Source organism: Sciurus carolinensis, chromosome 4, assembly GCF_902686445.1.
Source record: "Sciurus carolinensis chromosome 4, mSciCar1.2, whole genome shotgun sequence".
NCBI classification, from domain to species: Eukaryota; Metazoa; Chordata; class Mammalia; order Rodentia; family Sciuridae; genus Sciurus; species Sciurus carolinensis.
In genome coordinates this window covers 170,914,243-171,054,266 of record NC_062216.1, presented here as the reverse complement: position 1 = coordinate 171,054,266, position 140,024 = coordinate 170,914,243, and the positions used below count along the sequence as shown (strand labels likewise).

The window sequence follows — 140,024 nt, the reverse complement described above, 5'->3', positions numbered from 1 at the left end:
GACTGTCAAAATAAAAGATTAAAAGGGCTGGAGATGTAGCTCAGTGACACTGCACCCCCGGGTTCAGCCCCAGAGCCAAACACGACCTCCAAACCATCTTCCCAAGCGCCTGTCCCGCTTCGCACTCGCAGCCGTGACAGCGGTTCTTTGGCTCCGTGTCCTTGTGGGCACTTGGTGTGGACAGTGTTCCCGGCCTAACCCTTCTCCTGACTGTGTTAGCATCGTTGTCGGACGTGGGCCCCGCTGGCCTTTCAGGCGGAGCATCTCTCTGAGAGCCGGTCGCTGCCACCTGTATCTGCTGGGAGGTCTCTGAGGTCTCCATCCATTTTTCCCGAGGTGCATGTTGTTGAGTTTCGAGTTCTTCGCGTGCTTGGGATAACGGTCCTTTATCAGACGTCTTTTTAGAGTATTTCCTCCCGGTTTGTGGCTGGTCTTTATGTTTTCTTAACAGTGTGTTTTACAGAAAAAAAATTCTGTTTCCGTACTGGGGGTTAAACGCAGGGCTTTGCTAGACGAGCGCTTGACCGCTGAGCTCCGTCCAGCACAGGGATCCTAGCCTGTGAGGGCCGCCCTGGGCTGGCCCTTCTCCGAGGTGCCCATGCCGTCTCTCATCGGCGGTCCCCACTCGCGCGCAGGTTCGTGCCGCAGTCCACCAAGGAGGCCTACGTGATCTCGCTGTACGTCAGCAACCCGCTGCTCATCGGCGGGAGGAAGTTCGACCTGCGCCTGTACGTCCTGGTGTCCACCTACCGCCCGCTGCGCTGCTACATGTAAGAGCCGCGCTGCCTGGTGCCGGCTGGCCCGCCCGCCTGGGCCTCCTGCACGGCTCCTTCGCCGGGCGAGAGGTCCAGCAGGACGGTGTGGGTTCAGGCGGGTGCTGGGAGCACGCGAGCCGGGAACCCGATGCCCGGGAACCTGACAGATAAGCAGCAGCGCCTGTGAACGTTCACAGCAAGCGCAGAAGCCGCTCCTTTTAGAGAGCAAAGTGGCACGTTTCCCCTGGGCTCCTCGGAGTCTGAGTCAGCTGCACTCCCCCAGGTACAAGCTGGGGTTCTGCCGGTTCTGCACTGTGAAGTACACCCCGAGCACCAGCGAGCTGGACAACATGTTCGTCCACCTCACCAACGTGGCCATCCAGAAGCATGGGGTGAGTGGCTTCCCTCCTGCCGTGTGGCCCTCCTCCTGTCTGCAGGAGAGGACGGGCGGCCCGGGAGCCATGTGGAGGGTGCGTCCTGGCGAGAGCGGTCTGGGGCCGGGTGCCTGCCTGGGGGACGGAGTGCTCTCGGAGAAAGGAGCCCACAGGTTCAGGCCCCACCTTTCTGGTTCGGTGACCTTGGGCAAGTCAGTTCCATCTTGAGCCTGTTTGTCCAACAATAAAAGGAGATAGTAGACTCAGCTGCTCCTTGTGGGCTGGGGTTGGGCTCAGTGGTGGAACGCTCGCCTAGTGCGCCTAGGTTCGATCCTCAGCACCGCCTAGAAATAAATAAAGGTATTGTGTCTGCCTACAGCTAAAACATGTATATTAAAAAAAAAAAAAGAGGGCTGGGGAGATAGCTCAGGTGGTAGAGTGCTTGCCCTGGGTTCCATCCCCAGTACCGCAAAAAAAAAAAAAAAAAGAGATGCTCCTTGTGCTACGATGGGCTCATAAATCTGTCTTAAGTTGAAAATACAGGTTAAAAAATGCATCAAAATAAGGGGAGGAGGGGCTGGGGCTGGGGCTCAGTGGCCGAGGTCTTGCTTGGCACATGTGAGGCACGGGTTCAATCCTCAGCCCCACATAAAAATAAATAAATAAAGGCATTCCATCCATCTACAAATACAAAAAAAAAAAAAAAAAAATTAACAAGGGGCAGGGTGGGGAGTGAAATCAAACTCCTTACATACATGATTTTGTAAAAATGCATCCAGCTATTATGTATAATTTTAGTGCTGTGATTAAAAAATAAAAAACTTATCCAGGGCTGGGGTGTGACTCGGTGGTAGAGCATTTGCCTGGAACCTGTGAGGCACTCATTTGATCCTCAGCACCACGTAAAAATAAATAAATAAAAATGTCATCTTCAACCAAAAATAAATGTATCCAGCTGCCTGTAATCCCAGTGACTCAGGAGGCCGAAGCAGGATGCTCTCGAGTTTGAGACCAATCTCAGCAATATAGTGAGATCCCCTCTCAAGATTAAAATAATAATAATAATAATAATGATAATAATAATAATAGAAAGGGCTGGGAGTGGGGCTGGAGCTGGGACTCAGTGGTAATGTGCCCGCCTAGCACGTATGAAGCTCTGGGTTCAATCCTCAGCACCACATAAAAATAAATAAATAAAAAAGAGGCATTGTGTACATCTGCAACTAAAAACATTAAAACAAAAAAGAGAGAAGAAAGGGCTGGAGCTGCGCCCAGTGGTGAGGCACCCCTGGGTTCGGGCCCCATGCCGCACGCGTGTGCACGCAGGCTCGATCCACCTAGCCCTCGGGGCACCGTGGCTTTCAGGTGTGCTGTCTGTCCTGATGAGGCTGCTGGTGTTTGGCTTCTCAGCCTCATACTTTGAAAATGAAGTCCCAGACTCGTCACGTGTGATGCCTTTGTGTTACCAGTGTTAGAGGGCAGCCCCGGCTGGGGGACGAGGTTGGGCCACTGGTCCCCAAGTGCCAGTCCTAGAGGAGCAGTGGGGAGGGCAGGAAGGGAGCCTCGCCGTGGGTGTGTCTGCGCCAGGAAAAGCAGTGAGGTCTGGTGACCTGGGATCTGTCTCCGAGGGCCGGGCAGAGGGAAGGCGAGCGAGGCCGGGGCACAGAGCTGGCACAGCAGGTCCCCTGGTCCCTGGACTCAGGGTGCCCACACTGAGTGCGTTGGCAACAAGAGGTCACTGATGCTGGGGGAGGGGCTTTAGTCTTTTGTCCGCAGAGGTTTATGGGTCAGATCTGCCTTCCTGGAATCCAAGGTGACTGCCAGAGAGACGGCTCAAGGGAACTCAGAAGGAAAGGTCCAGATGCAAGGCGGGGCCAGGGAGACCGTGGAGTTAGCTGGGCCATTGGCTGGGCCTCCTTCACCTGAGCCTCCAGAGGCCAATTAGTTTGCAGGGATGGAGAAACAGGAAAGTGCTACCTGGCGTCAGAAACCTGGACTGAGGCCAGCGCCACGCCAGCCCAGGACAAGAGCTGGGACCCATGGCAGCCTCTCTGAGTCCACCTTCCTGCTTGTGAAATGAGTGTCACCATATTGGTGATGTCGCTGGCTGTCAGAGAATTACATCGGTGTTAGAGAATCACATCGGTGGCGATTTTTATGTTTTGGTACTGGAGAAGGAACCCAGAGGTGCTTCACCACTGAGCCACATCCCCAGCCCTGTTTGTTTTATTTTTTTAAATTTTGAGTCAGATCCTTGCTAAGTGACTGAGGCTGACCTCAAACTTGGGATCCTCTTGCCTCAGCTCCCTAAGTCACTAGGATTACAGGCAGGTGCCCCGTGCCCACCCAGCTGTAGTGTCTTGGCTTTTCCAGGTGGGAGACTGAGGCAGGATCAGCGTGCAAGAGGTGCGGGGGCTTATCCTCAGGAGCAGCATTCGAAGGCAGGGAGGAGGGCAAGGCCACCATTGGGCTAGCAGAGCTGGCACAGCTGCAGTAGAGGCCCCAGCTGACAGCAGGTGGCGCTGTGGAGCTGGGTGCCTGCAGGAGCTGGGTGAGGGCCCACGCTGGCATCAGCCAGGCCCTGGCAGGCATAACCTTGGAGCAGGCAGCTCCCTGGAGGGTCTCTGCAGGAGACAGGAGTGCCTGCCTGAAGGAGGCCCGGGTGGCCCTCCACAGCACGGGCTGTGAGGTCAGTTCTGGGCACATGTAGAGTCGGACATTTAGGAGGCTCAGAGCCCTGCCAGGCAGGGGACCCATCTGCCCACCCCAGGAGGCACTCAAAGGACCTCGGAGGGATGGGAGAGCAGGTGACTGGATTCCCCAGGTGCATTGCTTGAAGGGGCCCTGTCCTCCTTTTCCGTCACCAGGAGGACTACAACCATATCCACGGGGGCAAGTGGACCGTGAACAACCTTCGGCTCTACCTGGAGAGCACTCGCGGCAAAGAAGTGACCAGCAAGCTGTTCGATGAGATCCACTGGATCATCGTGCAGTCCCTGAAGGCCGTGGCGGTGAGTGCCTGGTTCAGGGACCAGACGGGCTCGACCCCTGGAAGCCTGGCGGCAGGCAGCGGGCTGAAGGTCCTCAGGAGGTGTCAGGATGTGCCCACCACCAGGGCGGCCCTGCTCTTCTGCTGAAAACGCCAGTGTCCACGTCCCCACTGCCTGTATGTCTGCCAGAGGCCAAGGTGGTTTTAGGAGAGGCCAGCTCTGGACCAGCACCACTCAGGTGACTGGGCCCAGCTTGCCAGGTTTGGCCACGGGCTCTGCGTCCTCTGCAGAAGTTCAGGGTCCCCGACACCATCGTCAGCTCTCCTGTGCCCACTGGCTCGAGGGTGAATGTTCCTGTGGAACTGGATGTTTGGGCATTTTGTGGCCATTTAGAGCTGAGATCGTCTTCCTCCCTTCTCCTCCAGCCTCACACCTTTGGTCTGTTTGCTGGTCTGCAGCTCGTGTGTTCTGAAGCAGGTGCGCATCTGCGTGGGAGAAGGGGGAGTAGTCAGCCCCGCGCGCCGGCTCCTACTTTCTATCTCTGAGCCATGTAATCACCCCCATGACTCACAAGAAAGTGGGGGCGAGGAGTCATCGGCCACTGCCGAGGCCCTCACAGGAGTTCGGGTCCCTCTTGGTGGCCTGGCGTGGTCTGTTGTTTTGCTGCTGAGCTGGCCCCTGACAGACCCACCCACGCCGGCGTAGGACCGAGGACACACCGCCTGGGTCCGTGATCCTGTCACCGCAGAGTGGAGGGTGCAGGCCACATCCCAGTCTTTTTTTTTTTAGTCCTAGATGGACACAACATCTTTATTTTATTTATTCATTTTTATTTTTATTTATTTTTTTGCGGAGCTGGGGATCGAACTCAGGGCCTTGTGCTTGTGAGGCAAACACTCCACCAGCTAAGCTACCTCCCCAGCCCATTTATTCATTTTTTTATGGTGCTGAGGATCAAACCCAGTGCCTCACACGTGCGAGGCAAGCGCTCACCACTGAGCCCCAGCCCCAGCCCCTCACGTGCCAGTCTTTTAAGAAAGGTACTTGATAAATCTTCAAAAGCTTAAGAAATCAGGTTGAAGAGCCAGAGAACCACGGCCAGACGCAGCCCATGGCCCTGGGACTTGAGGACCTTGGGAAGGAGGGCACCCTAGAAGCGCAGGCCTAGCAGGGGCTGTCTGGAAGCCTTCCTCCCTGCCTGCCTGTGGTCAGCCAGCGAGTGCTGCACACCACAGAAACTGTGCAAAGGGAAGCCTCGGGCAGAAAGAGGTGGCCTCCAGGGCCTTTCCAGGACCACTTCCTGCTCTCCAGGGTGCTCTGAGGCTTTGTCTTTGGTTTGTATTGAAGATTCAGAGGAGAAAGACCCAGGAGCTAGGTGGCTGCTGGGATTCATTTGGGGACTGAGTTCCACACCTTCCTGTTGTGTTGATGGAAGCGTCTCTCCCTGTGGGTAGGATGGCAGTCGTGGGTGGGGGTGTGCCAATTCAGCTGTGGGTTGAGCCCCGTGCCTGCCTGTTCTGTCTGATGCACGTCAGTGAGTTGGGCAGACACCAGTGTCTCGGAGGCTGGTAACCGTGCTCTAGAGGTTAGTTTACCGACCAAGAGGAGTTAGGTGCTATCTATCTATCAATCTATCTATCTATCTATCTATTCCTTCCTTCCTTCCTCTGTCCCTCCCTCCCACCCCCCACAAACAATGGATCCAACCCAGGGGCGATACATTGAACCCAGGGGTGTTCTGCTGAGCCACGCCCCCCAGCCCTTTTTATTTCTGATTTTGAGACAGGGTCTTGCTGAGGCCGCCTTGAGTTCAGGATTCTCCTGGCTCCGGCTCTGAGTGGCTGGGGTTCCGGGTGTAGTCCTGGTGGTGTGCGACACCCTGGTTCAGCCAGCTGTCAGCCGCCTCTAGGGCGGCTTAGACCCCTGGATTGGCGGGCTCTGGAGACATCTGACTGGCTGATCAGGAAAGCCTGAGCTGTTTGTGGCCCTCTTGGCAGTGTCCCTGCTTGTTCCTCCTGGGCTTAGCTGCCTCGGCCAAGCTTTTGGATCTCTGGGGCTCTGAGGGTCTTGGGGTGGGTTTACTCACTCAGCTTTTATTCACTTACTAGTGTTCAGTCACCTGGTTACCAGGTATGCCTCTCCAGAGGATCCAGGGTGGGGGCAGACAGGAAATGTGGGTCAGAGTGCCTGACGCGGCGCGGGAGGTAGGCTCTGGGGCACTAGGGGCCCGGGAGCCAGAAGAGGAGGGGTGTGAGGGGTGAGGGGCAGCGTGGCGAGGCTGGAGACGGAGCAGTGCCCAGGCTTGGACTGGACTTGTGTGACTTGGAACAGTCTCATGCCGACAGACGTTCAGGGCCGATTGTGCGGAGCCTCTGCCGAGCAGGATGCGGAGAGAGTTACTGCTTCACTGGTCTCAGGTGGAGGGCGGGTTCCACCTCAGGGCCCTGGGGAGGGAAGGGAAAGGCGGGAACAGCCTGGTCACAGGAAGTCAGGGTGGTGGGGCGGGCCTGCCGGGCCCAGGAGCGTCGGCTGCGCCCTGCGATGCCAGCAGCCGCGTAACCGCATCTCTCCCCGCAGCCGGTGATGAACAACGACAAGCACTGCTTCGAGTGCTATGGCTACGACATCATCATCGACGACAAGCTGAAGCCCTGGCTGATCGAGGTAACCGAGCGCCTGCGCCTGGAACGCCACACAGCCCGCCCGCCCGGGTGCTCTGCCCAGAACAGCCCGGTGCCCTGGCCAGGTGTTCCTAGGCCAGGCAGGAGGACTGGGACGGAGGCGTGGGCTGGGCAGTCGCCGGTGGCTGAGGCAGGGGTGCACTCCAGGACCCTCTCTCCCGTGAGCCCCCTCCCAGGGGTGCGGCGGGGCTGTGGCCCATCTTCAGATGAGCTCGGGACACTGAGCCTGGGGGCTTCCAGGTTGGCACCTGCTCCGCCAGTCCTGCCCCTGTCCCTTGAGGGGTGGGGGTGTCGTTCCTCTCCAGGAAAGGCCTCACAAACCCCAAAGCCCTTGGTCGGCAGTAGCCTGCTGTCCAGAGGACAGAGTGTTCTTCTCGTTCCTCAGCCTGTGCGAAGGCAGTTTGGAAGTGGATTTATCTGCCTGTTCCCAGGGTAGAGGATGCGGTGCTGACTGTGCGAGGGGCACGGGGCGTGTGCGCCCTGCTGTGCAGAGGCCCTTTCCTGGTGACCCACCACACGCACCTGGCCAGGTCCTCAGTTCATCCACAGCCAGGACGGAAGTGTGGACTTGTCCGTGCTGTGGGAAAGAGGCGTTCCTGCTCTGCGGGTTCATGACCACCTTCACTCAGAGCACGGGTCCTCTCACCCAGCGCCGTCAAGCCAGGAAGCCCCAGGTTCTCTTCGTTGTAGGGCGGGGCTCGGGAGGTTAGGGAGTCAGAGACCCCATGGGAGCGGCTGGAAAAGCCCAGGTGCCAGCAGGCAGGCTGGTTCTGTTCTGGTGTTCTCCAGGTAACCTGCTTGCTCTGCTGCCAAAGCTCTGTGTTGGGGGCAGGGGATAGGTATATAACGTTCCTGTCTTCTTTTCCTGCGTCTTAAACACAGTAACTTGAATGGAAGTCAAGCTTTCTTTGATGAGCTGGCATCCTAAATGTGATCACTTTTTCTGTTTTACACATGTGTGAGGTGCTGGGGTTTGAACCCAGGGGTACTCTACCACTGAGCACGCCCCCAGCCCTTTTTATTTATTTTTTTTATTTTACTTTTTTTTGAGATAGGCTCACTAAGTTGCCCAGGCTGGCCTCAAGCTTGTGACCCTCCTGCCTTAGCCTCCCTAGTAGCTGGAATTATAGGCGGGTACCACCACACCCAGCTAGACCATTATTTATTCCTTTTCTTTTTTTAAAATTGATTGAGTGATACTGTGGACTGAACCCAGAGCACTTGACCACTGAGCCACATCCCCAGCCATATTTTGTGTTTTATTTAGAGACGGGGGTCTCATTGAGTTGCTTAGGACCTAAGTTGCTGAGGCTGGCTTTGAACTCATGATCCTCCGTCCTCAACCTCCCAAGCCACTGGGATTACAAGCATGTGCCACCATGCCTGGCCTACGGTGGTAATTTTAAAGGCAACTGAGATCCTGCGATTCCTGACAATGTCTACATTAGACCCCCCGGCAGCATAAGGAGATTATATAACGGGAGAAACCTGAACGTTACAGGCTTGCTGCCTTGAGTCTCCCGTGGCCTGGAACAGCTAACCAAGGTCATCAGAACCACGCCTGACATAGGAGTAAATAGGCTGCGACCCAGGCCTGCGGACCCAGGGTGAACATCTGCATTTAACTGAGGGGTTATGGCATTGCCTCGCTGCCCAGAGGCCTTGGGGCCAGCTCCATGTGTCTGGTTCCTCGTTAGAGTTAAAATATTGCTTTCCTGGTGAGCCCTTTAATTTTCTTCAAACCCCACACTGCTATGTGTCAGGGTCATGTGGGTCACTGACCTAGTCCTGGGTGGCTCTTGGTACTTAGGACGTAGGGGGGTGTGATTTCAGGTGACATTGAAATTATATTTATGCTGACCCCAGGGTGTTATGGGAGAGAGAACTGATTTATAGACTCTAACCCTAAGCCTATTTGTAAACATCAGTTCTGCTTTGTCTAACAGCTAATAAACGTAGATCACAAAACAGTGCTCATACAAGATGGGAATGTTACATAACCTAATACTGTTATTAAACAATGTCATTTACGTCATGTTAACTTACGACGGCCACCTGAACTGGGCAGCCGTGTGGGTCCTGCAGGGCCTGGCACTCTCCGGAGGAGGAAGGGGTGCAGTGAAGACTGTTTTCCTCTCTTAGGTAAACGCGTCCCCATCTCTCACCTCCAGCACTGCCAACGATCGGATCCTTAAGTACAACCTGATTAACGACACCCTCAACATTGCGGTCCCCAATGGCGAAATCCCTGACTGCAAGTGGAACAAGTCCCCTCCAAAGGAAGTTCTTGGCAATTACGAAATTCTGTAAGTTGTGTGAGACTCTGCAGTTGTCCCGGGATCCACACTGAGGGGCACCCAGGCCCCGTGTGGGTGTTTGGGGCAGAGTGTGTCGTCGTGGGTGCTGTTGTGGGGTGCTCACACCACAGCAGAAAAGTAGACCGTCCGTTCTGCTCAGGCACTGTGGGGGGCTGGGACAGCTGGGAGCAGGGTGGACATGGGGCTGGGCTCCTGCAGGTCACCCAGCTCACGCCCAGCTCCACCTCAGGGCTGTGTGATGTTGAGGAGCTCCCTGCGGCCGTGTGGGCCGCGGTGTACCTCGTAAGCTGCAACCAGGCGATTGTCCGGCAGCGGAAGGGACAGTGCCTCTCCTGGCTGACCTGAGGGCTCACTGCTGCTGGGAGCTGCCGGGCGCTTCACACGCGTGATCCTGTAAGGAGAGGAGAGTAGTCTGACTGAAGTGTGGTCCCCTCATGCTGTGACGTGGAAGAGAGGGACCTGGAGTTGTGTGGGGGTTGCTGAGGATGGATGGAGAGTTCTAGAAGCATAGCCAGAGTGTGGGTGGGTCAGACCGGGCCCTGGCAGAGCCCCTCTGGTTGGCAGTGCGGGAAGTGAAGGGTGGTGTGAGGGGGACAGGTCATCTGCAGGCTGTGGGCTGGGGCCTGAGGCCCCAGCGCGGGCAGCGAGTGCCTGGTGGGTTGGGAGCGCGGGCTGGCCCCGTGCCCTCCCTGAGGATGGGCCAGAGGCTCCCTGTGCAGGCCGTGGAGCGCAGGCACGGAGGCCCTTCTTTGAGTTGGAGAAGGTCACCCGTCTATTGTGCGTCCTCGTCCCAGGGCCTCTGGTTCTCTCCAGTGTGGGCCCAGCTGCCTCAGTAGGTGGTGCCGAATGGAGGGGCTGTGAGAGGCTTTGTCCTCAAAGCCGGCCCTGTCCCCGTGCCAGGCCATGCGTCATCCAGTGTCATGGTGTCAAGGCCAGTGCTTCGGCCTTGCCAGTGTGAAGAGCAGGAGGCGGCAGCGGGAGGCACGCGCCCTAAGTCACACGGTGCTGGCCCAGAAGCAGGTGTTCTTGCTGCCCCCTAGCGTGTCCCCGTCGTGGCATCACGAGGCCAGCGTTGTGCATCTGCCCCCCCAGGGTCTGCTCTGAGGCTGCCAGCTCTGGTTTCACAGCCTTTAAAAAAACACTGTTCGGAACCCAGACAGTAGCGGGTGCGGTGGCGCACGCCTGTGATCCCAGTGGCAGGGAGGCTGAGGCAGGGCGACCGCAAGTTCAAGGCCAGCCTCAGCAAGTTAGCAAGACCCTGGCTGAAACCAAACGATGTAAAGGACTGGGGTGTAGCTCGGGGCAGAGCGTCTGCCGAGCATGCGCAGGATCCTGGACTCCGTCTGGTACCACCAAAAAGCAAAGAGACAAAACAAACGGTAACTGCCTGTCAAAACCCAGAAGGAAAGCTTGCCCACCTAGGAAGGGCCCTTGGACGAGCTGCGTCGCTGTCTTCAGCTCTGTCTTCCATGAGCTCCCCGCCTGTCCCAGCCACCACCACGTGGTGCTTTGCTGGTTGTGGTTTTCAGGCTGCACAGACCCCATCCTGCCGCAGCCCCGCTCTGGCCCGCCCTCCCGCTGCGCAAGGTGCCGGGGTGCCAGGAGACACAGGCAGCGTCCCTGAGCCCTCAGTGAGCGAGGCAGTGGTAGCATGTGGATGGGTCTCTGGGGGCCATAGTCTCCAGGGACTCTTTGGGAGAACCCCCGCTTTCTGCCATCAGCAGAGCTCTCTTGCCCCTGGGGAGTCCTGTGCCTGGCTTCCTGGTGTGCTCAGGACTGTAGCCAGGCCTCTCTGAGCGGGCTGGGAGGAGGGAGTGCCAGGTGGTGTCCAGCCGTCCTGCCCCAGGGCAGGGCGGGCCCGAGGAGCCTGCCCGTGGAGAGTGGGCGCCTGGGCTGCCCCTCCCTGGGCTTCTGCCACCAGGGGCACAGCACAGATGTTCTTCCAGCTGGGGCTCCCGACTACAGACCCTGGGAGTAAGCCCAGAGCAGAAGCACACCCTTGTCAGGAGTCAGCAGAGTGCAGCCTGCAGCGGACCCGCTCCTCGGCCCTGTTTGTGTGACGCGGAGGTCGTCACTGTGAGTGGCGGCAGGAGCTCTGAGCTGGGGGCCGTGGGCAGCCATGGCAGGGGTGGCCCTGTTCCCGGGAGCTGCTCCAGGTTTGGGTGGCGTCCTTCCACCCTGAGGGACCGGGTGCAGTAGAAGGGCAGGGACTCGCTCTGAGGCACCCCAGCTCCAGCCCGGCCCCCTCAGACTCCATGCACTTCCCACACTGCTCCCGCCGCAGCACTCACGCCACCTGTGCCCGTGATCCTCAGAAAGCAGGCAGCAGGTGAACTGGGACGGGGGACATGGGCCTGCTGGAGTCACGTGCCTGACCTGTCCCCTCCTGTCAAGTCCCACCGGGGTGCTGTGTGGAGAGTCGAGGTGTGGGTCCTCCCCTCACCGCGAGGGGCTGACCGGCGGTGTCTCCTTCATGTTCATTGCCAGCGTCTGTTGGGACCACTGCAGGGTGGGCGGGGCCCTGTCCTCAACAGCAGTTGAACCAGGCGTCCTCAAGGCCAGAGGCTGCTAAAGCTACCTGTGGGCAGGTGGGCGGGTGGGCCAGGGGCCAGGGCTCAGGGGCCGAGGACGTGTGTGCGGGAGCTCCCTGTGATCCTGGAGAGGGTCTGTTTCCAGGTACGACGAGGAGCTGGCGCAGGGCGACGGGGCCGACCGAGATCTCAGAAGTCGACCAGGGCAGCCCCCGGGGCCCAGGGCAAGCCGGACGAGAGACTCAGGAAGATCCGCCCTGTCGACCTGGAAGTGACACAGCAGGAGCACAGCCCACTGGGCCTTCGCCAGCCACTCACCTCCCCGGACCCCACCGAAGACCTATTTTGGAATTTCCTTTTTCTACAGTTCTCCTTTCCTGAACCCTGTAAATAAATAAAGGCACTTCTCTGGAAGGTCAAGGTACCTGTTTCATGAGGACTGAAAGAACTGATATGAATGCATAAAGCTAACTCTTTTGACAAGAAGTAACAGCCTCAGCACATGATTTAGCTGTTTTTAAATTCTGTATTAAATTAAAAACAAGCTGAAAGACAGGTGTGTTGGCACACACCTGTAATCCCAGAGACCCCAGAGGCTGAGGCAGGAGGATTGCAAGTTCCAGACCAGCCTCAGCAACTGAGCAAGATCCTGCCTCAAAACCTAAAAAGGGGACAGGTACTGTGGTGCACAGTAGTACTCCCTGTGACTCAGGAGGCTGAGGCGGGAGGATTCCAAGTTCAAAGTCAGCCTCAGCAACTGAGCGAGGTCCTAAGCAGCTTAGCAATACCCTGCCTCAAAATGAAAAATTAAAAGGTCTGGGGATGTAGCTCAGTGGTAGAGCACCCCTGGGTTCAGTCCTCGTTACAGAACAAAAACAAGCCAAAAGATGAGTTTAAAAACCCAACCGGAAGGCGTCACTGAGCAGTTTTAGCGTCATTCCTTTGTCCTTGGTTTTGGAGGAAACAGCCATTTGTCTTTACGAAGGCCTCTGTCAGGCTGCTTTCAGGAGAGACCTGCTCCTGTCACCCTGGGTTTGCAGATGAGCACAGACAGTTCCTGCCAGTGGCTGCTGTGTGCCAGCCTGTGGGTTCTTGAGTGCTGTTGGCACCGTCATTGGGAGGGGGCCCCATAGCATGTTCTACAGGAGCCTCCCTGGACTCCAGGGACTTAAGAAGAAACAGGGAAGAACCTGGGTCCACCTGGCAGACTGAGGGATGCATGGGGTGGAGGTGGGAGGGGCCCTTGGGAAGAGCCTTTCCTGACCGTCCCTTCCCACCCTTGGACTAACGCTTGAGTCACTACCTGGGTCTATCTTGGGAGCTCCCGTCTCCATTTGTTTTGATGTAGCGGGATTTGGTTCTCATGGCACCGTGCCAAGTACTTCAGCTAGTCTTCCCGCGTCCTTGGTCAGGCTGACTTAGAACCCACAGGTCACCAAGAAATGTAGACGTCATTCCACCTGAGCAAGGCCTCACAGGCGCATGTAGTTCTAATGTCTCCTTGCCAACTAAGGGAGAGGTCCTCGGACGTCAGGTGGTGCGCTGTAAGGAGGAGCACGCCAGCCAAAGGCAGCGCAGCTGGCCAGCATCAGAGGCTGCAGCCGGGGCCTCCGCCTGCTCCTCCGACTCCGTGGTGCTGTTTTCACACGCTCTTGCTGCCCGCGTGCCTCAGAGGTTAGGCTCTCTGCTCCGTTGCGGCTCTGGGTTGATTCTCTGGGTCAGGCTTGGGCTTGAGGCCTGACTCTGCTATTCAAGAGCCACGTCCCGCACTGTCCCATGGACTCTTTAGACCTTTGTTTCCTGGTGTGTGAAAGGGGGTTAACCGGGCACAGTGGCTCACGCCTGTAATCGCAGCAACTCGGGAGGCAACCTCAGTCTCCTGTCGGTTGGCACACGCTGTGCTGGCGGCTAGAAGAGAGCCACTAGTTTGCTGGTGACCTGGATGCTGGTGGGCGTTAGGCTCTGCCAGGTGGTTCATGTCGGACGTTGGCTGTTCCCTTAGTGACCCCGTGTCTGGGGCACATGTTTCCCCCACACATTACCGAGCACACGGGCAGGAAGTGTGCGGTGTCCCCAGAGCATGGGAGCTGGGGACAGTGCTGCTTATCGCCTGGCCCAGGACTGTCTTTTCTTGCCACCACCTTCCCCCTACTTCCCTTCCCCGTGGGGCGGGTCCCAGCCCAGGGCCGCACCACCTGGGCATTTTCACCTTCTGACGTGTTGGATTTTCCCAGTCCAAGTTCTTCACGCACCTGCTCCCACCAGGGCCACTTTGGCATTGCCAAGGGACTTGGGCTGCAGCCCCGCGTCCTGAGCAGCCTCCTCTCCGGGTCCCTTCTCCACCGCACACCTGGCCACCGTTGGCGCGCCCGCCTGCCTCAGCGCACAGCCCTGCTCATCTTACAGCTCCACCCAGCCCCAGGCTCTTTCTGTCCTGTGGCATTTTGTCCTGGTCAGCTGTACAAGCCTCCTGCGCTTGGGAGGATTAGGGCCCTCTGGCCTCGGGCTCCTGCCTGCTCTTCACTGGCCAAAGCCTCTCTGTGCCATGTCCTCCAGCCCCACACCCTCTGGACTCTTCTCTAAGGGGTCATCCTTCCCCCAGGTGGGTGGTGAACTCCTTCCAGGTGCCTCTTCCTCTCTGTGGCCAATGCCTCCTGCCCACCCCGCATCAGGTCGTCCAAGGGGTCAGGCGGGATCTCCTGCAGGCATCTGCCGTGGCCCTCATCTCTGCTTTCAGCCGCAGCCATTAATTCAGGGAAGAAACCGACAAGGGGTGATGCGGGGAGGTGAAGAAAATACAGACAAATGTACACAGAGAAAAACAGCTGGGGCCAGGTGGACCGTCAAACTGATGGAGCTTGATTGACCCAGAGCTAGCTCAGCACCTTTATCATATAGGTGTCATCAAAAGGTTATTTGTGGGAAAGTTTCAGCAAAGCAGGACGCAGGACTGGCGAGAGACATCGGAACTCTCTGGTTATACTCAGAATTCTCCGTTCCCAGGAGTTGGTGACTAAGCTCAAGGTTCCAACTGATAGCGTTCACAGTCGCCTCCGCTAGCCGGGCGTCACCATAGGGACTAGGCCATCTTGACCTGCACCTTAGCACAGGCAGGTCCCAGCGCAAATGCAGCCATGAGGGAGTCAGACTGTGGTTCAAATCACCACTCTCCACAGGGACCCTGGACAGCTCCCCGGGCCAGGGCTGGGAGCCGGGGCCTGGCACCCTTAGGCCGGCATCCGCAGAGTGTTCACTGTGTCATCTAACATGAACTGTGCCCAAGTGGGGCACCCTGGGGGGTTTCAAGACCCTCCGTGAGCCCATAAGAGCACACTGGATTTGTTTCCTGTTCCTCAGTCAGATGGCCATCCCCTCCTGAGGATGGAACCCGTCCACGGAGCCCAGCACTAGGAGGCCGTTTTTGCATAGGAAGATGCTGTTATGCCTTCTCTGGTCTCGTCGCAGCTTCAAGTGCTCTCAAGTTAAACATGGGCTTCTCCATTTTGTAGAATGAAGTGTTGCCCAAACTTAGAACAGAACATGAAGCCAGTTAAGCAATTAAGGGGCTTGTGGGGTGCGGGCAGGTGGTGGGGATTGAACCCAAAGGCACCCACTGAGCCACATCCCCACGCCCCCCCTTTTTTTTGAGACAGGGTCTCAGTAAATTGCTTAGGGCCTTGCTTAGTGGCTGAGACTGGGTTCAAACTTGGAGTCCCTGTCTTTGCCAAGTCACCGGGATTGTAGTTGTGTGCAGCCACGCCTGGCCCAATTAAGATCTTTTTAAAAGGGACAATGGCATTCTCCCTCTTTGGTCCCCAGCAGCAAGTTCAAGTTCTAGCTCGCACTTGGCTCCTAGTGCAGGAACCAGCTGGGGAGTATGGTGTCCCCTGCAGGCAGTCACAGGTTCCCCTGCCTGCCCCACACGCCCTCCCCCCACCCCACACGTTTACCCAACTTGATTTTTCTTACATAAAATGCCACCTGGTTGTCCCGGCCAAAGTCTGAGGCTCCTCCTGGGAGTGGCTCTTCACAAGGCAGTGAATTTTTGAAGAGCCTCAGGGTGTGGAAGCTGTGACTCGCAGGGGCCATTGCAGATGGCCGGGCAGAGTGGCCCAGCTGCTGTGCAGCCCTGCCTTGGGCCCAGGAGCAAGGATTTGGTCCTCTGGACACCACGTACCTCCCACAGCTGCGTCAGCACCAGCAGGGTGCTTCCCCACAGCCTCCTTCCCCACAGCCCTGCTGCACGGCGACATTGGAGACCTGGCAGGAAGGATGGTGGCACAGGGTGGCAGTGGCTTCTTTCTTGAAGGACTTCGCCTCCCAGCCAGTGTGGCCGTGGAGCCCCCTTGCCAGCCCGGACTGGGAAGCTGGCCCCTGGGTCCTTTTCTGCAGGGGCATCACCTTCAGGACCTCTGTGATCTCAGACTTCTTAGGGGGGAGCAAGTGGTCCCCCTCCGCAAAACTCAGGTTCACCCGGAGCCCCGGAATGTGACCTTGAAGGAGGGTCTTTGCAGACATAACTAGTTAGAGATCTCAAGATGCACCCCAGATTTAGCGTGGACCCTAAACCTAATGACTGGTGTCCTTTTTTTTTTTTTTTTTTTTGCGGTGCTGGGGACTTGAACCCAGGGTCTTGTGCTTGCAAGGCAAGAACTCTACCCACTGAGCTATATCCCCAGCCAACTGGTGTCCTTATAAGAAGAGGAGAAGACACCGACAGAAGGAGGCCGTGGGAAGACGCAGAGGCTGAGGTGACGCAGCCCAAGCCGAGGGGGCCGGGAGCCACTGTACTCTGAAGACGGCGAAGACAGACTCGGGGAGGACTGGTTGACATGCGGGTTTGCCCTTGGGGCCTCAGGGACTGTGAAAAAATAAATGTGTGTGTTTTTAAGTCCCTAGGTTTGTGGTCATTCGTTCCAGCCACCACAGGAAACTCACGCAGCGGGTAAGTGGAGAAGAGGGATCCAGGGACTCAGTCCTTGTCCCAGGGGCCCTTGATGGCAGCTGGCGTGCCTGTCCACTTGCCTGCGTGGGCCCCACAGCCTGGCCCGCAGCCCTGGTCACCGCACGGCGCTGCTCACTCTCCCACCCGGGCCTCCACTCCTCCCCACCCAGGCGCAGGGGGGGCTGCGAGCGGCCGGAGGTCCCGTCCCCCTCTCCCTGCAGCTGGTAGAGTCAGCCTGCCACACGGGTCCTTTGGTGCCTCTGGTGTCTCATTTCAGGGCCTTCTGGATGCTTCCCTCTCCCTCATCTCTTAATCCATGCGGGAACCAGGTCTTGATTCTCACCACCCAAGTGCCAGCCCTCTGCCACCCCTCTGTCACCCTGTCCCCTCCTGCTTCTCCCCCAGGGCCGGCAGCCCTTTCTCCCCGCATCTGCCTTTCTGAAGAGAACACAAGGTGGCATGTGCTGGGACGCCTCCTGGACGTCCCCACAAGGCAGTGGGGCTGGTGGCCCCAAGTGAGCATTCCAGGGCAGGCCTGGCCGAGGAGCACCCTGGGCTCCCGCCTGCTGGACGTCCCTCCTCCTGTGCCAGGACTGCAGGCGGAGCCGCTGTAACCTGCACCTCCGGGCTGATTTCCGTTCTGGCTGGACCAGCTCTCTGGGCTGGTCAGGCGCTGGGCACAGTGCCCAGGTGGGCCTCCTGACTGGGCCTCAGAGCAGGCCTCGTGGTGGGCCAGGCCTGCCGTGTTCTGTCTCAGTTGCCCTGACGAGTCCACAGACAGTGTCAGGTGGAGAGGGTGAGGAAGGGCACCTTCCAGGGGCCCACGGGCACCGCCGGCCGTTCCAGCTGGGAGGCCCCTCCTGGGAGGCTCTCGCGCCCTGCTGTCCTGAGAACAGAGCAGGCCAGGCCCGCCCCTCACAGCATAGCGTCCTGTTGAACAGAAAAAAATGACACAAAACCTAACAGCAGACAAGAACAAGCCCCACCCCTGCCACCTGTCTAGACACAGACAAGAGCATGAACATTGTCCAAACCCAGGGCGCCCGCCCCCAGCTGGACGAAGGGCCACCGCAGCTGCTTCTCCAGCCACAACCTGGGCCTCACCCTGGGCAAGCCTTGCCCTGGCCACCAGAGAACCCTCCCCTCCCACAGCAGCTGGCACAGAGCAGAGCCCTGACTTCAGCCTTCCCAACCTCCCCGTCGCCAGCTAAGTTAAAAACAAACACCACCCAGTTGGAGGCCATGGGACCTTGCCCTGTGTGTGGGGGGGTCATTGGCTCTCACAGGTTCAGTCCTTCATTGGGCAGAGGGGAAGCAGGCCCAGAAAAGGACAGTGACTCCCCAGGGTCACACAGCTTGGAAGGGCAGTATGACTTCCATGCAGATCTTTCTGGGCCTGGCGCTACCTCTGTATTGGAAAGTCAGAGACAGGCTAAGCCTCCGCTCCCAGTGGCCGCTGGGCAAGACCCAGGGGGTGACACGGGTCCATCATAAAGATGGACAGATACTGGTGCTCACTGGCCGTATATAAGATTTGGGGGGCTGGGATTGTAGCTCAGTGGTAGAGCATTTACCTAGCATGTGTAAGGCACTGGGTTCCATCCTCAGCACCACATAAAATGAATGATTTAATTAAATAAAGGTATTTAAAATAATCATTAAAAATAATTTAAAAAAAGATTTGGGAAATGAGAAGTGCACACGGCGTGGGCTGGGCTATGGCTCAGTGGTAGAGCGCTTGCCTGGCATGTGTGAGGCCCTGGGTTCAATTCTCCACACCACATATAAATAAAGGAATAAAATAAAGGTCCATCAACAGCTAAAAAAATTTAAAAAGAAAAAGAAGTGCACAAGGCAGATGTCAGGGAATAATGACACAAGGACAGAACCAGGCATCGGAAGACCAGGGCCTTCTCCCTGCCCTGTGGCTTGTTGGTCGTGTGACTATAAGCAAGTTACTGAGCCTCTCTGGGCTTTGCTTTCTCATCTGTCAAGTGGAGATTATAACCTGTGCCCCACTCACCTTACGTGGCCCTCATGAGGTAGAGAAGATAAAGGCTGCAGAAACACCAAACCAGCCTGGCGCAGTGGCGCAGGCCTGTAATCCCAGCCTCTCTGGAGGCTGAGGCAAGAGGATGGTGACTTCAAAGCCAGCCTCAGCAACGGCCAGGCGCTAAGCAACTCAGTGAGACCCTATCTGTAAATAAAAGACAAAATAGGGCTGGGGATGTGGTTCAGTGGTTGACTGCCCCTGAGTTCAATCCCCAGTACCAAAAAAAAAAAAAAAAAAAAGACCAAATCAGTGTGAGTTAACTTTTTTGAGGAAAGGAGTACTGGGGATTGAACCTAGGGGTGCTTTAATACTGAGCTACATCCTTACCCTTTTTAATTTTAATTTTGAGATGGGGTCTCACTAACTTGCTGAGGCTGGTCTTCAACTTGCAATCCTCTGGCCTCAGCCTCCTGAGTGGCTGGAGTTACAGGCATGAGTCACTGCGCCTGACCTCAGTTCATATTTTTGGTATGCCTTTGTTTAAGAGGTGATGCCTGTCCTCAAAGAGTTACAAGCATATGTGGACAAGGAGTACTTGACAATGGCAAAGACAGAGAAGTGGAGTGGATGAGACTCGCTCCGGTGGTCGTAAGCTGGGTCGGCTGGGCGATGGGGGGTCTTCCTGGATGTGCTGGTCCTTGCAGCTCCTGAGCTTCGGGAAACTGCTTGATGGTTCAGTACCAGATTATGAAGAGTTTGGGCTGCCTAAGAATTTGGAACAGTTCCATAGGGATTAGGGAGCCACTGAATGTTTTTGAGGAGCAGAGTGATAAGACTGGTGTTCCCAGAGATGTGACTCTGGGGCAACTGAGAGGGTGGTGGAGGCCAGGAGAGCGTGGCTGAAGCCCAGCAGTGCAGGCAGCTGGGGAGCTTCTGCTGTGGGTGGGGAACCAGCACAGGGAGACTGTCCCCGGGCTGCGGGTGCGTCCAGAGCAGTTCTCGGATGCCCAGCAGGGGGCGACGCGTACCGGGGTTGGAGCCCTGGGAGAAGGAAACTGCAAGGTGCTTCCCAGGAGCTGCGCGGTGAGGTTGGATGACTCGGGATTGTGAAATAACACCACCTGGAGGAAGCCACCAAATGGTGACAAAGGCTCGCGTTCACCTCGGTTCCTGCTGCTGAGGGCCTGGGAGCGGCCAGGCCTCCCAGGTGGTCTGGAAGGGCTGCTGGGCGCAGGCCATTCCTATCTGAGGAGGGCCCAGGGCTCATAGTGGGGCAGGTCTGGAGCTGCTCTCCTGGATCCGAGGGGCTGAGCTGGTGAGGTGCAGTGTCCTTGGAGGTCCGTTCCAGGAGGACCCGAGCTGGCGTCCGGCCCTGGACTGCCCAGTTCCTTCCTTTTCCTCTCCTGAAGGCTCAGTGCTTCCCTGAGATGGGAATGCCCCTGGTTTCTTTCCTAACACCACAGCCTCTGGATTGCAGCCTGGGCTGGCTGGGGCCGGCTCCTTCCCATAGGGCCCAGGGAAGCTCTTTCCTTTTTTGTGGTGCTGGAGATTGACCCCAGGACCTTGGGCATGCCAGGCCAGTGACCTAGCAGGGAGCCCCGCCCAGCACTATCGGTACCTCCCACCTTTTTTTTTTTTTTTCCGGGGTGCCCAGGGCCTTGTGCTTACAAGGCAAGCGCTCTACCAACTGAGCTATCTCCCCAGCCCCACCTCCCACCTTTTTTGAGATAGGGTCTCACTCAGTCGGCCAGGCTGGCCTCAGCCTCCTGAGTCACCGGGATTGTGGGTGTGCACCACCACACTAGGCGCTCTGAGCGCAAAAAGTCACCCAGTCCCAGTGTGGCCAGCAGGTGGAGAGTGGGCATCCAGGCAAGGGAGGGGGACAGCGGATGAGAGAGACAAGAGAGTGTCGGGAAGCAGGATTGATTGACAGGGCCTGGCGGGGCGAATGCCTGAGGGCAGGGGAGAGGCTTCAGCGAGGATGCCCGGCTCCTGGATGAGGTGCCATTCCTGGGTGCTGCGGGTGGGCGGGGTGCAGGGGAGATATGACCCGAGTTTGAGAAGCGTAATGCTTGAGAAATCTTGGGGACACTCCCTGGGTGTCCCTGGCGTCTCGAGGGTCTGAGGGCAGAGCTGAGGTCTGTGAGCGTGGAGACGCGCGGGAGGGGGAGACCTGAGTCCCAGGAGAGGCGGGAAGCGCCGCAGGTGGTGTGCTGGGAGCAGGCAGCAGAGGGAGCAGCGGGAAGCAGGGCGCGAGCCACCCGGGGCCACGGTAGGAGATTCCAGAGGCGCCTTTGGATTTCACAACTGGAGGTTCCGTAGGCCTGGCAAGAGCAACGTCACAGTGTGCTGTCAATGTCCCCGAGGAAAGGGATCAGCCGGGTAGGCAAGCCTTTCAAGTAGGGTGGCCAAGGGGGTGGGGGGCAGTGCTCCCAGCCGGGGGCCATCAGATTCCCTACGTCTGTTCCCTCTCCCAACACTGACGGGCCCTGGTGCTGTGAACTGTCCTCGGTGCTGGGGACACTTGGTTAAATAAGCCGAGATGGTCTCTGCCAGCGGGAACGGGAGGAGAGAGCGTCTCCTGAACATCTTTACCCAGATAAAATGCACACGCCATGAACTCATCCATTCTAAGTGTGTGACTCAGCGATTCTTAGAAAACTCACAGAGCCGTGCAACCCTGGCCTCCCCCCACAAGGTCCTCCGCGCTCATGGGCAGTTACTCTTCCTACCCCAGCCCCCAGCAATCCCACAGCCACCGCTGCCTCTCTATATTTATCTTTTCTGGAAATTTCCTTTAGCATTCTGTTTTCGAGGCCGAAGCATGCCGCACCATGAATCAGCACTTTGTTCCGGCTTTGGGCTCAATGGCATTCCCTCGCTCCTGGATGTGCCGCATTTTCTCTCCCCGGCCCCAGCCGGCCACAGTGGCCAACATGGTTTCCCCTGTTGCTATGGGAGCAGTTCTGCTCTGAGCGTTTGCTCACAAGTCCTTGTGTGGACAGGTGTTTTCATTTCTCTTGGGTAGACAATGGAGGGGACTTGCTGGGGAAAGAGACATTTTGGGGTGTCAGGAGGAGAGAGTGCCACCTGAGCCCTGGCCAGCGGGGTGAGGATGGGCCAAGCTCCATGGCTTCTGTTCACTTGCTGATTTGCTGAGTGTCCCTGTCTCCCAGAAGAGGTCTGCCCCAGGACAGCAGCCCCCTGCCTCATTCACCACAGCCTCTCCAGCACTTAGAACAGCGCCTAGCACTTAATAGGTGTTCAATAAACCTCTGACTTCAAATTCCGGGCTCTGGAATTGGAGTCCCTGGGGAAATACCTGCCCACCTACTGATACCAGCCACGTGATCCGGGCTTTCCCATCTCTGTTTCTTTGGGGATGGTGACATGAGAATGACAGTAATCCCGACCTGCCAGGTGGGCAGAAGTGGTGGCTGACTTGCACCCCTGGCCGAGCCAGGCCCTGGTTGCCTCCCTACCATTCTCAGCAGCAGTGGTGACAGGCCTGTTAGCAGCGGCCCCTTCCCGCTGTCCTCTGGGCAGACAGCTTCCAGACCCTGCCCACTGCCCTCTGCTTTAGAGAAGAGCAGCCCAGCTGGTGGAGCCAGGATGTGGGTGTGTGCCAAGCCTGGGAGAGCCCTGGGCTGGGTGAAGGCTGAGTCACAGCCATAAAGCTGGGGGTGTGTCCTGGTGACACGACACCCACTTCCGGCCCCGAGGGACCGTGTCTCCTGCCTCTCAGGCTAGGAGCCCTGACAGAAAGGCTTTGAGAAACACCGGAAACGGGACAAATGGAAATGTTTGCATAACATCTGCTCAGGCCTGGGAGCTCCCTTCAGCTCCAGTCCTTGACCTGCACCTGGCCCGACCGGTCACTCGGCTTTCCCCGTCCCGGGTCCAGCTGAGACTACAAGAATCCCCTGCCCGGCCCTCGGCGCCCAGCACCCCTCACTGTCCTGGGTCAGGGCCGCCGCCCATGCTCTTCCTGTCCCCCCCCCCCTTCAGACCCATCAAAACGCCTTTCCCTGAGGCCTCCCACCAGCTTCTGGTTCGCCCGCCACTGTCCTCTGCCTGTCCTTGACTTTCAGGCCTTGGAAGCCCCTGGCATGTCAGTGGGCGCTCCTCCCTCACTCTCCCCTTATCTCCAGCCACTAAATAAACTGTCCGTTCCACCTCCAGCTCGAATAGTTATCCAATGGCCTCGAGCGTTTTCACGGAGCTCCACTCCTGCCTGCCCAGGGCTCTCGCTCTCATAGGTACTTTTCCTGTTGCTGTGTGACAACACGGTCTACCATGAGACAACGTCACAGTCCTTGGTGTTTTCCCAACGGAGTTGAGAACTTATGTCCACAGAAAACCTTGTGCCCAGATGTTTATAGCAGCTTTATTCATAATTGCAAGCAAATAAGGTGGTCTTCGATAAAGGAATTTTTTAAGACACCAACTGGGCATGGTGGCACATGCCTGCAATTCCAGAGACTCAGGAGGCCAAGGCAGGAGGATCACAAGTTTGAGGCTAGCCTCAGCAACTTTGTGAGGCCCTAAGTAACTTAGCAAGATCCTGTCTCAAAATAAAAAAATAAAAAGGATTGGGGCTGTGGCTCAGCACCCGTGGGTGCAATGCCTGATGCCAAAAATTTTTTTTTTTTTGGGTGCTGGGGATCGAACCCAGGGCCTTGTGCTTACAAGGCAAGCACTCTACCGACTGAGCTATCTCCCCAGCCCCCGCCAAAAATTTTTAAAAAGTTCATTAATAAGAAAAAAAAGACATCACCCTGTTTTTCTCTACGGCATGGAAAAGGCTCAACACAGTGCGCCTGCGCTGCCTCTGAACTGTGGGTTTCAGAACTCACCGTTCCCTTCTTCCCTCCTCAGAGGCAAGAGGCATTTGGTGGGCTAACTTCTTTTCCTTCCCCCTCCTTCCCCTCCCTCCTCCCTGCCTCCCTTTCTTTCCTTTGATTGAACCCTGGAGGGCCCTACCTCTGCGTTAGAGCCCCAGCCCTTTTTATTTTTTATTTTGGGATAGGATCTTACTAAGTTGCCCAGGCTGGCCTTGAATTTGGATCCTCCTGCCTCAGCCTCCCCAGTCACTGGGATTACAGGTGACAAGTCTGCTTCTGTAACAAACTCACTGCTGTGATAAGGACCCTACTTCACTCGTGAGGGTGGAGCCTCCATGACCCAAACACCTCCTGACACTGTCCCATGAGGATTAGATTAATTGGCATCACACTCAAAGGTCAGCACCCAGACTCTTCGGCATGGAGCATGGAGCATGGCCTCTGGTCCCTCGTCATCTGGTTGAGAAGAGGCAGCAGGTACTTAAAAAAAATGCAGAAGTCACATAATTAGTTTGACAAAGCGCAGAAGAGGTACAGGAGGTGACTCCTGCTCACTCAGAGATTGTGGCTGCAACACCAGAGGGAGAAGGTGGTCTCGGGTTTTCAGGAAGGGTCTGGGGGGTGGGGCTGAGGGAGCCAAGCCAGGAGGGGGAGGGGCGGGGGCTGGTGGGCACAAGCAAGGCTGTGCTCCCGGAGGCCCCGGGTGCAAGACCCTGGCCGGCCGTGGCTTCTGCTCTCCCTGGGCCAGCTCTGTTGGAGACAACATGGGGTGGGGCAGTGTTAAAGGTCTGACTTTGGAGCCAGCTGAGCCCTGTGACCTTTACCTCGCTAAGCTTCCGTGTCTTCAAGTGCAAAGTGGGGTTGTGGTTAGGTATGAAGCACTGAGCATGTGGCCTGCCACCACGGAAGGGATCAGTTGTGTGGCAGCCAGTCCAGCTCTGCAGACTCTTCCTGGGCTCACCCAGTCCCACAGGGTCTGTCTCAGGAGGTGGCTGATGGACGGACCCAGCGGCTGCATGCATGAGTGAATGGCGAGCTATGCCCCGGGAAGGGACTGGCTCTGGTGTCCGAGGCCTGGGCACCTAGTAGGAATGCCTGACCTGTAATTAACCCAGGCCTGGCTTGGCGGGCGGACAGGTGCTCCCCAGAGCCCAAGCATGCTCCCATCGGCCCTAATGAGTGCACGTGCTGCAATCTGAAACCCCGGGCCGGCTGGAACCAGTTGCACAGAGAATAGAGCTGTCACAACAGGAAGGGTGCGTCCAGAGCTGCAGAGGGCCAGTGGACGGGGGGAGCCTACTCCTCTGCACTCCAGGTCCCTGGAGCAGCCGGGACCCAGAGGCCTAGAGGAAGGCTACTGAGGGGTGCCTCTGGCAGGGCACTGGGTACAGGCCCTGCTGGTCACCTGACTGCAGCCTGAAGCTGTAGGGAGGGGTGTGTGCCTGTGCTCTGGCCCTTCACTGCCCCCATTACCTGTCCCTCAACCCCCTCCAAGTCCTACTTTTCTCTGAGGAGCTGCTCAAAGTCCTCTTCCCAGAAGCCTTTCTGGACCCACCGTGCCCTGCTCAGTCCTGTCTCTTGAGCTACACCCCCTCTCCTGGTCTCCCACCCACCAGGAGTCACTTGGAAGTGGGAGTATTTGTTCTTGGATCTAACACGGGGACTGGTGTGTTAAACCAGTGGGGAGAAGGAGAGAGGGCTGGTTCATTGAGGGAAGAACTAGCGAAGGAGCCCCGGGACCCAAGTTTGAGAGACGTCTCGGTCTGCTCCCTGGAAGCCTGCTGGCAGCTCGCCTGAGTTCCCTGGGTCTCGACGTCCTCACCTCGGAGGCAGGACAGGGCTCCCTCCCTCACCTTTGGGATCCTCTGGCTTTGCTGTTCTGTGACCCCAGATGTTCATCAACCCGGATGTTCAGAGGGTGCCGGCCAACAGTGCACTGTGATGTGAAATTGTCATCTTGCTCTAACTTTCCGACTACACTTTACACTCCCTTCATCATTCACGTTCCTGAAGAGGAGAGAACAGTCCTCCATCACTTCTGAGTGTTAGGTCCTTGGGCCAAAGTAACTCCATTTTGAAAATCAGCCCCTGCCCACAGGCATGACCTTCCGGAGTCCCTAACTACCGAAACCACAACAAAGACACCAAGTAACAATCACAGGGCCAGATGGGTCACTTTTTAACTGCTCCATTGTACATGACTAAATAGTTAATTAGTTTTCCCAGCAGGCTGCTGGCCTTGCAGGAGGGCACCTGGCAGATATTCTGAGTCGATGAACCTTCTCTTGGGCTCGGAGCTGTCTCTCGTGGATATCTGCATCAGCTACCCCAGTACTGAGCACCTGCTGTGTGTGGGGGGGCACACACCTGGGTCAGATGGTTCCAGAGCATCACAGCCCCTGGCTTGGACCTACCATCACCTCGACCCAGAGGAAAGTGGGAGGGGGCACCGCGGGCAGTTGTCTGGGCAGAGGAGTTGCTTGAATGGGATGTGGAGTTGGCCTCCCCTGCCTGCTGCCCCAGGGGGCTGTTTGGGGTGGAATATGGGCGCTGATGGGTCTCAGATTAGGTTGGAGGTTCTTGCAGAGGAGGGCATGGAACCCGGGAGGAGCAGCAGGGGTCCGTGGGCGTGGGAATGCAGGGGTAGGGTGGGGAGGCCTGGGGGGAGGGTGCTGCATTCCTCTGCCCCATAACACCTGGGAGCTGGGTGCTGAGCCCAGGTCCAACTCCCCTGCCACATGTCCACTCTCGAGGGAGGCAGAGCACCTTGCTGAGGTCCTCCTGGGCCAGGGAGCATAGTGAGGGAGAGGAGCCAGGAGCCACAGGTCTGAGCTGGTCTTGTGGGGCACCTCCGCTGCTGAAGGCGGCTCTGGATGGCAGGTGCACGCCCGTAAGGGCCGCATGGGCTGGTCATTAGCACTGGTTGAGAGTCAGCATGGCTCACAGAGGAGAGAGGTTTTTGTTTTTGTCCCAGAATGGCAGGAGGGCGTGTCATCTAAACTCTAGGTACAGGTTTAGGGAACAACATTTTCTGTCTTCTCCCTCCCTTCCTTCCTGTATATGTCTTTTCTTCCTCCCTTCCTCCCTTCCCGCCTTTCTCCTTCCTTCCCTCCCTCCATTCCCTCCTTCCTTCCTTCCTTCCTTTCTAATTCAGTTCCCTTTTCCCCAGTATGACAGGTGTCTGTCATAGGACATTTGGGATCTATTAGGAAGCAGACAGGAGAGGAGAACCTCAGCCCTGGGCTTTCTCCTATCCACATGTTGGCATAGGAGTTCATTACCAGGGGCCGCAGTGTCGAAGTACCACCAACTGGATGACTTAAACAACAGAAATTGACTCTTATAGTTCTGGAGGCTGGAAGTTCCACATCCAGGTGCAGGCAGGGGCACTTAGTAAGGAGCTATTCAGCTGAGGGGTCCTGGTACCCATTCTGAATCAAAAGTGTCATTTCACCTTTGGCAGGGTCCTGGACCAGACTGATTGAAGGGCATCCTGCAATTGTTATGCAAGAGCAGAAGGTCCAGGGGAAGAGTTCCTGAGGGAATTGATATTTTTATCAGGTATAATTAGAGTCTCGACTTTGTCAGGTCTTCATTCAAAGTTTCAAAACAGTCACTTTGATATTGTTGATACTTGGCTCACTTTGGTACAAATGGTAACACTGTAACCCTAATCCTTCAAAAGAGATTTTTCATTTAGTAAAAGTTAGACAGTATCCATCAAGATTGGGGCCCTCAAACAGCATGAGGCGGGTGGCCCTGATTCAGGGCATCCTGGCAATGCCCACTTGGGGAAGCCCTGTCTACTCCATGTGCCATATCTCACTGCCTTTGGGTGGGCACAGGCCCCAGTCAATGGCACGTGTGAGGGGAGGCTGTACTTGCTGGTACAATTTTAAGTGAGCAGACGTGCATAGGCCAAGGAACAAACCAAAACAAAGCAAGAGAGCCTGCGGTAATTGCCTCCTAATCAATGACACATTCACCAGGAATTCAGATCTTTACACACACTTGGCAGGGGAGCTTCATTCCTAGGTACATCCAGAGATGTATTGCTCCAGCTGCAACAGTTAACTATTTGGTGGCTGCAAGACATGATTAACAGTTACAAAAGACATGTTCTGGTTTTTTCTTTCTTTCTATCTTATTTATTTATTTATTGGTGCTGGGGATTGACCCCAGGGCCTGGTACATGCTAGGCATGCTCTTTACCACTGGACTACCTCCCCAGCCTTCAACCACAATTTTTAAAAAAGTCAAAGCACTTTTACAAAAGGGGTAGGGGTCCTGGAACACATGTAGCAAGCAGGGACTGTGCCAGGCCCCATCCCAAGACCACTGCAGGTTTAAATTCATGGATCTTCATGGTGGCCCTAAGCACTAGGTTCGAGATTCTCACCAGGAGTGTGAGCAGAATCCACCTCCCAACCCCCAGCCCCCGAATCCTCTACCCTACTGCACACATTTGAATCATTGTAATTACTTATTGGTGGATGTCTGAAGTAGATTTGTTTTAAGAGACACGTCATGTGCATCACTGTGTAAGAAAGACTATTTGCCTGGCCTGGTGCCACAAGTTTGTATTCTCAGAAGCTCCGGAGTCTCAGGCAGGAGGGTGGCAAGTTCACTTAGGCTCTAAGCAACCTTCTGAGGACCTGTCTCAAAAAAAAAAAAAAAATAAATAAAAATAAAAAGAGTTGGAGATGTGACTCAGTGGTAGAACACTTCTGGGTTCAACCCTTGGTATCACAAAAAAAAAAAAAAAAAAAAAAAAGACCGTTTTATGGCCTCGGGGATTAAACCCAGGGGTGCTCTTCCACTGAGCTTCCCTAAGGGCTGGGGTTGGAACTCAGGGGTAGAGTGGCCTTGGTTCCATTTGAAGCACTGCAACAAACAAATGAAACACCCCAAACAGACACACAACCCCAACTATTTGTTTATTCAGGCTGTATTGTGTGCAATGGCTAATAAAGGTCTGGTCAACCGTGGTCTCAGATGGCAGTGGCTCTGTGGCAGGGGCACCTTGTGTGGGAAGGATGGGACAAGGGGCAGATGGCAATGACATCAGTGCTCAGCCATCGAGCATTCGTAACTGCATTCCCAGAGCTGCTCTCCAAGCTTCTATTCCTCACTACAACCCTGAGGGGTGGGCTGTGTCCCATTCCAGGTCACAGACCAGCACAGAGCGGTTCAGACAGCTCCAGTGACTTGCCCAAGGTCCTGGCTGGAGAAGGGCAGAGGCGGCATTGGGCTGTGGGCCTGTTGGCACAGGACCAAAGGAGGCTGGGCGCGATACTGTGAAATGTTCCCAGTTTGCAAAGAGGCGCTGCATCTGAAAACTATGTGGATAAGCTGCTGGGACAAAAGGTGCCCAGACCCAAAGAGTTTAGGAAACAGTATCAAACTGCAGAGCACAAGAAAATTAGAGGAATTTTGTTTCTTTTCAGGAGATGGGAAGATAAGAAGTGGGGAGTGTGAAAGGAGCCAAAGACAGGCAAAGCGCCTGCATTGCTGCAAGGGTCATGTGACCAGACAGTGACCACCCCCTCACCCCTGGGCCCAGAGGCCAAAAGGGCTTGATGCCTTTCTGTGGCTTCCAGTTTCCAGGCCCCCTGCTGGAATGGGTAACAGCAGAATCAGTGAGGGTGAGGAGTGAGTGTGGGGTGCAGAAAAGCAAGAGGCCACAAGAAAGACTGGGGCTCAGAAACCTGGGTGGAGCCTCTGGATTTCTCAGGGCTTGGTTCTGCAGCACCAGCTGACCTTGCCCAGGTCTTTAGGGCAGGGAGCCTGGCTGATGCCTGGATTCACACAGGTGTTCTAGAAGTCCCTGTGGGCTGAGTCCTGGAGAACAGGAGGGACTTCTTGGCAGTGGTTTGTCTTGCCACGTTCTTCACTTTCTCAATTCGTGTATGTGTGTGTGTGAGTGTGTGGTGCTGGCTGGGCATAAAACCCAGGGCCTCATGCATACTAGAAACTTTCAGTTTTTTTTTTTTTTTTTTTTTTGGTATAGCAATTGAATCTGGGGGGCTTAATCATTGAGTCACATCTCCATCTCCCCTCGCCTTTTTATTTATTTTTGGTGGTGCTGGGGATTGAACCCAGGGCCTTGTGCATGCTAGGCAAGAACTCTACCAACTGAGCTATATCCTCAGCCCCCCCCCTTTAAAAAATATATATATATATATAGATATAGATATATTTAGTTGTAGGTGGACACAATATATTTATTTTATTTATTTTTTATTATTTATCTTTATTATTTTATTATTTATCTTTATTTATTTTATTTATCTTTATTTTATTTTTATGTGGTACTGAAGATCAAATCCAGGGCCTCACTCGTGCTAGATGAGTGCTCTACCACTGAGCCACAACCCCAGACCCTCAATCCTTTTTGTATTTTTTAAAAATGTTTTTTAGGGGACTGGGGATATAGCTCAGTTGGTGGAGTGCTTGCCTCACAAGCACAAAGCCCTGGGTTCAATCTCCTGCACTGCAAATAAATAAATAATTATTTATTTATTTATTTATTTATTTATTTATATGTGGTGCTGAGAATCGAACCCAGTGCCCCACGCATGCTAGGCAAGCACTCTAACACTGAGCCACTGAGTTAGAGCCACTCTAACTTGTATTTTATTTAGACACAGGGTCTTGCAAAGTCGCTTAGGTCCTCACTAAGTTGCTGAGGCTGGCTTTGAACTCACTATCCTCCTGCCTCCACTGGCATTACAGGCATGTGCCACTGTGGCCTTGCTACTTTCTCAGTTTTTTTAAGGACAATGTAACAGAACTATCCAGAAGGTGAACAACCATTATTTCTTTGTGGACTATCCATATGCAGTAATGATTGCAGAGTTTCCACCAATTTTGCATCTATCCTGCTTTTACTTTTAACATTTTAATTCCAACATCTTTCCATATTGCTACACTGTCCTCATTACCATTCTCACATGGTGATGTGGACCCAGAACAGGCCTACGATTGATCCATTGGTCGAGATGAACTGGGCTTCCAGTTCTGGCTCTGCCATTTACTCCTATTTCATGTCACCGCCAGCAAGTTACCTGGCTTCGATTTCCCAACCCTCTCTTGGGCATACTCTTACCACCTCTCCACCAGGACCTAATGGAATGATGTTCAGTAGATGTTAGCCAACTTGACTTACTATTTCCCTGTGTACACAGAATCGGTTTAATGTTCCTATCAAGCAAGTTTAGTGTGAGAATTGGAAAGAATGTGGTTATCTTACCATCCATATGCACGCCCTGCCCTGTTTAAACTAAGCTGGCTCAAGGGAAATACATTCTCAGTTTTCTACCGGAAGAAGCTTTCTGAAAGTCTACCTTCCTGGAACTCCAAGTCAGGCACGGTGCTGCCCTGCTGCACCCTCCACCCTTGGGAGCTGGTGAAGCCGCAAAACGCGCGGACCACAGTCTTCCCGGGGCTCCGGGGCAGAACCCTGCAGACCTCTGAGTTCATTATGCAGGCATTCCCCTTTGATTGATAGAGAAAGCCGCCAGTGCGCGCTCAGGGGAGGTCCTTTGAGCGCGCTAGGGGGCGTGCCACCTCCCCGCTCCTCTGGCCCAATCCAGAGCGCCAAAGGGGCTGGGGGCGGGGCTCGGCGTCCAGCAGCCAATGGAGCGAGCACAGCGGGCGCGGCGGGGGCGGTGCTGTCGCGGCTGGCGGCAGAAGCGGCCACGGCGGTTCTGGGCAGGGTAGGGCAGCGCGGCCGGAGCGAGGGGACAGCCGGGGCCGGAGCCGGAGCCGGAACCGTGGCTGGAGACGCCGTCACGGCAGGAGCAGGGTGCGCGGCGTGTCCGGAGGCGAGCGGAGGCCGTGGTGAGCGCCGCGCCCCGACGGTTGGGCGCCGGGAAGGGACTCGGGGCGCGGGTCGGCGGCCGGGCCCGCGCCCTGTCAGGCCGCCGCACTGGGGCCGCGGAGCTCCGCGCCCCGGGAGCAGCAGTGGAGCCGCGCCGCGCGGAACTTCCCGTTTCCGTGGGAGCGGGCGTGTGTGGGGGCGCCGGGGGCCGCCGAGAGCGGACGCCTCGGCGAGCCGGGTGCGCTTGGGCGAGGAGCGGGAGTTGGTGAGTTGTGGGGCGCGGGGCGCGCTGGAGGGAAGGACGGAGCGGCGCCGTCGGGGCCCAGGGCCGCTCGCGCGGGGCGCTGGGCAGCTGCGCAAGTGGGCGGTGGGCATCTTCAGGAGTCTGAGCGGAGCAGGGGCGCGACTGGAAAGAAGGCGGAGAGTCCCAGGGGCGGCGGGTGGTCTAGGGTGCCCGGCAGCGGGGCTGGAAAAGAGGCGTGGCCGGGAAGCGCCAGTGAGCGGGCAGGACACGCGGATGCGCTTATTCGGGGCTCTTTGATGACCGTCCTCCATTTCCTTCCTTCCCACCCTGCCTGTCCTGGCTCTGTGTGCGTGTGTCTGGGGAGGGTGGGAGAGCAAAGCCCTTCCTTGTCAGCAGGACCTAGGATTGGGGGACAAGCGGGAGAGGCTGGAGTGTTTGCCCTTTTGACCTCCAAGTTTCCCCAGACTCCTTGAATCCGAAATGTGGACTCTCCCTCCTCCTGGGGGCTGGTAAGGCTGCTGCTGAATTTCAGCGATTCATTCAGTTTCGCGCACTCAGAGGTGGATTTTCTTTTCAGAAGGAGTTGGTCGGGGGAGCAAGCTGTGCTATCTCTTTGGGATCCGCACAGCCTATCCTTGGTGCCTCAGGGAGGCCACTCTCTGTTAGGGTGCCTGAGGGAAGGTGGCTTTGGGTGGGGTATACACACCATTCCTGGGTCTTGCCTTCTCTCCTTTACCCCGACTGCCCTGGCTTTTTGTGGTCAAGGAGAGTTGGCAGCTCACAGTCTCCACGGCTACTCATTATGCTGTTTACCAAACACTGCCTGACTGTCCTGATGAAAATCAAGAGACCAGCTCAAAGAATTTAAACCTGAGCTGCGGATGCGAGCTCACACTTTCCTTCCCTCCTCTTGGGCTTCTCTCTCTCAGTAGTAATTTCAGAATGCTGAAGTTCTGTTTTAACCCTCCTAGGATTGCCAGCTTGGATCCCAGAGAGAGGGGAGCAGGTGGGTCATATTAAGTGCCAGTCCTCCTGTTCCATCTCCAAACACTCTTATTCTGCAGGCTTTGCAAGCCTGCCTGGAGCCTCCCCATAAAGGTGTTGAATGGGTGCCAGTGCAACTTGGGTTTCTCTTGATTCACCTGGAAAGCATCGATCTGTGTGCATTTAAACTTAACTCTGGAGTCTGGCAGCCTCCTGGGTGAGGTTGTGCTAGTCGATCTATGAGGCTGCTACTTCAAAAGCTTTTCTAAGGTGTGTTTTTCTTTTGACAATAGTCAAAGTTATAAAGAAACTGGCCATTAGGCCAATGATATTTATTACTTGGGAAAGTAACATAACACAGGAGTAGATGAACGATTAGGTCTGCTCTCTTTATTCAGTTTTTTGAAGAATAACCCATTTGAATGGAAATGGTATTCTTTTTTTGTATTTTTATTCGTTCTTTTTAGGTATACATGACAGTAGAGTGTATTTTGACATACACATACATGGAGTTTAACTTCTAATTAGGATCCCATTCTTTTAAGAAATTTTTTTAAAATTATAGATGGACACAATACCTTTATTTTATTTATTTATTTTTATGCAGTGCTGAGGTCAAACCCAGTGCCTCACACATGCTAGACAAGTGCTCTACCACTGAGCTATAGCCCCAGCCCCATAGGATTCCATTCTTGTGGTTGAACATAATGTGGAATTACACTGGTCGTGTATTCATATGTGAGCATAGAAAAGTTATGTCCAATTTATTCTACTGTCTGGAAATGGTATTCTTAGCTCATGCTGTTTTGGGAACTGGAACTTCATTACTTTTAGCCCAGATGTTAAGAGGTCATAATATTTAAAGGTATTTCTGGGATGGGAGCAGAGGGGTGTTTATCCTTAGCCTTTTCATTTCTTCTCTGTCACTTGGAAGTCTGTGCTGAGTTAAGTCATGATGTTCAGGCTTCCTGCTTCTGAAAGGGTTATCAATTGATCATTCCAGAATGTGTGGAATATCAAACAAATTACAGCAATATTTATAATAGTAATGGCAGTAACTATTTAGAGGTTGCAGTAACATTTACCAAGTGCTCCCAGCCACCCTCACCTTAACCTCCCTGCTGACTCGAGCCTGCCTTATCTGCCATCTGATTGTATTTCGGCTTCATGGAGGCCACCCTGTAGATTATGTGGGTAATGACCATGTTCACGTGACTGATAGTATCAGCTCAGTTTTTTTCCAGTTGTTCAGAACTGCAACTGCATACCTGAAGGCAGCAGAGCTACCTTGCATTCTTTCTTTATGTCTCCATCCGAAAGCATCATCCAGCTTCTGCCTGAAACCTGGTTTCTGGTGGGTCTCAGTGATAGTCCTTGGGATGGCTGTCTAGGAATTCCTTCAGATTTTTAGTGTTTTGCTTGCTGACTGGAGATCATCTTTAAAAGAATTCTCCAAGTATTTGGCACAATATGACATTTTTTGACATTTGTGTGGTTCCAAAGGTAACTGCTTGAGGATAGCAGGCATCTCAGAGCACATATTTTGGTATTTTGATTAAAATCGTATGTAAAACAAAGATCCTAAGTTTTTACTTAAGTTATATATTGATTCATGATGATTCCTATCAGTGCGTGTTTATTTTTTTGCTTAATAAAACAGTACCTGGTAATCATTATTTTTTTGTTTCTTAAAATCTTCTTTTCTTTCTTTAAAATTTCCCTCCCTCCCTCCATCCCTCCCTCTCCTCTCTTCCTCTCCCCGTCTCCCTTCTTTCCTTCCTTCTCTTGGGGCTATGGGGAACCCAGAAGCTTAGTTACACAACCTAGCACATGCTAGGGAAGTCCTCTACCACAAAGGCTCACCCCTAGCCCATTTAAAAATTTTTTCAATCTTAAATCATTCACATATTTCTTGGCTCCACAGAGATGAGAATGTGGCAGTGAATACAAAGCTAACTCAGCTATCAATGTCCTCAACAAGAACTTTAGAAAGGATAAATAAGGATAGAAACTTTGCTATAAATTTAGAAACCACGGGGAAGGGTGGTTTGTGTAACATGCCCTGTAGCTATATGAAATTTATGTAATATTTTTTCCTTTTCAGAATTTGGGATGGTATTGTGGTAGGAGATGGATGGAGATCAGGAGCCTAGGCTCTGCCCAGCCTTTCCCTGACTAGCCCTGAAGTCTAGGACAGTCAACACAGATCTTGGGAGCTCAGTTTTCATATTTTTAAATGTGGAACTTAGAGGTCCTTAACCGTGATCCCCTTCCCCAAAAGACACAAATGGCCAGCTTAAGGGGCGTGGGCGCAGGTTAAGAATGGGATCGCCCACCCCAAGCTGCCTCCCCTATTCTGTAATTCTATTTTCCTGGTCATCTTTGAGCTAATAATAACAATGACTTGTATTTATGGAGGACACACATTCCAAGTATTTTCACCTGTCATTTTTTGTGTCCAGAACACTTCTGAGTGGGATGGTAGTGATAGATGCCCTTTCTGTGATGAAGAAAGGGATGCCAGGCTCGACCACCACTTTGGTGGAATCTTGAGTGAGCCCTGTCCTGGGACCAGACTGGGACTCCCAGTTTTCAGCATGGGTTTTTCCATTAGGTTTTGCTTCCTTGGTGGTTGTCATTGAGTTATGTTTGGCAGTGTAAATATCCCAGAATGTGTCACTTGCAGAGGAAACTGTTTGTTCATCTCCTGAAGGACTGTTTTTCTGTTGGAATTTGGATCCCTAAACACCTTTCTGCCTGACCATGAAAAGGTTACTTATATTTTTTTTCTTGCTGCATCTTTCAAAGGGGCAAGTTTGTAGGACTTGGGTATTTTGAGCAGACTCATTTAATGTTTATTGATTAAAGAGTACATTGAGATGCTTATTTCTCAGTTGCTTAGCACTTTAGAAAGTTGTGAAATAAATGTTATTTGAAAATTCCAAATGTTTGACTTGTCCCATCCAAATATGTCCTCCTGGGCCAGACGCTCCCTGTAGCCTGAGGCTCCTCCCTGGGCCCAGAGCCTCTGGGTGGGTTTGAAAGTTGGGTGTGGATTATGCCAGTGACCATAACCGTCCAACAGTGACTTCTTATGAACTTCTGGCTGGTTCCTGGCATTTTCTGGATTGAGTTTTGTCAGTTTTTTAGCAGAATGGAGAGCCTCAGCTATATAAGGAGCTCATGTATATGAAAGAACATGAAACTTTAAAACTGCACAGATGTTAAATGGTTTAATTTTGGTGAGAATAATCATCCTAATCAGATGTTTTGATTACTGAGGCATGGAAGTTGATAGCACTGCACACAGGAGGTGTCACTCAAATGTGCCATATGTGTGAGGATCCCCTGTCCTCCTGCTAATTCATGCTGATGTCTGTCAGGAGAAGGACTAGCTATCACGTTGAGGCATGGGAAAGAGATCTGTCTGTTTCACAGCACGTTCCTTTAGGATACCTGAGAGAACAAGGCGCCACGCACGGCCTCGGTGACATTAGGCAAGAAGCCTTGCCTTCCTGCAGTGGGAAGAGTTGTTGGAGGCTGAGGGCAAGCGGTGGGAAATCGCCCAGAGCCGAATCTGGAAGGCAGTGAGGCAGTCAGAGGGCAGGGCCTGTGACGAGGAAGAGCAGCAGAATGCTGCCACTGTGCAGGACGGTGGCCAGTTCCTGTGCGAATGTAGACGTGGCCCTGCCACTGACCTTCTCCTTGACTCAACTGGTACTCGTGTGCACTCACTCTTGCCCATAGGTTGGCCCGGCCCTTCCGTTGGCTTCCTCTCTGTGATTTAGATATCCATTAGGGGGCCCGGTGTCAGCAGGGACCTGGGGGACACTGATAAGCTGCACGGAAGTGCTGGAGTTTCACTTACTGTCACTCCCAGGGCTGTCGGGAGGCTCTCGTAGCTGCTGGTGTGGACAGGCATCTGTCGGGAGGGGAAATGACTGAGGTGAGGTGGACGGGGCTGTACTGGCCACCATGTTTATGTTGTGCCTCTGCACCTGGCCCCTAGATTAAGGGGCTCTTGTGCTCTGTAGAGGCAGTTCTGTGGCAGAAAGAGCCTAGGAACAGTTGCCTCTCACTGTGACAGACCAGCCTTTAGGAAGGCAGGTGGCCTCTGCCAGAGCCACGGGTGGAATGATGAAGGAGAGTCCTAGCAGAGGCAGAGTCATCAGGAACATGAATATAAGTGGCATGGTGAGGGCTGCCAGGTGCGGGGAGGAAGGCTGTGACCTGCCTATGTGCTAGGCTTGGGGTCTGAACCTTGTTCCGGAGACTGGGGTTCCACGCAGAGCCACTTCAGGGTATTCCAGAGTAGGATGAAGGTCTCGGCAGAAGCACGAGGTGGGTGGTGGGGCAGCTGCCTGGGGACTGCTCTTTCCTGCTGTTGATGCTCACAAGTCTATGAGGTTAGACTGGAACCTTCACTGTCAATTCCTGCAGAAAAAAGGTCATGTTGCAGAAAGGAATCAGAAGTTAGAAGCATGGTTTTAATTTTTTTTTTTTTTAGCTGTAGATGGACAGAACACCTCTATTTAAATAAATAATTAATTAATTAATTTATACATGGTGCTGAGGATGGAACCCAGTGCCTCACACATGCTAGGAAAGTGCTCTACCATTGAGCCACAACCCAGCCCCTACAAACGTGGTTTTAAGTCAGCCTGGGTTCTTCTTCCAGCTCCACCACCCGGAGACCTCGTGACCTTCCTTGGCCAAATGTATCAACATTTCTGAGACTGGGTGTCTTAGTTTGAGCTGCTACAACAAAGTTCTTCAGACAGGTAGATTATAAACAATAGAGATTTACTTCTCACAATTCTGGAGTCTGCAAGTTGGATCAGGATGCCAGCATGGTTGGTTTTCTTCCAGGTTAGACAGCTAACTTCTGATTTGCATCCTTACATGGTGGAAAGAGGGTAAGAGAGCTCTGAGGTCCCTTTCATAAGGCCATTAGTCCCATTCATGACAGTGCCCCCTCCTTAGTTCTCAGATCCCACCTTCCAATATCATTGCAGTGAGGGTCAGGGATTAAACAAAAGAACTCGGGTAGACAAAGACATTCATTTTGTTGTACTAGGACAGTGATGGCCCCTTCCTTCTAGGATCGTGGTAGGTCCTGTGAAGTAACAGAGCCCCAGAGCTCATTATGTGTGCCTAATCCATAGTCCTGGCTTAATAATTTTGGTGTCATTCAAAGTCTGTTTAAATGAATATGCAAATTAAGCAAAGTATACCTTTAAAGTGCCATATATTAAAAAAAAAATTGTAGTTGTAGGTGGACACAATTACTTTTTAAAAATTTTTATGTGGTGCTGAGGATTGAACCTGGTGCCTCACACATGCTAGGCAAGTGCTCTACCACTGAGCCACAGTCCCGCCCTAAAGTGCCATATTGATTTTATTTTATTCAATTCTATTGAAAATTCTTCCAAAATATGTTGTCTTCCTTCAGTTAGAGTATATTTAATGTGTTAGGCTTCCCTTGGTGACTCCTGGTCGCAGTGTGCTGCCAGGGTCACTGTTGTGGGCGAGGCCTCCGGTCCTGCACTTGAATCCTGGCACTCAGCAGGCCTGTCTCCTCCCTTCTCACACCTCTGGGTTTCTGCCTGCTTTTCTCGGCTTTGTTGGGGTGAGGCTGAGGTTGGGGCCTCTTCTCTGGGTTTTGAGGGTAGCGATGCCAGGCAGAGGGCTTACTCCGACTTGGTGATTCTGTGCGTGAGTGTACTGTTGATGGGTTGCAGAAATCCTGACTCTGGGATGAAGGGATGTGGCTGTGACTGCACACAGTGCCTAAGAACAGGAAGGGAGCATGCGTGACTGTGGTAATCACTCACGTGTAGATGAGGAAAAATAGGAGGACTTGAAAAAGCAAATGGTAAAACTGTATGTGCACTGATCATGTGTAAAATATGTTAAATTATATGCAGCAGTGATAGTTAAGGCTGGGAAATTATGGACAGTCTCTCCTTTTTGTCCAGAGTGTACCATTGCCCTTTATGTTTCAGAATTAATATTTAAGTCATAACTTGATTTCATAATTTAAAAAAAGTTTATAGAGAACAATTTGGTTGTATAGGTATTTGCAGCTTATCACAAACTCCCCAACCTTCATTTTGTTTTCAGAACAGCCTTGTTGGTTTGTTCCCACTTCATGGTTCAGAGGAGAAAAAGAGGCAGAACTGGAGGGGTCAGTGGCTTTGCCCCACGCCACCGACCAGACCCCACATGAACCTGTGACCTCATGCCAGAGCTCCCAGGGAGGTAGTTAAGAGGCCCTCTGTCTGGACCTGCAGGGTGGTCTGTAGTATATGCAGTCAACTATAGCTGGGGTTTTGACGTTTCCTATTGAATTAAGTGAATTTTATTATAAAGTGATGCCTAAAGTGTAGTTGGTGAACATTTTCATATTTTAAACCATGTTTGTGTTCCATTATACTAAATTATGTTGCCGCCAACTGAGCATGCCAAGACTGTGAATTGTGGTCTTCAGAGGAACCACGGGCAGGCCCTGCGCTCTTGCAGACCTCCAAGCCTGCTATTAGTGGGCTCGGGAACTGGCTGGTTTGCTGAAGCTGGTCTACCTGGGTGCCCTGAACTTGGACAAGGTCATTTTAATTAAGCTATTGCGACCCCTGCACCAGCACCTTTATCATCAGATAGGGAGGCTGGACCTGGATGGGAGTGGGTTCAGAGGTGAGAGGGTGCTGAATTCTGGGGTTTTCTGAGGGACCATAAAAGACACTTTATATTCTTGCAATACGAGAACTTTAATTCCACTTTACCCATGAGTAAACCAAAGTTCAGAGAGCTTAAGTGACCTTCAGAGGTCAGAGTTGATGCTAAAGCCCACACTCAAGTCATTTTACCTTGCTGCCTTGAATAAGTAGATTTTGAGCCACTTGCCCTCAAATGTGAAAATGATCTCTTAAAGTTAACCTTCCCTCCCCCTGAGAAACAGAAAATGTGACAAATTACGTGGTCATTTGTTTAAGGCAGGATCAATGCTTGCAACTAACCTGATTAAGGTAATCTGAAAGTTTGCAGTACTTTACAGAGCAGGGAGATATGGGCAGAAAAGGGTCAGCTGCTCGTGTGTGGTCAAGGATACATGGTCATCCACAGCTCTGTGGCTCTGGTGGGTGGGAGATGGAGCTTACCCAGGGTTCCAGAGGCCCTGGCCCAGGGGCGCTGCCGCCTCACCTTCCACAGCTGCCTTCTAAAAGATGTCACATGCTATTTTTAAGGGAGAAGAAATGGCATTTTGTAGTGCTTGTCTTACTATATATTTTGTAAAACCGAGAGAGGCTCACATTTTGTTGGTATCTTGTTATCAAGTGAAGATGATTTAGGTAGATAAATTAGAGCAGATGTTTTAATGCTTGTGACAATTATAATTTTTGTGTCAAAATTACTTTTTTTAAACTTTCTTGCCTTTTTAATACATATTTTTAGTTGTAGATGGACACAGTACCTTTATTTTATTTACTTATTATGTGGTGCTGAGGTTGAACTCAGTGTCTCACACATGCTAGGCAGGCACGCTACCACTGAGCTACACCTCCAAAGCTACATTTTCTTGTCTTTAAGGTTTTTTTAAAAATTGAAGGAACAATCGGGAAGGGTGGTACATACCTGTAATCCCAGGGACTCAGGAAGCTTAGTCAGGAGGATTGCAAGTTGGAGGCCAGCCACAGCAACTTAGTAAGAGCCTGTCTCAAATGTAAATAAATAATTAAATAGATAAATAAATAGATAAATAGGACTGGGAATGTGGTAAAATGCCCCTGGGTTCAATCCCTGGTGCCAGAAAGAAAGGAAGGGAGAGAGGGAGGAAGGAAGGACTACACAGGAAGTGAGGTTTTCTGAAGAAACTCTTCTTGTGTTTTATCTGCCACATGCGCAGGGGGTTTTGTGTGTCTTAGAGTGGGTAACAAGCAGTTGCTACTGCTCCCATCTTGTAGGTGAGGTGCGTCTTGTAGACGAGGCACGAGCGACTTACTGCCTGTGCCGGGAAGCAGTGCTTCCAGGCCATCAGTCTGAACATGAGGAACCTGTATGTCAGAGATCGTATCCTTAGTCCAGAGTTGTCCAGGCTGTCAACAGGACACTGACCCCAGGTGCCTGTCGTCGTTTCAGTGATTAACACTGTTATGGTTACATTCTTCAGATTCACTTGAGTATTTTATCACATATTTTCCACGCGCTTTCCCTCTATACCCCTCCATTCGTGATACGTGGCAAATACAGAGCAGGATTGCTCTGCCTCCTCTGCGCAGTCTGTGTGAGAACACCGCCTATGGTGAGTGCCAGAGGCCCTCTCCTTATTTTTATCATCATCTTGAAATTCTTTTTTTAAAATTTTTTTTTAGTTGTCAATGGACCTTTATTTTTTTAATTTATTTATATGCGGTGTCAAGGTTCGAACCCAGGGCCTCACACGTGCTAGGCAAGTGTTCTACCACTAAGCTATATACCCCAGTCCCCAAAAGGTTCCTTTTTTGTTTTGTTTTGTTTTGTTTTAATATTCTTTAGTTGTCAATGGATCTTTTATTTTATTTATTTATTTATGTACACACATGCCAGGCAAGCGCTCCACCACTGAGCCCAGCCCTAGCCCCCAGGAGTTTTGTTAATGTCTGTATTATTCTGTTAATGTAATGAGATTAAAACATTCCCTGTGCTGGACATTTTAGGTTATCTCCTCTTTTTTGCTAATATAGATTAACAGTTTACAATTTCAGTTTTCTTTTTCTGTAATTTGTTTCTGAGGATAAATTCCCAGGAATAGAAATCTTGGGTGAAGGCTGGGGATGTCGCTCAGTGTAGAAGGCGGAGGACTTGCCTCGCAGGTGTGAGGCTCTGGCTGAGCCCCTAGTACTGCCAGAAGGAAAGAGAGCAAAAGAAAGAAATCTTGGGTTGAAGGCTGTGAACTTCTTAGAATGTTTTGAAATCCTGTTCTACATGTAAGTCTTTATTTTTCTGGCATTTTTGGGTGAAGAAAATGGAAGAGTATTTCTCTTGAAGGTGCCTTGGCCTTTAGACCTTCTGTGTAACTGTGAAATAAGAAACTTTTGTGAGGGTTTCTTGAATGAGTCACGTTTCCTTCCGAAGTTTCTGGATGTCATTTTACTTGAATTGGATGCTTTACTTTCATGATGAAAAGCCCTTACTTGGGACTGGGGGTGTACCTCAGCAGTAGAGCTTGTGTCTAGCATTGTGCAAGGCCCTGATTGCCAGCACACACGCATGCATACACACACACACACACACACTCACACACACATGTACACACAGTTCTTATTTATTATTAATCCCTGAGCTAATATTCTACATTCCCAAGGCTGTAAATGTTTATGGTTGCATTCCTTCATCAGTATTGTCCTCAGGATACTCTGAACCATAGCAGCTCATAGAACATGTTCTAGTTTGCTTTCCTGCATTTGCACTTATGATATGCTTATTGATATGGACTGTGCAAGGCTATTTCTGCTGGTACCATTCATAAATCAGACACTAGCATGGTGATGCACACCTATAATCCCCACAACATGGGAGGCTAAGGCAGGAGGATCCCAAGGTTGAGACTAGCCTCAGCAACTTAACGAGACCTTGTCTCAAAATAAAAAATAAAAAGGGCTGGGGATGTCGCTCAGTGGTAGAGCAAATCTGGATTCAACCCCCAGTACCACCAAAACCAGAAAACAACAACATTAGCTTTCACTTGGCATTCAGGATAGCTTGGGGTCTTTTGAGCCTTAGGCTGTTGCCTCTGCAGCTTCTGGATGCTGCTGTCCTGAGTGTCCTGTGTCTTCATTGCTGGAGACAGACATCTCAAAGGAGCTTACTGGGAAGTGTGCATTGGTGCTTTCTCTTGGTTTTGTTCTCTTACTAGTTTGTTTTTTCTGTTCCGAAGTCCACTGTGGCCTTCCATCAGGCTCCCTCCCCATGGGCTGGCTCACTTTTTTACCTTCCACTGTTCCTAGGGTTCTACTCAGTCTGAAAGTAAATACCTGTTTTCCTGGTGACTCATTTTCCAGTGTCTGCAGAGGACAAGGTGGTTAGTGGTGACAGGAGGGGCTCCAGGTAGGGAGCCAGGGGCAAGCCTTCCCACCTCAGCTCTTACCCTTTCCCTTCCTTCAGTTCCTGCTGTGACAACTGTGTGTGTGGGTGTCCACCCCTCCCCTGGGACTGTTTCCCCTTTAGTTATTTGGCCTCCTCTTGGGTGAAAATGGGCTTTTCTTGGTTCCTCTTATCCCAGCTAAGAAAAGCTGACATTCACAACAAAACCAAACCCAAGGACTTTATTCTATATTAAGGTAGAAATAAGAGAAACAATCACAAACAACACAAAAGCATAAGAAGCGTTTTGTTCCCAAGCACAAGCTGGATTTGGTGCCAGTGCTCCAGGGCTAGTCTGACTATTGGCTCTGCTGGGCGCTGTGAACTTCCTGCTTCCCCCGGCCCATGTTTATTCTGTCAGTAGGACCAAATTTTAGAGTAATGCTTGGCTCTGTGCTTGGCAGCCTGAGTTTTTATCACAAGTATGGAAATTGTACTTTGCCCTGATCTCCACAGATGCCTAAACATGTCGAGGTTGCCGTTGCTTCGGCAACGCCTGCGCTGTGCTGGTTGTGGCAAAGGCTCTGGGGGCTGGATGGGAGCCCGAGTCATCCTCAGGGCTTCTCAGCCAAGCTGAATGGTCACAGCTGAGCCCCCAGGGCTCTTGCTGTTGGCTCCCCTTTGTCCTTCCCATTTCCTGTTTTATTTCCCTGAGAAATCTCTGCTTGGCTGCCCCAGGTCTGCTGGGGGCATGGCGTGGAGCGGGTCTCACCCTGAGGCACTGTCCCACAGCAACCCTGGACCCAAGCATTAGTCTGGGCTGGTGCGGGGTTCCTCCTGCTGTCCTGTTAGTTCTCCTTTGCTTTGCAGACCCAGGGCCTTTCATGGGCCAGAGGGATAGTTCTGACCACCTGTAAATCATGGCCCAAAATGTAATGTGATTGGGCCACTGGCCTCCTCAGTGTGTGCCCTTTGTGAAGACAGGTAAGGTCGGGGTTGCTCTCTTCTCCTAATGTCGCTCTTGTTTCCTCTTGGGTTGCGTCTTGTTGTACACACTTGGGTCTGAAGTTGCCCCATGGTGTGGAGGAGGAGACCAGCTCTTGCTTCCCTTTAACGCTCCAGCAGGCTGCTTTCCTTGAAGATTGTGTGTGTGTGTGCTCATTTCCAGAATGGCTATTTTGGACCTGCCTGCTACTTCTGCCAGGAACTTGCAGGTTTACAGCGTTTAGAAACAGTTTAAAATGGCATGTGCTCTTACTAATGAATAAGGGCGTGGAAAACCTCCTCACATCCCTGCCCTCCAGAAACTTTGGGTTAGCTGTGCAATTGGCAGAGAGAAGACAAACTCAGCCTGCTTGGAACTCCAGGGAGTCCTGGGGGCTGGTGTGTGTATGTGGGACAGGATCCCCCGCAACCCAGTGGAGTTGGTGACTTGCCAGCGCTGTGGACTTCACAAAGGCCATGAAGTTCATTCCCCATCCCCCTGAAGCCTTCTGCTGTTGAGGGGACCTCATTTTGGGGGTCCTGATCTGGGATCCAGGTTGCTTTCCCTGTCAGGATCCTCCCTTGAGCAGTGGGACAGGGACCGGCCTCTGCTGAGTTTGGATCTGGGACTCGCCTAGGGCTGTAGGGCTATTGGAGTCCTCGCTATATCAGGAACTCTGCAGCCAGACTTCTGGGCTTAACCTGTCCTTGCGGTTTATTGGGGGACCTGCTTTGCCTTAAAGTGGGGATGCTGAGGGTATTGTTGTGCGGCGGGATGAATGACCGTCTGCCTATTGGCACAGGCGTGTGACCCCTGTGAGCTCCCATAGCGTAGCTCCTGCGCTGCCAACCCTCCCCTCCCTTTGCTTTGTGCTTCTTTCTGCAGTAGAGCAAACGGGCTCAGGGACACTTCAGATCTCTCCAGACCCAGGTTCTCGCTTCAGTGCATCGGTGGTCCCCACAGTGGCTCTGGTTCCCCAAGAATCAGCAAGTGACTGCAAAGGACCACTCCTCAGGGCTGTGCCCAGCAGACATAGTTTAGTATTTTAATGCGTGTGTACTTATACATGCGCACACACACACATGCAGAAAGCATTTATATGCTGTTATGAACCATGCTGTGATTATGATAAAATACTAATTCATTTAAAAACTTGAATGTATAATATCCCTTTGTCACCTTGATTTCCAGAGTCATTGAATGCAAAAGGTACTATCATCTAGTGATTTAGGGACCTTGTCACTCTTAAAATAGCATCCTTTTCTTGGGGGGGGGGTGATTAGTAGAAGTTTATTGTTGCCTTTTTCCTGCCATCTGGCATCTGTGTGCCTGTCAGTGCACGTGGGGCAAATGCAGTCCCTGGTGTGGCTGGGCTGAACTGTGCACGGGGAAGCAATGTCAGGCCCCAGAACCAAATCAGGTTCAAATAGGAGAGGTCTGAGCAAGGATGGTTCCCACAGGGAGGCCCTGAAGCACTTCTGCTGAATCTCTCCCTAGAAATGGACTCTAACATTTTTGCATGCAATTCTAGTGGGTTCCTAAATCCCTATCTGTTTATTCAGCAAATATTTGAGTATCTGCCATGGGCGCATCATTAATCTTGGCACTGGGGCTAAAGAGGAAAACAGTAGACCTAGGCCTTACGTTCTGATTAGCGGAGACAGAGCATGATTAAACTCCCTCTGGCCCAGTATGGAGGGAAGGCTGGTCCCAGTGGGCTGGAGAATCTAGGCTCAATGTCCCTGAGTAGGGCTAGCTCCCTTCCAATGGTCACATCCCTGCCCAGGGGTTTTGACCTCACTGTCATTACCATGATGACTTTTATAAAAATTTCGTATTTATTGAGGTTCATTTTGTGCCAGGGGCCCAGCTTTACCCTGTTGATTATACTCATCCTCAGGACTGCTTTGTTTTGCAGGTAAGAAATCTGGACTTAGAGGGGTGAGGTGCCAGGCCTCCAGTGAGTGAGTGTGGTGTGTGCATGTGATCAGTGTGCAGTGTGGGGCTTTGGATCTCAGGAGCCAGGCCTGAGCATGCCAACAGAATGCCAGCAAATAATGAAGTGTGTCCATTTTGTCCTGACTCATTTCTGTTCTCTGCAATCAGAAATTTAATCTTTACTGTGACTCTCACATCAGATTGCTTTGCTCCAGTAGGGAAGGGTGAGTGGAACACACTTTAAGTGCTCTACATGGTGGACATTACTGACACTTGAAGTTACTAAGTCTGACTATTTACTGTTAGCAAAATTGCGTAATCTCATTCTCAGTCCCAAATAATTGCCTTGTGAATGGCATTTGAAATGTGGTATTATTCTTGGCTGAGGACATTTATATGCACAGAAGACAGTTTTCTTGTTGTGACTTTTAAGGCACCGCTCACTGGACAGAGTCACTTCCTGAAAAGTTGCTTTAAAAAAAGCACCTTTACTCTATGGAGGATGGCAAACAGCATTTGCCATCTTGACTTGGCCCCTGACACACAAGAGTCATTATTCCTTCTGGAAGTTTGCAAGCTGCCATCCTTCTGGCACCAGCAGCCGTGAGTTCTTTCATCACTTTGTGGCTCTGCCTTTTTCTGTGGCTTGCCTCATGCACAGTTGCATCTCCACATCTATTTTGGAAGTGCCTCACTGCCTGGTTAGGTTTCTCCACAGTCGGGGGGACTTGGGGCTTGCCACTGCTAGTTAACCGTTGCAGTGTCCAGCCATTCTTCTTTGCAGCTGGGGTCCAGAGCAGCCCTGAGGCGGGTGCGGGTGGGTGGATGGTGGTGGCGCTGGGATGATGCCCTCTTTGTCTGTGTGATCAAGGGACGATTGTTGAACCGTCCTGAAGGAGAGCTGGGAATGCAGTCTAAATGGAGTTTCCAGCTTTTGCTGACTGCAGGGCTGTAGCTCCAGGTGTGGATGTGCAGGAGTGTTTAGGGGAGCCTCTAATCTGACCTTTTATGGGACAGGGTCACTCTGGATTGGCACGTGGGTAACTCTGGATTGGCATACGAGACCTCTTGCCTGGATGTTCTGCTGAGAGACCATGGGGCAGTGCATACCTGTAACCTGTGTCTGCCCTTCTAGACCATGCACGGGCACAGAGACCCTGGAATACCCTGGCCCCGTGACCCCAACTCACTTAACAAAATGACTCTGTAGAGTACGGGTGTGGTGCACATGCCTGAGACCAACAGGGGCCAACAGCAGCTGTGCACAAGGTATGTGTATGGCCAGAGCTGGGGTGTGTGGATTGGGGTGTCCCCACCAGAGTACATGAGGGTCCATGTAGTGCAGGACACAGACTCATGTGTACACTTGGTTCTTGAAATGAAAAAGTTCATGCCTATTTATTTGTTGTACTGGGTGATGTTTGTCCCTTCCTGTTTGGCAGATGGGGCTTGGTACCCTGCCTGGAGCCCCTGGTGCCAGGGAGCATGGGTCCAAGAGCAGCCCTGTCCCCCGGCCCAGCCATTCTTTCCACTAAACCAAAAACATGAGGAGGATCACTGGCCACTGCCCATTTCCCATTTCCCTTTAGGGCTTGCCTGATGTCCTTTGGGTTTCGTTAGCATTCTGGCAGAGTATCAGAAGGATTCCTGTCTTCTTTAGAGCTCCTATTTTATTTCTGCTTTAGCTCAGCAGATTTAGCCTGAAAGCACACCAGCGAGGAGTCTAGATGTTGGCACACGAGCTTTTCCAAGTGCAAACCATAGCTTCCGTGGGTGGGCAGTGATTCTCGTGGAAGCAAGCTGGTGCAGAGCAGCACTCTAGGAACCTTTCGGTGCATTATTTTTGTGGCTTTTTTAAAGAATTGTAGCACTAGGAATGGAATTCAGGGGCACTTAGCCACTGAGCTATACTCCAAACATTTTTATAACTATTTATTTTGAGTCAGGGTCTTGCTAAGTTGCCAAGGCTAGCCTTGAACTTGCGATCCTCTTGCCTCAGCCTCCTGAGAAGCTGAGTTTACAGGTGTGTGCCACCGTGCTTGGTCTTCTTGTGTCTTATCCTCTGCTAGGGGAGGGAAGCGGTGTCTTGGTCCCACAGTGCACTTGGTCGTCCCCGTCACTGTCCTTCTAGGAGAAATTGCCAAGTTAGCCATGGAGACACAGTAGGGAGAGCCCAGTTGCGTTCCTGCCACAGGGTCACGGAAAGTGGTTGGAATTTGGGTTCTCACCCACATGAGAAATAAGGACAGTCGTCTTCACATGTGTCTTAGGAAGGGCCCTTTTTCAGTATAAAATCAGGATCATTGAACCTGTTTTAAAATGTCCTTTCTTTTGGTGGTGTTGATAACAGCTGGTAGGGTAGGGTGTTTTGGAGGTACTGGGGCTCAGATCCCGGGCCTGTGCATGCTAGGTACCACTGAGCTGCCTTTTTTTTTTTTTTTTTTTTGGTAGTTTTTGAAGGTATACTTACTTGATAAAATGAAAGAGAGCTTTATGTTATTCCTCCCACATTTCAAATACTCAGTGCGTTATAATGAACAGACAAATGGTTGCTCATAGTTGAAGTGTACCATTTGATAGGTTTTGGTACATGAGTACATTGTTGCCATTGCCACACTGGAGAGTGAATGCATCTGTCACTCCAGGTTTCCTTCTGCGACTTTATAGTCCCTTCCCTTTCCCCTTCCTGCTCCAGGCAGCCACTGTTGGGTTCCCAGCCTCTATAGGTTAATTTGCATTTTGGAGAGTTTTATGTAAATGGGATCATACACTGGGTACTCTTTGTCATCTGTCGTCTTTGATTCAGCAAAATTATTTTGAGATTGATCCTTGTTGTGTATCTTCAGTTTCATTTAGTTTTTCGTCAGTTGTATGACTCTGTCAAGGTTTGTCCACTTACCTGTGGTTGGGGCTATTGCGAATAATGTTGCCGTGTACGGGTTTTCGTCCCTGCTTGCTTTCTTTCCGTGGGGTGCCTGAATGGAATGGTGGACCCCTGACATCTCCAGATGTGCCACCTGCCTTCTGCGTGCTGTCCCGCTGTTCTGCAGTTCCCCTCTGATCTCGCCAGCCCACAACCTAGTCAGTCTTTTCCCTTTTTGCCATTCTGGTGGGTCTCTGGTGCACAGAGTGGTTGTAGGTTGCATTTCTCTTATTTGCTGTCTGTCTGCCTTGTTGATGTATTTTTTCAAATCATTTGCCCATTTAAAAAATTAAGTTTTTTGTTTTATTAGTTTTGAGAAATATTTTGGGTATATAGGCCTTTTATCAAATAAAGCGATTTGCAGATATTTTCTTCCCATCTGTGGCTTGTCTTTCGAAGAGTGGAAGCTTTAAAAACTTAATGAAGCCAGTTTGTTCTTTTATGGCCTGTACTTTTTTGGCTGGAGTCACACCTAAAATCTTTGCCCAATTCAATGTCACAAATATTTTCTGTGTCTTTTCTAGAAGTCCTACAGTTTATTTTTTTGCCTGTAGATATTTAGTTGTTTCAGCACTATTTGTTGAAAAGTCTCCAAATTTGGGGGAATTTTTGAACCCGGGAATGATGGTTCTGACACTGAGATCGCTTCCCTTTTGTGAGGGTGGCTTGTTCTCTGCTGCTTCATCTGGCCTGGCCACTGTCTCGTGGTGTCCTTGGCCCCTGATAACTGGGTAGTGGGTGAAAAAAGCCTTCGTGAGGCCTGCTGGGTTGCTTGGTGTCTTTCTCCCTCTGCCCCAGCTGCAGGGAGCCCTGGGCACAGAGGCTTTATGGCCGTCCTGGTTGGTGGGTTCTGGGTAGCAGCCTCTTTTCCAGAGGTGACTGGAGACTTGCCAGGACAGAGAGGTGAAGGGACAATAAGCCTTCTGTCCCTGGATGGGTGGGGTTACTCCCAGGCTGGAGATGAGACTGTGTCTGCAGAGGGCGGGTGTTCCCTGTCCTGCAAGGGCCGGCAGTGGTGTGGCCTGCTGTCAGACTGAACAGCATGGCTCACTGTGGCCAGCTGGACAAGCATGTGGGTGGCAGGGTTCATTCTTCTCGCTGAGCCCCAGAGCGGCTTCGGGCAGTCTCAGGACAGTCACGCTGCAGGCAGCCCCCAGAAGATGGGTGCCCTTTATCTGCTTTTGGACCTGCTGGCCGCGGGTCTTGGTGGTGCTGGTCCTGCTGGTGCCCAGCAGCGCTGGAGCTGCTCCTCTGTCCTGGGCACTTCTATGCATCACCCCAGTCAGTCCTCACAGCCTATGAGGTGGTGACAGTCCCTTTTAGACAAGGAAACCGAGGCCTGGAGAAGGTGGCCACGTAGGAGAAGCCTTTGGACCCTACTTTCCATTACTGAAGGTTGGAGGATTGAGTTGGCTTACCATTCTTCACTGACCCTTTTATTTAGTTAGGTTTTTAATTTTTTTTTTTTGGTACCCAGGATTGAACCCAGGGGCACTCAACCACTGAGCCGCATCCCCAGCCCTTTTTTTTTTTTTTTTTTCCTTAGTTTTTTTGCGGTACTGGGGATCGAACTCAGGGCCTTGTGCTTGCAAGGCAAGCACTCTACCAGCTGAGCTATCTCCCCAGCCCCCCAGCCCTTTTTTGTATTTTATTTAGAGACAGGGTCTCACTGAGTTGTTTAAGGCCTTGCTAAGTTGCTGAGGCTGGCTTTGAACTCGTGATCCTCCTGTCTCAGCCTCTCAAGCCACTGGGGTTACAGATGTGCACCACCTTGGCCAGCTATTTAGTTTTTAATTGGTGCATTATTAGTATGCATAGTAGTGGGATTCGTTATGTGATATCCGTATATGCACATAACATAATTTGATCAGTTTCATTCCCTGGTACCTTCCTTTTCCTTCCCTCCTTCCTCCCATTTGTTACCATTCTTGCATTAAATGAAAAGCGTGCTTTGCGTGGCTCTCTTGGATATTGCATTTCCTTATCAGCAGTGGGGAGGGGCTGGGCTGTTTGACTGGATTAAAATTCTTCAGTGGCGCCTTGTTGCCATCTGTGTGTGTGTGTGTGTGTGTGTGTGTGTGTGTGTGTGTGTGTGTGGTATGTGGTAGCCACATTCCCGGCTTTTTTAAATTTATTTTTATTTTGAGACAGGGTCTTGCTAAATTGCTCAGGTTGGCCTCAAATTGCCATCTGCTTCAGCCTCCTGAGTCTCTGGGATTACAGGCATGCACCATAGCCCCATAAAAGGCGTCTCATTTTCTTTTCTTTTTTTTTAGTTGTATGTGGACACAATGCCTTTACTTTTTTTATGTGGTGCCAAGGTTCAAACCCAGTGTCTCACACATGATAGGCAAGTACTGTACCCCTGAGCTACAAGTACCCCAGCCCCTCACTTACTTTTAAAAAAAATTAAAAAATTTTTTAATCCTAGGGATGCTCTCCCACTGAATTTTATACCCAGCCCTTTTTAAAAATTTTAGAGTTTTGTTTTGTTTTTTGGTACCAGGGATTGAATCCAGGGGTGCTTAGCCACATCTCCAGCCCTCCATTTTTTGTATCAGAGATTGAACTTGGGGGCATTCAACCACTGAGCCACATCCCCAGCTCTATTTTGTATTTTATTTAGAGACAGGTCTCACTGAGTTGCTTAGTTCCTCACTGAGGTTGACTTTGAACTTGCTATCCTCCTGCCTTAGCTCCCAAGCTGCTGGTATTACAGGTGTGTGCCACCATGCCCAGCTAAATTTTAGTTTTAATATTGTTATTTTTTACATTTTGGTACCAGGGATTGAACTCAGGGGTACTTTACTGCTGAGCTACATCCCCAGACTTTTTAAAATTTTTTATTTTGAGACAGAGGCTTGCTAAATTGCTGAGGCTGGCCTCTAATTTGCCATCCTCTTGCCTCAACCTCCTGAGTTGCTGGGAATACAGGTGTGCACCACCATGCCTGGCTTTTTTTTTTTTTTTTGAGACAGGGTGTCACTTAAGTTGCCTGGGCTGGCCTGGAATTTGCAGTCCTCCTGCCTCAGTATCTCAAGGCATTGGGCCATAGGTGTACCACAGCCCGCAGCGCCAAGCTCTTACTGCCATCTTGAGATCCCACCTTGTGATCTGGCCCTTGCTCACCACTTTGGCCTTATCTCTTGATCCACTCCTGAACTTCTTGCATTTCTGTCCCCTAATGTGCTTCCCATAAATCCTGTTATCTCTGCTGCAGCTGCTCTCTTCCCATCCTTGCCTGCTGAGCTCATTTTCATCCAGCCTCTCCCCAGGTGTCCTGTCCTATGGCCTGCAGAGCACATGGTCCACACCTGTCCCGGTGCTGCTCCCTGAAGCGTGACTGACTACCTGTTTGCCTTCTCCCGAGCGGGTAGGGGCTGGGTGAGGCAGAGGGTGGGAATGCCTTTTTTATTGGAATCCAGGTAAGCTCCATGCTAGGGTCAGAGGTGGCAGACATTTGTGGAATGAGAAATGTACCCATGGAGACCGCGCAGACCCTCCAGTTCTAAGCTGTGTCGTTGTGTGTGTGTGTGTGTGTGTTTGTATGTGTATGTGTGTGCGTGCGCATGCACACTCGGTGCAGGGGATTAAACCAGGGCCTGGTGAATGGAGGCAAGCCCTCTACTAACTGAGCTGTATCCCAGCTATATTCCCTGTCATTCTTGTTAGTAGTGATTATTTTGAAGTTTGAACTGGTTTACGTAGTTTTTTTCCTTCCTCTTTGAGGAACATTTTATTTCTTTGAACTTTTTTTTGATCACGGATTTAAATTTCTGTATCCCCCCACATGTGTCTGTCAAAATTTTTATGTAAGCTCAAAAGAATAATTTGAGTTTTTGAAATGTTTCTTTGGAATGTGGCAAGTGGGGCCACCGTGGATTAGAAGGGATCAAGTTCAGTGTCTCTTTGATGGGAAGAACTTTGGCAAGAAATCCGATCTAAGTGCATTTCGTGCTACTGGAAAGGGCTCTTTAGGAGCGCCTTGCTGCCCAGCGCTGGCATCTGTGCGCCTGCGCTGCACAGCTCTCCTCTTGCGCTGCTGTAGTTGAAGGAGGTTGCCATAGTTCAAGGAGCGGTTAGACTTCTGGCCAGTGGACTCTGAGGGGCTCTTGAGATTTGAACCTTAAACCTGATTTTCAGTTCATTGCATAATGTATGTCCCCCCCTAATTACCAGGAGGCAGGCTAATCGGCCCCACCTGCCTGCTTTTGTGTTTGCTGAGGGAGAGGGAGTTAGAGAAACAGAAGGTCGAGTTGCACCTTTTATGAAAAGGAGCTCAGGTTTTGTTTGGTCGGGGTCCACTCCTGTGCCCGGCACATGGCTGCCCTTTTAGGCTGAGTGTCCCTCTGGCAAGTGCCCTTGTCCTCGTGTGCTCTCTGACCGTGAGGGGACTTGGCAGTAGCCATGAATGACAAGTGTCCAGGGACTGTCTTCTCACTCTCTCTGGTATCTGGGGCACACCTAAATTTCCTGAAGGAGTTTTCTTTCATGTTCTTTGGAAACAGGTATTCTAAATGAGATTCCTGGAGGCCTCCAACTTGAGTCTGCCACTCTTTCTCTGAGGGTGGTGGTTGCTCCTGAACTCTGAATGAACTGCCATGAGCCACCATGGTGGCTGTTCAGTGAGGTCCCTCAGGGAGAGCAGCAGTGTAGCGATGTCATCTAGGGGCTGGAGAAGCAGATCTCTGTGGGAAGCTCAGCAGTCCAGAAAGAGTGACCTCTGGGCTCCTGCTAGGCTCGTTCCATCCAGTGTCCGCCTGGCTCTGCAAGGTCAGTCTCACACATGCAAAGAAAATGCAGCCTAGAGAGGCAGGCGGGTGTGTCTTCAGTTAGTAACCCTAGGAAGTGCCAGGGTCAGGACTTTATCAGTAATCCCTGTGTCGTGTGGATTCACACCCCCAGTCATGGACAGCGGCTTCTCCTGAGTACCAGGGTAGCCTCTGCAGGCTGTCAGGGAGTCCTAGGGGTTGCCAGTCAGCAGGGCTTGGCGGTGGAAGTGGAGTTGCTCTGCCTGCGTGGGGGATGTCATTTCCCTACAGTGAAACCCAGCCTGGGGCTTTTAACAGACGAGTAGGGCAAGGCCAGACCTGGTCTGGGAAGGTTTCCTGGGGTGGGTGGAAAAGGACAGGGACTGGATGGGGACAGCCGAATGCTTTGCACCTGTGGTGCTCACTTCCCGGAATGTCCTTCGCCTGGCTGACCTTCCTGTCCTTTGGGTCAGAGCGCCAGAGCTCCTGTTCGGTGGCATTCAGTCTAAAGTGCTCCCTCCCCAATGTCACTGGAAGGGCGTCTGACGTTAGGGTGTTTCCACGTGGGCTCTGCTGTGTCTCCTTTCCTCCAGGAGACACCCACTGTCATGCAGGTGGGGCCAGTCTCTTTCTGTGGCCTCCACTCTCAGGACACTGTGGCCCTGTGAGTCTGGCGAGTGCATGGTGTTGGGGAGCAGTCCAGGAGCCAGCACTGCGACATGGAGCTGGTCTGGCAGGAGCAGGACTGGGACTGGGGAGCCAAGGTCATTTTTTGGTATTTAGCTTCTCGTGACCAGTAATATGCTGCCCTTGGTTCATACTGGCGGCTGTTTCAGTTGGGTGACCACTGCTCTTTCCCAAGTAGCTGGGATGTTTGCCAGACCCCTTGCCACTTCTGCAGCCAGTGTGTAGCTTGCGACAGAGGCTGGTTTTGCTGAGCGTGGGCCACTTTCCTTTCGGGTGGACGTGTTTCTTTGGCCAGCCATCGGTTCCCTCTCCACTGTCTCCAGCTTAGCTCCTGGGCTCTGCACAGCCCCCTTGTCTAGGGCTTGCTTTTTCTGTATTATAGGAAGAGCTGCAGGGTGGGGGGGCTTATGGACCTTGAAATTAAAGCACCAGTCTCCTAACTCAGGACCTCGTGTGTGGTTGACTGAACCCTGAGGCTTAGTCAGGGTGACCTTGATATGTCCTTTATGCTGGTGGTGTGGAGGTGAAGCCAGGTAGCCAGCGACTTTTTAGTGACTGTCAGTCCTGCAGTCATGGATGGGAGGGTGTGGCCAGGTGGGGTGAACTGCTTCAGGAGGGAGATAGGAGTCTGGGGTAAGAACCTGGGTTTGCCCAGTGATTCTGGGTGGAGATAGGCAGGGCAGGAGGCACTCTGATTTCAAACCTGTCACTGCCTCCAGAATATGACGTGGTCCTGAAGAAGACAGAGGCTAAAAGCAGCTGCGCTGGACGAGGTGGCATGTGCGCCTGGTGCTGCAGGGGCTGCTCACTGTATTGTCTGTGTTCCCCCTTCCCAGGAGTCAGCGGAGTGCTGTCATTGGTGGGGTGCTGGTTAGTAAAGGGTGCCCTTGCTAAGTCTGAAACTGCGCCTGGGTGTGGAGGGAAGTGAGGGCCTGGGGGTGCTGGGGGCACAGCAGAGCCTCTGGGGCCCATCAGGAGTGACCTGGGACCCAGCTGGCTTCTGGTGGGTGGGAATCTTCTTTCTGGTCACATGGTTTTCGCGTGCTTCCTGGTCCATTTTTACGGGAAGCAGCCCTTGTTGGCTTTCCTGGCCTTTGGTCACCAGAAAAAGCAAACTGAACTCACATAGTCCATCCCTAGTGCTTAATTTAGAATGACAGACGCTAAGTGTGGGCCCACTTTGGTTTCCCACACTGCACTTTTGGGGGCCAGTAGTTGCTGCTTTGGAGAAGTTAGTCACAACTGCTTGGCTGGAGGAGCTCATTGTCAGGAAGTGCCAAGAGGAGGAGGCTGTCTCTGCAGTGGGAGCTCCCGCTTCCCAGGGTTAAGTGACCCCGCAGCTCTGCAGCCCTTGGGCTCAGTTGAGGTGAGGGAGATTTTGTGTTCGTTCCTCTGGTTTGCTTTGCTGCTATTCCCACATGTCCCAGAGCACTGACTGAAGGAGCATTGTTTGTACCTGGACTGGCTTTGGGTCAGGTGTAGCCAACTTGCTGTCCTGTGTCAGGTGCGGCAGAGTCACCTTGGGGTACTTTTCTCCTTGGCAGGCAGGTCTCCTCATCTCCAGGTTGTCTGGGGAGATGACGTGTGGCAGGCTGACGCATCCACATCAAGAGTCACCTGAGGGAAACCTGTGTCCTATAGTTTGTCTTTCAGGCTGGTAATTGAGAATTCTGTGTTATTGATTTGTCCTGTCTTTAAACAGCTTACACAGTCGTCCTGTCTTCATGGAGGGCAGGCAGGAACTTTTTTTTTTTTTGCAGTGCTGGGGATGGAACCCAGGGCCCTGTACTTGTAAGTCAAGCACTTTACCAACTGAGCCATCTCCCCAGCCCAGGAACATTTTTAATGTCTGACTAAGTGCTGTGCGTGTCTGTGCACGGCTCCTTCCGACTGCCCTTACCCTAGTTGATTTCTCATGGTTCCCCCACGCGGCAGCACTGACCCTCGCACTTGACGTGACCAGCACTTGTCTCAGAAGACTGGCACCAGCCACTAGCGGGCTGGCTGAAGAAGCTTAGTATAGGTATGTGTGAACACACGCTTATAAACCTGGGAAATAAGTGCACAGTTGTTGGTATGAAAACTATTAATCAAAAAAATATAAACACTTGCTGACCAAATTATAGGCGTATATAAGTCATGCGTAAAGAATTAGGTGAAAATCTAGAAAACTCGAGGATTCTGCACTCATGTTGTTTTGTACATCTGTGTCTTCATCATCTTTGGGCAGAAACTTGAAACTTGAGGCAATAAATCATGGATATGGTTTATACAAGAAACTGACTGGCAGTTCTGATCAGTGAAAGTCAAAGAAAAGGCAGGGGCGGGTGTGGCCTAGCAGTGGAGCACTTGCCAGCAGGCGCAGGCCCTGGGGTCACCCCAGCACCCAAAAACAAGAAGGCCACTGAAGGGTCAGCATGTGAGGGTCCATCATTTTTTTTTTTTTTTTTAATTAAAAACAAAATGCCTAAACTATATTTTTAAAAAATGATTCTTTATCCTACTTCTTCAGTTAACCAGCTAGTGGCCAGTGTCTCACCTGAGACAAATGGTGAGACCACTTGGCCAGGTGTTAGGTCAAGTGCTGGGGGCCGTGCTGCCTCGTGGAGGAGACGGTGAAGTCAGGGTGAGGGTGGGTGAAGGAGCTGTGCGCAGGCGCAGCACCCCACCCAGCACGGTGCCAATGCTCTTCCGTGAAAACGGGCCGCTGGCTGTGTAAGTTATTTAAAGAGCGTGTTACGTATGTACGTTTACACCAAGAATCAGACTTCCCCTAAGCAGAGACTTGAGGACTGACGGGTCCCGCACGCTGTGCAGCTTGTGGGTCTGTTTGCCACACAAGTTCAGTAGGCTTGGGGGTCTGTATTTAAGTACCCACACCACAAGTTAGGCCGTGATGAATGTGCTGAAGAGAGGAACCCAGCCCAGCAGGACAGGATCAGAGAATGCATAGTGAAGATGGCATTTTCCCCAGGCCATTAATTTCTTTTTCTGTTTAGTTGACTACTTTTATGTTTAGTTAAATATTTACATTTTCCTATGAATAGAGATGTAAACAGATACAACTGTCCTCGGTCCCTGAGCCCTGATAAGAACATGGGAAGTGCCTTGTTTTCCTCTGGTATTGGGGAATGGCACCCAGGGACCGCACATGCCAGGCAAATGCTCTACCTCTGGCCATCTCCCCAGCCCCTTTGAAGTACTTCTGAAATTTCTGGGTCTCAGCCCTTTGTGGAGGCATGTCTGTTTCTCCTGAGTGACAAAACTCCATAATTCTGTTGTTTGTGCTCTACTGCAGGGGATTGGTCAAGAGGGACAGGTTCACCAGGCACACTGGCGCACACCTGTAATCCCAGCAGTTTGGGAGACTGAGGCAGGAGGATCACGGGTTCAAAGCCAGCCTCAGTAATTTAGCAAGGCCTTAAGCAACTCAGTGAGACCCTGTCTCTAAATAAAATACAAAAAAGGACCGGGGATGTGGCTCTGTGCCCCTGAGTTCAGTCCCTGGTACCTAAAACAAAACAAATCAAAACAAACAAGTAAGCAAAAAAGAGGGACAGGTTCCTGTCTGTCAGAGTGCAGTAACCTGGTCAGAAAAGCCATTTTCTTTGGCAGATGCTTGGTGGGGTGGCCTCACAGATCTAGAGGAACCTGAAAAGGAGACTGGGGGAGGGAGCCTCTCCCCAGCCTGACTGGAGTGCTCTAGTCAGGAGGAGCCATGTCCATCTATCTGGAAATGCCAGGAGCTTGGACCACCACGGATCAAACTGGGTCCAGAATGCAAGGACGCCTTGCATGGTCTCACTTGTCACTTCTGCTGACAAAAAGCACAGCACCTCGTTCACAGGAACTCCAGCGTGTTGCCAGACCGCGTCCCTGAGTCTCTGTCACTGTGCCCTAGAAGCCCTGTTAGTCTGTCTGTGTGCGTGGGTGCACTCAGTGCAGGGGGCCACAGCATCCGGAGCCTGCGGCCCTGCCTCGCAGTCAGCCATTGGGACAAGGTGGCCTCCTGGCTCTCCCCCAGTTCAGTGTGTCCCTGTGTCCCTGTCTTGTCACGTGGACACGAGGGCTATTTGCACTAGTTTATTAGAGTTCTTAAAGGTCATTGCATGTTCTGTGCTCGTGCCATGTGTAAGCAGCAAGGTGGGGACGAGCCGCCAGAGCCGCCAGCCACAGCCCTCCGGCGAGCTAGCCTGGCCCGCTTTAGGCCGGCGGAGCTGCCCGTCTTCTCCTCGCCTCACGTCTCAATGAGGAAGCTCTGCAGCGTCACTCAGCAACCTGCTGCTTCCCTGGAGAAGAAGGACGGAGGCGAGTGCTGGAGTCTGGATGCTTGGTGCCGCGGGGTGCCTAGCCCAGCTACTCTCGGGTGGCAGGTAACTCTCCGGACTGAACCGTGACAGCCTTTCTGTAGATGTGCAGCGACCACACGCGAGCACCACTTTTCGGAGCACTCCACCAGCAGTAGGTGGAGTCTCATTCTAGGCTGATGATTCCTTTGCTGTTTTCATTGCTGTTTTCCTGAGAACTAGCAAGTGGAACATCATTTTTCATGTTTATTGATCACTTGTATTTCTTTTTTTTTGGGTACTGGGGATCGAACTCAGGGCCTTGTGCTTACAAGGCAAGCTCTCTACTGACTGAGCTATCTCCCCAGCCCCTCACTTGTATTTCTTTTTCTATGAATTCCATATCCTTTGTCCCCCTGCCATTTTCCTTTTTGATTTCTAGGAATTCTTTGGATGTTAGGGCTCCAAAACATTTATTGCATGCGTTGCAAATGTGTCCTCCTGGCTATTGTTCCTATAATTTGTTTTTACTTTGTTTAGGTGTCTTCTGCCATAAAATGTTGAGGTTTGTATATAGTCAAATATGCCTGCCTCTAAAGCATTTGTTTCCTGTTCTACCATGCTCTAGAGAAAGCAGTAAGACAGTTTTACTTGCGTGTGTGGGTTTATGCATGTATATGTTTATACATATTTGCTGCATTTCTAAATACACTCCTCAATTTAAAAAATTGAATACAGTACTATATTAGAAAATGAATCCTCCATGAATAAGCAAGTTTATTCCAGAAGTGCAAGAGTAGCTGAACACCAGGGACTGTAGCAGCCCCAGAAAGTTGTGTCCCAACCTAGCTGTCCACTAATTTTCTGACTTTGGCCAAATTTTTTAGTCTCACTAAGGCTTAGTTTCCTTGTCTATAAAATTGGCAGGGCAGGAATAGTACTCCTGTATAGGGTTAAATTAAGGACTGATTGGGTTAATTCCTGTTCAGTGGTTAGGACAGGACCTGGTACATAGTAGGTTCTCAGTTAATATATATATACATATATATATGTATTTTTTTTTTTATATTTATTTTTATTTTTTTATTTATTTTTTTTTTGTGGTGCTGGGGATTGAACCCAGGGCCTTGTGCTTGCAAGGCAGGCACTCTACCGGCTGAGCTATCTCCCCAGCCCCTCAGTTAATATTATATATAATAATTCCCCGCATCAAATTAAAGAGGAAACCCATGTTTCCTAAAAGGCATGTACTATGATTCTGTAGCTAATCCTAACAAAAATGTAAGTAAAACAGTCATAGAAGAAATCCATATCAGTATAGACACATTTACCAGAAGAGCAGTGAGCATGTGATGTGGCTGTTCTGTTCCGCTCCAGGCTGGACAGGAAGGCGATGCCTGGAACTGGCAGACTTGGAACCCTGTCGCTCCTGCCGTCTAGAGCAGCACCCCCCAGGCCTGCACTTCCACTGGCCTCTCACCACCTTGGGTTCCTGTGGAACCAGGAATTCCTGGGGTTGGGCAGAGAATAGGCTGTTCAAGTGACAAACCACCTCAGAACGTCCAGAGGAGCAGTTTTGTCCTAGGAGGAATTTTGGGAACCAAGTGAGATATCTGGAGCTCCCGAGGGTCAGCAACAGGTGGGTCAGCAGGGCAAGTGTCCTTGGTCTGTAGGCGAGGAATTGGCATAGGCATCTTTTCTAGCCTGGCGACCGTGTTCGACTCTCCACACCTGGGGAGAGAACAGGCACGCTAGCCTGCAAGCCTGCCCCCGAGCTTCACGGCTACCCGGTGTGTAAATTCCAATTAAATAAAACATGTTTTTAAATGAATGAGAAAGCATGTATAGCCTTGTTCTTTTTTTTTTTTTTTTCTTTTTTCTTTTTAGTTGTCAATGGACCTTTATTTTATTTACTTTTTTGCGGAGCTGAGAATCGAACTCAGTGCCTGACACATGCCAGGCAAGCACTCTACAACTGAGCCCCAGCCCAGCCGCTAGCCTTGTTTTTACTGAGAAGATTGGGGTGCACTGGAGCGGTGCCGGGCATGGGGTGCTAGGTTGTTCCCCGACGCCTAGTGCAGAGCACCGGGGAAGCCTTGACCGCATTTCATCAGTACTCATCAAGTTCCGGGTGAGGAAAAACGAAGCTGCTCAGGAGGTCTTGGTTCACCCGAAGCTTGCGCATCAGGCTCGGCCTTTTGGAAACTTGCTCTGGAGAACAAGTGCCCCCTTCTTTAGATCCCTCTTTATAAGAAGATTATTTTAGAACGCCACTGCTGGCCTGCTTGTGCTGTCTTCCAGTCGTCTTCGCAGGGCATTTGGACAGGCATGTTTCCTAGAGGCTCTTACTGGGGTGGACATTTCCATGCCCGATGTGTTTGCTCCCTTTGCTGGGCAGATGTCAGCTTTGTCAAGGTGCTTGCTTCTGGTCTTGATCTTCCTCCCGGCCGTGCACTGTGCCAAACTGAGATGCACATTATCTCATGTAATCTGGGCAACTCCCCCAGGTAGTTACTGAGCCGTCTCCACTGTAGTACTAGAGGAACTGAGAAATTTCCAGGTCTCGCAGCTGTTCATGGTCCCCTTCCGTGATTTCGTCTGCTTGTCTGTTTCCCACACAAGTGCATGTGGAGGGGTGGCTAGGGACCCAACTCCAGCTGGTTACTGGTCCAAATCCTTACATGGCAGGGTCTCATCCCAAGTCCAAAGGCCACTGGAAAGATTATTTAAAAGACTTTAAATACAATATACTTCAGTTTTAAGTGGTAAAAGTAAAAGAAAAAGAAAGACATGAAATTTATAAAATGGGATACACATTAAGATTGTAGCTGGTACTCTGTAATTTTCTCCTTATTTCACAGATCGGAAGCTTTTAGAAGTGAGCAACCATGTCTTTAAATTGGACTTACATAACACCAGGGCCTAGGGCTTCTGAAGTACACTCGCTACCTGCCTGGTTGAGGTTCAGATTGAAGATCTTGGCTAATGGTCAAGATGTTTCCCATCTTGGCATGTGGACTACTTGATCTTTCCCTCTGGAGAAGGAGAAAGGGGAAGATATAGTTGAGTTCTGGAGGGCCTTGGATCATGATCGCATTTATTTAGACATTTCTATGTCTCCTGATTACACAAAGGATTTGAGTTGGGTATTCGGGAATATAGGGGAAAAAAAAAAAAAGACCTCCTCCTTGCCGTCCCCAGAGCAACACAGTAAGATACATGTTCCATTCTGCCAGGCACCTCACAGGGGACCTTGAGTTCTTTCTCACTGTCCCCTGGCGTGTTGGTGGAGGCCCAGGGCACACTGTGCTGTCAGACATAGCAGCTTCACGCACCGCCGCCTCTGTGACAGTGGGCAAGCCGCTTTCCCCTGAGCTGTAGTTTTCCCATCGGAACGTGGGCAGTGCTCCCCCTGCACAATTAACATGAGCACAGGGTCACTGCATGCAAAGGCCCTGGTATGCATGTATAAAACACTCATGAAGTCGAACCTGGTGGTATTGTCCCCTTGCAGAATTCCTCAACCCCACTTTGTGGTGGTACACTTTACTGTTGCACAGCCCAAGCATCAGCAGAGTGATTCTTTTATGAAGTAAAGATATTTAGTTTAAGGCTTTTTATTTATTCTGAGAGTGTACTACAGGTTAATCCAAACCCAAAATGCTCCAAATCTGAAACTTTTTGAGCACCGACATGAGGCTACAAATAGAAAATTCTACAAGTGCAATTTTGTTTCATGGACAAAACTATTAAAATATTGCATAAAATTACCTTCAAGCTATGTGTATAGGGTATGTATGAGACAGATGAATTTCTTTTTTTTTTTTTGGTATCTGGGATTGAACCCAGTCAGTGATCCTTCACCACTGAGCCACATGCCCAGCCCTTTTTTATATTTTATTTAGAGACAAGGTCTCACTGAATTGCTAAGTGCCTTGCTAATCTGCTGAGGCTGGTTTCGGTCTTGGGATCCTCCTGCCTCAGCCTCCTGAGTTGCTGGGATTTCAGGCATGCGCCACTGCACCCAGCTGAGACAGATGACTTTCGGGTTTTGACTTGGGTCTCCTCCCCAAGATCTCTCATTGTGTACACACAAATATTCTAAAATCTGAAAAGTTCTGAAATCTGAAACCCCCTCAACCTGTAACTTTTTTAGTGTTCAAATGCCCTTTAAAAAAATCATAAAATGGCTTTGCAATGAAATCATGGGAGGCAATAGGTTTTCTCTTTTATTGGTGCCCTCTGGGCGAAGTAAGGTTGGCAGCCTTGTGCTGGCAGCTTTTCTTGCCCCCAGTGAAAAATAGTGATCAGTGAAGTTGTGATCTCCTGTCTTGGAGCTCTGCTGTCCCTTAGAGGAGGGGGATAGCCAAAGGTGCAGGGTGACACGAGCCCTTCTTTCCCTGACTCGGCCTAGGGCTTGCCTTCCTGGGACTTGCCCGCCTCTCTTGCTCACCCCCATCCCATCCCGGCTTGGCTCCCTGCTTAGGACTGTTATGTAGCACCTGTCTTCCTGTGCGGTCCTCTGGGCAGTCGTCAATCTACCCTACTGTGTAGACTCTAAACTGCTTAGGGGCAGCAATGGCGAATTATTTAATTTGTAACTTCCATCATTAAGAAGGTGCTGAATAAATGTTTTTCAGACAGTGTGTTAGCTTTCTATCAGTACAGCAAATATCTGAGGTAATCAGCTTACAAAGAGAATAGGTTTATTTTGGCTCACAGTTGTGGGGATTTCAGTCCATGAGGAGTTGGCCATGTTGGTTTGGGGCCTGTGGCAGGAGGGTGTAACAGATCATAGATGCTTGCCTGGTGGCTGGGGTGCCAGAGGAAGAGGAAGAGACCGGGGTCCCACAGTTTCCTTTAAGGCTACACCCTCAGTGACCTGAAGAATTCCCACAGGCTCCATGTCTTTAAGTTTCCCCCATCTTTCAATAGTGCCACACTGGGGACCAAGCTTTAACACACAGACCTTGGTGGGACAATCAAGATCTAGACGTTAACCGGCACAGTGGTGCACACCTGTAATCCCAGCAGCTCGGGAGCTGAGGCAGGAGGATCACAAGCTCAATAACTTAGCAAGGCCCTAAAAACTTAGACCCTGTCTCAAAATAAAAAATAAAAAGGGCTAGGGATGAAGCTCAGTGGCAAAGTACCCCTGGGTTCAATCACAGAACCAAAAAAAAAGAAGGAAGGAAATCAAATTTTAGCAGGTGGCTGAATTAGAATAGAATTAAATGAAGGAGAAAAATCACATCATAAACCATCATAACATAGCATGCTCCCTAACTTCTCTGAAATGTCCCTGAACTCACCATGAACCTTGCGGAGCAGAGTTTTCCTTCTGAACTTTAGAACTCCCTTCTGGGGTCATTTTCCATCCTCAGTATATTATCCAAAGAAGGCTTGCGCTGTTCCCAGACAGTGCGCAGTGTGACATCTTAGCCACCAAAATGACATCTTGACCACTGAGATGTGTTAGAAAATGAGGTGCTGCTTTCCCTGATGGCCTTTGGGGATTTTATAAAACGTGTAAGAAAAAAGTTCACATGTTCTTTCTGTCCCATGGGTGCTTTGACGTGTTCTCTGTTGGGCTTTCTGCTTTAACTGGTCTGGCAGCAGCAGCTTTTTCGTCCTTCCTTCCTTTTTTCTCCATCTTTGGGTAACTGCCAGAGAAGTGAAGAAGCTTATGTAAGGGGTTTCAACTTTGTTTTGCTTTGCCAAAGATAGAACTGGTGCTCAGCTTTGTCCTGGCACCTTCCTTGATAGAGAATGCTAGACCCTTGGTCTGTTCACCCCTTTATGTGGCTCTGGGAGGAGCAGAGGGCTTTCAGCAGGCTCTGAAGTTAGCTGCCACCTGCTCCCGCCTTGTCCCAAGATTGACCTGTGACAGTGATCCTAGTTATCGATACATTATGTTCCAGAATTTAATATGTACTTATCATTTGAAGACAAAGAAAAGATAAGACTTTTTAAATTAGCATATTAATTATGGCTTTTGAAACCTGTCATTGAAAGCTGCCATTTCTATTTTTTTTCTTTGGTACCCGGGATTGAACTCGGGGCAGTGGACCACTGAGCCACATCCCCAGCCCTGTTTTGCATTTTATTTAGAGACGGTGTCTCACTGAGTTGCTTAGTGCCTTGCTTTTGCTGAGGTTGGCTTTGAACTTGCGATCCTCCTGTCACAGGCTCCCACGCTGCTGGAATTACAGATGTGCACCACCGTGCCTGGCTAAAACTGCCATTTCTGTCACTTCCCTTGTTTTGTCACATTCTGTACTGCAGCGATGGGCTGGCTGGAAGGGCGTTGGGCTCATCAGGATCACTGGTGTGTGTCAGAGCTCCAGTTATCCCAGGCTTGCGACCCAGTGATGTACACTCAGGCTGTGTGTAGGGAACTTGTTCTGGCCCTTGACTCAGGCTCCTTGTGATGTGGTTTGTGGTAGTGTTGTCTCCACTGTGCTGCAGAAGCAGGGCCAGGTGGGAGGAAGTTCTGTGGGGGCTTTTCTTTCTTCTTTTCTCCTCGCCTGTCTTCTTTCCCCTCCCCGCTTCTTCTCCCCTTCGTTCTTTCTCTTTGAGATACTGTTACATACAGCTGAATGCATCCATGCATGGACCTTGACAGACGGAACCTTTCCCCGCCCCCAGAAGTTCCTTGAACCCTTTACGGTCAGTCCTCTGCCCGACTCCCTGGCCAGCGTTGATCTGTCACTGCAGAGTGGTCTCGCCCGGGTTGGGTTCATCACAGACAGACACAGCGTGTGCTGTTTGGCATCTGGCTGCTGTTGCTCGGCAGAGTGCTGCTGTGATCCCCATGTTGTGCCCACTGCTAACCCGTTCCTTTTTATCGCTGAGTAGTTTTCCATGCATGTCACTGCCACACACAGTTGTGGTGTCCCTGCCACTGCAGGAGTATCTGTGTGGTCCTTTTTAGTCCCCCACTTCCTCTCCAACTTTCCGCAGTGTTTGAGGCAGTAAACCAGATTTGGGAGCCTTTTCATAAAGGCCTGGAGTCCGTGGCTCCTTAGGCAATTTGACTTCTCAGAGCAGCTCTGCGCTGGCTGGCCCCGTTGTGCTTGCTCTTCTGGAGGTGGGGAGGTTGGGCTCCTGATAGCTAAGGCATTCTATCAGAGGGCTCCCGTGTGACTTCTGCCTTCTCTCCTGATGGTGGAGCGCCTGGCTCTGCATTTTGGGCTCCCTTAATTCAGGGACTCAGATACTTAGGGACTGAGGAAGCTTCCCAGGTGGGGCTGCCAGGCACCCTCACTTCCCCTGTAGCCACTGCCATTGAGGTGTCCTGCTTTGTCCTCACCTTGTTCTGCCTCAGCTTGACCTTTAGTCCTGTGGGGTGGGGGGACTGATGGGCAGAACTGCTGAATTTTGTTCATAACCCAAGCCCCATATAGGCAGAGGCAGGAGGGTTGCAAGTTCGAGGCCAGCCTCAGCCACTTAGCAAGGCCCCAAGCCACTGAGTAAGACCCTGTCTCAAGCTTAAAAAAAAGGGGGGGGGTCTGGGCATATGGCTCAGTGGTAAAAAGCACCCTTGGTCCAATCCCCGATACCAAACAGCAGCAGCAACCACACCCCAGTATGCGAGCCCATCACTGCTTTGTGAGTGCTGCACAGGAGACGGGCTGCTTGGCACGGGGGAAAAGCTGGAGGGGTAGAGGGCTCACTCAGGATGCAGGGTTTCTTCTGAGGTCATGGAAACATCCCGGATGTAGGTGGCGGAGGCTGGGCCATCCGTGAATATTACTAAACACATGGACTCATGCTCTTTAAATGTGCATTGGGTGACCTGGGAACTAGATCTCAGTAAAGCTGTTAAAAAAAGACATGGTGGTTTTAAAGCAAGGATAGACCAGCAGAGGGACTGGGAAGAGTCATACTATAGACATTTTGTTCCTTCCTCATGTAACATGCCTTGTTGCCAGATGCTCACAGTTTTACCCGAGTGTGGTAGAGGGTGGGCCTTGAAGAATCACCTGGCCTGACTGAATCTGTCCTGCCCTTACTAGCTGCCGCTTTGCTCAGCCTCTGTTGTAGTTGCCCTTCCTGTAAGACTGGGCTAATAGCACCCATCATGTGAAGTCTCTTTACTTATTTATATTTACTAATTTTCCTGAGGTACTGGGGATCGAACCCAGGGGCACTTTACCACTGAGCTACATCCCCAGGCCCCCGCCCCCACCTTTTGTTTGTGGTGCTGGGGATTGAACCCAGGGTCTTGTGAATGCTAGGCAAGCACTCTACCAGCTGAGCTATATCCCCAGCTCCCAGCACCAGCCCTTTTTATTTTTATTTTTAATTTAGTTACCAAGACTGGTCTTGAACTTGAGATCCTCCTGCCTCAGCCTCCTGGGTAGTTGGGGTTACTGTGTGGAGTTCTTTAAGTAGCTTGTGAACTTAAGCCATTTCACTGTGGCATCAGATAAAGGAGTAGTGGTGTTAGATCCTTGTCCCGTTGTCTTTTTTTTGGTACCCAGGAGCACTTAATCACCGAGCCATATCTCTAGCCCTTTTTATATTTTATTTAGAGACAAGGTCTCACTAAGTTGCTTAGGCCTTGCTAAATTGCTGAGGCTGGCTTTGAACTTACAATCTTCCTGCCTCAGCCTCCTGAGTTGCTGACATTACAGGCGTGTGCCACCATGCCTGGTGGTCCCGAGGTCTTTGAATTGGGCTTGGTTAATACTTCTTTCGGCTTGAATTGCACCAGGAGACTTCCCCTAAGCTGTGCTGATGTGTGGGTACTCAGCCTGTGGATGAGGACCAGGCGATGGATGGCTCTGGTTGTCTGGACTCCTGGTTGTTGGATTTTTTTCTCTGCCATAATCCACATGGTTTGAATGGGCTGGAGGCAAGTCCTTAGAGAATCAACCCATATCCCCTCCTTTGGGAAGCTCTTCCTGACCCTGCTACCAACTCTGAACCATTGCTCCTTTCCTTTGCAGTGTCCCCAGCACTTGGGACGGGCTGGGTTCTAGCATTTGTGCACTCTCACCGTTTTACTTATTTACAGTTCTGCTCAGCTCATACACTGAGGATCAGTCCAAGGCAGGACCTTGGCTTCTTCAGTTGTGGGGCACTAAGTCCTTAAGGACTGTCCCTGGCACTCTTTGTTGAATGAGTGCCCAATGATTTCAAGTCTTTGGTGACAGGAACCAGATCAGAACTGGAAATACCAGCTGAGGCCTGCGTGCAGAGGTTACCAGGTGGGTTTCTGGAGTAGTGTTTCTGTCCCAGCACTGTGCCAGAGGGCTGTGTCCCTCCCCAGAGCAAGAGAGCTGCCTGAGCCAGTCCTGTCCTCTGCCAGAGGGGCCACTTTTTCTCCTGAGTCCACTGGTGAAGCGTGGCTGATGTAATGTCTGGGCAAAAGTGCCCGGCCATGCTGAACACTGGGCTCGCTCCTTCATGGTACCATTACCATTTGCATTCTTTTTTTTTTTTTAAACATTATTTCTTTGTGACTTTATTTGTCATATTTTTTTATGTGGTGCTGAAGATTGAACCCAGTGCCTCATATGTGCCAGGCAAGCGCTCTACCACTGAGCCACAACCCAGCCCCACCATCTACATTCTTGATTCAGGTCAAATTTAGGTGTTTATTAAGTGGCAGTTGTATCGGAGACCCAGTTTTGCTCCTTCAGGAAAGCCAGGATGGAGAGGCTGTGGGACGTAGCCAGCTGAGACTCTGATGGCTTCCTGACTGGTTTCAAATCTGCACCCCCGCCCCATACTAGCTGTGTGACACTGGGCAAGCTCTGTGACCTCTCTGTACCCTCAGTTATCTCATCTGGAACGTTGAGCTGACATTATCTCCGTAGGGTTATTTTCACAATGAACCAGAAATAAAGTAAGCACTATATAAATGTTATGGAATAGCTTGTGTTTGTTGGATTTAAAAAAAGAATGAGATTCTTGGGATGATTTTTTTCCATTTAAAAAATATTTTGTAGTTGTCAATGAATTGTTTCTTTCATTTATTTATTTATTTGTTTATTTATTTATATGTGGTGCTGAGAATTGAATCTAGTTCCTCTTACATATGAGACAAGTGCTGTACCACAGAGCTAGCTATTTTTTTCCCTTTTGGTTCTGGGGTTGAACCCAGGGGCTCTTAACCACTGAGCAACATCCCCATCCCTTTTTATTTTGGGACAGGGCCTCACTAAGTTGCTGAGGCTGGCTTTGAACTTGCAATCCTCTTGCCTCAGTCTCCCCAGCCACTAGGACTATAGGCTGTGCCACCATGCCTGGCATATTGTAGAAGATTTTTAAGAGGTTTTCTTTTTGGTACTGGGGATTGAACCCCGGGGCCCCTGCATGCTAGGCAAGCACTCTACCATGGAACTGGAGAAAGTTCTAGCCCATTTTCAATTTTTTTTTTGTACCAGGAATTGAACCCAGGGGTGCTTAACCACTGAGCCACATCCCCAGCCCATTTTTATATTTTATTTATTAAGCATCTCACCAAGATGCTTAGGGTCTCTCTAAGTTGCTGAGTCTGGCTTTGAACTTGTGATCCTCCTGCCTCAGCCTCCCAAGCTGCTGGGATTACAGTCATGATTCACCAAGCCCAGCCCTTTTCAATTTTTTTTTTTTTTTTATCATGATCAAATGGGGTACAACTTGTTTCTCTGGTTGTACATGAAGTAGAGGCATACCATTCCTTTTTCAATTTTATTGTGAGAAAGCATCTTGCTAAGTTGCCCTGACCTTAAACTTGTCATCCCCCTGCTACAGAGTTGCTGGGATTACTAGTGTGCACCACTGGGTCCAGCTGAAAACTCTTTTTTAGTTTACTTTTTCATGGTACTGGAATGTGAACCCAGGGGCATTCTACCACTGAACTGTATCCACAGTCCTTTAATTTTTTTTTTTTTTTTTTTTTTTTTAATTGAGACAGGCTCACCCTAAATTGCTGAGATTGGCCTCAAACTTGCAATCCTCCTGCATCAGTTTCCCAAGTCTCTGGGATTACTGATGTGTGCTGGCTTAAAAACTCTATTGAAGAATAACATAAATACATAAAAGTGCACAGATTCAAGTGTGCGTGTTTCTGGGTTGTACACACACGGCACCCACACAATCAGTTCAAGCACCAGAACACCCTCAGAAGCCTGCTTGGTGCCGCTGCTCCCTTCCCCGGCCGAGGTGGGCCCAGAGCAGTTGCTCCTCCTGTGCTTTACCTAAGGGACTCGAGTGCCGGGCGTTCTTGTGGGCACATGTATTTTAGGATTAAGAAAGAGGATCTTTTCTTCCCTGCCTAAAGTTACTTTGTTGTTTTTTCTTCACTTTCAGTTCTTTATCAGAATGGAAGACACAGGATGTTTTGTTTTTACTCTAAGTAGTAGCACTTGAATATTTGAGTGCCCTACCTCTTGGAGACAGTGTGGGACCCTGTGTGCCCAGTCCTGGCTCCTGCGTCAGGGTCCCCATTCCTCTTCTAACAAGCTGCCTTGCCTGGATGTGTGCAGCACAGAAAGAAGTTGAGCTCGGTGTGTGGGGCAGTGTGAGCGCAACCCCTCCCAGCCAGTCCCGCCATAGGCTGCCTCTGCACCTGGCTCCTAGGGACAGCTGTGGCTTCTTTATTGTCCTCCTAAGCAGGCTGATCCCAATACAAGAAGGGAGTCTGAATGTATTGTGTCTGGCATGAGTTAGTTTATATGCAAGTTGACTTTGGGCAGGTGTTGTATAAATTGGTCAGACCCCATGGAAATACCAAGATTTCTGTGGCCACTTTCTGAAAAGAGCTTTTCTGTGCTGGGCACGGCAGGCAGGAGCCTGCAGAGCCGGCTTCGAACTTGGTGCCTGTGCTGTGCCTGCAGCAGTGGAGGGGAATGACCTTATCTCGGCAGCCAACAGGAAATGATGAAACGTGTGGGAGAATTCAGCTGGGAGACGGAGGTCAGACGTACCGGCACGCTGGGAAGAGGCAGGTACAGAAGCCGGTGGCAGTCGGGCTGAAGCCACGGTGGACAGGAGTGGGAGGCGGCGGCTCCTTAAGGTAACCTTCTGAAAGAGGAATTGTCATTGGTTTGTTTTTCCGAGTGACTGGCTTCACAGCAGTGTCACCTTGTGAGCAAGCCCACGTAGTTTCGGAATTCCCTGACGGAGGCATTCTTGTCGTTCAGCATTAACCAGTGGGGTCTGTGCTCTCCTGCCTGTGTGTGTGCGTGCGTGCGTTGAGAAATGTCAGCGAGTGTGTGTTTTTCTTGGTGAATAGATTTTGGACAAAACAGATGAAGCCTGTGCCCTGTAATTTTTGACTGGTTTTAGAACGTATGCACGTCGTGCTTCCTTACCGAGCGGCTCGACTCCGTAGCTTTGCTTTTCCTGCTGACTTTCCTGCCGGGTGGCTCGTGAGCCAGCCCAGCTCATAGTTACGAGAGGGTTGCTTGTCCCTCGCTGGAGCGTGTCTTGCTCATCACATGCTGCCGGCGCCTTTTCTACCAGCCACGTCTAAGCCACGGACCCCAGGTGGGACCTGGAGAGAAGAGGAACCAGCAGACTTTCCAGTTGGCTGCAGTTGCTGTTTCCTTCCGGCCCGGGCTCTGAGTTGGCATACCACCTGCTCCAGCCCCCTCTCCATCCTCCTGAGTCAGCTCTTTTTAATTTTTCTTCTCAGCTGGACCCTGTGCCCTTGTCTCCATTGGAGGACTGCCACCGGGCACTGATCATATCCTTGTCAGGTAGTGAGATAGAGAGGTTTTATTTTATGGTTTTAATAACTGAGCAGCCTTACATACACATTTTTAACTGTTTTGTATCTTAGATGTCATATTCTGGAATTGGAAAATTATGGTTCCCTCTTTCTTTTTATTTTTAGAATTTTTTGACAAACCCTTCCTTGTGCGGAGGGCTGACTTTGACTAGGTCACAGTGAGGGAGCTGCTACATATGAAACCCGGACCCAGAGGTGGGTCGTCCACGCATGGTTTGGCGCCAGGTTCCCCATCCCTCTTACCTTTACTTACACAGCACTGCAGTTCTAATTGGAAGGTTTTTTTTTCCTTCCTTCAAGTCCTGACTGAAGTGATCATCACTGAGTGGCCTTTACTTATCGGATTACCTATGGCCAAGAACGTCAACAAGGCGATGTTCTCTTGCTGTTCTCCAGAAAACGCCATGCTGTGTGGTCTCTGTCACATAAAGAAGCATGTTTTCCTGCTGGGTCAGTACCTGCTGTGATTTGTCCATGTCCAATACTTTCATAGAGTAACAAAGGAGTGGTTTCTAGAAATTTCTGTGGTAGAATGCACATCTGTGAGACCTTAATTGGATCCACCAGTTTTGTCTTTGTTCTCATAGCTCTGCATAGTTTTTTTTCAGATCCTGTCTGTCTTGACAATAAAATATGCTGAATTCTAGACCAACTTTGAATGCCACATTTATGAAAATAATTAAGAGGTTTCATAACTTCAAAAGCATGCCTTGCAGGGATGAGATTTATGCCAGTAAGTAAAAGTAAGCTTCCCTTTCTTTGCTTTTCTTTTCTATACAGTTAGTCTTTCGACTCTCCTCTACCCACATCATTCTCTTGCACGTTTAGTGGCAAAATTTAAAAGGCGGAAACACAGTATTTGCAATTGTAGTGACTGTTGGAATGGGTATGGCCAGGTGCCTCATCTTAACAAAGGAGCGAAACCTGGAGGTGATGTGACTTTCCCAGGGTCACTCAGCTTGCAAACTGAGTCTGGAACCCAAGTCTCCCGCCTTCTAGGTTGTGACCTTTCCACCCACATTATCATCTCAAGATAGCGGCGCTTGGCTGAGTGGTGCTTTCTTCTGCTCAGTCAATTTTAATTTGTTTCCTTTCCAGATACTCAGCTTTTGTTCAGTAATGATTTTCCACTAAGTACTGTTCGGCATGGATGTGAAATGAGTGATATATAATAAATTATAAGATGTACAGTGAAGGACTTCATAAGTACAAAGAGTACTGACATTTCTGCCTCTGACAGCCATTTCTTAAAAATGAAGAGTTCTCTGCTTTATGGTCTTCCTGCCCTGCCCCCAGGCAGGTCCCAGTCACAGTGAACCTTGTGTGATCATCTGCTGGACGCGAGTGCCACAGCTAGGACCACAGCCATGATGGGAACAGGCAGGCACTCAGGATGCGAAAGGCAAGCGCGGAACCCCCCCATTTCTCAGCAGGTTGCTTTCTGGGTCCCGGAAGGGACTGCGGACAACTCTGATGTTGCGAGCTAGACTGAACAGGTTAAAACCTGGCAGTGTGATGCGCAGAAGGAAGCGATTTAATTTACCTAAAGGGAATTTACTCACAACTTTCTCGAATCTTTAAAAGTAGCCTCTGCAGGGACTTTGCTCAGCGGCTGGGCACGTTCTTAGAGCGCGAGGCCTCGGTCCATCTTTAGCGCAGGCGTACACTCACACAGAATCTCCCCAAAACTGAATTTGAAACCTTCTGAAATTCAGATACATAAATAGAAGTGCACTCAGAATAGTAGGTGACTTCCTTAGATCTTGGCGTACCTCCCTCTGTCTGTCCAAAGCCACCTTATGGTGTCCCAGGTAGATTCATATAATAGCACATATTTGTATTTTCTGAAGTATTCAGAGTATACGGTGATCCTTGAAGAATTTTTAAAACAAACACACTCCAGGAAAATTGTCATTTTCATAAATGTTTTAATTGAAATTGAAATGAATAACTTTATGCCTATTTTAATTTATGAGCTACTAGGAGGAAGTGGGGATACACGAGCAATCTTTCTCTGCAACAGGACAGAGCTGTCTTCCCTCTGGGGCTTCTGGTGGGTACCTTTTGTCAGCATCTTTGAAGAAGATGACATTTTTTGTGGTAAGCTGGATGCTGGCTGTGGGCTAGAGCAAGAGGGCTGTGGCCTAGGAGCAGCCTTGGGCACGGCCTGGGTCATTCCCTTGATCTGCTTACCTGTGTTCCCAGGTAGCACTCTGGACTCGCTGCTGTCTTCTCAGTTGTGTGCACACTTGGTGCAGCATAGTAGCTAACTTCTTCTCATCTGCTGCCCTGGTTGGTCGTACTGTTTGGTGCCCTTTCTTTCCCTCCCCTGATGTTGTGAGACCTAGAGATCCAAAGGGGCAGCAGCCCACAGCTCTGGGTTTGCCGCAGACAGATGAGCGTAAAGGGCAGCCCTGGGGCTGCTGGTGCTCAGACGTCTCTGAGAAGTTGAGCTGTCTGTTGGCACGCCATCGGGGCCTTGTTTGCCTCCCTCTCCATGTGGGCTTCTCTCCAGACCAGAGCTGAAGAGACTTCTCCCTGCTACCCTAGGCCTTAGGGTTAGGAAGAGAGACCCGTGCTCTCTGTGTGTGAGATAGTAACAGCATAAAATGGAGGTTACCGGTTTGAATGAAGCAGTGAGTGAATGAATGATTTGCAGTGTTCTTTCTGGGTAGATCTTCTTTCCCTCACTGGAGTGCCTCAAGCATGCTAGGGAAGGTTCTACGCTGAGCTGTACCCCAGCTCAAGGTTTCTCTAGGAGGCACCGTAGTCGCATTTCACTGGGCTGGTCTAGACACGTTGGCATATCACAGCTCTGTCTTGATGCCAGGTGACAGGCTAGGTGCCTATTTGATGTCTTTTCCAGCCCTGGGAATCTGGCATATTTTCCTCATTAGACTCCATCACACACGAATCATCAGAAAATGACTCCCCATGTGGATTCATGAACCATGTTGCTCTGTTTTGGGAAACAAAGAATCTAACAGAAAGTATTCTGAATTTGAAATGTGTGTCAGTGGTCATCACAGTAATAAAGGATTTAACTTTTCTTTCTGTTAATCTAAAGCCTGGGCCACGAATTTCATAGTCTCATTTCCCGTCAGGGTTTGTTCTACAGTGCAGTCCTTGAGGGAGAGCAGGGGACGATTTTGTTGGAAGTGGTTACTTGACAAGATGCTAATGTAATTAAGCTGAAATGTTGAGCTTCCCAATTTGGAATTCCTCTAGATTCCTAACATATAGTGGTGGCACTAGTTTAAGAAAGTAAATGAAGCACAGAGTGATAACAGGGACAGTGAAGTGATTTTTCTACTGATCTTTTCTAATTTCAAAAAAAAAAAAATGAAGAAGACACGGTGGTCTGGCCAGCAGTACTGTTGACTTGAGAGCAGAAGCACCTGGCACTTCCCACCTGTGGGGGCGGGAGCTCAGGGCCACCTGTGCAGGAAGGCCATGAAGAAAGGCAGCAGGACAGCTTTTAGAGGAGAAATCTTTGCATTCTTGACATCGAACTCTGTAAGACATTAAATTTATTCTTGGGCACATCGAGTAAACTGCTAAATTGAAGAGTTCAAATTGGGATAGCAGAAGTTGCCCTGATGGAAATTGTGTTTGAGGCTTATGCAAACCTGTGATTGTCCCAGCACCTCACCGCCTTCCCTGATGGGCATGCAATCATCTGAGTGAACTCTGTGCTTATTTCCAGCCACTGATTAGGTCACTATGTGGAGGGACTGTCTACCTGGACAGCTGGCTGGCTGGATTGATTTGTTCATTCATGTACAAATCACTTAATTCATCCATTTGGTCTCTTGTTCACATCAGACACTGCTAGACTCTGGGATCCACAGATGGTTGAGATTGAGCTCTTCCCAGGTCTGGTGGCTCACACCTGTAATTCCAGGTACTCAGGAGGCTGAGGCAGGATGATTGCAAGTTTGAGGTCAGAGGTGGGGGTCAGGGAGGAGGAGGAGGAGGAAGAGGAGGAGGAGGAGGAGGAGGAGGAGGAGGAGGAGAGAGAGAGAGAGAGATTGATTGAAAGAGTCCTTTTCTGTGAAAAGTCACAGACCATTGGGGAGGACACTTCTATTTATTTTTTTCACCCAGTACTGGGGATTGAACCCAGGAATGCTTTACTGTTGAGCTACATAGGATGTCAGAGTTGTCAAAGCTGGCCTTGAGTTTGTGATCCTCCTGCTTCAGCCTCCTGAGCTGCTGGGATTATAGGTGCGCCCCACAGGGACCTTACTCTTCCATGGATAGAGGAGGTCATGGAAGACTTCTCAGTTTGGTGACGACTTTTGGAGAGAGGGTTTGTGAGGCAGACCAGGGAAGCAGAGGGAAGTACATGCTTGGGAGTTGTGTCCTCCAGAGCTGTTGTCCCCGTTGAGCCTTCTGGTGCTGCAGGCTCTGGGGCTGTTCTCCGCTCTACCCAGGGAATGCTCCTTCGTGACTTTTGAGCCATTCACTCACTGCAGCTCCAGATGAACCCAGAAGACCCCTCAGTGTGGCATCGAGGCCTCTGCTGCCTCGCGTTCGGCGGCTCCCGCCTCCCGCCGTGCTTCTGGTCTCCATGCTGTTTCCTCTCGTTCCAGTGTGCTCCCGTTTCCGCAGCCGCGCTCCCCTTCCGCTGGAGAGGGCTTCTTCCATTGGAAGCGTGTCCTCCAGGACTCCTTTTCTGCAGAGTTGGTTTGGGTGGCATGTATTTTCCATGCTGGAGTCTAGTTCTTACGAGGCCTTACAGTCAGGTTCTGCTGGGTGGGGATTCTTGGGGCCGCTGCTGTCGCTCAGCATGTTGAATGGCAGGTTCCAGTGCCTGCTGCCCTCGCTGTCACTGTTGGTCAGTTGTGATTCTTTTTGAAGGTGCTCTGTCTTTTCCTCTGGCTGCTTCATGATCTTCGGTGTACCTGGGAGGTGTGCAGTTTTATTTGAACTTGTCTTGGTGTGACTCTTTGAAGTCTTGCTTGGCTCCTTGGGCTTCCCAGACTGTGAGTTAGTATCTTTCAGCCTTCTGGAAAATTATCTTTAAATACTGCTTTTCCCTTTTTATTAATTTTTTTCTTTATGGAACTTCATTAGATATAAGGTGGACTTTACTGTTTCTTCCAAGTCTTATTTCACTCTGTTTCTGTTACCGGTTAAGGAGCCGGTCCTTGTGGGGTTTGCGTGGCTCTTACCTTGGAGGATGCGACTTGACGGTCCGGGTGAGCAGTATTTGAGCAGTTCACTTCCCGGCAGGGACCAGTGGCCGGGCCTTTGGTTCCTACTGCTCTCCAATGTTCTCACGGTGGGCTGGGTGGCAGCCGTATGTGCTGGGCTGGAAGTGCTGCTCTTTTATTGCTAGTTGGTGGGGTGGGTAGGGCAGAGGTCACTCTTATGGTGACTGCATGGCACCCATTCCTCACACTCTGCTGTTGGTAGGTTCTCTGTCCCCTCTGTCAATGCCACGGCTTCCCAGGGCTTCCCCTCCAGGACCAGCCTGACCCTGTGCTGGACTGTATCTCTTCCTGAGATACTTTCCAGATGATGAATTCCTGCTGAAACGTCAGCCCTGGTTGCCCTTTCTGGACCCTGTCCTTGTCCCGATAGTGTCTTTGCAGAACTCTCTCCGAATGCATGACCACTGTGTTGGAGGAGGTTGCTCAAGTGCCTGTCACCCCTGTGGGAAGGCTGTGCCTTCGCAGTGGCACCTCGCCATAGGCATCATCTCTGTGGCTGCTACTGAGTTTGCAGACCCCATTCTCCAGGGCAGTGCCAGGTCCCAGATGTGTGCCATCTCACCTGCACCGCCTCTTAGGCAGACTGGATTCCACCTCACCGATGAGCAGGTGCTTTCCCTGAGCTGCTGGGACGTTGGAAGCTCCTGTCTCGTGAGGAGTCCAGAGACTGTCCTGGGTTGCACGTCCAGCTGGCCATGCTCTGCCACACCGTCCTCTCTGATTTTCCACTCTGCAACTTACACCCTTAGCCAGAGATGCCGCTCCTGGAAGGTTCAGCTCCATCAGAGTTTGGGGTGGGGAGGAGCCCCAGAAACTGCACAGGAAAAGCATCCGCTCCTCCTCTGTGGACAAAGGACCACAGAGGCCCTTTGTGTGACAGGAAGTCCTGCGGCTGGAAGGGGCTGCCTCAAAGCGGAGGGGTTCAGAGGAGCTGGAGGGGTTGACCTGGGGCCACTCTGACTCATGCTGTTGTTAATAGTGCCCTTTGTCTGTTCGGGAACCTGCCTGGCAGCGTGGCAGTCCTTCCCGCCGCCCCGGCCCCTGCTTCCAGCGGTCAGCGTTGCTCTTCTCTCTCTCCCTATCACATTGGCCTGTGGAGAATGTCCCCATTTTCTGGCCTGAACAAAGGACAACCTCCTGACCCATTCTACATCTTTTCCTTCTACTTTTGCCAAAATAATCTGTTTCTTCTGGGTCTATTTAATGTCTTTTTTGTACTTATTTTTGGTACCAAGGATTGAACCCAAGGGTGCTTAACCACTGAGCCACATCCCCAGCCCCTTTTAAAATATTTTATTTAGAAGCAGGGTCTCCCTGAGTTCTCTAATGCCTCGCTAAGTTGCTGAGGCTGGCTTTGAACTCATGGTCCTCTTGTCTTAGCCTCCAGAGCTGTGCTACCTCTTTTGGGTTTACGTGTAGTTATTGAGTAGGAAGACTTGCAACTTAAGGAAGGGGTACCCACCAGGCAGGTGCTTCTCACTGAGAGGGGACCTTCAGGAAGTAATCGATGTGACATTATAGCTGGCCCTGGTGGTGCCCTCAAAGACTGGCACAAAGGGGAGCAGGGAATAAAGAGGAAATGCAGTGCCTGAATCAGCAGCCCAGTCCCCTGCAGCCTCTCTTGTTTCTGCAGCCATCTGTCACTTTTGGGGACACCCTGAGGTCAGGGGGTCCTACTGTGCGCTCAGTACTGACCCCCGGCTGGATGTGAGGGGAGCAGACACGGCATGCACACGTGTGTGATGCTTGGGGGAGGCTTCATGATTGTGTTGGAGCACCATGCTCAGTCCTGGCACCCAGCTGCTCCTTACTGTGCGGACGTGGCATGAGTCAGTGAGCACTTGTTCTCCAGAGCCCTCCGTGAGTCTGCTGAATGCCGGGCAGTCAGTGTGGCATGCTTGCGTCTGTGGGCAGAAGCTTCTCTGTCAGAAGGAGAGTCTCTGGGGCTGAGATTTCTGAAGATTGCAGTGACTATAGGTCATATGCTCCTCCATATTCAGAATAGGAGAAAATCAAATCTGTAGAAATCCTTATCATCTAGCTACCCGCACGTTGTGGAGAGGTGTCAGCAGGGTGCCAGTTGCACAGACAAGGGTTCAGCTGCCTTCCCATGATGCCTGGGCAGCTGCAGGACCTCAGCCTGTACACCCCTTCTCCTCCTGCTCCAGCTCCTGGTGCCTTTGCCCAGAGGGATGGAGCAGGGAGGACCGCGGTGCTTGTTGGGTGCTGTCTGTTGTGTGGCCAAAGCATGTGCAGTGTGACCAGGAGTACAGGGACAGCAGTTAGAGCCTGGAGGCCCTGGAGGCCTCCCTTGGAGGAATTTGGAGTAGAGGTTTAACACATTGACCACAATGGTAACGTCATGAAGGATGAGAGGAAGAGGGGACCAGATTGGGGACCAGCTGGGGAGGTCATCAGTGATCTAGGCAGAGTATCTAAGTGGCTTTGAGCAGGGTGGCCATGATTGAGGGGACAGGGTGCAGTAGGAGGAATTGAGCTATGAGGACTGGTTGTTGTCCAATCTTGAGAACCAGGTGAATGTGGGTGGCCGGGCAGCCGTGCGGGGAGAAGAGGTTTCTGGCTTGGTCTGTTCATGGGCCGTGGACTGTCTCCTGAGGCAGGAAGCCCATGGTGGGGAGTGGTCTTGGGCTGGGTAGACAGTAGTTTTAGGAACTGCGATGGCCAAGTGGAGGGGTCTAGAAGGCAGTCGGATGTGTGGACCTTGGCCAGGGAGGAGATGGCCACTGGGCTGCATGCTGTGTGGTCCATGGGACAGAGGTACTTACTTAGGCAGATGTAAGGGCCTGGGCAGAACTGCGGGCACAGCATCTGAGACATGACCAAGGAGGCAAAGCCTGTGGGGTGGTTGGGAAGACTGGAGGATGCTTCTGACCACACCTTCTCCTGTCCCCAGAGTGTGAGGGAAGGAAGATGGAAGGAGAGGAGAGCTGCGCAGGTCCCTAGGGATCCCTATTCAGAGGTGGCAGGCAGGGCTGGCCCCTAGAGGGACAGAGTCCCCAGTATGCCCAACAGGCGGGTTAGACTTGGGTAGGAGGGGGTAGTGCCATGGATGGGGGTCAGTTTTCATCAGGAAAGTGAGGAGGAAGGAGTGGGTATCAAGGACCTAACAGTACTGCTTCTGTGGGACTCTGAGGCTGGGGATGAAGATGGGGCAGTGGCCAGCTCAGGACAGTGGGGAAAGAGGAAGTGTGGTGGGGTCAGAGCCAAGGCTGAGGAGGGCTGACTGATGAGGGTCAAGTCAGCGTTACTGCTCTTCAGATTTCTGGTGTGTTGTTTCCATTAATGCAAATATCAGTTCAAAAGAGGAACCGGATTGCTGTAGTCACAGAGGTGGCCCTGTGATTACCAGTAGGAGCCACTGATGCAAACACTGAGGCCCTGGGGGCAGCCTGGAGGTAGCCTGGAGGTCTGAATAATGAGATGTTCATTGGGAGTGTTTCTATTAGGTGCTTTGGCCCCCACATTTGAGAATTTTCCCCTGTGACAGAGGAATAGTGTTTCTCCTTGCCCATCTCGAGCACATGCATCTTCTACAGATCAGAGGCTGCGGAGCCTCAACCCCTTCACCACTTCACTGGCTTGGTTGTATATTGGTGCAGACGTTGGAGGGTCTCCTCACAGTAGGCCCTCTAGGGGTGCAAGGATGAAAACGCAGACCCTGCCTCTGAAGTTCTGTGTGATCATTGTCTGTGCTGTTTTGCTCATAGCCAGTCGCAAAGGCAGAAGGGCTCACTGACTGGTACTTTATGACGGTTGTGCGGTGTCCATTCTGCCAGTTGATCCTTGTTTCCTTAGCTTCTGAACTTTTACTTGTTCCAATCTTTTGCTGTTATAAATACTGCAATGAACATTCTGTTCAAGCTAATTTTTCCTTTGAGCTTATTTTCTTGGGACATTTTCCCCAGAGTGGGACTGCAGGGTCAGAGGTTGGTAACTGTTAGCTGCCTTGTTCTGTATTTCCAGATTTTTCCACGAAGCCTGTCAACAATGTTAAAACACCTTCCTATTTTCCTCTAGCCCCACCCAACTGGCGTTGTCGCGTTCATTCGTCATTTCCATTTTCTGAGGCAGTTGTGCTTTCCTGCCACACAACAGTTGGTTGTGTTTTATTTGGCTCTGTCATCCTGCAGGAACATGCGAACCCCATATTTCAGAGACTAAACACAGATGTCTTTCTTGTTCGCTGTGCATGTCTCTTGTGCCGTGGCTGAAGGCAGTTGCATACAGTCACTTAGGGGCCAGGCCGCTTCAGGAGGCCCACTCCGCTGCAGCTGCCATTTGAGGCCTCCTCAGTGGACGAGACAGCAGAAAGGAGAGGACCCAGGCTCTGCGTGGACTTCCCACCTGCTGTGTGACCCAGACGACTGGCTGTTCCTGTCTCTGGCCTCTCCTCCTCTTTGTTCCTCCCTCACAACTTCTTCAGTAGTGGAATTGGATCCCAGTCTTCGTGTCAGTCTTTAATATATATTTAGTGATAAGATTTTTATCAGTTGTGTCTATTCCTGTCTTTGCTTTTTGCATTACATTGTGTTATGAAAAGGCTTAAATAATTACGTTTGGGGCACATTCATGTTTTTCTCTGATATATTTGTTTTGTAACATCACAAACTCATCCTTTTCTTAAAGCCAGAAAAGAAATGTTTTCTTTGAGTTGCTTAAAATGGATCTTATCTGGGGGGCTGAGATTGTGGCTCAGTGGTGGAGCACTTGCTGAGCACGCATGAAGCACTGGGTTCAATCCTCAGGACCGCATACAAAACTAAATGAAAAATAAAGTTACTATTGAAAAAAATCAACTAAAAAGAAAAAGGATATAATTTGGTGCCCAGGATGCTTCAAGTTTATTGAAGTATGCAATGGCAGTTCATTGTAATCCAAGTTAACTTTGGTTCTATGTGAATGATGCCTGTTTGTTCTGAAACATTAAACTTGCACCACAACAGTGATGTGCTCCTTAAGATAAAAGCACGCAGCAGCTTGGAGCAGAAGGAAGTTCCTTGACTGGGTGGAGGGCATTGGTGAAAACCCGCAGGCCTGGGAGTGAAAGACTGACTGTCCCCCTGTGATTGGGGTTAGGATTCTGACATGCTCTCCTGCTTCTTCTGTCCAACGTGTGTTGAAGGTTCCAGCCAGGAAGCTAGGCAGGAAGAAGAAATAAAAGGCATGCAATCAGAGAGGAAAAAGTCACTCTGTCCCCAGTCACAGCTGACTTGATCTTAGATAGAGAAGTCTTCCTTAAACTAATAGTCCACCAAAAACTTACAGGTTGATTATCCCTTATCCAAAATACTAGGAGGGCAGAAGTGTTTCAAGGTTTTGGAGTTTTTTTTAGATTTTGGAATATTTGCATGAACTTTACTGGTTGAGCATCCTTCACCTAAAAACCCAATATCTGAAATGCCCTCAAATCAAAAGCCTTACGAGTGCTAACATGACACTCCCAGAATTTCAGATTTTGGATATTTGGAATAGGGATGCTCAACCTGTATTAAAACTAGTGCAAGTTCAGCAAGACTGCACAATGCCAGGTATGGTGGTACACACCTAAGAGCCCAGTGACTTGGGAAGATGAGGCAGAAGGATCACAAGTTTGAGGCCAGCCTCAGCAATTTAGCGAGGTCCTAAGCAACTTAGAACTTGTCTCAAAATAAAAAAAAAAAAAAAAAAAGAAAAAAGGGCTGGGAATGTGACTTAGTGGTTCAGTGCCTCTGGGTTCAATCCCAAGTTAAAATAAAGAAAAATCAATAAGCCAGTTCTGAAATTCCTAAAATTTGGGGAACTAGAGTACTTAAAAAAGGTTTCAAGCACCAAAACAAAGTTGGAGTACCCACACTTCCAAATTTCAAAATATTTTACAAAACTCACAAGACAGTGTGGTAACTGTATCGCGCTCCCTCTGCCCGCAGAGAGAGACACGACAAACGTCTGAAGCTTTGGAAGTTTATTGTGCACAGTCCCTCTCCTACACTTCTCTTACTCCTAGCTTCCGCGCACTCCCAGCTTCCAGCTTAGCTTCAGCCTCCACCTCCGCCGCTTTTTCCGCTTCTGCCTCTTCTTCAGCCCCCCTACTCTCCCACCCACCAGGCTTATATACACTTCAACCAATCAGGGGAGAGTACACGAGGTAAACGCGGACAGCTGCAAGCCTAGGATAGGTACACGAGGGGGGCATGCTCTAATCACATCGTTAACTAGCCAATCATTAGAATTCGCTGGTTGTTTACTGTTTAGCTGGCCGCTTTTGGCTCAGCGTCAGGCGCCATCTTGACCATGCCCAAAGGCTGGGGGTCCCGGAAACCCCGACAGTACTGGCATGAGCATAAACGTACAGAACAATGGAGTGGGATTCAGATTGCAAAATCATACTCTTATATTTGTGGTCAGTTGAATTTGGACAAGGACCCTAAGCTGATTCAGTAGAAAAAATGATAATCTTTTTAACAAGAGGTGCTAGGACAGTTGCATATCCACATGCAGAGGAACTCATCTGGATGTCTGCCTCATGCCGTGTGCTAAACTTAACTCCAATGGTGGATCAGAGACCTCAGCCCGGCTCTGTGGTATGTACCTGTAATCCCAGCTACTCAGAGGCTGGGGCAGGGGGATCACAGGTTCAGGGCAGTGTAGTTGACCTTCATTTCATAAAACAGACAAACAAAAAGACTTAACTGGATCAGAAGCTTAAGTGCAAGAGTGAAACCTGTAAAACTCTCAGAAGAAAATATAGCCATAAATCTTCGTCATTTCGAATTAGATGATGATATCTTAGATGTAAAGTCATCCACATCAAAACACAGAAAACATGGATCAATTGAACTTCATAAAAATTAAAAAAAACTTTTTGCTTCCAAGGATGCCATCAAGAAAGTGAAAAGACAAGTCTCAGAATGGAACTTGAAGTCATATGTTTGATAAAGGACTTGTACTTTGAGTATATAAACAACTCTTAAAACTCAACGATAAAAAACAGGTGATTAAAAAATGAGCAAAGGATCTGAGGAGACATCTCTCCAAAGACAATATTCCAGTGGCCAGTAAGCACAGGACAAGGTCAGTAGCGCTGGTCATCAAGGCCGCACAGATGGGATCACAGTGAAGTCAGAACCAGTTGCTGGTGAACTGGTGCTTCCACCATGGGAACCGCTCCCCGCACACCGGGAACCGCTGGCTGGGAAGCGGCTTCGCAGAGTGACTCGGCAGTTCCACTTGTAGGTTTCTGCTTGAGAGAAATGAAGACACATGTCCACCACAGACTTGGGCACAAGTGCTCCTTGTGGTCCTCTTCATAGTGGCCCCAACGTGGTAATGGCTGAATAAGTCGTGGGGTGTCCACGTGACGGAATGTTCTCTAGAAACAAAAGGAGTGGCGTGCTAACAGACCCTGAGATTGCCAGGACCTCACGGGCATCGTGCTTCATGAAAGCAGCCAGTCTCAGACCACGCAGGGTGTGACTGTGTTTATGAGATTGTCCAGAATAGGCAGGTCTAGAGACAGACTGTCCATCAGTGGCTGCCAGTGCCTGGGGGTGACCGGAGTGGGGATGACGGCTAAGGGGAGTGGAGTTTCTTCTTAGGATGACGTAAGCATTCTAGAATCAAATCTCCGTAAATCACCATGTGCAAGCCGGGCACAGTGGTTCACGCCTGTAATCCCAGCAGCTCGGGAGGCTGAGGCAGGGGGGTTGCAAGTTCAGAGCCAACCTCAGCAAAAACAAGGTGCTAAGCAACTCAGTGAGACCCTCTCTCTAAATAAAATATGAAATAGGGATGGGGATGTGGCTTAGTGGTTGAGTGTCTCTGGGTTCGAGTCCTGGAACCAAAAAAAAAGAAAAAAGAAAAATGTCCAAATCACCATGTGCATGTGAAGTGCTGGATTGTGTGTGAGTTATATTTTAAAACTGTTAGTAAAATAGCAAATTTTCAAGTACTCATGCTGTTGTCCACCTGAACAGCTTCCTGGCCAAATCATTTCATTTCTTTGTCTATGCTTGACAAACTTACATGAGGCCATTATGGCCAAACACCCGGGCAGTCGGCATGCCAGCAGAGGTACAGGGTGTGGGGACCCACGAGGGGTCCACGGTAGTGTGCGTGTTTTGTGGTGGCGGTCGCAGGCTTTGCCCTTACTGGTGGAGTCTGCGGGGACTCAGGACCAGGGTCTGTCCCTGGGCATGGCTCAGGAGTGAAGCACCTGTGGCAGTTGCCTCCAGGAGTCCCTGAGAGCGAGGCAACAAACTGAGCGTCTTCCAGGACCAAAGCTTTCCCTCCAGCAGAGGATGCTGTTAGTTAGAAGGAATCAGGAAGGCTGGCGACTTCAGCCCCGCCCTGCTCAGCCGCACATGTCAGGAAGCATAGAATAATGCCATGAACAGAAGGCCTTTGAAAATAGCATTTGTCCAGGCCAGCGTCATTTTTCTTTAAGGTAAAATCATAGAAAAAAACTGAAATCAGATTTAAGTTTAATCAACTAGAACAGAAGTAGGAAAAAAACCCTGCTGAGTATAAAAGCAGTCATGAGACCATTTCGTTGTATACATAGAATTTCACCCTTTTTGAACCTCCTAAATTGTCCTCCAGGCTGAAACACAGGCCTCAGGGCAGGGGAGGATGAGCAGGGCTGTGCCAGCTACAAGGGAAGCCCAGGGGTGAGCAGGGCTGCCTTCCCCAGGCCATGCTTGTGAGCGCACTGTGTCCCTGTCCCCAGGCCCGGCTTACTTCTTCCTCCCTGACTCACTGGCCCTGGAGACTGGCCTGCTCTCCCCCTTTCCTCACCCATAAACGAGAAGTGGACACTGAGTGGAAAGCGCGAGAAGTGCCTAGTGCCCCGCCTCTGCATGCGGCTGCACCTATGGGCAGCACCCCACTGTTCAGCTTCTGATTCAGAGGCGAAGGTGACACGGGCCCAACCTCGTGACCCACTCTGCAGGCCACGTCTTTCCTTTCATTGCAGAGTAGGAAACTCTGATTTTGGAGTAAAATGGCTATTCTCATTACTCAGTAGTGAAGAGGGAGTTTGAGTGTTTAAGTAAGATGGGCTTCCTGTGTAGTTTTAGTTTTTATCCTTTGAACTGTACCATAGTGTGCTAGGTAGCAGGCGTCAAGCCTGGGCAGCCCCAGCGGAGGGAGGCTGCGTGGAGGTGAGTGAGCTTGCAGCTCCCCCAGCCGCTCATCAGGGGCCAGTCGTGACTCCGCCTACTGCGGTCTCTAAAGAGGTAGGAACGCACAGGCACTCAGGATACCTCAGTGACCAAGTGAATGACCAAAGGGACCGCAAGAGGCAACGATGGTGATCTGTCATTTGCCCTGACAGCTGGGCAAGGCTTGTCTCCCCCTCTGGTAGTAGGTGAGGAAACCGAGGCTGGTGGGAAGTGACTTACCTATAGTTGGGCAGCTCACAGAAGCCAGAGCAGCCCAAGAGCTCAGGGTTCCCAACTCCTCCTCCCACTGTGGGTTCTTGAAAGCATAAGTAGTTATGTATTTCTCACAAAAATCCTCCCCTGGGGGTGCAAACCGCTCCCCGTATGGCCTGGTTTTCTAGGAGCTGCGGGTGACTTGCCCGTTTCTGGTTCAGCTAGTGCTGATTTAAATGGGTCACCTCTAATCATTTTTCTTTCAAATCTTTTGACTCTTCCTCTTCGTTTTCTTGCAGTGCTGTTTGTATTCTCACATCAATATCCAATTTGAAAAATGTGTCATTTTTGTCCTTTTTAAAGTAACTCTATTTTAAATCTGTGGAACAGTGACTCAGTATTTAGGTTGGAAAAAATCTTCAGGCTGAATCTCCACATTCCCAGGATGCTTGCCAGCCAGAGATCTAGAAAAACATTGCTATAAAATCAGTCTAAGACACAGATCTGTCAGCTGACATGTTTCCATTATGTAAGAAAAATGATTTGGGGACATTTCTGACTACGTGCTGTGAGCTGCAACCCTTCACTAGTTACATCCCGTGGGTGAACCGACAGCTGAGACCGTGTGACCGTGGGCCTCCTCCTACCTTTGCTGTTGGTCCTCTGCACCTGAAGCTGTCATACCCCAGAGCATATCTAAAATGGCCAGATGCCTGGCCATCAGCTGTTTCCTTGTACCATTAGATCTAAAAGACATCACGGTCAGAATAGTTATTTTTAAGGGTTACTACATGGACCCACGCCTACTATTTCTTTTGTACTGATTTCTCACACACAGTTTTTTTTTTAAATACTGATTCCTCTCCCTTCAGGATACAGCGTAGATAACCTCTCCTCGCCTCCCTTGCCCTGGTCTTCCTGCTCACCTCCTGAGCGCCTGATTTGGGTCCCACATAGAGGAGCAGGGGAAAGCCCTTCCTCACCGAGCTCCAGGCAGAAGATGAGGAGGGCAGGCTGGTGGGCAGCCTGGCAGGTGTAGCCCACAGGAGGTGCCGACTGTGGCAGGCTGTCAGGAGGGAGTGAGCCTGAAGGGACCCACCAACTGGTGGCCTGCTCAGAGCCTCTGGGGTTAGACGCCCTCTCCTTGGTGTGGGCCTGGGCGCGCAGCACAGTCTGGCAGAAGGGCCTTCCCTGACTTCTCTGGAGCCCACTGGGCTCAGAGCAGCTGCCTTTCTTCTGACTTGCTGGGAAAGGAGAAGCTCAAGCCTTCGGCAGCTCCCTCATTCCACAGGGGGGGTTCCCTTCCTTCTCAAACCAGTTATAACAACCAAGTGAACTGGACTTCTGAGCCACCTTCATTTTTGTCCTTAGACCTGATATTCTCCTTTCATACTTTCTGCTTCTTCCTGAGTCCAGGAAACAATTTAGAAACTAGAGCTGTAGTGCAGATAGAGCGATTTCAAAAGACCTCCTCCAGAGTTACCTTACGTGACTACTTGGTTTGTTTCAAAAACATTTAAAATTCTGTTCAATTTACGTGGCTTTAGTTCTCAAGGTTATGGGCACAAAGCTCACATTCAGCAAAATGAGCTTTATTCTGCATGTGCTTGGGTAGGGGCAGACAACAGGTGAGCTGCCGAAATCCTTGAAGCCTCATTCTGAAAGTCTCACTGGAAGATGGACGGCTTCTGAAGACAGAGGTCCAGGATTGCTTGAACAAAGCCAGGAGAAGCCCCCAGGGCTCCGTCTCCATGACTGGCCTGAAAATGGTGTGGGGTCCCAAGGGTTCCGGACCTTCTGCTTCCTGGAGCTGTGTGTTGGGTAGAGTGGGCCTTGAATGAGTCCGCATCAGGGGCAGCCAAGGCAGGGGCCACACGGGGAAGGGCGGCTGGTGTGTGTCTGACGACTCCTCGGTCAGGACTCGGGACAGGAGTGTGTTGGCACACAGGCTTGTGGACGACGATTGTGCCAGCAAATCTAGTCAGGGGTTGGTGGTAGGCCTTGGTGGTGGGACAGAAGTTGCAGGAACCAGGCCATTTTGTTCCTTAAACTCATGCGTTGTCACTGCTCCTGCTGCCTGGGCGGTCTGTGTCACCCTCTCTCCAGGGGCTCCTGGGGTAGCTGTCTGCAGACACTCCAGCAGCCTCCCTGGCCTTGGTGTGGGGTCTTCCTTCTGCCCAGGCTGCATCTGCTCTGGAGGTCCCGGCAACTCCCTTCTTCCCAAATTGTCTCAGATGTCCCCTTTTCAATGAGACCATCCCCACTCACTCTGTTTAAAAGTGCCTCCTTTCTACTGCTTCCCCCATCCCCTTTCCTCGCTTTCTTTCTCTGCCTAGCAACTACTCTGTCAGTCCCTGCTGTAGAACGTACACTCCACAAGTGCAAGGACTTCTGTCTGTTCTGTACCTGGTGGGATTTCCCAGTACTGCCCAGAATGTTCTTGGCCGCATGGATTCCCGATGCATGGGTGTGAGAAGAATGGAGAGTATGCAAGAGGCTGGGTAGATTACCAGTGTGCACCCAGGGAGTATGTGCTCACTAAAGTAAAACCCCCTTTTCATTTGTTTAATTAAAAATCATCGGTTTTGACACAGGATGCACAGTACATAAACTTCAAACTAGTCCATCTTTGCCTGTGCTCTCAGGCTCCCCTCAGATGTAGAATCTGGTGAACTGAAAGATCCACCTGCCTTATGAACAGGGAGATCCAAGGTCCAGGGAGGCTTGTGCCAAGTCATTTCTGCCTGCCTCACTAGGGTATGCCACAGCAGGGACGGGGACCTGCATATCACTGCCAGACAAGAGGCAGGTGCTCCCCTGCCTTGCCTGGGTTAAGCCTCAGGTCAGCCCCACTTTGGTGGAAGACTGAAGCGATAGGATCTTCTTGGAGACCTGTGAACACACTGGACACTCACATGCATGGCTGCCATCTGCTTGTTGCTGGTGCTCTGAGGGTCCTGTGTAGCTCTTCTGGAACCTGCTCCCCAGAAAGTGCATTGACCTTGCTGTCTGCAGAGGTTCTGGTGCGCCCGCTGATGGCATGTTCTCACCGGAGGATATAGTCTCCCCTCCTTGAAGCTGGTGCATTTGGGTGGCTTTCCTGGGATTTTGGTAACAAGATAATTGAAATTTCAGTGATTGTGCAACTTGGTGAATAATTTTTGCTGCAAAAGACTGAAAAACCAGCTTTACAAAGTTGATTTTCTGGGGCTGCCAAAGTACAGTTCATTGAAACTGCTCGGCCAGTAGTCGAGCTTGTGCTCCAGCACGTTTTCCTGGAGCTCTGAGTCTGTGTGCTCACAGGAGGTCGCGGACACTGGCAGAGGGGCAGCTTGCGCAGGAGAGTCTTTTTTTTTTTCTTTCTTTCTTTCTTTTAATGGAGAATAAGAGAAGAGATACCACAAGTGAGGGCAGGGGAAGGGGGAGGAGGGGAGGTCCTGGTTACAGCAGTCACTGAGCAGCTGCAGGTTCCATGCAGGCACCAGGGCAGCCAGGTGACTTGGGCGTGGTCCCTAGGAGCTGACGACCTGGTTGGGGAAATAGCAGCGTGGACAAATACGGGCACCATGTAGAACTGTAACAGCATGGTGGAGGAGGTGACGCCCCAGCCCGGCCTTGCAGGTGGTCGGGGTTGACTGGGAAGGGCAGTCTCAGGCCACAGCATGCCACATGTGAAGGGGCTCAGGAGGTCAAGGCTGCCGGCAGCGACGGCAGGCCAGAGTGGGAGGCCCCCGCGGTCTTCTGTGCGAGCTGCAGGTGTAGTTAGAGGAGGGGCAGGGAGGCCAGGTCCAAGGTGGGGGACACTCACACAGCCAGGAAAGGGAAAGCGAGGCTGCGCGCACCCCGCACCCGGAAGAGTGTGCACTCTGGGCAGAAGCGGGCGCTTGTTCTTGATGAGCGCCACTGGTATTTGAACACTTGGTTTGGCTCACTCTGGGGCCCTGGTTATGTTTTTTGAATGTAGTTTGGTTTTATTAAGGGCCTCAGTGCTCCCTGTGAATGTACATTTCTGTACTCTAACTCCAAAACATATAAGGTTCTATTCATGTGATAAAATTAGAGAAAATTTCAAAGCTGCCTTTTTACTCCCTTTTGTCTCACGTTTCTCCAGGGGGGAAAAAGCCTGGAAGACAAGTGTGTTAAAGAACTGGCTGTCCTCTACATACTGAGGAGAACAGTGTGAGTCATTGTAGCTTTCTGCTGGTATTTGAGTATCTGGTTTATTTTTAAATAGTTCTGTGCAACTGGACTTTCTTTGGTGGTTTGTTACCATGGCTCCATAATATTTCTTCATATCTGCTTGTTCATACTTTCACACACTCGAGCATCAACTTTACAATTCCTCAGACTCAGAATCTCTTGTTCATAATGCCCATGAGTTTTTCTCCAGTTTTGATGGCAGTTTGGTTGTTTCAGCCACCTGCAGAGGTTGGGGAGAAGGAGGGCTTGACTCTGAGGGCACAGCGGGCAAGGGTTGCTGGAGCTCCTGTCAGGGTTTGAGTGGGCAGACTCATGTCCTCTGCAAACAGCCACTTCCCCTCTGGTTTCGTGGTTGGGAGAACAGGCCGGGCAGGCTGCGTTTGCTTCCTGGGTGTTGCCATTGTGCAGTTTGGTCCAGACATCCAGTAGACCCTTGGCTCTTGGGAATCCCCAAGCATGAGTATGGTTTTGTTCTCTTGGTCTTGTTTAGTCGTTTATTTTTGGACTTGACTGAGACTTCCACTTTGGGCAGATCCCTTGTTTTAAGAATCTGTAGTCCAAAGAAAAACCATGTTGGTCTTGGTGTTTTCCGGCCCTGTTTGCCTTGCCCAAATTCTAGGCATTTGGGATCATTTAAGGAGGTTCTTCTTGGCAGTTCAGTGCTTGAGAAATGTGAATTTACTGAAGAACTATTCAGGGGTTTAAATAAAGTCCCAGGAATACATGAAACCATAGAGCCAGTTTGTGTTTAATCTCTTGAAGTCTTTGACCTCCATCACTTGAGTGATTTTTTTTTTTTTTTGGGGGGGGGCAGGGTACTGGGGATTGAACTCAGGGGAAGTGGACCACTGAGCCACATCCCCAGCCCTATTTTGCATTTTATTTAGAGACAGTGTCTCACTGAGTGGCTTCGTGCCTTGCTTTTGCTGAGGCTGGCTTTGAACTTGTGATCCTCCTGTCTCTGCCTGGTGGGCTGCTGGGATTACAGGCGTGCACCCCTGTGCCCAACTTGAGTGATTCTTGATGCTTGAAAATTTAGAGTGTGGTGTGACTGGTATATGTCCTAACACAGTTGTTTCTTCTTGTGCAGAGGGGACTTTGAAGAACAAAAGCAATGTGAAAATGTGGCTTCTAGTGGTGTGTGGTTTGGGATGTTCTGGAGGCAAAAGGAGGCTCCAGGTGGGATGTTCTTCTGACATGGTGGGCTGTACCGACTGGCTGTTGGAAAAGAATTGGCATTTTGCCTTTACCTACCTATCTAGCTGACTAGCTAGCTATGTATTTATTTTAAGGATTGGCTCTTTAAGGATCATCAAAAACTTAAGTTTTGCTCTCAGCTCAAGAACTGTCTTTGGTTGGGGCTGGAGTTGTGGCTCAGGGGTGGAGTGCTTATCTGGCATGTCTCACGTGAGGCCTGGGTTTGATCCTCAGCACCGCATATAAATAAATAAATAAAATGAAAAAGATCCATTGACAACTAAAAATCATTTTAAGGAAAAGTAATGTCTTTGGTTAATCTGAGTAACTATCTTTTTTTCCTTTTCTGTGATATCCAAGAGCTGTTAATATATGGCCTTCACGAGTGAGATCAATAATGTACATAATTATAAGGACCCTGACCCTGATCCTCTTTTCTGAAGCCAACACTTTACTCTGCAAGGACCTCAGCATGAGGGAGGACCTGTTGCCGTGTGAGGCACCTGTGGGATTCCCTCCTGGGGAAGCCGGCTATAGGCAGGGACACGCTGGGCAGTGGAGTGTGCTCTGAAGAAGCGTAAGAAGAGTTAGGGTAGAAAGCCGCAGGCGGGAAATTGGTGGCCGTGGGCCAGATCGGAGGGCGAGGTTGGAGAGTCCCTGGGGAATGGCCCCAGTGGTGTGAGGAGCTGGCCAGCGCTCCTTTCAGGGAGAGGCGTTCCAGGCAGAGTTGTGCAGTAGGGAAGGGGAAGCGAATTACCTTCAGGAAGCAGTGGGCAGTCATTAGGCTGCAGCAGAGCAGGGCCGGCAGGAGGACTGGCAGGGGCCGGATCACGAGTGGACTTGCCACAAAGGGAAGGAGTGAGGGTTGAGCAGTATGCGGCGCGGGCTTTTGGAGCAGGTGGTGATGTGGTTTGTGTATTCACAGTTACCATGAGGAGACCAGGAATTGTAAATTCGGGTGAATTTTTCTGTCTACCCAACACTGATATTCCTCGGGAAACATCCAACTCGTGCGTCCGTTCAGCTCTGAAGATGTGAAGTCCTCGACACCACCGGCATCTGTTGCAGTTCGGGATTCTGCAAAGCATTCCTGACTCTTTTGGAAGAGCGTACTGTGTGTGGAAACACAGCCTGGTTGTTAGCAATGATGGCAACGTGATCTGTGTGGTCCTGGTCATTTAAAAACATTAATAGTGTGCAGTAGCTCTGAGCCTGGCCAGCAGCTGGACGATTACGAAGTAGGACCGTGTCATCCAGTTTAAACCACTTGGGGATCTTTGTAGACAGATCCGGTTCCTCCTTGCTCCTCACCACCGCTCCCGCTGCTAGGAAAGCACCAGCGTGGCCGCCAAGCCTGAGTCCCGGAGGAGCCCCACAGACTCTGATGCCCGCGCCTGCGCCCACCGGTGCCCCTCCCCGTACCCCAGCCTGCTTCCCACTGGCTCCTCAGAACCCTGGGGGGAGCGGAGCTACACCACCCTGTTGAGGTGTCACCCTCCCGCCAGTGGGGAGGAGGCGGTGCTGACCCGTTTTCTAGCTGAGGAAACTGAAGCCAGGGAGGTCGAGTGACTCACCCTGTGTCTGGTAGGTGGCAGGACTGGGAGGAATGGGCGTCCTCCATTCTGTAGCATGTCGTTGCCGCCCGTGCGGGTGTGTGTGTGTGTACACGTGTGCATGTGCACGCGCCATGCAGTGCTGCGCCCAGCCTTGGAATGTGACTGTGCGCGGCAGACCTGGGTTCAGCACCCTGAGCCGCCTGGGCGGGACACTGCAGCAGGCGCTCTGTGAACTCCGAGTGAGTGAGTGGATGTGCGCACAGACTGTCGCCCTCCTCCAGTGCTGGAGCCCCAGCTGGCACGTCACCTTTGTTGGCACCTCTCCTTCCCAGCCTGAGTCACACTCGTGTTACTCCCCTTTGCCACGCCCACCTCAGAGTCTTTCACTGCCGCTGACTGACCCAGGCAGCAGTGTGACCTGAGTTCGAATCCCCGCTCTGCCACTTAACTGGCTGTGTGACTTGAGCAAGTGATGTGAACCCTTGTACCCCTGTTTCTCCACCTGTACATGAGAGTGTTCGTCAGAGCTGCCACATAGGGCTGTGAGAGAATGAGCGGTTCCCAGCACCAAGCGCCACTGTGGGTGGGCCCTTCCCTGGAGAGTCATGTGCAGTCCCATCACCAGCTCCAGGCTAGAGGACCTTTCTGTCCTTGGCCCAGTGTTTACCAGTGACCAGTTCTCACCACCATTGACTGTTGTCACCTCTGCCATATGGTGAGGACAGAAACTGCATCCCACACGTCTCTGAGGGCATTCTTGAATTCCCTACCACCCAGTGGTGCCAGTGCAGGGCCAGCGCTTGGTAAACACTGAGCATGGAAAGAAAGGTGTCCTGGAGCCCACAGCTGGCAACAGGACTGCACATGGCTACCCAGGGAAGCCCCCCAAGGGGTGCCCTTTCTCCCAGCTGCCCTGGATTGGAAGTGTTCTTTGTTCTGTCCTCAACATTTCCCTCTACCCAACCCTACCCTGTCTGACTTGAGGTTTTCATTCAGCAAATTTTATTTGTGTTGCCCGATATCTTTTAGGTCTTTGCTGCAGCCTCAATGGGGATGCTTTTAGAATTTTTGGTTTCATTTGCTTAAAATGCTCTTTCTTCTGCAGTACTTGGAATTGAACCCGGGGCGATGGGAAACGTGTGACATTCATAGCCAGTACAGCCAGCTTGGTGCTAGGCTTGGGACACAGAAGTAAACTCCATGTGGTTCCTGCCCTCAAGGACCTTTTGTTCTTGTGGGGAAGACAGGTGGTGGACAAATGATTTCCACATAAGGTGGAATGGACTGCGTCCTGTAAGAGAGAAACATGGTGCTTAGAGTAGACCAGGCAGCAAAGCTGAGTTTGTACTGGGAAGACATCATGGAGGAACTAGCATCTAATCTTGACCTTAAAGAATAATTAGTCCCTTGACCTCCTCTGAGAGGCACTTCCAAGGAGGAAGACAGTGTGAAAGGAGGTGCAAAGCCATGACAGAGCAGGGCTCTCCTTAGAGCGCTGGGATGGCAAAAGTGGGCACAAACTTGACGAACTGGAAGTAGGTCCTGGTTCTAGAGCCTGCCTTTGGCAAGATCCCCAGCTGCATGGTCAGTGTGACTGCCACTCTAAGAGGTGGGCAAGCTAACCTTGAGAGAGAACCAAGTGGGTAAGTCACCTGGCAGGTGCGCTGCTCCCACCTGACCCTTCACAACCCACTGACCCCCTGCTGCGGCCGTGCCTGGCCTCCAGAAGCCAGGGCAGGGTCTTCAGTGAGAAGCCTGGGGACCTGGGAGCAGAACACCTGTGAGTACTGGAAGCTGTGTGTGTTGATTGCTATCAACTTTCCTTTGAATTTTAGCGTTCGCAGGCATAAGACCTGTGGCATTGATGAGATTCTGCGTCACTAACATTGTGAGTAGTTTCTGTGATGTACATGTGCTTGGGAAGCTTGGGCTGTATGTGGACGGTGACTTGTTTCACCATGAGACCTTGGTGAAGAGTTCACACCTGGACACTGGGGTCCTGGAGCATTGAAATGTGCTCAAAGGAGGCTGTAGGCTGGACCCCACCACGTCCGAAGGATCACAGTTAAAGTCAACGGGGATACAGGCTCCCGCTCCCGTCGTTTCTCTGCTTTAATCCTCGCGAGTTCTTCCATGATTTCTTGCCATCAGGAGCTCTTCTAACAATTTTTAGTTTAATCCTACTCCGTTCTTTTTGAGAGAAAACGGTGAGATGCTAGAATGATAAGGGGTGTGTTCAAAGTCTTCCAGATTTGGGCCCTGAGAGCCCTTTGTGAGATTAAAAACAAAAAAGATTCTTGAATCATTAAACATTGTGTCCAGTGGAGCTTTCGTTTGGTCAAGTGCAGGCCTGTGAACGCCTGGGACAGTTTTCTTTTAAAATTGGCATTCCAGGCAGTGACACCAGCGATTGAGTCCCTTCTCCTGACCTCTTGGCCGTGAGCATCACCGTGCCTGTTCCTGCCTGTTGGGTGCACTTAACACGTTCAGACATGCACGTCCCGCCAAGGTCAAAGGAGTGGTCCCCGGGTATCCACAGGTGAAACGCTCTGACAGCTTATACTAAATAAGTTCCATATTTAAAGTTTTATGAGTATCATTTATTTATTTGATATTTATTAAAAACCAAACCAGCCTGAATCCTGTGCCTACCGAGAGTGAAGTGAGGGCTCACCTGTCTCCACGCAGCCAGCCCTGCGGGCTCTTGTGGGAGCTGTTCTCTTCTTCCACCTCTGACCATTTTTTACTCATGCTGGTGATATTTGGCCTCCTAAAATATTCTCATGTAAAGCAGGCAGTGAATTACCTCATGGACTGTAGACAGGTAGCATGTTACTTTGAGGACTCCCAAAGACAGCAGCGTTTTTGCCAAGGTGTGTCTGAGGTGGTGGGCTTCCCTCTTCTCTCAGGGTGTGTTCCCACCCCTTCTTAAGGGAGTGTGAGCTGCCCTTTGAATACAGATGGAGGGCGTCAGATTGGAAGCTTGCCCACTGTCTTTAGGATACTTGAGCCGGACAGTCCTGGCGAAGTCATGGGACAGAGGTGCAGAGCTGTAGAGGTGGTGCCCTGTCCCCAGTCTTGATGTACGTGCTGGACCACAAGGTGAGGTTTGAAAGCTCCTGAAGATGACAGGAAGATGGCCTGGCCCCAGGGAGAAGAGCGTACTGCAGGTGGGGAACGGCAGACACAGGGCAGTTGGTTCACTGTGAGAACGGTCATGTGGCCGAGGACATGGGAGAGGGCTGAGCAGTGGGCACTGGCGTCTGCGGAACAGAGCCTGTGCTGGCTGAGGAATGGCCGTTTGGACTTCAGACCGTTATGGGCCTCGCAGTACTGGTGACTTGAAAGAGCAAAGCCAGAGGGACTTGGTGGTTGTGCCCGGTGGAAGTCGCGGGCTTGGGAGCTGATGCTGCGCCTGGCACAGCGTCCGCCTTGCTTGGAGGAGTCTGGTTCTCACTGCCCTTCTCCAGGGCTGTATCGTTCCCCTGGCGGGAGACCAGGACTGCGCCGCGGAGTTGGATAAAACGAAGTCAGGTGCAGCTCCCTGCTTCCCTTTTCTTTGTAACTGCGATGGTTCAGCGTCTGCATCATGTTCGTTTCCAGGGGCCTGGTCCATGTCCCAGTGGACTCCGCACATCCCCGCCTCACCACCACTCTGCAGCTTTCTGTGGGTAGTCTACACCACAAGGTGGTTTAAAACCCTATGCTAACCCCCTGATTTTCAGGTGAGGGTTTCCAGTGCAATCACAAGCTGTGCCTGCCTGGAGGTGCTGACTTTTCTCTAAAACTTTAGCCCGACAGTCCTACTGTCCAGAGATGTAAAAACGTGCTCTGACTCTCGCTGCCCAGGACCATCCCCGCCATGAGCCTCAGCGTCCTCCTTGTAGGGGCGCCTTTAAGCTTAGCCTCTCGCAGTGCACATGTTTTTTCCGTCCTTGAGTTAAGTGCACCACACAGTGTTCCAGAGAGATAAGTCACCGTTTGCTGATCTGTATCTCTTCCCTTTGAGGAGTGTTCACTTTTCCAGATGAAATCACTGGAAACAAAGGGGTGGGGCCAGATATTGGAGCTTTTACAGCTAGAGGCACAAAACAGTACGCTGGCCCAGGCCTCCTCCCCGCGCAGCCTGCAGGGCAGCAGAGAGGCAGGAGGCCTGCCTTTCTTACAAGAGAAAGAGCAGCAGCAGGGACTCAGGCCTGGGGCCCTGTGCTGTCAGGCAGTAGAAGGGCCTGCTGGTAGATGGTGGGCTCCAGCCACACGTCCCATTGTGGTTACCAAGTCCGTGTGTGGCCAGTTTAACGTGTACAGTAGTGCTCATAACAATTCTAACCCCTGGAGTCGAAGCATCTTCAAATAAATGTGCCAATTAGTTTCCCTCTGTGGGTCTTCAGTCTGTAAATCACTCAGACACTTCAACTTTTCTTTTTTTCCCCTGTGGTGCCGCGGATGGAACCCAGTGCTTCACGCATGCCAGGCAAGTACTCTACCACTGAGCCACAGCCCTAACCCGTGCTTGGTTTTTAATAGCATTCCTTGAGGCTTTAATTTTTAAAACTGGAGCACAGATATAAAAATTCGAGTTACCATGCAGTTCATAGGCTTCTCTGGAGCCTCAGTGACAGCCTTCTGCCTTCTACCCTGCTGGGTGCTGTGGCAGGCCGGCACGCCTTCCCTCTGACTCTCCTGGAAATGCCTGCACCTGTCTCTCCCATGCCCACTCCTCATCTTCCTGGGGTCCTTTGAGAGACCATAGTGGATAGCGACAGGCCATCCCTCTTGGTCTTTTTCTGGAGCCCTACTTCTCTCTGTTCTAGTGTTTTCTACATGCTGCAGCTGCATGTCATGTGCCCTAGGAGGACGTCAGCCCCAGGAGGGCAGGGACCATGTCTGTCCCACTTACTGCTCCATTACCAGGCTTGAGAGAGCATCTGGCCCTTGGTGGATGTTTGTAGAACAAATGGGTAAATAGTGCCATCCTTAAGCTATGATCCTTCCCTCACCCAGGCAGAACAGTGGTTTAGGAGAGCTTCCAGTCACTTCCCAATTATCGGAGGACTTTCCTCCCAGGAGGGAAGAAGCCTTGAGCACAGCATGTACTCTTGGAGGCTGCAGTTCAACCCAGATCCCTGCCTGCCCCAAGGACAGGCCCTCTGCTCCTTTCTGTGGTTGGCACTAAGGGGAGGGCTTCCAGGGTGGCTTCCAGCAGAGACTTGCAAAGGGATGCATTAGATGTAATGTTTTTGCTTTAAACAATAATCTTTTGTATATGTGTACATGTGTACTTGTGTATATGTGTGTGTCTTTTATTTAATTCTTTAATTAGTGAGAGAACAAATTAGATATTATAAACCACTCAAGTGAACACTCTGATTCTAAACAGTTACTGTCAGATAAGGAATGCTGAAAAGACTTTCTAAAATGAGTAAAGCTCACAGAACTGCTCAGCAGTCAGTCATATTATACTTGGTATAGTTTGCATTTCTATGGACAGGCAGAAGTTAATATAATTACTATGGTTTTCTGTGGTTAGCTTCATTTCTAGAGTACTGTAAAATAACAGGCAAAGGCATAGGTAACCTCGATTGCTGAGCTAGGAAGCATGACCACTAAATTCCAATTTTAAAATCCTCCACAATTGTCCCTTACAAATGTGTTGTACTTGATGGGAGAGAGCGCCCCAGGAAACAGAAGAGTCTTATTCTTTTCAAATTTCTGTGAGCAGTTAGGAAACTTCCCGGGGAACTCCTGAGCCTTGATTCTTAAGGTATAGTTTCCCGAATGTTAGGGTGTCTCCGTACAGTCATAATTTCTTACTGTTCCCCAGTGTCACTCGTGACCTTGTAGAATGTAGAGTATCTCTAGCACAGAGAGGTGAAATCCAGACTGCCCTGGCGCTCCAGGGAGGGTGGTCGCAGAGGCAGAGCCCGCGATCCCAGGGCCTATGAGATCCAGGGAGGAATGACCTTTTCTGGTTTTTCTTTTTGGAACAGACTAAGGGGGTTAAGGACTAGAGGACTTACATAATGTGTGTCTTTTGTTTGCCTCATACCTGTTATCAGGCCCCAAAGGAAGGAAGGAGGTCATGCCAGCTTCCAGCTGGAGACGGGCAGCCCTGCCTCCTGTGCGCCTCTGAGGCTGCCTACTCTCCACCCTGCTGCGCTGACGAGCGGTGCTCACGTTCCTCATGCAGAAGTCCCTGGGACCAGAGATCCGGGCCCTTTACTCCAACCCAGTCTTTCTGGATCCCTGAAGAGTGTCTCTTAGAACAGAATATGGTACAGTGAGCATCTCTGAGGGCTTACTCTGTGCCAGCCTGGAGGACTCTGGGTGGGTCTTTCAAGAGGGTAGGTGGGAGGAAAAGGGGTGGTGATTTGTACATCTTACACTTAGGATTTTCTTGCAGTCGAGTTGTAGGTTTGCTATTTATCCACCTTTGGCGAGTCCAGGTGGTGCCTGCTGTCTGTCATGTAACTGGAATGTTAAGCCACCCGTGAGTGAAGTTTGCTAAGTGACCACGGCAGCTCTGCACCGTGAGAAGGAGGGTGTGAGAAGGAGGGAGGGGAAGACTGGATGTCGCTGTGCCCCCATCCACCCACTCGCCCACCCAGACCTTCACTGAGGGCCTATGACGTGCAGTCCTGTGGGGCCAGAACTAAGGGGGAGGGGAGGTGCACAGAACAAAGCTCCTTGTCCTACAGGCCTGCGTGACCTCAGGTGTTCCCCCCAGTGCCTGCACTGTCCCTTTATCCTTCATTTCTCTTTATCCTTCCGTTTTATGGAAGAAGCAATTCCTGTGGTCTTATCATGCAAGTCACTAGCTGCTGCTGCTGCTGTTTTTTTTTTTTTTTTTTTTTTTTTCCTTCGTCTCTGTGTTGCCCAGGCTGACCTTGAACTCTACCGATCCTCTGCCTCAACCTCCCAGGTAGCTAGAATTACATTTGTGTACCACCACATGTGGCTACTAGCTTCATATTAAATTTCATCTAGTCTATTGCGCAAAAACTGTTTATTTTGGTATTTAATAAAGTTCCTAAAAAATAAGGTTTCCTGACTACTACTTTTTCATGGCAAACCACTCGTGTTTAACAGAGGTACAGTAAGCTTGACCCTTTGGAGAATTCTCATCAGAGCTTCATGGGTTCCTCCCTGTTCCTTGCCTGGCGAGGCTTCTCCCCACCCCTGTGTTTGGTGGTTCCCTTGCCGCCTCAAGCAGTGTCCATCTGCTTGCTTCCAGTCCATCCTCCGTCCTTCGGCTCCGCATCCTTCTCATGCTGTCTGCATTGTCACAGGTTCCCCTTGTCACCTCAGTGGACCTTTGGCAGCAGGGAGTATATGCATCTCCAGCTGGCTGTTTTAGCGTCGTCGTTTTAGAAGGAAACAGTTTTGGGACACATACTTTCTTGTCTTTGCTTTTTTCCATGGTGATGAGAAGGAATCTAGAGTAACTCAACATTCACTACCCCCAAAGGCTCTTTCCGGAATTAGTTGTGTGGAGTTCAGATGGCCACGTTCCTCAGCCAGCTTGTGGGGCACACAGCGTAGCCTGTGAGGTAGAGTCAGGGCCAGGGACACGTGCAGAAAGTGTCGTTGGGCAGGAACCCTCTCCTTACCCCAGCACTTGTTGACTGGGTATTGTATCAGCTCAATTTCTGTAGATTTCTGTAGGAAGAGGTCATCAGTCAAGTCCCGAGGAGCAGACAGTGTGAAATGTGCAGAGGTGCCAGGCCTTGTCGTGGGGGAGAGCAGTCATGACTCATTGGTCTGTCACTTCTTAATTTCTCAGAGTTCTTTTGTCCCTCTTATTGCCCCTGAGCCTCTCAGGATCTCAGGAGGTTTCAGGGCCGACAGTGCCTGCCTCACAGAGGACGTTGGCGCTCAGAGCAGATAACTGGCTGAGTTCCAGAGGTGGAGCCAAGGCTCATTTTCCTCTCAGCTTCACGCTGTCTTCCTGGGAACTTTATCTTCCAGATGAGAAGCATCAATTAATTATCAAATGCACACACGGTGTCGTTTTGGTATTGATAATGAGGTTTTAGAAGTGTCCAGAACCTGTGGGCATTAGAGAACAGCTTGCCCCACAGCATGTTCACAGGATTGGCAGGTGTCAGGGTCTGCTCCTGGCCCTGGGAGAGCAGATGAAACAGGGACAGCCCTGTGGATCTCTTCCTTCAGCAGGAATGTTTCCTCCAAAGCCTCAGTTTCTCCAAATTAGGTATTTCTTCAGCCTGGAGGGTGCCACACTCATTTTATTGGTTAAGGACATTTGTGTGGGGGTGTCGGGGAAGAAAAGGAAAGCCAGCCTCTGAATGAGTCCCTCCTGTCCTCTGGGGTGTTCTGGAGATCATACCAGCAGGAACGCTCTGAGACTCTGGAGCAGAGTGAGCTCCAGCCTGGCTCTCACGAGCAGGGGGCCCTGGAGGACTTTGAATCCTTTGCACCTTGGCCACTTTCCTGGGAAATGGGGACAGTAATACACCTGTGAGGTGAGGGGTTTTGAGGATGCAGAAATAATATGTCAGAGCTCACCTAGAATACCTAGTGGTGCCGAGAGGTGCTCAGAACCTGGCGGCCACTTGGATGTTGACTTATTCTACCCCCCAGAACATTGTTACCTGGACTTCCAGGTGGGGCAGTACAACTACATCTGGTTAAAACAGTCTTGCTTTACCTGACCAAACATGGCCACTTCCAGTCAAGAGAGACAACTTTGGGGGTATAATTCAGTCACCAGAGTTATAAACACCTAGGGGATGTCATTAGGGAGCTCGTTTAGTTCTTTCCCTGTGGGCCTGGTCTTCTGTGGAATTCGGCATGGTTCTTTTTGGGGTGCAGCCTGCCTGCCGTGGTGCCGATTAGCTGCTAGTACCCACCTAGGAAGGCAGACCTTCACGAGGGTCCGTACTCCAACAGAGAGCCGGTATTCATCTGAACAGGTGGGCATCTTGTTCTGGAAGACCTTTCCTCAGAACGTGGGCTGTCTCCTTCACTCTCTCCTCTTACCTCAGCTACTGTCTGCAGCCCCAGGCACCGTCACACATGTGCACCCACCCTGTGCACGTGCCCCCTCCCCTGTGAGTAGGGAATGTGGCAGTACCAGGAGGCCAGCCGTGGGGAGTGTGGAGCTGTGGCTTATCCTTCTTCCCTTCTCCCTTTCTTTGCCAAACTTTAGGGAACACGGGTTACTTTCCTTTTTTCCTGAGTTGTAAATCCATTTAAAAAAAAAAAAAAAGAAGAAGAAGAAGAATGTCTAAGTCGATGGGTACCCTGACACCCCTTTCACATTGGGTATTGCCATTTTTCTTGTGTAAATATATAGCACAGACATGGTAACATTTTATTTTGATAGGCATCAAGCATTTGTTACCAGTTTCACTCATTTACAGTGTCATAGAGCAAAGCATTTCTTCTGTTTGCATTTGACAAAATTTACCATTTGATTCTTATTTCCTCACTGTACTAATCTATTTTTGTTCCTATTTTTTAATTATTATTTTTTGAGGTGGGGTTTCACCCAAGACTGATCTTGAACTCCTGGGCTCAAGATCTTCCTGCCCCAGCTCCTGAATAGCAGGAATTGCAGGCATGCACTATGTACCCAGCTATATTTCTGAATTTTATTTTATTTAAAAGAAATTGATGTATACCCACGGACTGTTTGTAGTCCAGTTCCTGAAACTTAGGTGCTTACCCGACACATGAGACTTGCCAATAGCAGCGGTAATAGGTAATACCTGGCTTCCCTTTGAAGCTGACACGAGCCCTTGTGTCCTGAGCCACATGATGCTTCCTGCTCTTTTCTTCTGCTCCTGCTGGCCATCTCTGCGCCTGAGTGTGTTGATGTGACTCAAGGTCGTGTGGGCCCAGGAGTAGGCCTTGACCATCGGGCCATGTTGAGTCAGCGGTACCAGTAAATCTCACTCCCTGTTCATTGTGCAGAACATTCCTTGTGAGCCTGAAGCCTTCGAGCTGATTCTGTCACTTATGTGAAGTCACCACGTGGATTTCCAGGGATAGATGAAATTTTGCTGGTCCTCCATGACCCATCTTGACCACCCATCCATGACCACCTTTATAGAAAGGAGGCCCTTCTTTCTGTTCAATACTTGAACAGACCTTATCTGCCTATAACTCCTTTTCCAGCTTTCCCTTTGTCCTATGGAGGAAGGAACTCCTGCTCCCTTGGTATTTTCCTGGTATTTCATTCATGATACCCATGAATTGCTAATTATATGTGATCTACTGTTAGAGGAAGAACTCAGATTTTAGAACCAGGTGGAACCTGGTTTTCAAGCTTGCTCTCACCTTGTGACTTTGCCTAAGTAACTTGACCTTCAGGCTTTCAAGTCTGTGAAAAGGAAATAAAAATGCATACCTAGTGGGATTGTTATCAGAATAAACAAGATTGTAAAATACTGCTCAATTGTCCTTAGAGGGGCACTCAGAACTTTACAGTGCATACATTAGAAAAGAAGAAAGTTGGAAAGTAGTGAGCTAAGGTTTTCCTTCAGAAGGTAGAAAAAGGACAAAGGGTTGAAAGCAAAGAGGGTAGAAGAAACAATGTACTAAATAAATTAAGGAAACGGACAGTATGCATTCAGTAGACAGCTGAAACGGATGAGCAGACACTAAAGTCGACTCCTTGAAAAAGAATAAAAACTGAGGAACCTCTGATGAGACTGATGAAGGTGTACAAAAAGCCAGGGTCAGGTGGACTTCAGTCTAGAGGGGTGATCAGTAAACTGGAAAAAAATTATCTGGACTCCCTAGAAAAGCCCAGCGTTCCACAGTCATCACCCAATGAAGTAGAAAATGCACGTGTGATCATTACCTATTTAAAAACTGGACTCTGTAATTAACACCACTGGAGAAAACCCTAGGGCCAGGGTGGAGCTGGGGGAGAGTTTGTTGAGCCTGTGTGGGGCCTGGGATTAATCTTGGCTTCGCAGAATCAGAAGCAAACCTCTAAGCGGTGCACGCAGTTGAGCAGTGCCACCGTGGGATGCCCTGGGGAGGTTGGCCCTTGCTGGGGGAAATGTCACAGTCACTGAGCACAGTGTTGCCATGAGATCTGGGCCTGGGCAGAGGAAGGGGAGCAAGGGTGGTCCTGGCCCCAGTTCTGCCTGTTGGCTTGGGTGAGTCCCTTCTCCTCCCTGGGCATTCTTGTCTAGCGAAGGTGTGTCCTCTCCCATAGATACCCTTGGTGACTCCAGCTTTCTGATTTGTTACTCCGTTGCTCCGTCTCCTACCCCTAAAAGTTGACTTTTGTGCTGAGCCTGTCCTTGGCTCCAGGTGCTTAGTAGGGGCTTCTTAAATTTTGCGTAGAACTGATCTTCCCTTAACGTCTGAAACATAGCTGCGTGCAGACAGAAGATGGCCTGATGGGGCCACCGTGACTCCCACCCCATACTAGATTCCTGATATTCCCCGAGGGGCTGGGCACAGAAACAGCTGCTGTAGCAGGGGACTTTCTGCTGCTTGGGCATCGGCTGGGGTAACTCCAGAAGGGCCCTGGCTGGTAGCATAGGGCAAGGGAATGCTGTGAAATGTGGTGCCGGGGCCCAGGCAGGATGGCCTTTGTGACGTCCTAGCCCTTTGCTTGCAGAGTGGAGCCCCACTGCAGGTATCCTCGCTGGGATTTCCTCAGTGAGAAGACCTGGTTGTCGGGGTGCATGGCTGTGACCAGCTCTGCCTCTTCAGCCTGCGTGGTTTAGAGTGCCTGGCTTTAAAGTGCCCTAACTGTTCCTGCCTGGTATCGATGACTGCAGTGCGTTTGCCTCTGGAAGCTCTGTGGTCAGCCAGAATGAACCCTTGCCACCAGCAATTGGCATTTAGGTCATAGACACCTGACTTATCTAAATTTTAGGTCGTTTTTGGAAAACATCTTGGTGTAAGGGAGAGAATACTACCCTAGCAGGCAGACAGTTGGTGTCGAATGCTGGCCTTGACCATTTGTTACTTGGGGACTGGGGTGGCAGGTATTTAACCTCTGGCAGCATCAGTTTTCTCATCTGTAACTGAGACACAAGGAATAATAATTAGATTGCTTGTAACAATCATGATGACAGTAGTAATTATGTTGCTCTCTGTTCATAGCTCTTCGTGGACCAACCTTTGCTGTAAGCCCTCTTTGTGTTTTGCCTCACAGCAACTCTGTGATGCAGGTTCCTTTATTATGCCTTTTTTATAGATAAGGCAGTGGAGTCACGGAGAGGGTAGGTAACTTGCCCACTGTTGCCCAGCTAGTAAGTAGGGAGTCTGGGATTGGAGCCTGGGCAGCCTGTTTCTAGCGCCTGTGTTTATTACTGTATTTCTAGGCAGTCTCCCAAGAAATGGTGAGGATTAATGGGTGACATAAGGGGAGTACCCAGAACACAGCCTGGTACCTCGTAGGTGCTCCAAGAGGGTGCAGGCTCTACCCCGCCTCCTCCCACTGCTCAGTCGTTGGCCTCTTGGCCCCATGCTTAGGGATGTGCAGGAGGCTGGGACCAGAGGCCTCATCTGGGCTGCATGCAGGTCACTCTGGCAAAGCCGTCTGTGCCTGGGAAGGTGGTGGGCCCTTCATCTTACTATAGTAGGGGACGTGACTGCCCCTTGGCATGGGCCTGCCTTGAATCTGGTACTCAGAAATGATGGATTTGTCTTTCTCTTTCTAGCTGAGCCTCACACAGAGGGTGTGAGAATTAATTGGTTAAACTTGGGTTTCCCTGGCTGAGTCCATCAAGATAGGGAATGGGATCAATGCCTAACCAAAGAAGAATGGGGTGGAAACTGGAGAGAGTGGGGTCAGATGTTGAGGGTAGAATCGTGTCCACCAGGTGTCATCCCAGGCCTCGCCCCCCTCCCCCAGATGATTAGAATGGGCTGGGGCAGGCCTGGCCCAGGACCCTGCCCGCTTCCAGACCTCCCCCACACGTGACCTCTGCCCTTTCCCTGAGGGGGGGGGGAGACTGTCGGCCAGGGTATCAACCTGTCCGTCTGAGAACAAGGACTGTTCTTTAAGCTTCTCAGGAAGACGTTGAGGTCTGCTGGTCAGCATGAAGGCAGACGGGAGCAGGTGTGTGCCCGCCAGTGCCCAGAACTGGATCACGACTCTCCCATCCAAGGGAACACTCCAGCCGTGTGCGTGTGGGGAAGTCCTGAGATGGGCCGTGCTTTTTCCTCGGGAATGCGGAAACACAGCACCTGTGCTTTTCTCCCATAGGTGTGTCTGCAGATCTTGAGCATCTGGAGCTGACCCTGAGCCCGAGCGCTCGCTGCCGCCGCCTCAGCCTTTGGAGAGATGTCTGTCCCCTATGACGACTCCGTGGGCGTGGAGGTGTCCAGTGACAGCTTCTGGGAGGTAAAGCCTCGCACCCTGCTGCTGATGCAGAGCCCAGGCCGCAGTCCTGGCTGCTGTGTGTTTGGCGAGATGACGAGGCAAACACACCCCAGAGCAGCCAGGCACTTGCGGTCAGGTCTAGATGGCGGCAGGAGAGGGGTCGGCCAGTTCGGGCATGCCTTCCCTGAGTGAAGGAGATGCTTGCCCTGTAGGAGTCAGATGCCTAAAGAGGTCTGGGCCCTTTGTTCAAGGTCTCCTCCACCTGCCCGCCCATCCTCAGATGTCTTTTTTTGTGCTCAGCAGCTATGTGACCAGGAGCAGCACAGGCGATTACCCAATGTAGCCTGAGGCAGCTTTACAGGCAGCTTTGCGTTTGTTGGAATGGAGATGGCAGTGTGACTTCATGCTGCTGCAGGGTGCAGGCAGGGGGCCAGAGGGCTGAGCGCACTCCCTTGAACCTGGCAGCATCTGCCTGCTGCCCTGTGCCCGAGAGGACCTCCCTTCTTGGCTGCAGTGTGAAGGTTTTGTGTTTTGTTTTGTTTTGTTTTGTTCCAGAAGCCATTCTTCCTGAGCCTCACTTACTTTTCCTGCCCACTGATTGAAGGAAAGTCAACATTTTTTGTTGTTTGGGTGGTGCTGGGATGGAACCCAGGGCCCCATGCATGGGAGGCAAGTGTTCTACCACTGAGCTACACCCCCAGCCTAGAAAGTCAGCTTTTGATCAAATGTTATCCCTGTGGCAAAACTCCTTGAGCTTTTGGCAATTGTGGGTTTCATGAAAGAAAAAAAGCACCACTTTGCAGTTAAAAAGATCTGGGCTCTGGTTCTAGCCAGGCCGCCACAGCTGTGTGACCATGGGCAAGTTGCTCAACTCATCTGAACCTCAGGCTCTTTTTCTGTAAAGGGTGGATACTGGTCCCCAGGGGAGGCTGCCAGATAAATCAGAGAAACAGCCATCAGCCCCACATGGGTCCCTCCGACACAGGAGCTCCAGTGATGGAAGAGTGAGGGTGACGTCCTGGTGTTTGCTGGAACAGCAAGAAACAGCTTCAGAAAACTAAAGTAATTGGGGGTATCAGTTTGTGTCAAGTCAGACGTCGTCTGTGTTCTGATTTAATGGAGACAGGTGGTCACAGAAGCCCAAGGTTTGAGCTAAGGGACTCAAGTGTCCATCAGTACTCTCCTTTCCTGTTTTGGTGAAAGGCCACAATTGACTTTGAACTAAATTCTTCATTCCATTATAAGTATGTACTTAGTCTGATGTGGTGCTACTTGCACAGTCCCTGCTCTCTGGAGGCTGAGGCAGGAGGATCTCATGAGCCCAGGAGTTCAAGGTCAGACTGGGCAAAACTGCAACCTGTCTCAAAGAGCTGCTTCCTGGGGTGTGAGGGGGTGCTTTCTTCCAACTGGACCTCCATTTCTTTCCCAGGGAGTGCTTCCTCCAGGAAGCCTTCCTTGACCATTCCTGGCCAACTTTGGCAGCCTTCGTGCCTGCTCATCCAGGTCTTATTGTCACTGCTTGCTTCTTCATCTGTACTGTGAACTCCCTGCCATCGAGGACGTGTTTCTCATGTGACAGTCTGGGACTCAGCAGAGGGCCTGACAAGCTGAATGGTTGCTGAATGACTGAAGGGAGGAGTGGGTAGGGTGCGAGTTCATCCGAAAGGGTGAGACCAAACTGGGCAGTGCCATGGCTGCTCTCGAGACACACACACACACACACACACACACACACATTTGGAATAAGGTATGTACTCAGATACCCATAATACTGAGCGGAAATCATTCTTCCTGGAAGCATTTATAGAGCACCTACTAGGCGCCAAGCTCTCTTCTGGCCTTGGAGATGGATAAAGCAGATAGAAGGGACTTAAATGGTCCCAATCAGAGGCTGTGTGGATCCAACAGCAGGCCCGCCCTCCCAGCTGGGAGCACCAACTGGGTTGAGGTGCCATCGGGCTGCCTGCCGTTGGAGAGCGGTGACTCCCTGTTCCCTGTCGTGTCCCATGCTGGGTGCACATGCTTGTACGCGAGCTTTTGAGCTGTGAGCTTTTCTGAGGGCATGTTAAGCAACAAGGAGTCTAGAAATGAAAACCAGTGCTCTCGGCTGGCTTTCCCTACTAGGCCTGCAGCCCTTCCAGGGTTGCAGTTTCTCCTTGCAGGCAAGAGACCCAGGCTCACAGGAGTTCAGAACTGCCGGCCTCACGTAGGGAGAAGGCGTGGAGGTGGGCACAGGCCTGTGTGCGTAGCCTCCCAGCCTCTGCTAGAAGAGAACCATCCTCTGCAGCGATGGCCGCAAGTGAAGTGCTGCTTCTGTGTTGTGGGCTCAGAGTGGCGAGGGGCCTGCGAAGCTAGGCCAGCGCTCCAACGCTGAGCTACTTCCCACCTTTTTTTATTTCATTTCGAGCAAGGTCTTGCCAGGTTGCCCAGGCTGTCGCCGAACTTGAAGTGCTGCTTCGACTTCCCGAGTTGCTGGGCTGTCGGTGTGCAGCACCACACTGGCTCATCCTGTGCCTGACAGCCTTCAGCACCCCAGCTGCACCCGTTATTGGCTGCTGTCCTGTGGACCTGCTTGGCTTGTGGTGCCAGTGCCTAGCCCTGGGCATGGGATGTGGTAGGAACTTGGTAGTTGAAGGGATGAGCGGTAGTGGTGCTTGGGCAGAAGTGGCTGAGGGTCCTCCCAAGAGCTCTCCCACTGCGGAGCCCCAGTGTGTCCTCTCTGGGCGCCTGGGTTCCGGTGCAGAACTGGCCATTCCAGCAGGCAGGTGCTGGACCTCCAGACTGCTCACTGCATGCAGGGTAGACACCATAGGGTAGAGCAGCCCTGGCTGGTGCCAGTCCCCTTCATCTAGCTACCCAGTAAGAGTCAGCAGCCAGCCAGGTGGTGTGTCTTAGCTGCTGCCACAGAGCATGGAACCTGTCATTTTGGTTTCAGTTGTGCCTTCCATGTGCACTGTGTACAGCATGCCCTGGAGCCTGTGCGCTCACCATTGCTGATGCTAGGGACAGTTGAGTTGTGCTTTTATTGGGGGAACGAAAGGCAGAGGTCAGGGTGTGTCCGCACAGGCAGAATCAGCAGCCAGGGCTGGCCTGCTCTGTCATGACCAACTCCCTGTGCCAGATGTCCCACACACTGGTGCTGACTGGCGCTGGACCAGCAACAGTCAATGGATGAGCACATTGACATCCAGAGCCTCTGGGATCAGAGCAGAGCCAGGGTCTAAGTGGCTCCTGAGCCCAGTGGGCATCTGCAGTGTCAGCTCTGCACTTAGCAGGGCCCTCAGTAGTGTGCGCAAGCTTGCACACGTGGTGATAGGAGCGGTGGCAGAAATAGACCCTCCTCGGCCAGGTGGCCTCCTGGCTGTCCCATGTTTATACTGGCTGAGTGTTTGCCTCCTGAGAGCTCAGCACTTCAGGGTTTGTGCCATGGGGATACTTCTCCTCTGCTGATGACTTTTGCTTTCTCCCCAAGTTTCCGTGATGTGGAAGTAACTTGTTTAAGCTGTTGGGCACACAGTTTCCTTTCTACCCAGTAGAGTTTAGAGTGGGAGAGGCCTTTAGCCTCCATGAGATGTTGTTGGTTTGGGCTGGCAGGTGGGGGTGGAGGTAACCAGGAACAGTCAGTGGGGCTGGGGGTGCAGGGCAGCGGGGTCATAAGTAAACAGGAATCCAGACTCAGGTGGACTAAGGGCAGGGGGGCAAGAGAACTGGGAGGGCGCATGGCAGGGGTCTCTGAGGAACTGCCACCTCCAGCTGCCAGCTGGTGATTCCCTACCAGAAGGTTTTGGCTTTGTACCTTAGGGGCTGGCCTGATCTCTGATGGCTCTAGAATTGCCCCTGCCTCCTTTTGCTGTTAGTTGGGGATGCCTCCAGGTTCTGAGAGCAGCTGACCTTCAGCAGGCACTTGCACACCCAGGAAGAGGATCTTGCTGTCCCCCGGTGGCAGCCAGGTGCCTGCCATGCATCTGGCACCTTGCTCAGGTGCAAGGGGTCCTGAAGAGAACGACGGCCCGGCCCTCTGCAGCCGTGGACCATACTTCTGCTGTTGCCAGCAATTGCTGAAGGATGAAGGGCAGTGAGGCATGCGTTCCTGCCCAGGAGACCAGGAGGTATAAGGGGAGTGTCGGGGGTGACAACACGCAGGCCTGGCCTGTACTGTCAGTGTGAGCACCTGGGCGGAGCAGCGCCAGGCCTCCCGGCCGTGCAGCACCAGGGGCACAGGCGCGGCAAACCTGGCGATGGGCTTGGGAGGGAGTTCAGCTCAAAAACAGCTTTGTTTAAATGCATCCTTCCTCTTTCTTTTATGTGTTCTGCCTTTGACTCAGGATCTGAATATTGAAGTTTCTGAGTTTCTAGTTCATCTATTTTTTAGTTTCTCATTTTGAACATTTTGATTAAAATTGATGACTCAGTTGATCTTTGAAGTTTTTGAAATCTGGGATTTTTTGTTTTAAACTATCAAAGAGTAAGGGATGCCTTTGCAGGATAGGGAGCCTTATTTTCTTCCCCCTCCTACTTGATGAACACCAGATCCTGAAACAAAGGGTGGAGCCAGCCTGTGTGGGGCAGGAACCAAACACTCAGAGCTGAAGCCCGAATGAGGCCCCAGGAAAATAGTAGTAGTCATGCTTATGAGCCAGGAGCTTGCAGGTCCAACTCCAGGGGTTGGGAACCGAGGCCCTTGGTAAAGCAATAGCAGCAGTAGCAGGCCCAGACCAGACCCTCTTGGGGCGCTACAAGGTAAAGAGCATCACCCTGTTTTGCAGATGGGGGTCCCAGTGAGCTTGGGTGTTATCTGGGGTGGTGTTTCAGGGAAGCACCCAGCTGAGGGCTTAGGACACATCAGGATCCTAGGGTTGGGTGCAAGAAAGTTGGGGACAGGAATTTGGGGATCTCAATAGAATCTGTGCAGAGAACACAGTTTGGTCTCTGGAAGCAAGGCACAGATTCAGTGGTTTTCCAAACACAACCCTTTACACTTTGGTGTCTTTAAGCACACATGACAAATATCACAACTCCAAAATCAATTGTCACTCCTGTTTGGAAAGGAGGATTCAGAGGAGGACTTGGAATGGATGGTCAGAAGGTTGCCTGAGAGGGGAGGCCCTGCGGGTAAGTACAGGACACAGCATCTGCAAGAGACTTAAAGCTGCAGAGCACCGTCCTGGGGAGAAGGGACTCTGTCCTGAACCTGCAGCCTGCCTGGGACACCAGTGGGCTCGGGATGAGCTAAGTGTTGCAGGCTGCAGTGAGGGAGCAGTGAGGCCCTGCTGGCTGTGCTAAGGTGGCTCCGCCAGCACTGGGACAGAAGCGTGCTGCTCCTCTGCCCCATGGGGTTATGGCGCCATGACGCTTGGAGAGCTGAGTCTTTTGTACTGTTCGTGGGCGGAGCTTGTGTGACTCACTGGGCTGGGCTTGATAAGTAAGGAGCACAAGTTACTTCATTGCTGGTGCCTCTGAGCCCTCAGAAACTCCTTGGTCCCCTCACCCAACTGGTGCGGAGAAGACGTGGAGTGCCCTGGTGTGCCCGGCCTGAAGAATGGAGAAGACAACGTTCCGAGTCTTGCCCTAGAAGCCTACTCTTTTAATATAATTTGGAGTGTGGCAGCAGAGCCCACACAGGGTGACGAGGGTGGGCCGGGCTGAGCTGCGGCAGGAGGCCACCGAGGAGACGTGTGTGCGCTCAGGCTGCGCTGGCCGGGCCACCCTGTCGGCCAGAGTGCCCCTTCCCGCCTGCACCTGTTACTCCTCTGGCTGTCAGTCCCACAGGGTGGACAGTTTGTTCCATTACGTTCCTGCACCTCATGCATCCCCACCACACAGCAGGTGTTTTTTAAATGTCGTGGGTGGCAGAGGGTATATTGCCAGACCCTCAGAAGTTGAGCATTAGGAATGCCGTGGCGGGAAGCTGGCTGCCGTGAGTGGTGACAGGTCCAGCTCAATTGAGATCCCAGAACTTGAAGGCTTGGGAGTCATCCACGCCTCGCCTTCCCTGTCTGAGTGGACAAGATGATGAGATGGAGCCAGAGGCCAGGCTGAGTCAAGTGAGCACCCGGAGCAGCGCCTGCTTCTGTCCCATGCTCTCCCAGGCTCAGCTGCGACCCAAGGGGCAGAAATGCAGAGAGAGACTCCTACGAGGTCACACATTTAGGGGCAGGGCCAGATCCGTGCTGCTTCCCCGTGAGAGCCAGGGGAGGGCAGGCGGCCTCTGGGGGCGCATGAGTTATCCGAAGCCCATTTAGCCCTCTCGTCGCCATCTGTAGGATTGTAATTAAGGAATCCCCAGAAGGGCTGTCTTTCACCCTTGTCCTTCAAGCCTGACAAGAGGGTACTAGAGCTGCTCTGTGACCTTGCTCTGCTTTGGATAAACTGTTTGACTGTGAGGTCCGTAGACTTGCCTGGAAGGACGTGGCCAGGAGCCTTTCCTTGTGACCAGCTTAGTACCGCTGGCTCACCACGATGGAGGGCAGCTGTGTCGCTTCCACACAGGGTCACAGGTTAAAAGACATGATGGTTCTGTGCACGGCCTGGTGGCTCCACGCACTCTTATTGTGGATCCAGTGGTGGTCACAGGGCCAGTACAGTTTCCTCAGCCACCTCCAGGACCACCGACTCCTTCATGGAAGCCTGAATTGTGCACTTGCTGAGAGAGCCCTCCCTATTCACGACTGCCTTTCAGGTCTCAGGAGTTATTTAAGTGTGAACTGCAGCTGCGCTGTGTGCTGGTGAATCTTACCAAAGCATGACTTGTTAGGAAGTATCTTTCTCCAAGGGTCTGGGACAGGGGACGAGTGGGTGGGCTTTTGGAGGCCCAGTGCCTGCTTTGGTGGTCATCGCCTATTTGAGAACTGCATCCCAGTTCCGTGGCAAGCACTGAGGCCAAGTTAGGGTTGTGATTACCTGTGCTTCTCTTGCCTCCAGCTCAGTAGTACTGAGCTGTGTTTTATCAGGCTTTTTCTCCCATCCAGCTGTAAATTTCAACATGATAGTGAGGCCCCATTGTAGGAAGGCAAGTGCATGCCTCCACTTCTAATAGGCTGTGAACACACTCGCTTTTGCCTTGGAAAAGGGCCTGCTGAAGTTTGGAACCAGAGCCCAGGTGCCGCCCTGGGGCTTGCTGAACTGCTCACCTTGCTGAGGAGGTCCTGCCAGGCCACACCTGGGAGGAGGGGCGTCTGTGGAGGGAAGGACTAGGCACAGGTGGGGTCCCAGATCTGTTCTCACGCTGCAGCCAGTAGGTTGGAAATCAGGCCAGTAGGGTTGGGTGGCGGGTATCTGTGCTGGGCAGGGCTCATCCCAGCCTGTTCAGAGCTGTGGCCGCAGTGACAAGCTCTTCTCAAGATGCCACATCCCTTTTCTCTCCCCTTGCCATCTGTGTGCAGGGCCCAGGGTTTGTTTCTCTACAAGAGCTCACCCCCTACCCCTGCCTTCTGGCAGACCCCCTGACCCTGCTCCTCACCTGGCCACCTCAGCTCAGGGCAGGAGACTCAGGAGTGCCGTGGGCGGGTCCACAGAGAGAACTGTGCCCTTTCTGCCAAAGAAGGCAAGAGTCCATCCTGTCATTGGGAGCTTCCAGGCTGGCTCTGCACAGAGAACGTCCTGGATGGTGGGCCAGGTAGAGACTGCTCCAAAAGGCAAAATGGATGAGAATTTCAGCTAAGATTTTTCAAGACAGTGAAGAGGAAGAGAATATACTCGATCCTTGTTTCTGTTGTTTCCTCGTTTGCTCTGGGTACCCAGGGTCAGCTGCCCTGTACCCTTGCAGGTCAGTGACTCAAAGGATGAAACATTAAACATTTGGATTTTCATCCCATATAAACATTTTGATTTTTACCCCATATTAGCCATTAAGGCCCTCTAAATTATAATTGTATTATTTCTAATCTAGATGAGCTAGTTTTCTCCTTTCACATGTAAAGCAAGCAGTCAAAACTCACTTTGCCCTTGACAAAGCAGGTAGGTGTTGAACTTTGCAGGAGTCTGCCTTCCTGCAACCATTTGAAAACCTGCCTTTAGCTCTAGCCCAGCTGCTGTAGCTGTGAGATCTTGGCAGACGCTAAGCCTTGGTTTCCTCATCTGTGAGAAGAAGATAGTTGTTCCTACTTGGTGGGGGCGGCAGTATCTGGAAGTTTGCAATACCTAGTCTGGTGCCTGGCCTGTGCTAAGTGCTCAATAACGGGGAAATGGTGTTTAGTAATAAATTAGGAAGTAATAATCCAGCATGTAGTGACATGAAAGCAGAAGGCTTTAGTTAAATGGCACCTCGTCTGGGAAGCCATCCCTGGCCCCTCAGTCTGCCTCCCTGACCCACAGGTCACTTTCTGCCCAGTACCTGGCCTGCACTGTGTTGAGAAGCTGTTTCCTGACTTAGGTGTCCCCTTTGGTAGCCCAAGCAGGGCTTATTGTCTAGCAGTGCAGGCTGTCCTTCAGATTGGGGACACAGAGTGAGCCGGGGGTCTGGTCAGCGTGGAGGCCATTTATGCAGCAGCAGGGCTGGCAGGTGAACAGCTGCCTGAGTGTCCACCTCACAGTGTGGCTCTGTCTCCTAGGTCGGGAACTACAAGCGGACGGTAAAGCGGATCGATGACGGCCACCGCCTGTGCAGTGACCTCATGAACTGCCTGCATGAGCGGGCGCGCATCGAGAAGACCTACGCCCAGCAGCTCACCGAGTGGGCGCGGCGATGGAAGCAGCTGGTGGAGAAGGGTAGGGGCGTGGTGCGCTTGGTTGCTCACCCCGGGGCTCTGGGCAAGTGCTTGACACTCTTTCTTCTGGGATCCCAATAGGAGGGCATCTTTCATTTCTGGGGCTGTGATTCTCATGGGCAGCTGGGTGTCGCCCTGTAGGCACAGGCTGGTGAACTTTTACCCCTTCCCTTGCGACTCTGAACTGCTCTTTGCAAGTGGCCCTTGAGTCTCCTGTTCCAGCCCTGTCGTCGGCAAGGCGCTCAGCCTTGCTGTCTAGCTGAGGGCTGGCTCTGGGGGAAGTTCCTGTCATCTGCAGGCTCACTGCTCAGCGCCTCGCCTTCGCACACCAGAGCTATTCATTTTTAAGCCTAGCCATGTAGATAAGGTTAGATGGTGACGCCTGTCTGGTTTCCTAGTTGTGGGTTTTAAAGGGAGTAACTATAGTGTTCCATGGCGGAGGTTTGTCCCTTTGCCCTCCCAACCCACCAGCTCAGAGGACACTGATGCCACTGTGTGGGTGGAACTCACTTCCCAGCCTTGGGGAGAGGGGGTGGATGCTTGATTGATTACAGGAGTTGCTGGGGCAGGCTCTCCCACCAGAGCCAGCTGACCTCAGAGGAGTCACCCAGGGAAGCCAGGCCCCTGGACAAGGGATCAGCCCTGCCTTGGCCAACTGCTTGTTCTTTCCCCGGATGCTGAAGCAGGTTGTGAGGGCTTACAGCACAGCCCCGCATAAGCTGCCTGAGCTTTTGTCCCCTTTCCTTGGGGACTCTTTGTAAACACCCCTGAGTCTCCTGTTCCAGCCCTTGTCATCCCCAGGACACAGGGCGGCGTGCTGGCTAACTCAGAACTTGGGTTCGGGGCCCCGGGTTGTGGAGAGCCCCTCAGCCCTGAGGGAGGAAGAACGCCCTCAGCACAGGGCAGCCTCCGGCAGCCTCTCCACCTGCCGGCGGTGTTGCCGGCCTCTCCTCGTGGATCTGGCCGTGGCACTGTTGACTCAGGCAGGACGAGGGGCACGCTCATGTTGCAGTCCAAGGGATTAGTGGTTCCGAGGGGTCACACTTCTGCTCCCCAAGCCCTAGAGTTGTGTGCCCACTCCTCTGTCCTTGCTCGGCCCAGGCACTGCTACTCCCCATGAGTACCTCAAGGACCTGGCCAGGGTCTCTCATTTTTACCCTCAGCTTTGTCACAGCTCTTGCCCTTCCCCTACCGGGTCCTCTTATCAAAAGTGACAGACCAGATTAAGTTTCCTTCCTGAGCACTGTGGACCAGAACAGCCAGGAGCCCCCTGCTGCACTCTAGAGATTACATGCAGGCTGGTCTTCTCCTCTCCTTCTTACCCTCCCGGTCTTTTTTTCCCCCGCCATCCCGCGGTGCTGGGGATTCGATCCCCGGTCCTTCTACATGCAAGGCAAGTGCCCTGTGAGATGGGCTATATCGTCAGCACTCCTCCCCTCCCCTGCCAACAAGACAGTCCTCCATCCCATGAGCATTCTGGCCTCTGCTCTGGGCTGGGAGCCTTCCTGGGAAGGAGACAGCCGCAGCACTGGCAAGGGTGGCCTGAGAGCCGTGCCAACAGGCGTGGGTGTGGTGGGTGCAGAGCAGCTGGGACAGAGGGGGCTCATTTCAGAAAGTCCTCCCTTTTCTGGCCATCTTTAAACAAATTAACACTTCCAAAGTGCAGAAATTTTCATTTTAAAGAGCTCACTCCTTTTAAAAAAGAAAAAAAAAATAAGGAAACGTGTGTGGGCCAGGCTGTTGCCACGTGAACTGCTGCAGGGGGCTGGGAATCCCCAACAGCAGCTGCAGCCCAGTAACCCAGTTCTCCTCCCGCGCCAGGGCCACAGTATGGAACGGTGGAGAAGGCCTGGATGGCGGTCATGTCTGAGGCCGAGAGGGTGAGCGAGCTGCACCTGGAGGTGAAGGCCTCGCTGATGAACGAGGACTTCGAGAAGATCAAGAACTGGCAGAAGGAGGCCTTTCACAAGCAGATGATGGGCGGCTTCAAGGAGACCAAGGAAGCGGAGGACGGCTTCCGGAAGGCCCAGAAGCCCTGGGCCAAGAAGCTGAAAGAGGTGCCTCCCTCCCACAGGCTACCGCTGGCTCGGCCTCTGTCCTGCTGGATGCCTCACCACCAGGACTCCCTCCCCCCAATACTCGCAGGAGCTCCTGCTGCTGCCTTAGCCATGGGAGGCCACAGGTGGCAGAGAAAAAGCCACCCCTCAGGCCAGAACCTGGTGACTGACATCTCCCCAGATCCCAGACACTGAGTGTTTCGTGTACTTTCTTTAAATTTACTCCTTACCAGCCCATCTGACAGATGGGGAAACAGGATCAGAACTGTACATTAGCAGCGGAGCTCAAGGTGCCAGCTCTCGCGCCCTAACAGTACTTCCCCCAGCCTGGGGAACGGTTTGCTAGAGAGAACAAGTCCCTTCACATTAGTAGAAAGGAGTGACTTTTGTCATTTATTTTGCTTGGGTTTTTCTCCTAAATTTTGCAAAGGGTACTGATACTCCATTTTCTAAAATTAGCAACCAGTCTTGGAATCTGCTCAGGCCCCTGCTGGCTGGCATCCAACCTCAGCCACCCCAACCCTCAGCTGGCACTGTGCCCTGCTGCAGCCTGGCTCCCTTCTCTGCTAGGCATGCCTCCCCCTCCATGTGGCTTTTCTCAGGAGCTGTGCTGCCTTCCTTCTCAGAATCATCCAGAAAATGCCTCCAGTCTCTGGGTTTTTACAGACTCTCCCTTTCTGTCTCTTGGCTTTTTCCTTCCTGCCCCGGGCCCACTCACAGTGGAACTATGTCCCCTCACAAGGCCGTTGCTAGGAATGCCCCTTTCCCTCAGAGTGAACCTGGCGCTCTGGCGCCCGTCAGGAACCGTCTTTTAAGGCCACATGTGTTAACCGCCATGCAAGTGCACATGCGTGTGCGTGTGAACTCACGGTGGCAGCGTGTGGGCCTCCCAGCACAGCCTGGGCCTGTTTACTCACTCACAAGAGAGCACTTTTGGAACGTCACTGCCTGGCACCTACTTGGCTGGCCACACCTCCTCCTCATTGTTGCTCCCTGTCACCTCAGCTGGCTTTCTCCAGCCATTTATGATTCTGTCAGGCCACCTGGTGTCGCCTGGCTCTTCCCTGCTTTGCCCTCCACCTGGGCACTTACCACCTTCTGACTTACTCTAGCATTTTGTTCTGCATTTGGCTCCCCCAGCTCAAATGTAGCTTTGTGAAAGCCCAGGTTCTTTTTTTTTTTTTTTTGGGTGCTGGGAATTGAACCCAGGGCCTTGTGCTTACAAGGCAAGCACTCTACCGACTGAGCTATCTCCCAGCCCCCCGACTGAGCTATCTCCCAGCCCCGCCCGGGTTCTTTTGTCCTTGGCTGTGTCACCAGTGCCTAAACCTACAGGTGACACAATGCAGGCACTCGGTCAGTATTTGCAGAGCGAGGTTCTTTGTTGGATCTATTGCAGTGATGGAGTGCATAGGACTGTGCCTGCTTTCGCCTCTCGCTCTGCAACCCCGCAGCCCACATTCCCACGGTCGGCGTGTCCTCTGGAGAGGAGCCTGGACTTTCAGCAACAAGGTCTTCAGCACTCATTCTCCCTGTAGGTAGAAGCAGCAAAGAAAGCTCACCACGCAGCCTGCAAAGAAGAGAAGCTGGCCATCTCCCGAGAAGCCAACAGCAAAGCGGATCCATCCCTCAACCCCGAGCAGCTCAAGAAATTGCAAGACAAGGTAGAAAAATGCAAGCAAGATGTCCTGAAGGTAAACTGTGCCATGTCTGACCCATAGTAAGCCTTTTGCAATTGCTTGGTTGGCTGGGTGGGTAGAGAGAGAAATATCAGCAAAACAAGTCCCTTCCCTCTGGGTACTGTGGCCCCTACCTCAGGCGAGGGACAGCCAAGTGCTGGGCAGGCAGGAACAGGGGAGGAGGTGCCCAAGTGGGAGGAGTTGGTACTTGTGGCTTCCCAGTAGAGCTTGGGTGGCTGCAGGGAAGAGCAGCCTGTGCAGGGGCAGAGGGGAAGAGGCACAGTCAATGGCAGGAACTGCCATGGAGGCTGAGACAAAGGGTCATGAAGACTGGATTGCCAGTGGCCTCCTTGGCCAGGCAGAGTGAGGAGCTTGCATGCTTGCTGAGGGAGGCTGGAGCCCAGGGAGGGAGGACAGGTGTGGAGGGTCACAGCTGTTCAGAAGTTTGGAGGGAGCACTGTGGCCAGAACCCAGTAGGGCGATGGAGGACTGGAAGACATATCTTAGAGCTCATAGGAGAGCAAGGGCTGGGAGAGGGATGGAGCTATCCTGCTTTCATGGCAGTGCCAGGCTCCAGAGAGCATGGCAGAGGCTGCCGGAGCTCGGGCAGCAGGCAGTGGCTTTTGAAGAGGAGACAGTGCCCAGGCAACTTCGCGTCCTGGGTATGCATCTGTTTCCCTTGTAAAAGAAACTTCTGCCTCCAGGTGCTAGTGAGGAGATCACAGCAGGTGATTTTGTAAACTGATGTGCCTCATAGAGACTGGTAACAATTCTTCCCGGAAGATCCCTGAATCACAGGAGTTTAGAAGCTAGGTGGCATGTTGTAATTTTAAAGTTTCTTAGAAGTGAGCAGCTGGGCCCCTTGTCCCCACCTCCCCTCCTCTGCTCTGTGGTGAGGAGTGGCTAGAGGGTGCCCTTTCTGAGAACCTGCCTCTGTGGTCTGGGCACACCTGGACCGGTGGAGCAGATGGACTGGAGTTAGCGAGGGCCACGCTCCACAGATAGAACTTGAGGCCACAGGAGAGGCTAGAGGTGGATTTACAGCCACCTGCCAACCTCTCTAGGCCTGAGTTAAGCGTCATCATGCGCTGTGGATTGGGTGGTGGCATGCCTGTTTTGTGAGAGAGGCAGCCAAGCTCAGAGAGTTGAAGCCACATGTTGCCTGGTAACACAGGAGCAGGGATTCTGACCAGAGCACACGTCTTTGCACATGTTCCCCTGCTAGGGTAGAAGTGTGATCTTGTGGGAGTCCATCAAGTGTCAGGATCCCTCAGGACCAGTGCCTCCATTGCTGGGGTGGAGCCAAGAATTAGGGTGTTTTAAAGCACTCCAGTGCCTCTCTGTGGGATCAAATGAGGGACCTGGGCCTACTTGGTGGATGTGGGGGATGCCCCTCAGTTTTAAGAAACAAGCCAAGGACCTGGGCATGGTGGCACAGGCCTATAATCCCAGCAGCTCAGGAGGCTGAGGCAGGAGGATGGCAAGTTTGAAGCCAGTCTCAGCAACTTAGCAGGGCCCTAAGCAACTTAGTGAGACACTGTCTCTAAATAAAATATAAAAAGGGACTTGGGGTATGGCTCAGTGGTTAAGCACCCCTGGGTTTAATCCCTGGTACCAAAAAAATAAATAAGAAACAAGCCAAGGAACTCTTCAGCCCTGGCCAGGATCCAGGGAATTAGGTGCACTAGAGGGCGTGTGGAAGAAAGATGGAACATCTCTTTGTGGGGAGCCGGGGGTGGGGGTGCTTTCATGTTTCACAGCCACCCAGAACACACACAACAGAGCTGTGCTTTTGCAGAACAGACGTGCGGTGTCTGTAGGGTAACTAGGGCACTTTGCAGTGGGTTCTCTCCTGGGGCCCTCCCCACCTCTGTGTTCTGCCAGTGTGTATGTGCCTCAGAGGTCCTTATGGCCTAGAGTCCTGCAGAAGAGCCCAGTCCCTCCCCGATCCTTCTAAATGCCAATGCTGACTGGTTGCACAAGGACTTCCATTTTTCTAGTGTTCAGGCAGGGATTGCATCTTGCAGCATCCATCAGAGAGGAAGTTCTTGCATTCAGTACCAGAATACTGCAGTCCACAGGAGGGCGAGGGCTGCCTCTCCAAGCAGACTGTGAATATTCTCTGGGAACTTTCTGCCAGCTCTACATGCGGTCTCCTGAATAGTGATGACCCAGCTCAGTACGTGGGCTGTGTTGGGGGAGGAGCAGGGCTCAGCACAGACTGGAGACAGGAGGAGTTCAGGGGTGGGAACACCCACTGGTGCTCCCAGGAAGCCACCTGTGTCTCCAGCTCCTGTCCCACAATCCCTGAGTGCTGGAGCCCACCGCCCTGCATGCCGTGTGTCTGAGCTGGGGCTCCTGTACAGGTTTTCCTGGGTAGTGGGCACAAGGCAGTGCTGATGGAGATGGTGAATAACCACAGTGGCTGTGGAACTCTCTTCCCACTGAGGATTCTCCAGTCCTGGCAGGGATGACCACCTCCTGTGTCCTTAGAGGACCCAAACTTGGCTACCTTTGAGAACTCAAAACAGGAAAGATGAAACCCAGATGCCAGGAGAGGGTCAGAGGAGGAGTGGGGACTCAGAGAATGGGTGGGACCTGCTCTCAGGAATTAGGGTTTTTTGAAGCCTGGGAAAGGCTTCAAGAAGAGGGGCCTCTGCTGGACAGGGTGGTACACACTAATCCCAGCTACTTGGGACCTGAGGCAGGAGGTTTACAAATTTGAGGCTAACCTGGGGAACTTAGTGAGACCCTGTTTCAAAATTTTAAAGGGACTAGAGATGTGGCTTACATGTAGACCCCTCCTGGGGTATCTTTAGAATACAGAGGGGTATCCCAGCACCTGAGTCAGAGAACGGTGACTGGGAGGGCAGCAGGATGGGCAGGGTGGGCAGAACAGGCTCAGCATCCTGGGGGAGCAGGGAAGGTGCCTCAGAGGCCTGCAGGTTTGGGAGGACTCAATCCTTCCCCAGAAGGCCCACACATGAAAGGGAGGCCAAAGCAGAGTTCCCAAGTGGAGCCCCTGACTATCCTGTTTCTAAGGGTCTCAGATTGGAGAACCAGTGACCCCAGCCCTGCTATGCCTCACGCCCGCCCAGGAGTCTGCCACCAGAAAGCAAAATCCCCTGGCCAGCAGAGCAGTGGGCCAGCATGTCATGGTGGACAGGGTGTGAAGTCTTCGTGGACATGGCTACTGACCCCAGCACCTGCCTGCCAGGCACTCACATTGGCCACTTCTTGGGAGCCTTGTGTTTGCTAGCTGTCCCTGGGTGCTCTTGAGACAGGGATGAAACCCTTTCTCAGGACCATCTGGGGAGGGGCAGCAGTGTGAGGGCCAGAGTGGGCTGGGAATGAGGGTTGAGACCTTGCGGATGCCTGCTTCGTGCACCCTTGTGCCTGTTGTTTGAGCTCAGAACACTGTGAGGTAGGAAGTGTGCCCATTTTTTGGTAAGGAAAATGAGGCCCCAAGAAAACGAGTGCTGTGGGTTCAGCCCCGCTGGCCAGAGCACTTAGAGTGTGAGCTTTACTTGGAATCAATCTAACTAAAGAGGTAAAAGATCTCTACAATGAGAACTTCAAAACGTCGAAGAAAGAAATTGAGGAAGACCTTAGAAGATGGAAAGATCTCCCATGTTCTTGGTTAGGCAGAATTAATATTGTCAAAATGGCCATACTACCAAAAGTGCTATACAGATTCAATGCAATTCCAATTAAAATCCCAATGACGTACCTTACAGAAATAGAGCAAGCGATCATGAAATTCATCTGGAAGAATAAGAAACCCAGAATAGCTAAAGCAATCCTTAGCAGGAAGAATGAAACAGGGGGCATCGCAATACCAGAACTTCAACTATACTACAAAGCAATAGTAACGAAAACGGCATGGTATTGGCACCAAAGTAGACAGGTAGATCAATGGTACAGAATAGAGGACATGGACACAAACCCAAATGTATACCATTTTCTCATACTAGATAAAGGTGCCAAAAATATGCATTGGAGAAAAGCCTCTTCAACAAATGGTGCTGGGAAAACTGGAAATCCATATGCAACAGAATGAAACTAAACCCCTGTCTCTCACCCTGCACAAAAATCAACTCACAATGGATCAAGGACCTTGAAATCAGACCAGAGACCCTGCATCTTATAGAAGAAAAAGTAGATCCAAATCTTCAACTTGTTGGCTTAGGATCAGACTTCCTTAACAGGACTCCCATAGCACAAGAAATAAAAGCAAGAATCAATAACTGGGATAGATTCAAACTAAATAGCTTTCTCTCAGCAAAGGAAACTATCAGCAATGCGAAGAGAGAGCCTACAGAGTGGGAGAATATCTTTGCCACTCATACTTCAGATAGAACACTAATTTCCAGAATATATAAAGAACTCAAAAAACTCTACACCAAGAATACAAATAACCCAATCAACAAATGGGCTAAGGATGTGAACAGACGCTTCACAGAAGAAGATCTACAAGCAATCAACAAACATGAAAAAATGTTCACCATCTTTAGTAATAAGAGAAATGCAAATCAAAACTACACTAAGATTCTATCTCACCCCAATTAGAATGGTGATTATCAAGAATACAAGCAACAATAGGTGTTGGAGAGGATGTGGGGAAAAGGGTATACTCATACATTGCTGGTGGAGCTGCAAATTAGTGCAGCCACTCTGGAAAGCAGTGTGGAGATTCCTTAGAAAACTTGGAATGGACCCACCATTTGACCCAGCTATCCCACTCCTTGGCCTATACCCAAAGGACTTAAAATCAGCATACTATCAGAGATACAGCCACATCAATGTTCATAGCTGTTCAATTCACAATAGCCAGACTGGAACCAACCTAGATGTCCTTCAATTGATGAATGGATAAAGAAACTGTGGTATATATATATATATATATATATATATACACACAATGGAATATTACTCAGCTATAAAGAATAATAAAATCATGGCATTTGCAGGTAAATGGATGAAATTGGAGAATATCATGCTAAGTGAGATAAGCCAATCTCAAAAAACCAAAGGACAAATGGTCTCACTGATAAGCGGATGATGACACATAATGGGGGGTGGGAGGGGGGCAAGAATGGAGGAAGGAGGGACTGTATAGAGGGAAAAGAGGGGTGGGAGGGGTGGGGGGAAGGAAAAAATAACAGAATGAATCAAACATCATTACTCTATGTAAATGTATGATTATGCAAATGGTATGCCGTTACTCCACGTACAAACAGAAACAACATGTATCCCATTTGTTTACAATAAAAATAAATTAAAAAAAAAAAAAAAGTATGACCTTGTTTCTGTGGTAACTCTGAGCCATTGCTTTTGGGCCCCAGGGCCAAGGCTGAAGGATGGCCCAGCCTGGCCCTTCCCGTCATAGGCAGAAAGGACCCAGATGTGTGACATGTTTGGCACCATGCACACTGAGCTCCAGAGTGACCACCGCTTCGCTTGCATCTACACGTTTGGGCCGCACTCCAGTGAGAGGTGGTGCAGTTGTACAGAAGCAGGCCTGGGACTTGGACTTACAGTCTCTCTGAGTCCAGCACTTCTGCTCTTTGGGTTTGGAATCTTGTGGGGCCTGAGAAGCTACGCAGTGGGTGGGGTGAATGGAAAGGAAATGAATGTCCATCTTGTGCCTGGGTTTTTGTTTAGACCAAAGAGAAGTACGAGAAGGCCCTGAAGGAGCTGGACCAGAGCACTCCGCAGTACATGGAGAACATGGAGCAGGTGTTTGAGCAGTGCCAGCAGTTTGAGGAGAAGCGGCTCCGCTTCTTCCGGGAGGTTATGCTAGAGGTTCAGAAGCACCTGGACCTGTCCAACGTGGCTGGGTAAGTTTCCCTTCCGCTAGAAAGCACAGGGAGGTTGCTGTTGAGCGAAACTCAGGTTCCGCGCTGCAGGTCAGCCAGAGGTCTCACACCGCAGTCCTGGTGACATGGCCCCTCGTGCTAAGCCCCTGTGCAGCACCGGCCAGCACAGTGTCCCCCAGCCTAAGGTAGGGCCTGTGCTAGCACCTCTGTGAGCGTCTGGGCAGGAAGGAAGGGCTGCATATCTGGGCCTGTAGCTAGGATCAGTCACAGCTGGCAGATTTGAATTCCACCTGGATGAGAGTCCAGCATTTTCCAGGTTGGGTATGCCAGGTCTGTCCCTGTTAACAGGCTTGTGCTGAGGTCCTTCACTAAGTCCTTCTCACCCCTGCTGTCCGCTTGCCCTTCACACTGGCTCTAGACCTCCAGGGAAAGCACAGACCCCGTAAGGCTTGGTTCTGAACTGTGACACAGGATCCATGATATTTCCTCTGTGCCCTCCTTGTCCTTGGTCCCATGACGCCTGCACCAGGTCAGACTCCAAACTTCCTGGGGATAGTGAAAGAGGTCTACTTGTGTCATCCACTGACAGAGCCATTAAGAGACAAATCAGAGGTCAAGTCTTGTTTATAGGAAATTATATTCTCCTTGTCATTGTCTTCATTTAAAAAAAAGAAGAAAAGAAAAACGACGATTATTGCATAGCCAACCTGACACCATGCAATTAATCTTTATGACAGCCTTGACAAAGAGGCGGCGTCACCCTGTCTTATTGATAAGGAGGCAAGGTGGCTGAGGGTTAACTGACTTGTCAGGTGCTGCACTGCTGGCCAGGGTCTGGGGAGTGGGCTGTGTCCTGCTTCTCTCACGTGCTCATGGGGGTAACTTCTGCCATCATGTGACTGACCTTGGACTGTAGGCCAGGTGTGCCATTTTGGCTCCCTGTCTTCTAAGCCACTGGGGATCGGTGGCTAATTGCATCCTAGGGCTGCTGTAACATAGTACCAGAATTTTGGTGGCTCAAAAAGCAGAAATGTTTGTCATCGAACAGTTCTGGAGGCCAGAATTCCAAAGTCAAGGCGTAGGCTGTGCCACGCTTCCTCTCCGGTGTACCTGTCCCGCCTCTTCCAGCTCCTGGTGTCTGCTAGAACCCATAGCTTCGCCAGCTCGTGATCACATCACTTTAGTCTGCTGGGTGTCTCCGTGTGTGTCACCATGTCATCTTCTGTATCTAGTCCAAATTCCTTCTTTCAAAAGAACACCAGTCTTACTGGATTAAATACCACCTAATGTTCTCATTTTAACTTGATTGCATCTGTTAAGACCCTGTTTTCAAATAAGGTCCCATGTAGAGATCCTGACTAGGACTCCAGCCTGTCTTTATGAGAGGACACACTCAATCTATAACCGAGGGCAATATGCCTGCTTAACAGAGGAAGTGGAGACCCAGCAGAGGTGGCCGATTTGCCAGCCTTACAGATTAGAAATGAAAATATCAGGTCCAGCCCTGATCCTGGCTCTGGCCTCCTGGAAGGTGAGCTGGATGGAGCTGCCAGAGGAAGGCCCCAGTGCAGTGGCTGTGCTCTGCCTCTTAGGTGGCCTTTGCAGACTGCATCTGCACGTCGGTAACCCCAGCTTTGCTGAGGGCCATGAGGGAGGTGCTTTTGGCACTCCCTAGTTGCCACCCCCTCTAGGCGTACCTGGGCGGGACTTCACAGTGCTGCCCACATGACCCACGAGTGCTCTGGACACAGAGCAAAGCTCCCTGACTGCCCTCTGCTCTGATTCACAGTACTGTGTTGGAAGCCAAGCTGTGGTGGGTGGTTGTCCCCATCTGTGCACATGGCATAGCCCGGGAGGGCATTCCTAAACTGCCTGGGAAATCGACTCATGCTGGTTATAAGACCTCAGGGCCTGCTGCAGCTGGCACTGGGCTGGGGTGAGTGGCAGCTGGCCCTGCGTCCCACAGTGCTGTGCTACTTTCTCTGATTTAGCTATAAAACCATTTACCGTGACCTGGAACAGAGCATCAAAGCTGCCGATGCAGTGGAGGACCTGAGGTGGTTCCGAGCCAATCATGGGCCGGGCATGGCCATGAACTGGCCGCAGTTCGAGGTAAGGGGAGGCTACGTGACCCCATCCTCCCAGGAGGGGACCTGGACCCATGGCCAGACTCCATCAGTCTTCGCCCTGTTTATTAGGCAGCCTTTGTGGGTAGCTATGGTGTGGCCCAGGTTTGGCCCTGGGTGCCACAGGTGATACTCAGGTCCTTCAAATCAGGTGGTGTAAGGTAGAAACATAGACTGCTGCTTGCTGGCCACTGGCACTCCCGTCCTCCTGTTCCTGCAGCTGCAGGACACCCAGGACCTCCTGTCCTGCCCCTTCCTCCAGGATTGGCTGGGAAGGCAACAGCCACAGTGTCCCCTGGCCTCGCAGTGAGCACCATCCCTTCCCTTGTTTCCCATCTTGCAGGCCAAGCCCTCTGGTATCTTTACATTGCAAATCTGAAGGCCTGGGGACTTGGGGTGACAGTAGCATAGAAGGCAGTGGCCACAAGTCCTGCCACTCCTGTTCCCCAAAGAGGTGGTGCCCCTCCTGTGGCAGGTTGAGCCCATGGTGTCAGCCACGTCCATGGGACTGGGAAGGCTCTTCAGGGCATGGCCGATGCCTCTTATACCAGAGCCTGGGACAGCCTGGTCCTGCCTCGCTGTGTGGCAGCGGTGGGATGAGCAAGCCACCTGCCCTTGGTGTGGCTCGGTTTCCCGTGTGTGAAGTGGGATGACCACCTGGGGTTGTAGGGCGGAGACCTGGTCCCCTGGGTTATTGACTCAGCCCTGGTCCTGGAATCTTGGCACTGAAGAATGCCAAAAGGCACCTCCCCCATGGCCCTCAGAAAAGCCAGGGCCACCACACACCTCCTGGGTCCCTTCTCAGCCCGCACTAGTATCTGACCTCACCCCATGCTTCTGTTTTCTGGACCTTCACAAGGTCTCTTCAAGGGCCAGGGTGTATCCCCATAGCTGAGCTCTTCCCGCCTGCCCAGCAAAGGCTGCAGAGCAGGCTGTGCCTCTTTCAGGAGGCTTTGGGGGACAGTGGGAGCCAGCCCTAGAGTGAAGTGGCCCTAGCAGAGACAGCCTCCCCAGGACAGCACAGTGGGGAGAGGTTGCTAAGATGCAGTCTTGGGCACCATCTGGGCTTCGGCCCACCAGTGTTTCCTGCCTCCAGTGGCATGGGACGCAGTGTGGAATTCTTGTGTATCCCTCAGAGGTGGCTGCTAATATCCAGAGGGGGAACCTGGGGAGGAATACTTGGCAGACTGTCTCACTGGAGGGGTATCCTGACCAGAGCCTGTGGGTTCCTTGTCAGGGGACCAGCACCCCATGTTCCCTATGCACACATTTGCCATTGGTGCCAGACGGCTTTTCTTTCTCTAATGGAATTATTTGCTTTTCTCTTCCATGCCACCAGGATGAAGTAAGTCTGTTTTATGGCTAACTCTAACTTGTGGATTGCCCAACCCCCTGTTGGGTCTGGGCCCAGCTAGGCCCTGTGGGGGGTGTGCCCCAGCTCCGCAGCTGATGCACCTTTGTGTCAGGGTTGTTAGCTGCTGGCCCTTCCTTCCAGACTCGCTTGATGCCCATCCTATCAGCCTTTGGAAGCTACCCAGGCAGGATAGGTTCATATTCAGAGCTCCCTATGGGAACAGTGAGGTTCCAGCTGAGTTTTTGGTCAGGAGAGTAAGTAATAGACAAGGTGATCTGGATTTGGATAGGGTCCTGCAGATACATCAGGGGTGGCCTGGAGACTTGAGGGGCCAAAGCCCCCCGTCTGCCCCTTTTGTCGTACTGCAGCCACTCAGCCCCTGGTCGTTTGCAGTGCAGGGTTGAGTGTCCCCACTTGGCAGAGGTTAGTGTGTAAGTGGGAAGGGTCCTTGGCACCTCAGGACAAGGCCATGTGCCCTAGCCAGGTCCCCAGAGCACTGGCTCCCATCTACTTCCCTGGAGGCTCAGGGCACCTGGTGAGGCAGGCCAGAGACCGAAAGCATGGTGCGCAGGAAGAGGGACCAGGTGGTGCCTTGGCTGGACCCTAGGTCAGCCCTGTTCTGTCATCACCCCACACCCGTGTCTGGGAAAGTGCCCTGCCGTTGTGAGGGGCCGACCTGAGGATGGGGCTCAGGTTCTCCTGGGCCTGAGATCTGCAGGTCACCAGGAAGAGCAGCAGCCATGATGGCAAATGTCACTAATGCAGAGGGTTGGTCACTGTCTGCTAGGTGATGTTTAGATCACTGTGACTTTAAACAAATGATTGTCTTCCCTGCCCTGTTGCTCAGGAGTGGTCGGCAGACCTGAATCGAACTCTCAGCCGAAGAGAGAAGAAGAAGGCCACTGATGGCATCACCCTGACAGGCATCAACCAGACAGGCGACCAGTCTATGCAGAACAAGCCCAGCAGGTGAGTGCCAGGAAGAGGCTCGGTCCACAAGAAATCCCTGGGTCCTCTGCCTGGTCTTGAGGCAGCACCAGCTTATTCAGCTGGAAGAGTCCTCAGTGGTGGAGGGACCTCTCCCACCCCCACACTGTTCCTGAAGCTCCCTGGGCTCCTGAGGTCTGGACAGTGCCCAGTGCACCCCTCAGTAAGGTCGGCTTTCTGCCTGGTGCTGCAGCTGCTGAAAGATCAGAGTGGGAGCTTGGTCACTCGGGTTCCCGGGCACGACCCTATGTGGACATGGCGGCTGAGGGTGAAGGTGGGCCGTGACTGGAGCCCTCCTGCAGATCAGATACTGTCAGGGTTGTGTTGCCTTCCCATGCTCTGCACAGGTGCCAGTTGAGGGAGCACTAGGGGACTATCAGTGTCCCCTTTTCAGACTACCTCCTTGCTGAGAACTTTGGTTATTTGAGTTAGTTTTTTTCTGAAAATTAGTTGTGTAGGCCAGGTGCAATGGTACACACCTGTAATCCAGTGACTGGGAAGGCCGGGGCAGGAGGATTGAGAGTTCAGAGCCTCAGCAACTCAGTGAGACCTGTCTCTAAAGGAAATACACAAAAGGGTTGGGGGTGTGGCTCAGTGGTCGAGCACCCAGGGTGCAATCCCTGGTACCAAAAAATTAAAAAAAAAAAAAAAAAAATTTGTTTATAGGAGTTGGCTCCACAGTTGTTAGAAGCTTCTAGAAAGCATGTGGGCTGGAGAAGTCCTAGTTACAGGACTTGCCCCAGGGCCTCTGTGTAACACTTGGTATGGTTACCTTGTGACTGCTTCTCCCCAGGAAGACTCAGCGGTGCCCATGGCCTGCCTGTAGCCTGGGCCCTGAGCCCCACAGCCTCCCAGACAGATGTGGCTGGTCTTTATTCAGCCAGTGTGCACATGGTCTGGGCAGGTGGGCTCAGCGGTGAGCGCTTGACCTGGAGATCAGTCCAACCCCTGCTGGGGGCAGAGGGTGGGAGAGAGGAGACCTGCCAGGCTCCCTGCTGGCCAGGGCTGCTGTACCAATTTGACTGCCGGCATCAGCCTCTCAGAAGAGTCTGCAAAGAAAGGTGCCAAGGAGAGCGGTGGAACGTGCCAAGGAGGCAGCGTACGGGAGCCCATGAGGCAGTTGCTCCCGTTCGGTCACTCGGGCATTTGAGGTGTTGCCTTGACCCTCTCCCCAGCTCCGGTCTGGTGGACGCTCAGATGAGTTCCTGCTCCCCAAAGCCTAGACTTGGAGTGGGGGCAGTGCTGCCCAACAGAGGCAAAGGCACCAGTCCAGGCTTACTTGGTTTTGGTGGGGAGTCAGACTCCTTTTTTTTTCGGTGCTGGGGATGGAACCCAGGGCCTCGTGCTTACGAGGCAGGCGCTCTGCCACTGAGCCACCTCCCCAGCCCAGACTTCTTCTTTTTTTTTTTTTTTTTTATTTTATTATTATTTTATCGTAAACAAATGGGATACCTGTTGTTCTCTGTTTGTACATGGCGTAAAGGCATACCATTTGTGTAATCATAAATTTACATAGGGTAATGCTGTTTGATTCATTTAGTTTTTTTTTCCCTTCCCCCCACCCCTCCCACCCCTCCCAGACTTCTTCTTTTTTTAGTTGGAAGTTTTTAGTCGTAGATGAACACGATACCTTTATTTTATTTATTTATTTTTATGTGGTGCTGAGGATCAAGCCCAGAGCCTCACATGTGCTAGGCACGTGCTCTGCCACTGAGCCACAGAGCCCAGCCCCAGACTTCTTTCTTAACCATCATGTCGTCCCCTTCACCCACCCCACCCAGTGCTTAGCACCCTGAGCCTTTGTCTCGTTCCCAGCCTCTCTGGTCTCCCTTTGGGCCTGTCACACAGGAGGTGGCTGATAGAGTTGAGGATGGATCATCTCCCGCAAACACTTCCTGGAAAGGGTTGCCTGGGAACCTTTGGTCCTGACTCAGGCTCCCGCCCAGGAGAACCAGGAGGCTGCCTCTAAGGCCTTCAGTAGTGAAAAGGAGGAGGTGCCTTGCCCCAGGTCTGCAGAGCTCAGAATGGCCCCTGCCCGGCCGTTATCCTCCCAGGGAAGCCCACCGACTGCCCCCCTGGATCAGCCCCACGTGGAACAGGGTAGGGGAGGAGTGCGGAGAAGCCCAGGCCTGGAACTAGTTGGGTGCCAGCTGTGGCCCCGCGTCCCACCCGGGGCCTCTGTTCCACCCCGAAGCTGCCAGGTGCAAGGAGGGAAAAGGCGCCTGGTGACCTCTGGACTCTTGAAGTGTTTTGAACAGCTGAGGCGTGACCCCATGTTCTGCTGAAATAACCTGCTTTGTCCACATGACGTATTCCTCCTCCTTGTGTGAGGAACTAGCGTGTCCTGGCAGGGCCGCACTGCGATCCTGCAGCTGGGAGTCATCGGGTCCCTCGGCGGGCCCCGCTGGGGTCCCTGAAAGCTCTGTCTCTCCCCATAGCACCCTTAGTGTCCTGAGCAACCCCGCCCAGTCTGCGCAGTCTCAGTCCAGCTACAACCCCTTCGAGGACGAGGACGACACGGGCAGCACCGTCAGTGAGAAGGAGGACATTAAGACCAAGAAGTTGGTGAACACGTGTTCCCTCTGGTTTCCTCCCACTCGCTCTGCGTCTCCCTTCCTCTCTGTCCCAGGCGCTCTCGGGGTCTCGCCGCCCGGCACCGCAGCCACGCATGAGGCCTGTGGAGGTGGGCACCTGCCGCTCCGCAAGCCAGGCCGCTGGGCTGGTGGACAGGCTCTGGCTTCTCCACTTCTCCGGGAGGGCACAGCTAACGCTCTGTGGTTGCTTTTTCTCGTCCTGCATTAACCCTTCAAGGCCCTGGTACCACTGCCACAGGAACACAGGCTGTGCTGGGGACCTGCTGGAGCAGGCCCGAGTCTGCCTCTGCTGCCCCGACCGGGCGCCTCTGACCCCGCTGGCCTGCTGCTGGGGGCGCGGGCTGAGTGCGAATGGCATGAGTTCTCTCAGGGACCTGGCTCCCCAGGCTAGCGTGCCAGCGGGAGCCGTGCCCCTCGCAAGGAGCCCTCGGCCCTGGGGCAGAGGCCCTGGGTGGGGGCCTCAGGTCCCGCCAGCCCCGTGCTGAGGGCTCTGTGGCCCGCTCTTTGTTGCAGCGTGAGCAGCTATGAGAAGACCCAGGGCCACCCGGCTGATTGGTCTGACGACGAGTCCAACAACCCCTTCTCTTCCACGGATGCCAACGGGGACTCCAACCCCTTCGACGAGGACACCACCTCGGGGACGGAGGTGCGAGTCCGCGCACTCTACGACTACGAGGGGCAGGAGCACGACGAGCTGAGCTTCCAGGCCGGTAGGCACGCCCGCCTCCGCTTCTGCTCCGCTCCAGGGACCCAGTGCAGCCAGCCCTCTGGGCCCTGAGGGCAGCCTCCTCTCCCCAGGCCCCAGCTGCCAGCGGGTCCCCGGGGTCCAGCACCCATTAGCGCCCCCTGCAGCCGTGCTGTGACCATAGCATCCCACGCGCAGTCTGGGCCTGCTGACATGCGCTCTGCATCTTCTCTCCTGGGCTTTTCTTTGCAATGCTGGCAGCAGGTCGCCAGAATGGACCCAGTTTGGAAAGCGCTCCCTGGGAGCCTGCCCGAGGAGGCTGGCTGGCTCGGGGCGCACCACTGGGGCCCTCGCTCCTTCCTTTGCCCTGCCCCCCCTCAGAGCAAGTACCACCCTCGGGCTCCACCTCTGGAGGGATGGGAAGCCCCCTTCCCTCCCCGGTCTTGGCTGGAGACTGCCTAACAGCCAGGCTCTAAGCCCACCCTGGGCTCTGGGTAAGGCCAGCCAGCTGCCCCAGACACCTGTCCCCGCAGTGGTCATCAGGCACCGCTGGCCAAGATTTTTCCTTTCTTTACTTTTTCCCCGTGGTGCTGGAATCTGACCACAGGCCTTGCACATGTCAGATGTTCTACCAGCAGTCACTTGCATGGCCCCTAGAAGTTTTTGTGTACCCTGAGCCATTTCATCCTCTTTTCTGGTAGCAGTGATTCTTGTGGTCATCCACTACTTTGTTGATTTATTTACCTTTTTTCAAAAATATTTGCTAGTTGTAGGTGGGTACAATACCTTTATTTATTTATTTTCATGTGGTGCTGAAGCTCGAACCCAGTGCCTCACACGTGCCAGGCAAACACTCACCACTGAGCCACAATCCAGTCCCGATAGACTTCAGATGTTTCCTTCAGCTGCAAGTAAATTGTCAAAAAAAAAAAAAAAAATACTGACAGAAATGAACATCTTTAATCACCAGGCCACCCTTGTACACGCCCCTGTTTGCTTGTGGTTTTGCTCCTAGCCCGTAGTGCTCCTCTTGCGTCCTCAGCAGGAGTTGCGTCTGTGGGCTTGGTGCTCACAGAGCCCTCACTTGGAGGACCCTCCACCCCCTAGCACTCTCCGCACAGACGTGGGGAGCGGCTGGAGTGGGGCAGCTGCCTGGAAGCACAGCTGCTGTGAGGGCTGGACAGTGGGCCTGAGAGGCAGGGCAAGCTGGCCGCCTCCTGTGGACACAGACTCACACGTTTCTAGCCAGGTTTGTAGGAGCCCTGCTGCAGGTGGTGGCAGGGCTGCAAGAGAAGCAACCCTGTTGGGAGGGAGCCAAGAGCACAGGCTGGCACCTGGCTCGCTGCCTCCCTGCCTCCCTGGGCCCTGCATGGTGAACACGTAGCCACAGGGCTTCCTCTGTCTGCAGACAAGCAGAGCGCCCAGGGGGCAGAGGCTGTAAACAAGGGTGCACACAGGCAGCACCTGAGCTTTCCACCACTGCTTGCAACAAGGACATCAGGGCCAGCAAGCCCCTGGGGCCCAGACCACTGCGCTTGCCCCTAGATGGCAACTATGGAGCCTGGGACCCTGTCCCAGTGCCCCTCCCACCACTGCCCCGGTGACACTGGATCTCGTTCCTCATCTGTCTCCCTGGACTGGACTCTTTCCATTTCTTTCTTCTCTGTGTCTCTCCCTCCAGCAAGTCCGGCCTGAAGCAGGGGCTTCATCAGGTTTGAATAAACAAAGGATAAATGAAGCCATACTGATACACAGAGCCACGGGGAGACTCCAGGGCCGTGTCTGTGACTTCCATCCCAGCATGCAGGGGAGGGCTGACAAATGTCATCTTGCACAAGCCAGATGCTAGGGATGGAGTGACGGCTCTGCAGTCAAACATGATATCTGGCCCTCCCATAACCTGGAGTGTGGCAAGGACAGGGATTACCAAAGGCCCAGAGGCCATGGCCTCCAGCTAGACGGGTACAGGAAGAGCTAGCTGACTGGTTGGGGTTCAGGCAGGGATGGCAGCATTGAGGGCCTGGACTGCAAGGGACAGGGGACTGCAGGAAGGCAGAGGCCAGGCCTGTAGTGTTTGGCTCTGCAGTGTCTTTGGGGATCATAGATCATAATAGCAATCGAGAGCCAGTTGCTGCAGGGTCACTGGGGGGGCTGCTTTCTTCAGATCTGCTGGGCTCCTGGGCTAATGACGCAGCTTTGAATGCAGCTTAGTAGAGAAAGAAGAGGCCCCACTGCCCTCCGCCCAGAAGCACAGTCCACGAGGCTCCCTGTGGTCAGCGTCAGGTCAGTGTTCCCTATCCTCTCGCTAAGACCACTCCCTCTGTTTTGCAGGAGATGAGCTGACCAAGATAGAAGACGAGGATGAGCAGGGCTGGTGCAAAGGACGCTTGGACAGCGGGCAGGTTGGCCTGTACCCAGCCAACTACGTCGAGGCCATCCAGTGATGGGCTGTGTGCAGGCTGGCGGAGGGATGGGAGTGGCTGACCCAGGAGCCCTGTTAGCCTAGGCCTGGGCAGCAGCGCCTCGGGCGGCCCCGCAACCACGTGGGCATCCACTCCACCTGCGAGAGATGGTTTCTTGGCCTCCTGGTGTCCTTTGAAGGCAGATGAGCTGGTCATTTCCCCTGGGACTCAGCCCCTTTCCACGTGCATCTGGAGAGGACTGGGCACAGGCAGATGCAGTGTGGAGAGCCAGGCCCCCCGCCCCGCTAGCTGTGTTGGCTTATCATGGATCTGTCTATTCTTGACCTTGTCTCCTCCACGCCAATGGTGGTTACACTGATTCTTGTTCCACTGATTATTTTCTCCAATGAGTCCCATACCTGTAAGTTAAATGAACAAACTTACATGCCAATTTCTGAGTAAAGGTTTTGAGGTTTTTAATTTAATGCCTATGTACAGTTACACTTTTTTATACACCTGTTCTTCCATTGTACACAAGTGGCGATGCACACGGAGCCGGACCGTTCTCAAGGACACGGCACCTCCATTTCCATGCCTCTTCCTGGGCAGGTGCAGGGCCATGGCCCTGTGGCAGGGAGTGCCCTTGGCAGAGACCTGGCAGAAAAGTGGGGGTGTGCGCGGTGGGCTTTTGATGCTGAGTGCACACTGCAGAGATGACCTTTTGAAGTACTCCCCCAGAGTCGCCATACTTAAAAATTATTTTCATTCTATTGCTTAAAACTTTACTCTTGTACGAATGAACAGTTTTATCAGTGGTTTGGAAGGTTGAAAAGTTAAAAGGTTAGCTTTTCAGGCAGATGCATCTGTAGATTAAGATACTTTATATTGGACTGCCCTGTCTTGCTGTATATCTATCTGTATATATTATTTGATATTCAGAGAATCTAAAGAACTCGCCTAGTGTTTAAATGAGATTTAACAGCTTCTGAACATGAGTAAACTGCTTGAAACCTGTGGTGATCGCCTAGGGCTTGGCTGACTGGCTGACTGGGTCTCCTATGGGCTCTGAGGCAGCCCTGGCCTCTGGCTGAGTCTGTCCCACTGGCCAACTGTAGCTCCAGCGCCTTGACAGGCCCCAGGTCTGGCTCCCTGCAGAGCACTGTGCAGACTCTGCCAGAGTCTGTCACGCTTGCTGGCTGTGTAGTCACCCGTGTTCTTCAGGCGCTAAGGGAAGCTGGGTCTCTCCCACCACACAGGTCCCTTGGAAGTCCCACGTGGTGGGTGGAGGGGAAGGTGTGGGAGGGCCTTGGTTAGTCGGCCTGAGGGCCCAGCAAGCTGTGCGCTTGTTCCACGTTTGCAGCCAGCGCCGGTCTTGCTTGGGACTGGGTGTGTGTGCTGCGGCAGCTTCCTGGCAGAAGTCTTGTCCTGCACTGCGGTCACCGAAACTGTTGTCTTTTATTTTCAGGAGTTCCTTTCAGTGTACAGTATTTTAGAGCAAAATCAATAAACAGTCGATCTCATGCTTCCCAGAGGCCTTTGCCGTGCATCTGCCTCCTGTTCGCTGGAGTCGTCGGCTTTGGAACTAGGCCAGATCCAGAGCACAGGCTCTGCCCAAGGGCCACGTCCCACTGCCCTGGACAAACCCAAGGTTGGGGACTGGAAGCCCCTGGACTCCCCCACAGTGGGCCTCTGCCAGTGTTCCTCCTTCTCCAGAGGCGCTAGCAGTGGGAAAAACTGACCACTGGCCCCTCAGTTGTCCTCAGACAGCCTGTCCTGAGCACCTACTGTGGTTGGTCCTCCTGCTGCGCTTCTTCCTGTGTCATCTGCAGATAACCCCTCCTCACACGTCCCCTTGGGCAGGACTGAGTCTCCCTGTTTCCGTTTTACAGAGGAACCGCAGAAACTCCCAGAGTCAGATGTGCCCAGGTAGTTCCAGGGGTATGAGATGCTCAGCAACACGGCCAGGGCTGTGCGGAGCAGGGAGGCGGGCAGACCCGGCAGCCCCAGCCGGTGCCAAGGGGGGCAGTGGAGGGTCAGGGGCTGCCACTGCCACACTCACGGAGCCCTGGCGGCTCTGTTCAGCAAAACACCCCTCAGGGCATGGGCTGTCCCGAGGAGCCACGCAAAGAGAGGCAGGCAGCGTCTCTGCCCCACCCCCATAAGAACACGTGCTAGCCCCTAGGCCCACCTGCCCTGTCCTGCTCTGCTCTGGGGGCAAACTTGGGAAGGCCACCTCACCTTCTGGGCCTCTGTTCCCAGGTAGGAGCATGCTGGCTTTCCCCATTAGAGGGCTTGGGTGAGGGGATGGCCACACGTGCTCGGGAAGCCATCCCTGTGGAAACCCCGAGGGGCACTGGGCGGGCCCTGAGACCCTTCCCCTCTGTCCCAGGCTGTGGGGCAGGGCCCTGAGCCACACAAGCGAAGCCTCTTGTCACCGGGTCTGGCCTTCTCTGGGCAGCCTGTGGGTGGGGTTGGGCCGCATCGCGGCCCTGGGCACTGGGGCAGGCCTGGAGGGGACCTGCTCACAGCCCAGGACAGGGTCGGGCGAGGTGGGGAAAGGCCTCTGAGTTCACGGGGAGACTGAGGCCAAGTGAGAGGAAGGTGAGTCTTCCCCACGGAGAGGGAGGGGTGCGCGTGAGGTCTGACCCTTGGGTTGTTGCTCCTGGTGGGGTGCCTGCTGAACCCCTCCGTATCCATTCAGCTGTCATTCACTCACCAAGCACTTTTTAGATGCCTCCCGTGCGTGAGACTCTGTGGTGGCAGGATAAGCATGAAGAGGAGCCAGTGTTTGCCCCTGGGGTGTCTTGTGGGCCTGGGGACTAGGTCATTCTGACCCAGATAGGAGGCCCGGAGAGTAAGGGGCAGGGTGGTCTTGATGTGCTGGAAGCCTCAGGGCTAGGGCCTGGTCCTCGGGCCATTCTCCTGCTCCCAGTGCAGAGCACTCGGGAGTGCCCCTCAGGCACGAGGTCAGGCGGACTGCAGATGGGCAGGGAGGACCGTAGCCCAGTGTGGCCTGAGCCTCACTTCCAGCAGGTTGAGGATGACCAGCTAGGATGATTGTGGGAGAAGCCAGGAGACCTGCCGGGCAGGCCCACCCTGGAGGCGCCCTGTACCAGCCTTTCCCTGCACCTACTTGCACCGGTCAAGCCAGGAGCCACAGAGCTCCCCAGCCTCGGCCCCAAGCCTCCAGGGCAGAGCACGCCCTCCCCTTACCATCCATTCCCCAGACACTTACAGGGACACATCCCCTCTCTGGTCTGATTTTCCTCATGGATGTGTTGGCAGTGACCTCAGAGCCTGACCTCTGTGGTGGGAACAAGCAGAAGGTCACTGGGGCCTGGGTAGATTTGTCTCCACGGTGCCCAGAGGAAGGACCTCGGCTGAGCTGAATCTGGCCCCGCCTGCAGTTGAGTGCAAGGTGCATCGCCAGCCCAGCATGGCCACCACCAGCCTCAGGGTCAAAGGAGCCACTGCCATGGTACAAATGTGTGTGTCCCCCAAAACTTACATGTTGAAGTCCTCTCCCTATGGCGATGGCATTTAGTATGGCAGGGGTGGGGGGTAGGTTTGAGAGAAACACTTATAAATGGGATTAGTGGCCTTATAAAAAAGGCTGAAGGGTTCCTACCCTTTACAACACGTGAGGACACAGCTCTAAAGAAAAAAAAAAAAAAACTGAAAACACAGTAAAATAAAAAATAACTTGTGTATAAGCCTCCTGGTCTGTGGTGTTTTGTCACAGCAGCTGAGCACACTGATATTCCTGGGCACCTTCAGTGGAAAAGGTGACTTCATATCCCATTATTTCCAACCAGCCTTGGGCTTAGTATTAATTTCATGCCAGAACCTGTGCTGAGCACCTTTCCCTGAAAACAGTAGTGTAAACCTCACCATGTGTGAACGTGAGTTTACAGAGGAGGAAACTGAAGCCAGAGAGGTTGAGTGACTTCTGTCTACCCACACAGCAAGTCAGGCAGAGTTGGGATTGGCCTTTGGGTGTGCCCAGTTCCAAGCAGCAGGCATGGACTCTCGGTGGCTCTGCTATCTGAACAGTAGTTCTGGTCACCTGGTGGGTTATTATAACTCAGCTCACTGCATACATTCTCCCCATGCTGAGTTATTAGGTTAGGAATGGGCTTCAAGTTTGCATATCTAACAAGCTCCCAGGTAATACTGGTCCAGGACCACATTTGACAACACCAGCCCCCAAAAAAGTCAGAGCTGCCCCAAACACAAGCAATTCTATGTGCTTACTGATTTGTCTGTGTGACCAGCAAAAATTCCATAATGCCAGCTCTGGGGCACAGGAGATGGATCCCAGGGAGCCAAGGACTCAACTGCCTGGTCCAGGTGGGTAGGGACAGTATGGACAAGGAGGATCCAAGGAGTGAGGAACACAGGCTAGTGTGACATCTCAACCTGCGCTTGTCCTGATTCCCAAGCAAGGGGCAGGAAGGATTAGAGGGTGGCCGGGTAGTAGAGGGAAAGGTGTCTTCCAGGGTGAATGGGCATCTTGGGTCACTGACGAGCTGCGTGTCCTCTGACGAGTCCCTTCGTCTCCCTGACCCTTGGTTTCCATGTCTGGAAGATGAGAAGTGGTTCCTGTCTTCCCTCTCAGGATCACCGAGGTCAAGGATGCCTCTTATAGAAGCTGTCCCCACCCTTATACCACCTAAGCCAGTGGTAACCAAAGAACGCAGAGCCCAGGCGAAGATTCCAATCCACCAGCCACTGGTTTCCCCCAGCCATGAGGAACAGCACACCAGGCTGCACTGCCCCACCACGCTGACAAATGACAAGGAGCAGTCCTATAATGACAGAAATGACTGCGAGGTCATATTCTCTGCACTCAAATTTGGATCCAGGGCTAGGGATGTAGCTCAGTTGGTAGATGCTTGTCCAGCATGCACAAGGCCCTGGGTTCAATCCCTGGCACCAAACACACACACACACACACACACACACACACACACAAATTGGATCCAATTGTGTGACATAACTTAGTTGTGTGAACTTGAGCAAAGCACTTGCTTTCTGCAAGCCTCCATTTGCTCATCTCTAAAATGGGAACAACAGTAGTTAGCATCTGCATTTCACTCTGCACCAGGCCCTGTTCTAAACTCTGTAACATTCTTTAACTCCTTTAGCCCTGGCAGCAAGCCATGAATTACGGGATGTCAGGATCCCTATTTTTGTAGTTGAGGAAACAGGCACAGAGAGGTTAGGTAACTTGCCCAAGGTGTGACAGCTATTGCCCAGCAGAGCTAGGATTCAGACCCGGGCTAAGCTATGCTGTCACCTCTGAGGGTCCCCGCCTGAGCGGGTGCAGCAGATGGCCCTGTCCCTCAGTGTCACCTCCCACGATGGAGTTACACATGTATTGAACTGCCTGACTTGAAAGGCCCCTCCTCTGCCCTGCAGCCCCTCTTCCCAGCACGCCCCCTCCCCTCATCCCTGCTGGTCTGTCTCCCCAGGAACCTCTTGGGGCAGGGACAAGGCCTACCTTCATCTTCCACCGCAGTGTCCAGGAGACTGAACTGAAAAAATGAAGTAAGTTTAGGCCCATCATGTGAAAACCAAATTGTATAATTTTAGGCCTCTTCACATCCTTCGTGGGAAGGGACGGGAAAGGGAAGGACACCTATGCGTTTCCAAGCGTGCACGGTCTGAGCACACAGTGGTTGGCAGAAATCACATAAGACTGCTCAGGACTCACTGATTTGTTTTCACATGCTTCTGACCTACACAGAAATGACGTGTCTAAGAGACACGTGCTCATTTATTTCTTTCAGCACTGAAGTCCAGAGGTGTTGTCCTCCAGGGGCAAGGGACCAGGCTGTGCCTAGCCTCCCTTGGTGATTCATCCTGCGACTGCCTAGGCACGCCTGGCTTTCCTTTGGAGAGGCCCTGGGCTTTCA

At 51.8% G+C, this 140,024-nt stretch overlaps 2 protein-coding genes across 30 annotated transcripts in view; both read left to right on the top strand.

Moving 5' to 3' along the window:
• The window catches only part of Ttll1 (TTL family tubulin polyglutamylase complex subunit L1), a 23,424-nt gene extending 11,361 nt beyond the window's left edge, over window positions 1–12,063 (top strand). For 21 of the 24 annotated variants that reach the window (XM_047550252.1, XM_047550242.1, XM_047550249.1 and 18 more), the window contains 6 exons: window positions 636–770; window positions 1,039–1,147; window positions 3,997–4,140; window positions 6,697–6,783; window positions 8,943–9,106; window positions 11,795–12,063. In XM_047550252.1, coding sequence (XP_047406208.1) covers window positions 636–770; window positions 1,039–1,147; window positions 3,997–4,140; window positions 6,697–6,783; window positions 8,943–9,106; window positions 11,795–11,924 — 769 coding nt within the window. In that variant the 3' untranslated portion in view covers window positions 11,925–12,063. Of the gene's footprint in view, window positions 1–635; window positions 771–1,038; window positions 1,148–3,996; window positions 4,141–4,544; window positions 4,597–6,696; window positions 6,784–8,942; window positions 9,107–11,794 lie in introns of all 24 variants that reach the window. The other 3 variants (XR_007108373.1, XR_007108372.1, XR_007108374.1) reach the window with 3 other exon arrangements.
• Window positions 12,064–31,112: 19,049 nt separating this feature from the next.
• Pacsin2 (protein kinase C and casein kinase substrate in neurons 2) lies at window positions 31,113–135,637 on the top strand. 6 transcript variants are annotated; one of them, XM_047549238.1, is made up of 12 exons: window positions 31,113–31,273; window positions 105,582–105,719; window positions 114,248–114,404; window positions 116,225–116,460; window positions 117,999–118,154; window positions 123,804–123,979; window positions 125,950–126,070; window positions 127,424–127,429; window positions 128,286–128,407; window positions 130,864–130,986; window positions 131,533–131,729; window positions 134,036–135,637. In XM_047549238.1, exons 2-12 carry the CDS (start codon window positions 105,660–105,662, stop codon window positions 134,146–134,148), a joined length of 1,467 nt encoding a protein of 488 aa, XP_047405194.1. In that variant the 5' UTR covers window positions 31,113–31,273; window positions 105,582–105,659; the 3' UTR covers window positions 134,149–135,637. The 6 variants fall into 6 exon arrangements, with proteins under 6 accessions (XP_047405194.1, XP_047405198.1, XP_047405197.1 ...); XM_047549239.1 differs by lacking the exon at window positions 31,113–31,273 and adding an exon at window positions 70,037–70,120; XM_047549242.1 differs by lacking the exon at window positions 105,582–105,719.
• The last annotated feature ends 4,387 nt before the right edge of the window (window positions 135,638–140,024 follow it).

What these genes read in the sequence shown, in the direction of transcription:
- Pacsin2 (XM_047549238.1), top strand. Translation starts at nt 105,660, where the DNA reads ATGTCTGTCCCCTATGACGACTCCGTGGGCGTGGAGGTGTCCAGTGAC. An exon ending in ATGCAGAACAAGCCCAGCAG is followed by an intron (nt 128,408 to 130,863) that starts GTGAGTGCCAGG and finishes CTCTCCCCATAG; the next exon opens with CACCCTTAGTGTCCTGAGCA. An exon ending in CGAGCTGAGCTTCCAGGCCG is followed by an intron (nt 131,730 to 134,035) that starts GTAGGCACGCCC and finishes TCTGTTTTGCAG; the next exon opens with GAGATGAGCTGACCAAGATA.